At 45.4% G+C, this 122165-nt stretch overlaps 8 protein-coding genes, 3 long non-coding RNA genes and 2 pseudogenes across 12 annotated transcripts in view; 9 read left to right on the top strand and 4 right to left on the bottom strand.

Moving 5' to 3' along the window:
- Nucleotides 1-3805: 3805 nt before the first annotated feature.
- On the top strand, nt 3806-12739 carry LOC112269291 (vegetative cell wall protein gp1-like). Its single transcript, XM_024455725.1, has 5 exons — nt 3806-4047; nt 4407-4458; nt 9700-10452; nt 10526-10762; nt 12518-12739. The coding sequence occupies exons 1-5, from the start codon at nt 3806-3808 to the stop codon at nt 12536-12538; spliced, it is 1305 nt and encodes a 434-aa protein (XP_024311493.1). The 3' UTR covers nt 12539-12739.
- A 5903-nt stretch (nt 12740-18642) lies between these two features.
- LOC100841909 (formin-like protein 18) lies at nt 18643-23686 on the top strand. The gene is made up of 7 exons (XM_010241369.3): nt 18643-18967; nt 19168-19589; nt 19971-20562; nt 20646-21573; nt 21707-21903; nt 22157-22392; nt 22466-23686. The coding sequence occupies exons 2-7, from the start codon at nt 19413-19415 to the stop codon at nt 23354-23356; spliced, it is 3021 nt and encodes a 1006-aa protein (XP_010239671.1). The 5' UTR covers nt 18643-18967; nt 19168-19412; the 3' UTR covers nt 23357-23686.
- Nucleotides 23687-25279: 1593 nt separating this feature from the next.
- Nucleotides 25280-28633, bottom strand: LOC104585270. The gene is made up of 3 exons (XR_732866.3): nt 27973-28633; nt 26078-26186; nt 25280-25985 (listed from the first exon to the last, which is right to left on the bottom strand). It is a non-coding gene; the product is annotated as an uncharacterized LOC104585270 (long non-coding RNA).
- Nucleotides 28634-28974: 341 nt separating this feature from the next.
- Nucleotides 28975-38313, top strand: LOC100841603 (protein MRG1). Of its 2 annotated transcripts, none has more exons than XM_010241368.3 (11): nt 28975-29233; nt 30108-30161; nt 30355-30368; nt 31734-31879; nt 32340-32375; nt 32530-32567; nt 33457-33561; nt 35660-35739; nt 36614-36783; nt 37473-37557; nt 37823-38313. In XM_010241368.3, exons 1-11 carry the CDS (start codon nt 29102-29104, stop codon nt 37905-37907), a joined length of 945 nt encoding a protein of 314 aa, XP_010239670.1. In that variant the 5' UTR covers nt 28975-29101; the 3' UTR covers nt 37908-38313. The 2 variants fall into 2 exon arrangements, with proteins under 2 accessions (XP_010239670.1, XP_010239669.1); XM_010241367.3 differs by having other exon boundaries at nt 28976-29233; nt 32337-32375.
- A 443-nt stretch (nt 38314-38756) lies between these two features.
- LOC100841298 (cytochrome P450 93G1) lies at nt 38757-41191 on the bottom strand. Its single transcript, XM_003580955.4, has 2 exons — nt 39902-41191; nt 38757-39807 (listed from the first exon to the last, which is right to left on the bottom strand). The coding sequence occupies exons 1-2, from the start codon at nt 40892-40894 to the stop codon at nt 39151-39153; spliced, it is 1650 nt and encodes a 549-aa protein (XP_003581003.2). The 5' UTR covers nt 40895-41191; the 3' UTR covers nt 38757-39150.
- LOC112269320 lies at nt 41086-41905 on the top strand. Its single transcript, XR_002960985.1, has 2 exons — nt 41086-41217; nt 41315-41905. It is a non-coding gene; the product is annotated as an uncharacterized LOC112269320 (long non-coding RNA).
- A 9470-nt stretch (nt 41906-51375) lies between these two features.
- Nucleotides 51376-55995, top strand: LOC100839168 (ELMO domain-containing protein A). The gene is made up of 11 exons (XM_003580897.4): nt 51376-51971; nt 52681-52731; nt 52814-52904; nt 53528-53634; nt 53884-53952; nt 54080-54195; nt 54399-54453; nt 54553-54673; nt 55383-55430; nt 55522-55616; nt 55738-55995. Exons 1-11 carry the CDS (start codon nt 51939-51941, stop codon nt 55837-55839), a joined length of 888 nt encoding a protein of 295 aa, XP_003580945.1. The 5' UTR covers nt 51376-51938; the 3' UTR covers nt 55840-55995.
- Nucleotides 55996-56984: 989 nt separating this feature from the next.
- Nucleotides 56985-60724, bottom strand: LOC100836418. The gene is made up of 2 exons (XM_003580889.4): nt 59971-60724; nt 56985-59169 (listed from the first exon to the last, which is right to left on the bottom strand). The coding sequence occupies exons 1-2, from the start codon at nt 60349-60351 to the stop codon at nt 57268-57270; spliced, it is 2283 nt and encodes a 760-aa protein (XP_003580937.1). The 5' UTR covers nt 60352-60724; the 3' UTR covers nt 56985-57267.
- Nucleotides 60725-73403: 12679 nt separating this feature from the next.
- On the top strand, nt 73404-78025 carry LOC100840995. Its single transcript, XM_014895512.2, has 4 exons — nt 73404-73598; nt 73753-73849; nt 74253-77321; nt 77450-78025. The coding sequence occupies exons 2-3, from the start codon at nt 73838-73840 to the stop codon at nt 77316-77318; spliced, it is 3078 nt and encodes a 1025-aa protein (XP_014750998.1). The 5' UTR covers nt 73404-73598; nt 73753-73837; the 3' UTR covers nt 77319-77321; nt 77450-78025.
- Nucleotides 78026-86763: 8738 nt separating this feature from the next.
- Nucleotides 86764-88168, top strand: LOC100840695. The gene has a single exon (XM_003580953.4). It carries the CDS (start codon nt 87071-87073, stop codon nt 87971-87973), a length of 903 nt encoding a protein of 300 aa, XP_003581001.1. The 5' UTR covers nt 86764-87070; the 3' UTR covers nt 87974-88168.
- A 15770-nt stretch (nt 88169-103938) lies between these two features.
- On the top strand, nt 103939-107446 carry LOC100840387 (annotated as a pseudogene).
- A 10324-nt stretch (nt 107447-117770) lies between these two features.
- On the bottom strand, nt 117771-120582 carry LOC112269290 (annotated as a pseudogene).
- A 1359-nt stretch (nt 120583-121941) lies between these two features.
- LOC112269428 overlaps nt 121942-122165 on the top strand; it is a 756-nt gene continuing 532 nt past the window's right edge. Inside the window, exon 1 of the long non-coding RNA XR_002961277.1 lies at nt 121942-122040. This is a non-coding gene — a long non-coding RNA (uncharacterized LOC112269428). The remainder of the gene's footprint in view (nt 122041-122165) is intronic.

Raw genomic sequence — 122165 nt, 5'->3', positions numbered from 1 at the left:
TCTCATCAAGAGTAGTTTTTTGTCATGAACTTTAGCCTATATAAACCTCTCTTAGACACAATGTAACCATTTACTCTTACTTGAAATACAAAACCAAAGGAAGAGGCCCATAATTCCAAGGGAGTTCTAGCTTTGAGTTTCGGAAACACTCTTTTGATTTGGACTCGAGGATCAAGGGTTTGCGTAGAAGTTCCAAGGAAACTCTAGCCTCGTGATTCGAAAACACTCGTTCGGTCCAAACTCAAGGAAACCCACCCCTCGAGGCTTTTAAAAACATAGGTATAGGTCGAGCTCCAGGAGATGACCAAACCTATTATTTAAAAAACACCATCATCGTCATCAAGTTTGTCTATTGTACAACAACCTTTGGTAATAAGGTAGACATATACAAGCACTAATATTTTAACATCCACACTCAGTAAACTAAACTACTTGTTGTTCGAGCATGACAACACCTTACAAAGGAAATTATCTTTGAAACAGTATTCAAACCGATTATTCGAAATCAAGGAAAAACAATAAATACCTAAGAAATTCAATAAAATACAGTTGTACGTTTTTCTTACAATATCAATGTTTTGTTTTTCATCATGTGTTGTTGTTCTCGACAACAATTAGAGTAAGGTGTGCCAATGCTCGATGGCACAAGTTCGAATATAAAAGTAGGGTGTGTACGCCGGCCTTATAGCGAAGGTCGTCGTACACATGAACAAGTTGACACGTCGATATTTTTTGAATAGGTTCAGTCGACTCTGCGGGTACGACTTAATCCTATGTTAGGAAAAGCTTCGAGGGGGTTGTTAGCCAAGTGCTTGGGCCAAGCGGATCTTCCAAAAGACACCTTTAGCAAGAGATTCGTCGGGGCCGCCTCGTATTTGGACCGAACTCGTCTTTCCAAGTATCGAGGTTAGGATACCCTCGGAACTCTAACCCTACCCCTTCTCCTTCGAGCCCGTGCTAACCAAGGTTAGCTCAGAGCCTCGAAACTAGAGTCCCCTAGAAGGCTTTCTCGAGGCCGGTCGACTTTTAGTCGAAAGCGGAGCTCGAGAGCGAACCATAGAGGGAGCACTCTAGCTGAGAGTGAATGATACATGCCCCCATGGGAGGTATTTATAGCCTAGGGGTCCATGACAAAAGACCATGGCTACCCTTGAGGGAGGGAGAAAAGTGGGGCAAAATGGTAAAAGTAGCTTTTTGGTTCATAACTTTTGTGTGCACCATGTGGGGGAAAGTGAGGGTTGATCCATGGTCCACCATGGACCAAAAGCCTCATCCCCACACCTTTCTTGCCCCCTACTCTAGCTCATTCCACCCTTTGACCATGGCATGAGAGGCTTGACTTGTTAAATTGTCTTCCTTTGCCATGTAGGATTGACTACGCCACGTGGGCATCTTGACTCACGCTGGGAAATGTTGACTTAGTCACCGCCACGTAGGATTTATGGCACAGCCCATATAAGGGTTTTATTTTACTACAACAGTAGCCCCCTTGAGCCGGAGGCATTGAGAATGCCTTCAGGTCAACCTTCGATGCGAGACTCTTGATTCTTTTTTCCTGTTCTTGTATTTGTGATGGTGTCTTTGATGAATTCCCTGGCAAGCTTCCTTGTAAGAAACAGAGGTACTTGGCAGTTTTCTTGCAAAGAATAGGAGCCTTGGAGATGTTTCGGGGAAATTACATGCCTACGGCGATTTTCCCTACGAAAAAAATCGAGTTTCGGGGGGTATTTTAGCAAAAACAGGGACCCTAGGAGCCTCTCTGCGAGAAATCCAGTGTCCTGGAGGACTTTTTCGCAACTCTCCGATATTTTCGAGGTCTTATTGGCAATTTTCCCAAAATCCTGGTTTTTTTTTGCAAATCTCCTTGAACCCAGCCGGCCGCGTGGGCCAGCTGGGCCGCCTCCGGGGGCGTTTCTCAGTTTTTTTTTATGCAGGCCGGCTTCCTGGGCCCAGTTGGGACCGATACCGGTTTGGGTTAAGTGGTGGAGATCCACCGGCCACGGGAGGCCAGGCGCCCTAGATCGGACGATCCTGGGCCATCTTCTTCCTTCGTACGGGGGGGACCGAATGGTCTTCACCTTTAGCCTTTGTAGGCCGAGGGTGTCACCACGACTGACGCCAGCGGTGGCGGGACCCGCACGGGGGGCGGCCTCCTCCGGCCAGGTCGGACCCCTTTTGGGAAAAGGGGATGCTCCCCTTGCCCATTTTCTTCCTCTCCTTGTCTTGTTCTTTGGTGAGAAGGACGGCGAGGTGTCGCCGTGCCATTGGCCCGACCCGGACGCCTAGGGGCTCCGCGGCCTATAAAATGGTGCCCTTGGGCACTATGGAGCTTCACACCATACTTGTTTGGCTTGCCCGGTGCCGAAGACGTGTTCGGCGACGCCCGGCATTCCTTCGAGAGCTTGGTGTAGTAGGGAGCTCCGCAGGGGCATTAGCTACTTTTCTCCTTCGACGGAGATCATGTTGGTTGCCGAGGCGTGGCCGCGGAAGCTTCCCATCACCGAGTCTTCGTGGGGACACGCAGTGCGCCCGAGGCCGCTTGGAGCAAGGTGTCGTTCGTGCCTCCAAGTTCTCCCGGCAGATCCTCGTCATCGGCCGCATCCTCCGTGCTCTTGTGGAGGTGAGGGCAGCATCATGGCAACGGTTTTGGTGCCTTTTCGGTGTTGGCGGGTCTTGTGGGCTTTTGGTGAGCACCTTCGGTGCATCTCGGGCGACATGGCATGGCGTGCGCCAGGCGTGGCTCAACGCGAGCACGGCGCAGCGCTGGCGTGGCGAGCGTGGCGCGGCCGTGGCTCAGCACGGGCGAGGCACGACGCGGCACGGCACGGGCACGACGCGGCGCGAGGGACGCGGCCTGGCGCGCACGGCACGGCGTGGCACGACGAAGCACGGCGCAGACGCGGCGCGCGTGGGGCACAGTGCGGCTCGGCGCGAGCACCACGAGGCGCGGGCACGGCACGCGAGGGGCACAGCGTGGGGACCGGCGCGACGCGGCACAGCGAGGCGCAGGCGCAAGCAAGGCACAGCGCGGGTGAGGGCACGGGCGTGGGCACCGGCGCGGCATTGCACCGAACACCATCGTGCGCAGGGGGAGGCGGTCTCTACCCCTCCCTTCCCTGGTTGGGCCGGCTAGATGCTTGCCGGGCCTGCGGCCCGTGGGGGCTTGCTCCCTCTCTCTTTTTTGTTTGTTGCGCAGGCCGGGCGGCTCGAGGGGCTCGGCTCCCTCCCTCCTTTTTATTTTTTTGTTCGGCGACGTGGTTTTTTATTTTTGCTTGGGCGATGTGGGCTTCGGCCCAAGGAGCTTGGCTCCCTTTTTTGGGTCGATTCCTTTAGGATTTTTTTTGCACTTTGCTAATTCTTGGCGGATCTTTTTGCAGGTGAGATGGCGGGACTCGATGTCGAGCGTCCGGCGGGCGAGCTGTCGAGGGGGTCTTCCAAGGGGTCCAAGCCGCAGCTTGCGGCGAACCGAACGTCACGGAAGAAGAAAGTCTCCTTCCGTCCTCGTGGTGTTCCTCCCTCGGTTCCGACGGCGCCGGTGGACGGCGGAGGTTGGGCACATGACCACCTTCTTCCTTCTTCGATGAGCCCCGAGGATCTCGCCTAGCTGGAGGAGGCGGGATACTTCCCCAAGGGGGGCAGTATCCTGCCTGATAGCGAGGAGGTTAGGCTCGACCAGCGGTGGCGTCCGGGATGCATCATGGCATTCTCGGCTTGGTTTCACGCAGGCCTGTGTATGCCCGTTCACCCCTTCTTGCTGGAGTTCCTAGAGACATATGGCATCGAGTTGGCCTAGCTTCACCCGTCGATGATCGTGAGGTTGAACGTCTTCAGGTGGCTGTGTGAGACGACGCTTCACGAGGAGCCCTCGATGAAGCTTCTACTATTCTACTTCACCGTGGAGGTGAGGGAGTTGCTCACTCTGGACAGCTTCGCTCTGAGAGCCTTTGGTTCGATGAACCTGAGGCTTCGTTCCGGATTTGGGGACGACTTCCTGGTCATGCCGGGGAAGAGCACGGAGAAGTTGTTTGTCAAGTGGGAGTCCCAGTGGTTTCTCCTTCAGGCCTCGAGGACCCGTCTTCGGCACACGGGTGATCTTCCTCGACACTCTGGGGCAGGAGGCCTCAGGGAGGTGCCTCACCCCGGCGAGCCTCGGTCGGCCAACCTTTGGAAGGTGGCCAAGATCAAGGAGGTGTCCGCCGAGAGGAGCTTTCGTGACCTCATGGAGGAGATGGTGATGGCGGGGCGCTTTATGATGAGGAGTTGTCTGAGGTCCGAGATTGGGATCCCTCGATCTTTCCGTCCTCCACAGCTTGTCACTGCACGTGAGTGCCACTCCTCTTCCCTTCGCGCTTCGATTGTTTTTCCCTTGCGGATGTACTTAACAATTTTGGCTTGTCTTTTTTCAGCGACTTTTTCCGAGGAGAGGGCGGCATTGTGGGCCATGCAGCTGATAGGTCCGTATGGCGGGCCGGAGCATTGCGACTATGAGACCAAGATCAACGATGGGGATGCCACAACATCATCGCGAAGTGCTTCGGGAAGATGGTGCTGATGCGACAGGACCCGAAGCTTGGTCGCCTTCTCCGAGTGGGCGATCGCTACTCCCGCTTGGTGACACCGTCGATGTTGGCGGTGGGGTCCAAGTTGCGGGACTCTTGCGGGAAGGTGAAGGCGGGAACGACGGTGTTGGGCCTGGCGGTGCCTGTCATGTCTATCCCCAAGATACCTCATCCGTCGAGTGGATACAAGAGGAAAGCTCTCCTGACTCCTTCTCCTTCTCTTGACTACGCCCCGGCAGATTCGGCGGATCCCGTCGTGGGTGAGTCGAGGTCCCCCCTGAGAGTGACCTTGGACCTGCACATGAAGGGGAAGATGGGACTTGAGCAAGTTCTTCCTCCTTCAAGCCACGAGGTCGATGATTTCACTCGCGAGAAGGGGCTTCGGCTTCGGAGCGACTCAGTGGTGGAGTTGTCGACCGGAGCCAGTGGTGTGGCCGTCTAGGTGTTCTCCATTGGTCGCGAGCATCCTGAGCGACTCAAGCGAGGGACGGAGCATTTCCGACGACCGAGGATGGAGCGAGAGACCCTCTCGTGACACAGGAGCTGGCTGAGCATCCATGACATGCCTCCCTTGGTCCTTCGAGTTTGCTTTGTGCTAACTTCATCTTCTTTGTAGGTGAGGGGTTTGGTCGAGGCCGTGGGTGCCCTTCCTGCCTCAAGACTCAGGTGGGGGCGCTTTCCGCTGGTTTGGACGTGGAGATGTCCAAGTCTGCCCTTGCCTTGAGCGAGTTGGCTTCGGAGAGGGTGCGGCGAGGCCGTGGAGGCTGAGCTTTCCCGCATTTCGGCGGAGCTTGCGGCCGTGGAGACCAGGGCTCGACTTGCTGAGGAGCGCCAGAAGGACAAGATCGCGCAGACCCGTCGAGTTGAGGAGGACTTGGTGGTGGCCAACCTTGATAGGGAGCACGCTCGAGCGGAGGCTGCTTCCCTCAAGGTGGAGTTGGCAGCAGCGGGGGATGGCCCGATGCTTGCTCCTCGTGCTCGCCCTCCTCCAGATCATCGCCCCAAGGTGGTCTCGCTTTTAGTTACTCAGGCCACCGAGATTCGAGAGACGATGATTTTCTTGAGGAGTGTTTCTCAACCGGATATTCCTCCGTGTTGTACGGTGGATGAGGCGAGCGGTGTGCTTACTTCCCAGGTGGAGCTCATTGAACCTACCGTGAAGAAGTGCCTCCTGAGTACGGGTGCTCGACTTGTTTCGTCGGCGGTCGCGGCAGTCCTGGACGGCGGTGCCGGCATGAGCGGACTCGAGGGTGAGATGTCTCACGGGGCGAAGAAGTTTATGGCGGACCAGGGTGCTCCTCTTCGCGCTCAGGCTCGACGCTTCGTGCGTAGCCTAGAGCCCGCTCTTCGGGAGGATGACGGTGAGGCGTGAGCCTCGTCGCCCTTGGAGGTGGTGATGTTCCTCAGCTGCTTACTTGTGCGATGTTGCATATCCCCACTCGACTTAGCCTCATGACTAGCATGTTTAGGCTTTTGGTCATAGAGGTTGTAAGGCAGCTTTTTTGTTGTCTTTCATGCTTCACTATGTAGTCAACATTATCGGAAATGTTAACTTAGCTCAGCATGTATGTCTCATGTTTCACCATGTAGTCGACATTATCGAAAATGCTAACTTGGCTCAACATGTGTTTCTTGGAGTACTATATTTCCTTCTTGTGAAGTACTATATTTCCTCAGTTTATACAGCTTGCGATCGTTCACGATGATTACACTTTTGTGCTATCAATTGCTGTCGCCATTGGGATACAACTTGGCTTCGGCGCCTTAGGCCATGGTTACGAGCCATGGGTCCTAGTACCCTTGTGAGGGTCGCTATCGATATGCCGGTAGTGATCCGGACATTTCGACCTGCCGTTCGGGAAATTTCATGCAGAATTTTCCCTCTTCGGACTTCTGGAAGCTATGCTTTCCCACAATTATTATGAAGCCTTAACCCGGTTATATCATGCAGGCCCGTGCGCGACGTCTCGCATACGGGTAGCATGGTTCTCCGAGGTAAGTAAACTCATGCATAACTCGCTTATTTACGGTTCCCCTTAAATGCGTTTTAAGGAGCTTCCGGCCCTCGAGGGACTTAGTTCTACTTGGTGGATGGCCTCGAGGCACACTAGGATCCACCATGGAACGAGTCACCGGTAGCGACCTATGTCCGTAGACATTTTTAGAGGATGCTGGGGCCAACGGAGGCCTTTTCGCGTTCCTCGGTGAGCGGCACAGGGGCAATGGCTCTTTTCCTTACGACGATGAGTCGTGTGAGTGTCTCGTGTCACTCTTAATTTTTTCTCAAGGAATTTCTTTATTGATCCTTGCTTCCTTGTCTTAAGGTATGGCCAGATGGGCACTTACAAGCCTTATGTAGACGTGGCATCGTTGGCGCTTACGATCCCTCGAAGTTTCATAGGGAAACGGTCGGTTGGGCGCTAATAGTCTCCTTTTGGGAGCGAAAAGGATTGGCCTTGAAGTTCCTCCTTAGGCGTAGAAACGCCGGAGTTTGTCGCCGTTCCAGGCATGGACAAGGTTTTGCCCTTCCATATTCTCGAGGTGGTATGCACCATTTCCCAATACTGCGGCGATGCGGTATGGTCCTTCCCATTTAGGGTCGAGTTTGCGCTGGAGTTTTGGGTCAACGTTCTTTTTCAGCACGAGATCTCCTTGGGAGAAGGCTCGTTCCCGCACCCTTGTGTTGTAGAAGCGTGCGGCGCTTTGCTCGTAAACGGCGTGCCTCATGAGGGCTTTGTCACGAGCTTCTTCAACAAGATCGATGGCCGTCTTGTGATGCTCTTCATTTTTTATGAAGGCAAGTGGAGTGGCTTCTTGGAGCCTTTCGACCCGAGGTGAGCGGAACTTGACCTCGGCGGGAAGAACTGCTTCGGCGCCATACACCAAAGAGCATGGTGTTCGGCCCGTGGAACGGCTTACGGAGGTGCGTATGCCCCAAAGCACGCTAGCGAGTTCATATCCCCATGCTCCTCTTGCTTTGCTAACCGTGTGCTCTACCCTTCGGCGGAGTCCTTGGAGGATTAGTCCATTTGCCCTTTCGCATGCGCCGTTGCTCTTGGGGTAAGCTACGGATGCGAAGTGCAGCTTGATCTCAAGGCATTCACAGAATTTGATGAATTTCACACAGTCGAACTGTTTGCCGTTGTTCATGGTTAGCTCTCGTGGGATGGCCTGTGACGTGATCTTGCCAAGTGGCTGTGCTTCTATCCATTTGGAGAAGTAATCGATCGTCACCACGAGGTACTTGCAGCCCCCGTTGCATGCGGGGAAATGCCCGATAAGGTCCATTCCCCAGCGTGCAAATGGCCATGTTATCGGGAATTTCTTCAGGGAAGTCACGGGCGCACGGATTGACTTAGCCATTTTTTTGGCAAGCTTTGCATTTCCGTAATATGGTGATTGCGTCTTGCACCATGGTTGGCCAATAGAATCCCTGACGTAAGGCTTTTGCCGTGGTGGCTCTTGGCGCAAGATGGTGGCCGCATATTTCTGAATGGATTTCCAGGAGGAGCTCGGCTCCTCGGTCAGGAGTTATGCTGGTCTTTGAAGCTTCGTCAAGGACGTCGGCTCCTTCCTTTATGGATGGGGCGCGAATTACTTCGAAGAATGCACCGGTGGCAGCGGTTCTTTGGAACCCCTGTTCAGGCTAACCTATCGGCCAAGTGATTTTCTGCTCGTGGAATTCGTCGCGCCTCCATGCCTAGAAAATACCGTTCCATCTTGCGAACTTCTTCGATATACTTTTTCATCCTTTCATCAAGGCATTGATATGACTTGTCCATTTGATTTATCACCAATTGGGAGTCTCCTAGGATGACAAGGCATTGAACTCCCATGGCCTTGGCCAATCAAAGTCCGAGAAGGAGCGCCTCATATTCTGCCATGTTGTTGGTGGCATTAAAGTCGAGGTCGGCGGCGTACTCCAAAATCATGCCTTCGGGGGTGATGAGGACGACTCCAGCCCCCGCACCGTCGAGGCGCTTGGAGCCATCAAACCTCATTATCCAATGTGGTTCGGGGGGCTCGGTCTTGGAAGTGATTTCTTTGGGCGGGACTAGTGGGGTGTGCCTCTCGGCCAAGAAGTCAGCCAGGACTTGGGATTTTATGACCGTTCTCGCCGTGAGTTCTAACAAGAAAGGTGCCAATTCCGTTGCCCATTTGGCGATTCTTCCAGTTGCCTCCTTGTTGCCGAACACTTCCTTGAGTGGAAAGGTAGCTGGCACCATGATGGTGTGGCACATGAAATAATGACGGAGCTTTCGAGAGGCCATGAGAAGGGCGTACACGATCTTCTCGATCTGGGTGTATCTACCCTTTGCTCCTCCCAAGGCTTCGCTCACGTAATATACCGGCGTTGTGACCCGTCTTCTTCCATCACGGGTGCTGCACTTACGGCGACCGGTGTCGCGGCAAGGTACAGGAGCAAAGGTTCCCCCTGCTTTGGGCTCGTGAGAAGTGGAGGGGTTGAAAAATAGGTCTTGAGCTCTTCGAATGCCCTTTGAGCTTCGTCGGTCAACTAAAAGTTGTCGAGGCTCCTCAAGGCTTTTGAAAAAAGGCTTGACCGGGTGACGAATCGTCCCAAGGTCGCCGTTCTTCCCGCTAGGCTCCTCAATTGTTCTTTAAGGATGAGGCTGACGAGGCGTTGGAAAGTTGCGCCGGCGTTCCTCAAACCAAAAGGTATCCTGCGATGGCAGAAGGTGCCAATGGGAGTGATGAAACTGGTCTTTTCCTCGTCTTCCTTGGCCATGTGTGTAACAGCCCGAGACCAACCCTTTTTCCTTTTAAGCCCTTTTGGACTTGTTTGTAATTTATTTGTTGTCATCATGTTGTCATGCTCATGTTATCATAATTGGTTTGCCATGTCATTAGCATCATGTTGCATGAAATATTTTCGCTTGCGCAAAATGTCACTTCTTTTGTGTTGTCGTGTGTTTGTCTTTTGTTATGTTTGCTAAAACCTAAAATTATTTTTTTATAAAACCTTATTTGGTTTAACAAAATAAATCCGGATTTAATTAGACCTAGCCACTTGTCTCTTGTCTAATTTCAAAGTCCAAAATTGCGAAAACCGTATTTTTGTGTGAGCCTTTTGTTAGCCCAAAAGCTTGTTAAGCTAAACCCTAGCTTTTGCCGATAAAAGCTAATCTCTTCTTTTTTTTCTTTTTCTTTCTTTCCTGGCCGCCGCCGCTCGTCTTCTCCCCTTCTTCTTCCTCCCGCTCGCCCCCTCCTCTGCTCTCTGTCACGTGCGCCGCGCCGTTCTCCGTCTCGCCGGCGCCGCCTGCCCTCTGCGCCGCGCGCCCCCCGAGCTCCCTCTTCCTCGCGCCCCCTCTCTCTCTCCACGCGGACTCCCGCTCCCCCTGGCTCTCTCTCCTCGCGCGCCGCCCTTGCTCCCCGCGCCGCCCGAGCTCTGCCTGCCCGCGCCTCCACCTCGTCCGCGCCGCCCTCTGCTCCGCCCTCCACCGCGCCCGACGCGCGCGTCGCCCGCGTCCGCCCCAGGCGCGCCCCACCGCGTCCGCCCCGCACACCCCTTCTCCTACCTCCTCCTGCGCCGCCTCTTCCCTGGCCTCGCGCGCCGCCTCCCCTGCTCCGCCTCTCTGCCCCGCGCTCGCCCGCGCGCCTCCTCCCGCTCCGCCTCTCTCTTCCCCGGCGCCGCTCTCTCCTCCGGCCGCTCCCCGCGCCCTCCTCTCTTCCGAGCTCCCTCGCGCGCGCCGCTCCACGCGCCCTCCTCTCTCCCGAGCTGCCCGCGTGCGCGGCTCCTTTCCTCCTCTGCTCCGCCCGCGCCTGCATCTCGCCCCGGCGCCGCCTTCTGCCCCTAGCCGCGCCGCCCAAGCCCGACCGCCTCCTCAGCTTGCCCAAGACCAGGCCGAGGCCCATCTCCAAGCCCAGGAAGCAGGCCCGTGCCTCTTTGGTCTTTTTCTGTTTTTCTGAAAATTGTTAAACCTTGACGTGTGGGCCTTGCTTGTCAGTCTGTGTGCTGCTGTTTGTTGCCGCTGCTCCGCGTCGAGCCGCCTTGGGGCTGCACTTCGTCGACGCCCGCGAAAGACCAACATCGCCTCGAACCTCCGAGCCGGTCCCATGAACGACTACTTCGCCGCGACAATTACGTACGAGGTGCCGCGAACGCCTACGTGTACGACTACCTCGACCGTACGACTACTCCAACGACGTCGACTACATCGACTACGCCGTGGCACGCAACAAAGGTAGAACCTTGGAGTTTTGTGCCGTAGACCCGTAGATTGCACGATATATGAATTGCATGTGTTGTATGAGATGCCCGTGTTTGTATCGATAGCACTAGTTGCAGGTACGTCGTTGCCACCGGTGTGTGCAACCCCGACTGAGTTGTTTGTTTGGTGTGTCGTTCTTGTTTTAAAGCATGCATCGCACCTATTCATGTCATTGTCATGCATGCTAATACAACTATCACATTGTTGTGTGTAGTTAATCAATTAAACTCTATTCCTTGTATATGGAGTTGTTTAGATGCTATCTGTATTATTTTCGGTCTCCATTTAACTTGGTAATCGTATATCGGATTTACTTTCGGATTTCTTAATATGACATGCATCATTCCCATGCCACGCATCATTCTTTGATTGCGCATATCAATTAACTTGTGTATCTTGTATGCTTATACTTTCTTTTTATGTGGTGTATTTGCTTCTTCCTCGTTAGTCTCCGGTTCCTACGATGACGACTACGCTTGTGTTCTTCTTTCAGGATTCTTGCTCAATTCCGGGCAATTGAGTACTCCAGGCAAGCAGCCATTTCTTGACCATGTTGTTTATACCCAATGCTTCTCTCTCGTTCTTGCACTAAGTTACGTTCTCAGTCTGGTCACGATGCCTCTAGGATTGCATAGTTTTTTAGTCAGCTCTACTCAAAAATACATTTGTCTTGTTACTTGTCCTATTACCACGTCACATGTTTGCTTGTCGCCCTAGTTCTTGGTCATTAGATGTCATGCTTAGTAGCTAATCTAGTGTCCTTCTATCTGCGGTTCCACAATTACTACATCCATATGGTACTTTCTGTATTTTAAATTGCAGTCATTTGCGCCGACTTAAGAACTGAGTTCTCGTTTTCGTCGACCCAAGAAACTTCGCGCTAATCGCTCGTGGGAGAATATATGGGTTCCCCCTTGGCTTAGTACTCGTTTCATAACTCTTCCAGGGGCCACATAGTTCGGGCATTCCATTTGGCATTTGCATTGCATGCACACAAAGATTCGTGGAGACTTGTTGGTGACTTTGCATTCATATAGGACTGCGGCACACGTCTGGAGTGGTCATTCTGCGGACACTGAACCACTACCAGCTGTTCCCGCAACTCTTGAGTCCGTACGACGCTTCGGCCGGGCTCTCGTTTCGGATTAGACTCAGTTGGGTGGTTCCTTGGATTAGTTGTGGGGCTTGGAAACGTCGTGTCGCCCAATCCTGCCGACACATATTCTTGTATGTTCCTACTCGAGTGGCAATAAGGGTTGGACGAACGTGTACGGGTAAATTGGCACACCCTGCAGGGATAAATCTTTCGGAAAGCCGTGTCCGCGGTTATGAACGACTTGGTTGGTCATTACTTGATCATAGAGAACTTAACCAACTTAATCTCAAAAACTTGAGTAGTAATTAGTCTTAATCATGGATATGCTTAAAACTGCTTAAGTGTGAGTTTCCTTTGGATTGCTTCCTCACAGAGTGTTGAGGGGGTGATATGAGGATTGTGTTGTTTGGTGTTTAGTAAATAGGTTAATCACCTCACTTAGTAGACGCTTCTCATCCTCTACTTAGTCGTTGTTAATAGAGTGTTGTTAATAGAGTGTCTCTCCAGATATATCTGTTGCTCCATAACCCCACTTTACCCTCCTTTGAGACATGTTGCATACTAGTATAGATCTCCCCGTAAGTCTTGCGAGTACTTTGTACTCAGTTGCTTTGCAACGTTGTTTTCTTCAGAGGTTCCAGCAGAGCAGGTGAGCCGCTAGCTTCTTCGTAGAGCACGACGTTGGATTCGATGTTTAGCCAGGAGACCTAGATCAGGGTTTTAAGACTGGTGGCGGGTTTCCTTCCAGCTTCCAACCTCTTCAGGCCATGCTGTATTCTTGTCTGTACTCGGGCATAATTCGACTTCTGCTGATGTAATGATGTAATGTTGGGACATGTGTCCTCTCTTTGTAATATTTGTTATTCTGCTCCTTGTATGAGCTTTGTAATTACTTTCTTCTGTAGAGTTTGGTAATGATATTCATGTTGCAAAATCCTGCGATGAGCACATTAATGCGAGTATGTATTCATGTGTTTATCGTAGGTTAAGAACCTGAGGCTTGAATTATGCAAAGGATAGCAATTTGGGCTAAATTGTATAATTCCGGTCCCGGGGTCTTACAATGTGGACTTGGTGATGTCCTGAATAGGCGTCCAAGAAGCTCAACAGTTCGCATCCCGCCGTGGAGTCGACTAGTTGGTCAAGTCGGTGAAGTCGACACACATTCGCCACTTGCCATTGGCTTTCTTCACCAAGACCGGATTGGCTAACCATTCGGGGTGCCAAACTTCTCGGATGAGTCCGGCGTCGAAGAGCTTGGCAATTTCTTGCTTGATGACTTCGCTTCGCTCGTTAGAGAGCTTTCGAAGCTTTTGCTTCACGGGAGCTTGGTCAGGCCTTACAGCGAGGCGATGCTCCACGACGTCGCGTGGGACTCCACCCATGTCGGAAGGTGACCAAGCGAAGAGATCGGAATTCTTTCGAAGTAGGCCGACGACTTCTTCCTCGAGTTCGCTTGGGAGGTTGGCTCCGATCTTCACCGTGCGCGTGGCGTCATCTTGGAAGACGCGTACCTCCTTGAGATCTCCTTCGGGTAGGGGCTTACGGATGTAGCGCTCCGGGTGGCCAGTTTCGGATGCTCCCGCGTTCGAAAGCATGTTGATACTCTTGGATGATTCTCCCTTCTCGGCGCACTTGGTCTCATGGCGGTAGAGCGTCTTGCTATTGGAAGATTGCTCGCCACGGACCGTTATCATGCCCTTTGGGCCTGGGATCTTCATGCACAAGAAGTTGTGGTGGATGGCGGCGCGGAGACGGTTTAACGTCGTCTTTCCGAGGATGGCGTTAAAGGAGGCCTCCATATCGACCACGTCGAAGCGCACGAGCTCGGTTCGATGATTCGTGGCATCTCCGAAGGTCGCGAGGAGCTCAATTTGTCCGAGCGGCTGAATGGACTTTCCTGGCACGAAGCCGGTGAGAGGATAAAGGGATGGCTGCAATGAGCCGTTCTTGTATCCCCCTTGCAGTTCCATCAGCTTCTTCAATGTGCTCAAATATAGGATGTCGGCGGAGCTTCCGCCATCCACAAGAATCTTCTTGATCTCACAATTGGCGACGATCACCGTCACGAAGAGGGCGTCGTCGTGTGGGAAGCGTATCCCCTTGGCATCTTCCTCCGTGAAGGCAATTGGCTCGCTCGCCCACTTTGGTGGCGATGTCGGGGTGAAGGTCCCCATGACGTTGACTTTGCAAACATACTCCTTGCTTTGGCGAGGCGTGGAGCCTTGGCTGTATTCTCATCCTTGCGCCGGTCTTGCATTCGTTCTTGGAACTCTTCGCGAGCCGCGATGAGAGTGTTGCACTCCTCGGTGCTGTGGCTCGCCGAGTTGTGGATGAGGCATATTACAGTTCCGCCCTCGGCGGGGCGAGGTGGCTTTTTGGATTGCCAAGTCTTTTGGGACGATGCTTGTCCTTCGATGGCGAAGATCTTCCGGGCTTGGTCGCCGGGGGCCTTTTTCCCCCACCTCCTCTTCTTCTTGGAAGATGAAGCAGGCGCATGGGGTTTGTCGGACGAGGGATTTCCTTCGGGAGCGGCGCGCGGCGCGTCCTTTTTGGCAATGTCCCCGTCTTCGCTCCGGGCGTATTTTTGCAACATTCGATAGAGCTCCTCGGTCGTCTTTGGAGGATTGCGACTTAGGGCCCGATTCACTTCTTCTTGGAGAAGGCCTTGCATGCATGCGTCGATCACGGTGGGTTGGCGATTTGGCTTTGTACCTTCGCAAAGCGATCGAAGAAGTTTCGGAGTGATTCCCCCGGCTTTTGTTTCACGGCGTATAGCTCGTGAGCCTGCACGGGTTCTTTGAAGTTTCCCTGAAAGTTGGCAATGAAGACCTCTTGGAGGCGCTCCCACGAGTGCACGGGTATCTTCCGCAGGTTATAAAACCAAGTTTGCGACATCCTAGTGAGCGCGAGCGGAAAAAGGTTGCACATCTACGGGACCTCCCCCGGCAGCCTGTATGGCGGTGGAGTAGACATCTAGTAACTGAAGAGGATTTGACTCCCCGTCATACGGCCGTATTGTAGGAGGCTTGAACCTTGGCAGAAAAGGCGCGTCTTGGATCTCCCGTGTGAGCGGGTTACAAGTCGGCCGGTTCCTTCGGCGGCGAGGTCCTCCCTCGTCGGTGTCGCTTTTGTCGCTAGAAGGGTCGCTTGGAGAATGATCTTGACGTTTTCTTGGGGGGTCGGAGCGTCGACGGGAATTTCTTTCGCCGCCGGCACGGCCTCCGGACTCCGCCACTTGCTCATTTCCATGCACGATGGGGTCTCGTTCTCCGCGAGGCGCAGCTTGAGGTTGGTGTTGAGCATGCGCGACTTGGAGAGCACCATTTGGCGGAAGCCCCCAATAAGGGTGATACCAAGGAGCTCCATGGGCAATCGCGGCGAGCGCCAGCGGAGGCAGACCCGGGTTGGAGGGGTCGTAAGCCGGAACTCCTTGGTTTTCTGGCGCGGATCCTCCTGACACCACATTGTTTCCTCTTGTAGGTTCCGAGGCATGCCAAGTTGTAGGGAAGGTCGTGCTAAGCCCATCGAGCGAGGCATGCCGAGTTCCGTATCCCCTGCGGGGGCGGCAACCGTAGACAGTTCGCCGATCCTTGCCACCACGTCGGTGAGTGTCAAGGACTGCCTACGACGGTTCGAGCACCTCGGTTCCTTCCGGGATGCCCGGGAGCGGAGGTGCGACCATGACTTCCGTCGTGGCGACCATGCTTGCGGCAACGTCTGGATTGGTGAGGATTCCTTCTTCCTCGGGAGCCCCCGAGGTGCTTGCTTTCTTTGTTTGCAACCGTGTAGACTTTGTGGCAAGTTGGGTGCCCAATGAAGTAGCCTTCGTCGGGGCCATTCAATCTTCAATTGCGGCGAGGGTTTCCTACGGTCGGTGCCACTGTTGTTGTTCTCGACAACAATTAGAGTAAGGGGTGCCAATGCTCGATGGCACAAGTTCGAGTATAAAAGTAGGGCGTGTACACCGGCCTTATAGCGAAGGTCGCCGTACACTTGGACAAGTTGACACGTCGATATTTTTTGAATAGGTTCAGTCGACCCTGCGGGTACGACTTAATCCTATGTTAGGAAAGGCTTCGAGGGGGTTGTTAGCCAAGTGCTTGGACCGAGCGGATCTTCCCAAGACACATTTAGCAAGAGATTCGGCCGGGCCGTCTCGTACTTGGACCGAACTCGTCTTTCCAAGTATCGAGGTTAGGATACCCTCGGAACTCTAACCCAACCCCTTCTCCTTCGACCCCGTGCAAACCAAGGTTAGCTCGGAGCCTCAAAACTAGAGTCCCCTAGAAGGCTTCCTCGAGGCCGGTCGACTTTTAGTCGAAAGCGGAGCTCGAGAGTGAACCATAGAGTGAGCACTCTAGCCCTCTCCCCTTAAGTTTATTTAATTTGAGAGTGAATGATACATGCCCCCATGGGGGGTTATTTATAGCTTAGGGGTATATGACAAAAGACCATGGCTACCTTTGAGGGAGGGAGAAAATTGGGGACAAAATGGTCATGTGTGCACCATGTGTGGGAAAGTGAGGATTGGTCCATGGTCCACCATGGACCAAAAGCCTCATCACCACACCTTTCTTGTCCTATACTCTAGCTCATTCCACCCTTTGATCATGGCATGAGAGGTTTGACTTGTTAACTCGTCTTCCTTTGCCATGTAGGATTGGCTACGCCACGTGGACATCTTGACTCACGCTAGGAAATGTTGACTTAGTCGCCGCCACGTAAGATTTACGGTCCGGCCCATATAAGGGTTTTATTTTACTACAACATAATGCAAAAGAAAAATCTATTTCTTATAATTATAATAAGTTGTTTAAATATTGTTAAGAAAATTATCAAGCATATAAATGGTGATTAAGTGGTGGAAACCATCCAAAACTCCTATCAAAGACCAAACCATGGAAGCGTGTGTAGAATGTGTCTAAAAGTCCACAAAAACCTACAATAATGTGTGGCATAAAGATATTACACACCACAAGGTTTTAGATCCAAATCCCGATAACCAATAAAATTATTTTTTTGCTCAACAATTAAAGCATAAAAATCCAATAGCAGGACTTTAAAGCAGAAGATGCCAAAGTGCTGAAAACTCCCCGGCTGCTGAGAAGATATCCTATGCTACCACTTCTTTAGGTGTACTAAAAACTTGTCAAATTTTTTTTTAAAGAATAAATGGGTTCATAACATATGTGTCTACAATCCCACAAAAATTCAAATACAAAGTCATCATATACAATAGGAAAACAAAGAAGACTTGAATAGGTCAAAAAAATGACAAAAGAAAACAATTCTGACACTATTCATGTTTGGATTTGTCTTTTTTTTCTCTATATATATGTAACGTTTTTAGATTTAAAACTTATGACATTGTAAAGACATACCTTATACATCCATTTAAATGTATTAAAAAATTGAATTTTTTAGGAGTGCTACCATACGTGGATAGCACCCAAAGGAGTGGTAGAGTTGTATATTCTCTCCCCTGCTGTTATCTGCCCGAAGAAGCCCAAGACAAGCCCAAGACGAACCTCCTCGACTCGGGGATTCCGTAGGTGACAAAGCTGAAGAGCCACTTTGTTTATTCGCTTGATTTTAGTTCCTCCGTGCGCGTTCTCCTTTTTTGTTCTTACCGTGTGAACAATAGGATGACGTCGGTCTTTTCTTAACTATGCCACCTAGGATATATAATTGTTGATATAGAAGAGAGATGAATTAAAAAGAATGAGCCTAGCTAAGAGATGATCTCTTCATAATATGGATAAGATAATGATAAGGAAATTTTCCCATTGTATTAGATTTCATCTTTTTTTAACATTTACTTAATTATTTTTGTTTGTTATTTTTTCTAAGTGACGTGAAATACATAAGAAAATGCAGTCTACTAACCATTGTACATGCTCTTAGCTCGCTAGAGTTCTGTCCACAATTTGGTCTATTAAGGTCTGTAATAAGGATGCACTTAACTACATTGTAATGGAACAAGAAGAAATGCCTTTCGATTTTTCAAAAAGAGCCAATAACTTGATTTTGTGATAAGTAGTCTTCTCGACTGAGCAGTGTTAGTTGATATTACAATCCAACAGTTGATGGATGTAAAATAGTTTGTTGTTTCCCTTTAAGAAACAAATACTTATTAGGCAAATGCATATTGCTTATAAATGTAAAAATTGCACATATTTATACGTTCATGCCTTTTTTATGCTACGTTTATGGGAAAGGCACCAAATGTTTTTTTTTCTAGAAGCTTATTTTCTTCTTAAATAAATTTGAAAAACATAAACAACTCAAGTATTAGCGAGTCTAACTTTTTTTCTCCGCATCAAACCTAAAAACAAACCATTCCTTGTTACAGTTGTTTCTACACAAACCTAAAAGAATATGTTTTCAAGAGTAAAGTTCATTTTAAACCTTAAACTTGTAGACCAAGTTTGAATAAACCCTGACTTTTTAATTCCTGAAATCAGCACACTCTCCTTAATAATCCCATTCGATCCCTATGTTCCAAAACCAAATTCTGTTTGGGAGAGCGGAATTGCTGAACACATAGGCTAATCTCGGGATTTTTATCAAAAAACACATTGAACTAGAAAATAGCTTGGACTGAGATAATTTTAGTAGAAAGATATTAAAAAAAAAATTAGATACATTCATCTTTTTCAACGCCACGCATACACAGTCACGCAGGCGTCCATACAGCTATGCACATACGCAAACGGACGGAAGTCGTGTCATTTTACATTTTTCGTTTTTGTTTTGCGAGGGGCATAAAATCTAACCTGAAAAATACGAACCATTATCCAGGCGGTGTCAAAGTTAAGAATCGAATTCCAAAGTGCAATTTTCTTCCAGGTTGGCGTCGTTGAGCAATGTCTGCTCCTAGTCTCGAGGGCAACCTCTTCTTCTCCCCCCTCACAGAATCCTCCCAAAAATAGAAAGCTTAGGAGGCAACAAAGGATAGGAGATTACCCCATTTCTCTTCTTTTTTGCGTTTCCCGTGGCCGTATCATGCCCAGGCTCGTGGATTGGTGCTGGTTCATTTTCCTCTGGCGAAATTGGTTTCGGGCCGCCAAGAATCGGAGGTTTTTCTCTCTCTTTTTTGTTTCCCCTAGACATTCAATCTCTTTCCGGCTGGATCGACAACCGCAAACCCGACTAAAATTTTGGGATTTAGAATTAGTCGGCTCGTCCTCTTCTCGTCTTTTGTGGGGATTTTTCTTTTTATTTCGCTCCTCATTTACCCTGTTCTTGTTAACATTTCGGTGGCTTAATCCGTATGCAGAGGCGTCCAGATTCGGCAACAGGAAGCATCCACGAGCCTCGACTATTATCTTGTCGAATTGGGCCAACATTTTGGGGAAATCACCTCAACAGATTTTGGTCTCAAGATCAGCACTTTGGGGAGGAGAACCAAGCGAGGGATTGGTGCTCGATCCTTGGGCGCTATTGAGGTGCCAATCCCCATCGGGGAGCAATGGCCGGTTCAGTGAGGAATTAGGGATCAATTAAGCGAGCAAAATATATAGGATGAGGTGGCCGAGGAGCAGATTGAAATGGCTCCTCAGCGCATGCCTCATTTCTCTCCTGCTCCTCACGCTCACAGACTGTGACGGGCTGCGGCTCGTCGCCGCAGTCAGGAAGAACTCATTGTGGCCACCACCATCTCCCCCTCCATCTCTTCCAAGCCGAATAGGTGATGAATTGGTAAGAAATAGAGTTGTTTGTCTTGCATTGGTATATGTAGTGCTTGTAATCTTGCTGCATGCCGGATTTTGCCATCGATATATTGTTTAGGTTAATCTGTAGACTATGTAGATATACTAACATGACATATTTAATAAAACTAATTTAAAGTTATTGATGTTGGTGGACTTTCCCTATAAACGTGGCCGAACTTGGAAGTTTAACTTAGGATAAAGATGGGACATTTTATATTTAGGAACAGAGGGAGTAGCATTTTGACCATCATTCCTTGTCAAGAACCATTAATTGGTGACTAATTGATCATTCATGAAATCTGTAAGTTGAAGTACAGTATCCACGTTTTAACTGATTATTATTTCTCACGCTTTGCTTTACACACAGGTGGAACAATTATGGGTGAATTGTGGTTTAGACAGGATAGTTCTTCACAGTGTTAAAAATCAGTCTTATTACACCTATCTATGCAACATTATCAGCAATTCATACAGAACAAATGAAAAGATCAAGGAACGAATGACCACTACTTTGTCAGCAGAAGTTGCCAATACTTTTCTGGACTGCTTAAGTGAGCATAGTTTCCCTTTACCACGAGGTGTCTCTGGGAACAAGCAGGAGGATGACGAAGAGTCAGGAATTCCCAGCTCCAATAATTTCAGTCCCCCTTTTTCATCAAGAAGAAGATATCTACTTGAACAAACTTCAACAACACAATATTCTTTGTCACAGCCAGAAAAAGTTGCAATTACGAGTGTTTTGTCTTCCGAAGCAGAGACTCGTCCACTAGTCACAACTATTAAAAAGTCTTCTAAATCAGGGGCAGCGGACGATGATTCTGGTTCTACTGTTGTCTTGGCAGTCGGTGCTATCGCATTGGTGGCTATTATCGGTCTGGTCTTCTGGGCTTGCCGTGGAAGCGAAGATTTAACATCACCATATGATGATAAACCACTCCTGAGTTTGAGCGACCTATCAGGTGGTGCAGCTCACTTCTGTTTTGTTTCCTTCCAATATGTTGCATGACATATTTACTTGTATTTATGCCTTGGCATGCATCAGGTTCTTCTCGTAAGTCTTGCGCTACCCCGATCGATGTCAGTAGGTTGGGAGCATTGCCACGCAGTCCATCATCTGAGAGCAAACAGACAGATGAATTTTCATCGGTACAGCCATCCAGGAAGTTGCATACAGCACAGCCATCCAGGAAGTTGAAGTCAGCAGGAGCGATGTCAATGAAGCAAGAACTGATCGAGAGACACAGCAGGATGGCCTCGCACGAAATAACGACCATCGCTGGACAACCAACAGTCGCTAACTCCACAGCAGAGAAGGCTGGAGTTTCTTCTGCTACCAGCAGCACAGTTGCACCTGCAGGTCCACCACCACCACCACTTCCAGATTTTCATCAGAAGGCTACTCCACCTCCTCCTCCAAATCCACAGGCTCCTGGCACACCACCTCCACCACCTGCACCCGGTGTACCACCTCCACCACCACCACCAGGTGCACCTGCACCACCACCACCACCACCACCAGGTGCCCCTGCACGTGCATCTGCACCACCACCACCACCAGGTGCCCCGGCACCTGCACCTGCACCTGCACCACCACCACCGCCACCAGGTGCACCTGCACCACCACCACCACCAGGCGCAGCAGCAGCACCAGCAGCTCCAGTACCACCTCCAAAGCCAGGCGCTGCACCTTCTCCAGGGCCACCACCACCTCCTGCTCCAAGGGCTGCCGGAGCCGGACCTGGACCTCCACCACCACCGCTAAAAGGTGGACCACCTGGAGCTGGACCTCCGCCACCAGCAATGCCTGGTGGTCCAAAAGGACGTGGACCGCCGCCGCTTAAGAAGGCAGGAGGTGCACCTCCAATTGCAGATTCTTCAAAAACAAAGTTGAAACCCTTCTTCTGGGATAAAGTCACTGCAAGTGCAGATCAAGCAATGGTGTGGGATCAAATTAAAGCAGGATCCTTCCAGTAAGCTAACCAGCTCCTAAAAGCTACATGACTTTTGTTATTGTTTCTGCTGATGCTGCTGATGTTGTATATCTCTACCTATTGCTTACTTTCTATTGTGATTAAATCTTCAATTGTACTAATTCATTGGTAGGTTTAATGAGGAGATGATCGAAACTCTTTTTGGTTGCAACCCTGTTGACAAGAAAGGTAATGATGGCAAAAAGGAGCCAGCAAAGGAGGTTCCTCAATTTGTTAGGATACTCGATCCTAAAAAGGCACAAAATTTAGCAATATCACTGAAGGCACTCAGCATTTCAGCTGAAGATGTACGTATAGCAGTTACAGAAGGTAAAATCGACACACTGCACTTTTACTTTTAAACTTGTCCTACATAAGCATGTCGAAGTGCCCAGTTTGATTTTTAGTTTTGCTGTCTAAAACGGATATCTCTTTGATATATGAAATGTCTCCATGGTGAGAAGGTGAGAAAGAAAGATTTTTCCTTTGAGTGCTGCATTTTACGGTAAACTCTTGACAGTTGTTCTATCGTAAGCTGGGACCAATAGCTGGGCTTTTTTGTTCCCTTTGTAATTTCTTGCAGGGCACGAACTCCCCTCCGATTTGATACAAACCTTGCTAAGGTGGACTCCAACTAGCGATGAGGAGCTACGGCTTCGACTATATACCGGAGAGATGACTCAACTTGGTCCTGCAGAGCAATTCTTGAAGACCATCATTGACATCCCTTACATTTTCCAGCGCCTGGAGGTGCTGCTTTTGATGGCCAGTTTGCCGGAAGAGGCTGCGGGTGTAAAACAGTCATTTGAAACCTTAGAGGTAAATTAAATTAATACTTTTATACCTCACTGTACCGATGAATGCATGAATTAAAGATTTTCTGGTCGAGCAGGTGGCCTGCCAAGAGCTTAGGTACAGCCGTCTTTTCAAGAAGCTACTGGAGGCGGTACTTAAAACAGGCAACCGGATGAATGATGGTACCTTTCGAGGGGGAGCGCAGGCCTTCAAACTTGACACCCTTCTGAAGCTTGCTGATGTTAAGGGGCTAGATGGCAAGACAACGCTGCTGCATTTCGTCGTCCAGGAGATCATCCGCTCGGAGGGTGTCCGCGCTGTGCGGGCTGCAAAGGAGCAGAACAGCAGCATCTCAAGTGTGAGCAGTACCGACGATCTCACCGAGGATGTCAGCGACGACACAGAGCACTACAAGCAGTTGGGCCTTAATGTGGTTTCCAGCCTGGGGGATGACCTCCAGAACGTCCGCAAGGCAGCAATCTTGGACGCGGATGCGCTAACCATCACGGTGGCGAGCCTAGGGCATAGGCTGGTGAAGGCGAACGAGTTCCTGAACACGGGCCTGAAGAGCTTGGACGAAGAAAGCGGGTTTCAGTGCAAGCTGGTCCAGTTCATAGAGCAGACCCAGGTGCAGGTGACCCACCTGTTGGAGGAGGAGAAGAAGCTGCGGGCGCTGGTGCGCTCCACCGTGGATTACTTCCACGGCAGCACCGGAAAGGACGAGGGCCTGCGTCTGTTTGTCGTCGTGCGTGATTTCCTGGCGATTCTGGACAGGGTGTGCAGGGAGGTGAAAGAGGCAGCAGCCAAAGCAGCCGCTGAAAAAAAGAAGGCAGCGGCAGCAGCAGCACCAGCGCCAGCGGCAAGGGGCAAGCAGCCATCGCAGTCATCGCTCTCCTTCCGCGACCCTCGGCAGCATCTGAAGCCGGCGATCCAAGGCCGGAGGGCCAAGGCACAAAGCAGCTCCAGCTCCTCTGATTCTGATGACTGACAGGCACATACATAGCTGCCTAGGCTAGCTACATCAATATATCATGTCAAAGGTACCTCATGCATGGACGACAACAGCATATGTATACCTAGGCAGGAAGGAACGGCTTTGACCTTTACTATGTATGTATGTATGTGTATGTATCATTCTTCATCTCATGTCCACTTGTTAGAGCGATGGGGGATGAGATCGCAGCATAGGTAGCAGGCTAGTCAAGGAATGTGGATGGTAGGTCAGTTCAATTGGTTGCTTGTAATCTAATGTCATGTATCTATCTACTTTTACTTAGTTTTCTTTTCCCCACTAATTATACCTGGTTGTCTATTTCTATGGTGATTTGCGTCCCTTCGGTAATGCTTCGGTATGAGCTGTATTATGTCTTAAAAAAGTGGTTTCCTCTCGCAGGTTTTAGTTTCTCTTTGATAAGATGTTTTGGCAAGCCAATTTGTCTACAATTCCATATAACAATCTCCTGGGGATGTTCCTAGCAAACTACTCCACCCGTTCCCTTTGATAAGATGTTTTGGCAAGCCAATTTGTCTTGTCAAAACGTCTTATAAAAACGAACATGGGAAATAGCAAGCAATCTGGTGTTGGGACCTACCCATGTTGTAATCTCAACAGCTTGCGGAGGGGTTGTGGGGCGGGGGGACCTTGAAACCCTAGCAGGAGGACTCCTGTTGACTGTTGTCGCCAGCGATCCACAGCAAAAAACCCACAGCTGCTTTTTCACAGCAGACGGTCCACAGCTGCTTTTAGATAAGCCACAGCCCAACCAAACAGGGCCTAAAGGTGATGCGTACTCTTCTTGCAGCGGTGGTGCCGTAGCAGGGGACTGAGTGCGTGCTCAAGCATGTCATGAGACCTGAAGCCCAAGGGCCGCCAGGGCATGGTGGTGCGTCAAAGGAGCGCCAGCGGGGATGGTTCGACACGTGGAGGCGGCGAGCTCAACGAACTAGTCACCATGATGGCGAGCTACATTGCCCCAGAGGCATGGCGACGATGGTTGGATGGTGCCTCAAGGATGATGAGTTCTTTGAGCGGTGATCTCCAACAAAAGGATTGCATTTTCCCATTCAAAAGTTTGTCATCAGAATTGAAGCCACCTTAGTCGTCCATATTATTTTTGGAACAACGATCTACCTTTATTTATTCAATGAACCGTGTACAATTAATCGAAAAAACTAGAAAGGCAACAAAGATTTCAGATAAACCGAAAGTTACATTAAAAAGATCTTTGAAACCAGTTTATCTAATAGTGCAATTCGCATATTGATATTTCTCCAAAAAATATTGTGACAAAACAGTAAAAGATAAGATTAGACCTGCACAAACCTAGACTAACCTTATATGTTTTTTTAGAAACCTTCTATGTTTTTATTGAGCCGTCCACCCGAAAGGGTAAGAGCGTAATATCGTTGAACGCGTGGTAGCCGAGAAAATACCCCTCGGAAGACAAGTTGTCGAATCATTGAATCATCGCCGAGCCAACGAGAAAGATGACCAAAATCATGAAATTATGAGTTGTTAGATCCACAAACTTCATGAAATAGAGCGTCATGGTCACACCAGAACTACGATGAAACTGGAAGACCTTTAAATTTTAACCATAAGTTGTCTATTGTTTGTAGTTGTTCTCGACATGTACTTCCACACTGTTTGTTTGCACACTGTCCGTGCTGCTGGTGCGGCGATAGTTTATTATTATTTTGGACAGTGCTGGCGAATGCTCGTGCACTCTTAGGATCTTCAGGGCGCGCACCCAAATACGGTAAACCAGGTCCAGCCTTTCTTAAAAAGGAATGTTTCTTTTCCCTCCTGATTCCACGAGCGTCCACCCTCCCGATCCCCCGCCCCCGCGCCATCGTTCCTACTTTCCCTGGCCCTCCTGTAGCAGGACCACGCCAGGCAAGTAAACAAGGGTTTCACACAAGTTTCCTTTTTCTTTCTGAGAAAAGCTGGGATTTCTTTCACACAGGTTACAACATGTCTTTACACAGTATTTGCTCCAACCAGATCGGTGGCGAATCCACCCAGCATTCAAACTCAAGAGCATCACCTAGCTTTTGCCAGTACATGCGCACATACATTGGCTGTTCTACGACACCACACGAACTGAACATTACCAGAACTCCTAGCCGACAATTTAATCTCTTGAACAAATAGCCCATACATAGACCTACCCAGCCCAGGGCTCGTCAGTTTCTTAACTGCCTCCGCACAGTCAAGTTCAACCTGTATAAAACTTAAGGAAAACTTAAACCCTGCTGAATCACCAGCTCCACAGCCATACGCGCTACAAACAGTTTTGCCAGAAGCGGATCAACGACTTGTTGAAGACTGGAACATCTTGCAGCCACGAAACTCCCGTCATCTCGCCTTATAAGTTATAACAGCACCTGCACCTCCAGTACCTGAGAAATCACAAGGAGTGCACATTAGCTTTAAACCAGCCCCTGGGTGGACAAGCCCATTTTTCGTTTGGAACTACAAGCTTTCCTGATGTCCGCTCTGAAGGCTTCCCCATTCCTCAACAAGATGACACACCCTTCTTGCTATATCATTTGGATTCTTCATTGGTTCACCACGAGAGACGTCATTTCTGGCCTGCCATAGCTCATACAACATCCTGAGCCAAAAACAGAGTGTTCCTTCATTTTGGTGGGACACGAAAGTTGCCCAAGCAAAGAACGCAAAGGGTACAAAAATAGCAGCCCCCACCTTTGCCTTTGTACCCCCCTCCCTGTTTACATTTTGGACTTTCTTCTCCAAGGGCTCGTTTCTGTTTTCTCCTCTCTTCTTACCTTCATGGAACCTATTTGAAGCAACTCTGATCCAGTAAAATTAAAATTAAATGGTTAGTCAAATAAAGAGATGATTAATCATGCAATTATTGCTTCAAAATATGGCTTGTAATGCAGCTTCAAGTCAATAGTATGATTAGCAAAAGGCAACTTGTAATTAAAAAAGGTTGCTCAGGCTAGCAACTTCTAATTCAACATAGTTGATTAGTCATGTACTTTTTATTCAAAAAATTGAATAGTTAGTGAAGCAACTTATAATCGAAAGGATGAACAAGTGAAGCAACTCCTGGGCGCTAATTTGACTAATGGGTCACCTATTCAAAATAGTTCAATTCATCCGAAGGCAACTTATAATAAAAATAAAGTAAAAGTCAAGCAACTCCTAGTCACTGATTTGCCTAATCGATCAGGCAAAACCTATTCAAAAAAGCAAAAGCACTTATGGAAGCCCATCACCCCCTTCCCTTTACAAGTAAAACATTAAGTGTTGCTTACTCAGTATTTGTATGTTGTATCTTATAGAAGTTGCTAGAGGAAACACAATTACCTGTAGTGTGTTGTCAACACCAACAGCCTCATGTTCTTTAATAAAAAAGAAAAGATGCTTAGGCTAAGCAACTTCTATTTAGACACAGTTGATTGGTGATGCAACTTTTATTCAAAACTAAGTAGTTACTGAAGCAACTTGTAATAAACAAAATGAGAAACTGAAGCAACTAATAGTTGATAGTTTACATAACCGGTCATGCAATACCTATTCCAAAGAATAGTTCGATTAGCTAAAAGCAACTTATAATTAACAAAAATGAATAAGTGAAGCAACTCCTAGTTGATAGTTTGCCAATTGCCATACAATATCTATTAAAAAATAGTTTGATTAGCTAAGAGCAACTTATAATCCACAAAATGGTCAATGAAGCAACTCCTAGACTATAGTTTTCCTAATCGGTCATGCAACTGCAAAAATGAAAAATAGTTCGATTAGCTAAAGCAACATATAATTAACAACACGGGCATTTAAGTAACTACTAGTCAAAAGTTTGCCTAATCGGTAATGCAACTCCTATTTAGAAAAACAGAGTTCAATTAGCTAAGGAGTGCAACTTATAATCAGCACACATGAGCAGTGAAGCAACTTCTACTCAATGGTTTTGCCTAGTCGGTCATGCAACTCCTATTCAAAAATAGTGTTCGATAAGCTAAGGCAAATTATAATCAACATACATGAGCAGTGAAACAACTTTTACACGATGGTTTGCCTAATCGTTCAAAGGCAACTTAGAATCATAAAAAAGTGAACAATGAAGCAACTTCTACTCGATGGTTTGCCTAATCAGTCATACAACTCCTATTCAAAAAAAAAAAACTGAACAATGAGTGAATTCCTAAAATGATAAGCAACTTTTGATCAATCACAAGTGGGGAAATTGACTAGATGGTGCAAAACTGCAACCACGTGTGCCAGTACTAAAAACAAGTCCTGAAAATCGATAGTTCCCGGCAGAATAGCAAATTTACCCATGAACATATAATTTAGCCCAAAAATGAACACAGTGAATTGCAAGTTAGATTTAGAAATAAAATTGCATAAATAATTGTCTCATAATTTACCACTAATGATTCAATGAACATAACAAATTGCAAGCTAACCACAGGAAATTTAGCCAAAAAATGAACACAGTAGAGCCCAAAATGACTTAGTATAAAATTACTTCAAATCGCTGCGGGAGCAAACCTAGAGCCCCACAAAATTGATAGAAAATTGCTTAGATTGGGGCCTAGGGGTTTGGGCAGGATATGAGAGGTTCTAACCATGAAAACTCGATGCAAACCATAGATGCGCACGCCATGCTCGATGCGCTCGCCTTGTTCGATGCACCTGCGGTGGTCGAAGTGCCCGCCGGAATCGTTGCGGCCCGGCGTGCCCCACCCATCTTGCCACGCGACATGCAGTCACTGGTGGAGCTCACGCTGCGGCATAATCAACCGTTAACCTCCCCGCCGCCGGCCCCAATGCTGCAGACTTCCCCCACAACCACACCCTATTTCGCTGCGCCTCTCTCCCAGTTCTTCGCTGACGCCGCCATCGCCCGCACGCTCTGCTTCTCCTCTCCGGCTGCTCCCCCAACCCCGACCAGTGATCTGCGAGCCCCCCTTGATCTGCGAGCCCACGGCGGTGCTGCCCTCATCCGCGCGTTCCAGTCAGCTGGGGCCGGCAGGCAGCCGCGCAGGGAAGAGCTCTCGCCCCTGTATCAACTTGCGGGTGGAGTTGCGCCGTGGGGAAATCAAAGGGCAAGCTCACACCGCCGTCGCCCCTGTCGCCGTGGACTTCCTCGGAGAACACACCCCTAATCCCCTACGCCTCTTGCTCTGTCCCCTGGTGCGCCGAATCCACTGCTCGCGCGAGGCAGAAGCACCGACGAGATTAGTTTCCAGGGAGAGAAATGGGGATGGGGAAAGGAAGGAGGCGACAGGCAAACTGAAAAACATGCCTGGCATGTAGGGACCACACGTGCGGGGTGAAGGAGGCAGGTTGTCCTAAAAGAATCGGGCGGTGCGCATCGTCTCGGAGAAATCGGATGGATCCAAAGCATGTGCATCCGTTTCTTTCAATAAGTGCATAGCCACTTTTGAGCAGTTAGGTATTATTTTTTTATTTTTTTGAGAATGGCGACAGTTTATATTATGTGATGCCTGTGATACATGCCAGCAAGGACCGTTTTCCCCTTGGGCCTTGGCTGCAAGGGAGAAGGCATTTGCTATGTTTGGGCCTGGAGCGAAGGCCCATATGACTTCCTTCCTCTAACCGCTGGCTCCTCCTCCCGTCCCTCCCTTCCTCGTCTCCTTCCTTGCCTCGCCTCGCATCGCTCGAGTTTTCCTTCCCCATTTCCGAATTTCCTTCCCCACTTCCTTCGTCGGCGTGCGCGCGTGAGCAAGGGCGATGGGGGGCAGCTCCAACACAACCACGAGCGGCGGCAAGGACAAGGACAAGGGGGGCAAGGACTCGCCGGCGGCCTTCATGGAGGGCGACCGGGTGCTCGCCTACCACGGCCCGCTCCTCTACGAGGCCAAGGTTCACTTCCCCCATTACTTCTCTCCCTCGATCCAACTCCGTTCAGTTTCTAGGGTTGGCGTCGCAACGGCCGCTATGCCGACTCCGCGGAGGTTTTACTTCTTATTTGCATTTGTCCCGTTACGGCTAGGGTTTGGAGTGGAGGAAGTGAGGGTTTAGGGAATTCGAATCCGGTTCCATCGACATTACGTTGTATGAAACACCATTATCCTTCGTTTGCACCACCCAGATATTTGGGCATGCCAACCGTTGTTCTCCTTACTGCTATGAACTGTGGCGAACAGTCATGTACTATCGTTGTAGGTTAACAGGTCTATATGCTTATAACACGTATGGACATGAGTCTGAAGCAAAGACAACACGCCGTGTCTATCTGACTTGACACATGGTGGCATGTTTTCTTGGACTACCAGGATGAGACTCGATTTGTATTTTAAGATGGCCACCTGAAAATAAATAATTATATGTTCAGTTGCCACACCTGAAAGTCCCCTCAATAGTACTGGTTGAGTACGAGAATTCTAACTCTTCTGTAAAATACACGGCGACAAATTGGCCGATTGGGAAAACGAAAGTTCCAGGCTGTGTGGATGCACAAAATCAATCCAAGTAGAAGGAACATGTATCCTCTTTATTTTATTTCATTCTAAAGTTGCAGTTGGTTTCCTCTTGTTTTGTACTGAAAAGGTAAAAAGTAGTACTTATTTGTTATTTCTCAGAAGTTCTCTAGTGCTAGCCTGCTGGGTTCATACAAGTTATGATTGTTTGGCTGAATAGATTCAGTGTGCATACCTGTGCTGTACATATTTTTTTGCTGTCATGTTGAATATGTTGCTAATGGCAAGAATTTGTTATTTCCTTTGGATTTGTGAAGGTTCAAAAAACTGAAAATCGGGAGGATGAGTGGCGATATTTCGTCCATTATCTTGTAAGTCCTCGAAGTCACCATTGTAAAACATGAAAAATTGCCTCAAGCCATTATTTCCTCGTTGTTTTAAAATTGTTGGGCACTCTGAGTGATAGGATATAGAAAAAACTGATATTATTAGTTTTTATTTGGCTCTTCCTTAAAGGTCTTTTTGTTTCCTGGTGTAATAAAAAATTTCACTTCTTTTTTGTAGGGCTGGAATAAGAAGTAAGTGCCACAGGGGTCGTTAGATAAGTTTTTCATATTCACATTTTATTACTATGTTCCTGTTCTTTCTATTGTTGCGTACATTTTAGGTGATGTTGCTAAGGTCTATAGTTCTTCAGTAGCAATAAACTTTCAATGTCCTTACTTGATCAAGCAATTGGCATAGTCATTACATATAGTTAGCCATTCTATCATGCACAGTCCAGCTTTCTATAAAGGATAAGTTCTCAACTTAGGTAAACCCAGATGCACTGTATCTGCACTTATTTTCAGCTCGTGAAATCTAAAACTAAAATGATTTTGTGTGACTGTCCATCCTTCGGATTACGAAGTACTGAGCGATAATTTTCACGAGGGTTGTGAGAGTATGCACAGCTTCCCACTTCTCAGCATTGACTAAACCATCTGCCTTTCTGTTTGGCCAGAACGCCAGATATATATTTCTGTCAAATACTATGCATGATAATTCTATGTTTAATATTACATCATTTCAAAAGCTTTAGGATTCAGAATTGTTGGCCACTGCCAGTTATAGCCTGTTATTTCTGTTTAAGTTGAATGTCAGTTCTCTAGTATTGGATAATGCACCATGTTTGTCTTGTCCTTGGGTCATACGTGGGGCCTTTGTGGTCTGTATTATATTTTGGTACATATTTGATTTTGTTGTCAGTTACCAACATATTGTTCATACTCTGAACAGTAAACATACTTAATCCATTTCACAATAGAAGGCAATTTTCTTGGGAAGCATCATTTAGCAATGTCCAGTTTTTCATTGAAGAAATTTGAAGAAATCAAGAGTGTAATAGTTGCATACTTACACTCTCTACCCTGCTATATAACAGGTTGTGTGGTTATCGTAGCTTAGCCTTTGTTTTTTCTGTTTTCTCCTGCCTTTTTGTTTAGGTTGGACTGACAGTTCTTTTGGCTTTGTTTTTGTTCTCTAGTTTCTGTATAGTGGTTGGCTTTTGGTCGCAGCCACGCTTGTGGCATTGTACTTTACGATTATACAGTTGTCATTTTTTTTGTTTCTTTTGGCTTGTGGTTGATTTGAGCTTATACAGTTGTTTGGTGGTTTGATGAATAAATTATTCACAGAGGAGGATTCCAGTGTTTAGTGCTTACTGTTGCTAATGTGTATAACTCAGATGGGGCATATTGTTGTTAAGGATCGTATTTTGATAGCATTTCATCTTGACATTTGTAGTTTTACGCAATTACGTTGTATCAATGTATTCATGCATTCCTGTCAAATGCTTGTTTTTGTCTTGCTTGTTATGTTGAGATCATTGCAGTTAATAATGTCTTCCCCTGCTGTTGAAATTCACCACATATACATTCTTTTCCACTTTTCAATGGCTATAGCTGGGATGAGTGGGTTGCAAGTGATCGTTTGCTGAAATTGTCTGAGGATAATGTGCGCAAACAACAAGAGCTTCAGAAGAATCAGACAGTTGACAAAACCATCAAGTCTGGACGTTCAGCACAGCATAACCCAAAAGGCTCTAATGGTTAGTGGCATGTTGCTACAAACAATAAATGTTTCTTTAATAGGAACATTATTTTGGAGTACATTTGTAAATGATGAATGGTTATAAATAAACATCATGATCTTCTGTATTGACGGATAAAGTTCAAGTTGCGTACTTGCATCCGGGGATATGTTTATGTGAACTAGCTTGCCAAGTTGTAGTCCATTGTTGGAATAGTATTGTGATAGTTGCTGAAACAGCTAATGTTAATAGATAAATATGTGTTTACATATTTGTGTAATATTGAAGATAGGGCACAATGTTCTACAATGCACTAGGTGCTAGTTGGGGTGGCCCTTAGCACCTAGCCCGCCTGTTATAACAGTGATAGGGCACTTAAAAAGTTCAGATATCTTTGTTCATATTATATAGTTATTATCATGTTTTGTTCTTTTTCTTGAAATTTCACTTAATTGGTTACGATAATTGCATGCAGCAGAACCAAAAGCCGATAAAGAGGACACGAAGGTTCTTGGTAAGCCTACTGTTCTTATTTTTACAAAATTCCTTGTTTCATCTTTCTCTTGTCCTTGTCGGTTGATGCATTTGTCTGTTTTCAATTTTTACCCTGCTGCTTCTTATTTTTGCATAGCACATATTCTAATACCTTTGTTATGCTGAAATTCCAGTCAAGGGGAAGAAGCGCAAGAATCAGCTTGGTGCTGAGGTGGCTACCGTTCCCAAATACATTGCATTGTGAAAGTATTTGATTTTACATGCACTTCATACTCTGCATTTTCCTTATTCCGTGCTATACTGCAATCATGCCTTCACAGATACTATTATTAAACCATCACTTTTATATTTCTGTTTTCTTGCATGTTTTGCAATTGGGTCCATTAGCAGGCACATTGTTTTACCAAAAAAGGTTGTACAATGAAGTATTATGCATCTCTGTGCACTTTTTATTCAGGATTAGAGGCCCAGAACTCTTAATTTCCAGTACAGAGCACTTGGAATTGTGTGCATTTGGCAGTTATTGCAGTGCAGCTCAGGGTACATGTGTACTGGCTGGAAAAAGTTTGTAGGTTAAAATTATCTGATTTTGAGACACAGGTTGCATGCTTTTTTATGTTTACAAATTTGAATATTCCTTCAAATTCCCTTGACTTGGGATGATAATTACAATTTTCTTAATGATCATTAGGTGCCGTTTTCTTTCGTGCTGCTTTCTGTAACAGTTTGATCTCGAAATCCGATTTTTAGCCTTCTACTTGTTTAAGTTATTCTATTTGCACAACCTATTCTGTTGAGATTTATGAATATCCATACATACATCAAGATTTTAAATAGGAAAATAGATACAATGCCGATTACCATATGATCACTACAGCCTAAACGCCTAAAGCTGAGGCAACCTTGGAAGTACTGGTTACCTTGTTCTGGTACCTTGAAATGGAACCACCATTTTTACCCAGTTACAGTTAACATATCATGGATGAGACTAATAATTTCAATGTTTCAGCTATGTTTGCCAACTTGATAGATTGTAACAAACCACTTTGCATAGTCTTCTATCAAGCCATGTGTTGATGACTCTAAATCTGTTGATTCAGGAAAAGGAACGAAGGTCATCAGAGAGTCCACTGATGTCACAATTTCCTTTAACACTGAAGAAACAACTTGTTGATGATTGGGAGTTTGTCACGCAGCTGGGTAAGGTACTGCACTATCTTTCTTTTATGTATATGTAAATTGCACTCGATCTTGTTATGTCACATTAGTAGTTACATCTTGTGTTTCAGTTGGCATGGAAATAATATGTACCTTAGAAAGCAACGAGTACCAAAGGAAAGGGCATGCATCAAATAGGAACAAGCCTTAGAATGAGAAAATGAATTTGCAGCCTCGGCTGTTGGATAAGATGTTGCTCAGACTAGGCAGCTACTGGCATTTTCTTAGAAAAGAAAACCATTTATCAGTTTGATATATGCCCTTTGACCTAGTGAGATCAACAACCTTGATCTTTTAAGCATACTCAGGGTGTGTTCGGCAACCCACCAGCTTCTAGCTTCTCGTAAATTCACCCCGGAGCAGCACCGAACACAAAAACTCCAAGAAGCTAGATCCAAGAAGCTAGCCCAATTTCCTTCACAAAACGCGGAGCACCTCTTTTGGAGATTCCCGGAATTAGAAAACGTGGAGCAGACCAAAATTACAGACAATGTGCCACCGCCAAGTGAAAAACGGTTCACGTGGCTTTATTTCTCTCCCCGTCCTTCTCTTTTTTATACAGTCCTTCTCCTTCCCAACCCCTAAATCGCCCCAACTCTCCCACTCCCGATGCCTTCCCCGCCTCCGGTAGCCGCCCTGCCGCCGCCCTCCTCCTCCTCCCCGTTCTCCTCCGCACTGAACAACATCCGGGGCGACAAACCTCCACCGACGAGGCCACATCCGCTTCATCGCGAGCCGGCGAGCCGGCGGCGACCTCCTCCTCCTCCGAGATGCAGAATTCCGTCCGTAGTGTAAGGCGGGCAAGAGGCCGAGCATCATGGCGAGGTCGTGGTGCAGGTCTCGCAGCTCAGCGCCCGTCTCGTCCTACTGCAGCAGCAGCCGCATCCGGCTCCGTGCGCCGCAGTCCGCCATGACGGCCTTGAACCGCTGCAGCACGAGGAGCACCTCCTGTAGGCACAGCGACGCGGACCGCGGTAGGTCCCCCGCGGTGGCCGCGCACAGCAGCAGGTCGTCGAACGCGGCCACGATGAGCTTCGACCGCCTGGATCGGGACGCGAACGCCGCACGCAAGTACGGAGCGGGAGAGCGACCGGAGCAGGTCCCCGTCGGACGGCGACAGGTGCGGCAGGAACGCCGAGGAACTGGAACCAGCTGCTCCTGGCTGGGGTCAATTCTCTCCCGAGTCGGCCTGCAATGCTCCAGCTTGATTCCAGCGAGCAGGCTGAACTGGGCTAGCTGCGAATGCTCTCGGGTTATGGGCTTCCAGCGCTGTACGAACTGAGGAGCTCTGCCGAACGTTCTGCGCTCCACCGCAGGCGCTAGAGTCACGATGGAAAGCCGGATTTTGGGAGTTTTGTTGGAGCAGGAGACTTCCGAACACGCCCTCAGTACTTCATACCTGTTATTGGCTGACCTGTGTTCGTGTGACAATGAGATCAAAGCGGAAAGTATGTCTCAGGGCAAGATAGAAAAGGCCAAAACAATAACTCAGGCTTTGAGCTGCGCTTTGGGAAGGCAATTTTTCTTGACTATTTGAAAAGATCACATGGTGATCAATTGTTTTTTGAAAAGATACATAGTTTACTGAAGGGATAGCCAACTCAAATGACTCGTAACAAATCTTCCTATCCTGCTACTGTCCACCTTGACTGCTGCTTCTCCAATTGTAGTCACTAGCCTTCTTTGATTCCCGACACCGATATGTGCACCATAGAAGGAGTAATATTTCTACCCACTCAAGAAAACAGCTCTTCATCGAGCTAGAAATTCGGCAAGCTCTGGCAGAAATCCTGCATCGTCATCCATGAATTCTTTCGCTGTAGGATGATCCTCCCGTTGCACAAAGTCGATAGTGGCTGCACCAGACTTGGACTTGGAATGCTACTTGTTAGAAAATATGGTTGAAATCCTGCATTGTCAACATGGAAAGTTATATCAGTTGTCCTCGCCAGTTTTTCATAAAGGAGAGAACTATATCATTCTTGTAGCTTTATGGGTTGAATCTCAACGCCTGGCTCGATTATTTTCAGCAAATTCTCTGCTATGATTTGATGATGCCACCTGAGCATTTTCCTTGTTCTGCAGCTTGTAAAACTACCTCGATCCCCCTCCGTTGATGATATTCTAAAGAAGTATTTGGAGCACCGGGTAAAGAAGGATAACAAGTCAGTAATTAATGTTATGATTTCTGGTCTATTTGCTATTTTTTATGGTTACATGTGAGGTTGCATGAAAATACATGATGCCGTGCAATAGTTTACTTGAATCGTTAAATTTCTTTAACCTGCCTTTTTTATTATCTTAGTCAGTGGTTTGGGTTCATGATGCTAAAGTAACATTGTGCCATATTAATTGATGATCCAGTAAGTATCAGGGAAACTGATTTCATATGAATTCAGATCTATCAGTTGGTCCTGGTAAATTATGACCAAGACGGGAAACATATTTCCAGAAAACATACCTACTATGGTAGCTTGGTGGCTATCCTATGTCCTGTGTTAAAATCATGGTTTTGGGCACCATCTCCAGCCTTCCCTAACTAAGGTGGCTTCCACTAGAATAGTTGTATTTCTTTGTAGAGGATATAGCTCCTAATTCTTTTATCCTTGTAAAGTTAAAATTCCAAAAGAAATGATATTTATGGAAAAAGTGAAAATTTCTGAAATTTGCTGCGGGTGCCATTTTTTCTTAACTGAGAATAGTTTGCCCTGATTAGTACATGCTTGTCGGCACAGGTTTTGGATGCACTGTTTTTTTCCAGGATACACATATTTCCTCAGGCTTCCTGAAACTTATTTTCCATTTGGACAGATTTTATGTGCAGCTGTAGCATGGGCTTGTAGTTTTATTTATATTGCTAACTTCTTCTCTCTCTATTTTGAGAATTCTGTTCTTGTGCAATATTATTTTATTATTTTAATATGATTCAGAGCTACCAAGTCAATTATCATGTGTTGTTTTGTTTAAGTTCTTTATTCTCATTATCAATCAATGTTTTGTTTACAAACTACATAGAGTTTACTACCTTTTGTTTTGCAGGATAAGTGACTCTTATGCTGAGATCACGAGAGGATTACGCTGTTACTTTGATAAAGCATTGCCTGCAATGCTTTTATATAAGAAAGAGCAAAAGCAGTATAAGGATGAAATTAAAGGTGACTTTTCACCCTCTACTATATATGGAGCTGAGCATCTACTGCGCCTGTTTGGTATGTCTCTTATCCTTTCCTATAGTTCCTCAGTTTCATATGCTTCAAAAGAGCTCTAAAACAATTATGTTTAAACATGAGGAATCATATATGTAGATAGGGTTGAGTTTAAACACACCTTTGCACACCGTCCTATTCAAGCACTAAATAAACATAAAAAAATTGAGATTACTTTTCTCGTGGTCTCCTGTGCACTGCGAGGAAATATGAGCCTTGAACCATGCCCCAGTGATCAGCCTCGGTAGCCCGTTATTGCATCTGTCCAAATGCTTCAGTTGCCACCAGCTGTAGTTATACCGTGGAGCCCAGTCACAAGGTTTCTCGCAGGTTCTCTTTCTGCAATCTGCAAGACAGCCCAAAACTCAACCCAATGACAAGCATGAAAAAGGATCTATGTGTATCAGCTGGTATTTTTACTTTGAAAGTCTTCAGAAGGGACCCAGAAACATCAGACATTATGCTGCTAGCTTTCTGTTTTTAACAGAAACTTCTTCAACCAACTACGTAGTTACTGAACTGATCTGGAATAGTTACTGATAACTCCAAAGGCATAATTTATATATTCTGTATAGTTAGTATAATAGGTAACTTGGTTATGCCAACATAACCGGTGATGATGCGTGGCAAAAAATAATGATGGCGACAGTTTACCACAATCTCTGAGAGGGTTTGCTGCTGCTACTTTACAGTGAAATTGCCAGAGCTACTTGCTTCTGTTAATATGGAAGAAGATGCACTCAACAAGCTACAGCAGAAATTGCTGGACATTCTCAAGTATGCAATTCTTTCTTGATAATTTTACGTACTTACTCTGTTTCCCATGATAGAGCATTCATTTTCCACCAATCCAAGTACACAAAAATCTATTCAGGCAGCTACTTGCAGTTTTAATCAGTCTACTAGTATCTGGAGACATGCATACCCATGTGCAACAAATGCTTGCGTCAATATTCGACTATTTTCCACTCAAATTTCAGCATGCATTGCATTTTCCACCAATCCAAATTGGTTTGCTAACTGAATTGATGAAATTTCTCAGGTTTCTGCAGAGGAATCAGGGTTCGTTCTTCCTTTCTGCATACGATAGTGATTCTAAAGGCGCCGATGGAGTGAAGAACAAGTAGAAGCAAAAGAGGGTATTTGTATGTTGTATCTACCATCTTCTGGATTTGTACCGCATGGTTCACACTTCAGTATGGCTGTTCTTTTCATATGGATGTCATGGAAATGTGTGACTTGTGACCGTCAAAGGCCACATTGCTTGCTAACACCAACTTCATGTAGCAGACCTGCAGAAGATAATTGTTGACGTGCAAACGAGATCCTGTATTTGTGTGTCCCTTGTATGTGCGCCAGTAATTGATGTAGGCCACGGACAAGGATTTCGAAAACTGCTCCGGATAAACTTCCTGGAACTGACCAGGAGCATGGTAATCTTCTCGATTTTCTTAGGAACTCTGAATAATTTTCTGCTCTAGTAACAACTAGAGTTCGAAATGAACTAAAAAATCTAACATTGTTTTGTGCTCTCGATTACGGTTCCTGGCGGCAACTTGTAGTTACCACCACATCGTGTCAGTTTGGCCTTGCATCAAATAGTTTGTTTTCATGTTAGTGAAGTTGCAAGATAGCAGATGTTAGGTTCACATCGGTTTGACTTTGCTATATGGGACGTCGAATATCTGATATATTTTGAATGGTATTTTAGTTGTATCTCAGGAAAAATTTCATTGTTTGTTTAGGCCAGTTTTGGGAGGGCTCCACTCCACCTATGAATTCCATTTCACCTTTAAATTCCACTCCATCAGGTATATACCATGCCTTTTTAGTAGAAACTAAGTGTACAATAATGATGCTTGAGCATATGCTCCAAGTTTTTGTCAATTAAACAATAAATGCTCACAAACTTCAGTATGTGTCTTTGCCCCAGTTTGAAAATCTGATGGAAGTTAGTATATGTCAGCTCATATTGGTTGAAACATTAGAATCGGATATTGTCTGTATCAATCTGTCCATATCGTACAAGTAGGTAACCAATCCCACAATTCACGCTTTTTGGTGGAGTAGCCTAAAATTCCAGTATTGCAATATGGACGATGTCAAATCACACCGCTCTATTACTGTGTTTCCTGACCGATTAGCGTCACAGAGGTTGTAATTAAGCAGCAACCAACCCATTTAGGAATACCATAAAGATGTTGGCCAAAACAGAAGATGAAAAATACAGGACACGTGTGGACGACAGAAAGAAGATTAATGGACATGGACGAGAGCGACGCCGTGGCGGACGGCGTAGCCGCACGGACACGCCGGTGCACCTGGTGATGGAAACCAAAGTGTGCATGGTAAGATTGGCAGGTGGCTTAGTTAGACGACGGCCGGGAAAGGGTTGAGCCGCGGCGAGGCGCGGAGCAGCAGCGGGTGCTTGCGCGCGCGCACCAGCCCGTCCGACTCCTCCATGTCGATCACCGCCTTCTCTTCGCCGGCTTTGGGGACGACGGTCCAGTGGAAGCACTGCACGAGCGCGGCGACAACGGCCGGCACGGACTGGAGCGCGAGCCCCATGCCGGGGCACCCGCGCCGCCCGCTCCCGAACGGCAGGTACTGGAAATGCTGCCCGCGCGGCTCGAGCTTCTCGCTCTCCCCGCCGAGCATGAACCGCTCCGGCCTGAACTCCAGCGCCGTCTGCCCCCAGTGCTCCGGGTCACGCCCGATGGCCCACAGGTTGATGAACACCGCCGTGCCCACCGGCACCGTGAAGCAGCCGCCCGTGGCGAGCTCCATGTCCTCCGTCGACTGCCGGTGCGCGATGGGCGCCGCGGGCCGGAGCCGCAGCGTCTCCTTGTACGCCGCCTGCAGGTAGGGAAGGTTCGCTATGTCTGCCTCGCCGGTGATCCTGTTGCTTCCGACGACGGCGTCGATCTCATCGCGCACCTTGCGGAGGCACTCCGGGTGGTTCATCAGCTCTGCCAGCATCCACTCCACCATCGCCGCCGACGTGTCCGACCCGGCCGTCACCACGTCCTATACACCCCAAGCCGTGAAGATCGAAATACATTAACAACAAGCAACAAGCATATGGATTAAGTAAAATGATTGGGACATGTAAAATGCTTACGATGGTGAAGGCTTTGATCTTCTCCCTGGTGAGCTTGGTCTCCTCGGCCGCGTTCTCGTCCTCCATCTTGTCCAGCAAGATATCAATCAAGTCCTTGCTCTCCGCCATCGTCTTCTTCGTCTCCGGCTCCTGGTCATCTTCTCCCCGAATAGCCTTCTTGGCCGCCCTGGCTTCCTCCTTGTGCGCGATCATGTCCTCCAGCAGCGCGTCGAACCTCCGGTGCACGTCGGCGGCCCGCTTCCCTAACCCCTGCAGGTCCCACCCGCGGCACACGGCGATGTAGTCCTCTACGTTGAATGCGCCGACGAGCTCCGCCACGGCCTTCACCAGCGCCTGCGCCTCCTCCGTGACGCTCCCGGGCACCGTGCTCGCCATCATCCGGATGATGGACGCGTTCGACATCCGGATCAGCTCCGCCGTCAGATCCACCGGCTCCGGCGACTTGCGGATCACGGTGTGGAGCAGTGAGACTAGGCCGGCGCGGCGGACGGGGCGGAGGAGCTCGACGGTGCGGGGGCCGAGGAGCTCGGACATGCAGAGGCGCTTCATGGCGCGCCAGTGCGGGCCGTAGGGCGCGAAGGCGAAGCCGGAGTCGGAGCCGTAGGCGAACTGCCGGGCCACGGCCGTCAGTGGCCGCTCCGAGATTTTCCCCTCGTGGGAGCGGATGAGCTCGGTGGCGGCGGCGGCGGAGCTGGCCACCAGGCAGTGCGTGGAGCCGAGCCGGATGTGCATCAGCGGGGCGCCCAAGCCGGAAGCCAGCTCCTGGAAGGTGCGGTGCACGGGGGGACGGAGCAGGTGGAGGTGCCCGATCACCGGCAGCCTCCGGGGACTCGGCGGCAGACCATGCCGCCGCTGCTTCCCGGCGCCGTTGCCGCCGATTCTGTTGATCAGGACTAGAACTGCTGTGACGAGTGCGATGGCGAGGATGGAGTAAGTGGCCATTGCTGGGTCGACCTGCAGCAGCTGCTCCATGCTGGACGCCGCCATTGCCATTTCTGGTGGTGTGTGGTCATCACTGCTGTATATATATAGACAGACACAATGCAACTAGCAAGCAAGCTATGGTTACCTAATTTGTGGATTAAGATGGACGCTGGTAGGTAAGCATATATGCACGAGCTGAGTAAGTAAAAATGGATCGATCATCGCGCGTCACAAAGCTTCGTCACTACTGCAGACTGCTGCTGCTGCTGCTGCTGCAGTGCTGTGTGCGCATCACAGGCCAACAGCCGGCCGGGGTTGGTGGCTGCACTCAGTACTCAAATCAAAATGCTGGATCGTCTATGTCAAAGGGGGGGAAAAGAGATTCATATGCAGTACATGTCTCTCTGTTCATGCATCAGCAACTCCGTTAATTAATTTCCCTGGGTTGCACGCTATATATATCCCTTATAAATTAAAATATGTGTGCAGGACGCGATCCCCTAGCTTCCCCCGGAGATGCTGCTTTGGTCTCTTCCCCTTGGTCCTCGACGACTCCAACCTGTGTTCTTTGTTTACATTTCTTCTTTGCTTGTTCTTTGGATTGTAAGCCGTTTCAGCACCCTTGTATCCGCTAATTTAACCGTCTGGGCTTTATTCAGGGACTAAGTTCCATTTTTTTATCCCCTATTTGTGACGCTGTTTAACCCCGTTTTAAAATCTTTGGCACATTTTACCTTCTATTTGTACAAATGTGTTAGATTTTACCACTTTTAACAAATTACCCTCGGTTGTCATGTTGAGCCAACTATATAGTGGGCCCATATGTCAGAACCAGGATAATTTGTTAAAGGGGGTAAATCCATCATGTTTGTACAACACAGGGAGTAAAATGAGGCAGGGATTTTAAAATGGGATAAATAGTGTCAGAAAAGACCAGATAAAGGGGTAAAATTGGAATTCACTCTTATTTAGGCTCTGTTTGATTAGGCTTAAATGTGAATTTTGATTTTTGGCTTATAAGCCTCAAATACAAACTTCATCAAGAAATGTTGAAGTATTATAAAGGATGACTTTTATGAACTCTGCTTTCAATTCCACATAGCAAATATATCAATTTCAAGCATCAACAGCTACTTCATTGCTCTCATCCCCAAGATTGATAATGCTGAATCAGTGAATGAGTTCAAGCCAATCTCACTCCTTAATTGCACCCTGAAGATTATCACAAAACTTTTGGCCATCTGACTACAAATTGTAATCAGAGATATTGTCCACAAAAACCAATATGGATTCATCAAAACCAGGACTATCCAGGATTGCCTTGCTTGGGCACATGAATATCTGAATTCTTGTCAGAAATCAAAAGAGGAAATTATTCTTTTAAAGCTGGACTTTGAAAAGGCCTTTGATATGGTGGAACATGGTGATGTGATGAAACTGCTTCAATACAGGGGCTTTGGGCAAAAATGGTGCAATTGGATCAATATGATTCTTTCAACAACCACCTCACAAGTTCTTTTCAATGGGGTACCAGGGCAGACCATCCACTGAGAGAGGAGGCTTAGACAAGGAGACCCACTTTCACCACTCCTTTTTGTTATGATGGCCAACATTCTCCAGTCATGCATTAACCTGGCTCTGCATTCAGAGCTACTGAGTCAGCCCATCCATATGCCATCTGATGCTGACTACCCCATCATTCAATATGCAGATAACACCCTCATCATTATTCAATGCATCAAAGATATTATGCTCAAATTCCATATAACTACTGGTTTGAAAGTTAACTTCCACAAATCCAATTTGATCCCCTTGAACATTGATCCTAATCATGCACAAAACCTAGCTGAGTTTCTAGGTTGCAAACTTGGAATACTGCCCTTCACATACTTGGACCTCCCACTAATCAAGAGGGTGGAAAATAGGCTCACATGCTTTTCAAGCATGCTCACATATGGAGGAAAACTTTAGCTGGCTAACTCTGTTCTTTCAGCATGGCTATCTTTCTACATGAACACCTTCCTCCTTCCCAAAGGTGTCATTGAACAGATTGACAAATTCAGAAAACATTGCTTGTGGAGAGGACAAGATCTCACCAAAAAGAATCCACCTCGAGATGGTTTGCGGACCAAAAGAAGAAGGTGGTCTGGGTGTCATCAACATCAGCCTCCAAAATAAAGTTCTCTTAATGAATAATTTGCACAAATTCTATAACAGGCTGGACATTCCATGGGTTCAATTTGTCTGGGAAAAACACTACCACAATGGCCTTCCTCCCTACAAACAAACCACAGCTTCTTTCTGGTGGCTGGACATTCTTAAACTGATTGACACTTTTAAACAACTTGTTGTGGCCAAGATTAACAATGGGGCAACCACCTTTTTTTGGACGGATCATTGGCAAGGGGACACACTGGACACTAGATGGCCACACCTCCACTCCTTTGCCAAGAACAAGCATGACACTGTCCAAGACTTCATGCAGAATGAGCAAAAGGAGACACTCTTCTATCTCCCCCTGTTACTTACTGCCTATGACCAATTCACTCGGCTCCTTGGTATGCTGGAAAATGTTGCCCAAGCTGAAGACCAAGACACATGGACATACATTTGGAAGAAAGACTCTTTCATCCCTGCCGAGGCATATAGGGCTCAAATTAATCACCTGGATTTGCCACCTGATTTTGGATGGCTCTAGGAATCCTGCTGCCAATTGAAGCACAATTTCTTTTTCTGGATGCTTCTCATCAATCGCCTCAATACCAGAGCTATGCTTCAGAAGAGGTCTTTTCAGCTCTCATCATATGAATGTGTTTTATGTGGTTTGCTGCAGTTAGAAACAAAAGATCACATGTTCTTTCACTGCCCATTTGCAAAGGCTTGCTGGTCATACCTATGTGGCAACTTCACTCCAGTAGCAAATGTCCATTTAAATGTGGAATCACTCAAACGCAAGCTCAAGGTCCCTTTCTTCATGGAGATTATCATCTTGGGTGCATGGAGCATTTGGAAAGTTCGAAATGACTTCATCTTCAACCAGCGAACTCCCAGTCTCTACAGATGCAGACAACTTTTCAAAGAAGAAATGAATCTGGTCTTTCATAGAGCTAAAAGAAAGAATTACTCCAACCTGGCCTCTTGGCTGGCTAGCTTCAGATAGTTCTCTTTAGTTTGTTTCTTTTTCACTTGTACAGTTACTTTATTTTAATATATGACTGTAGGCATTTTTGCCTGCAACCTTTAACCTAAAAAAAAAACTTGGTCGTACTTTTTGCTTATAACAACATCTAAAAATAGATGTTTTGTGGTTTATAAGCAGAAAGTCAAAAGTCACATTTAAACCTAAATAGTTTCAAGCGGCCAGGTAGTATCATGCATGCCATCATTTCTCTATTCGTAACCAACTCTAATTTTGTTTTGCACTGCTTTGTACAGATTCAGTCATCTAAAAGATTATTTCAAAATGCAAATCTTTTGTGTCGGATACATTGCGTAGAAAATCAACCGCTGGGAGTACTACTACACACAACTCTTTTTTTTGCAGATATCCATACGATCACAAGATTTCACAGCTCACCAACGTAGCGAGTCTATGCAATAAAAATGGTTGTGTGGATCACTTGATGCAGAGTCCGGAGATCCTCCCTTTTTCGAAGAAAAAAAGCAATCGTTGACACTAGTGGTAGTGCTCAGCAGCAAACAAATTAGCTGAAATTAGTCTATTTAATAGAGTTATCTTCCAACGGATAGGAACTTGGTATCAAGTCATTCTCAAAGTGTGACCTCTGCCCTCGAGAATGACACTCACCAACTCTAAATATACTAGTAATGGGGTTGTGTCCCTCTACATATATATAAAATCACATCAACTCTGCTGAGCTAGTTCCTATCATTAATTTCCGTTGCTAGAATTACAAGTAACAGTTGTACGTTATGACTAATTTTCTGTGTGAAGTACAGATAATCACCTCCGAACGTAGCTACATACATATATAGGGAGAACTTCAATCGAATAATAGATGAAGAAAGTTGGAGAAAATTAACTGAACACATCTGTCACCAAATATTCAAGCGTGCTCATCACAAGTTCACAACCAATTAAGAAAGCACGTAAGACAAGCTGAAATCACGCTTGACGGACATGCACCGAAAGCAATTGGTGTCGAGTCATCATCGAATATATGGACATGAAATAGCTTGCTTCTTACTGGTATATATGATGTCACTTTTTATTCGCATACGTGCAACGTTAATTAATTTATGTCTCAGGCATCATCAGTGTGCATTAATTCAGTTAGCCCACCTAATTGCATAAACTTCTATGATGTGCTTGGATCAGATATCCCAATAAAAAAAATCCGCAATAAAAAAAATCTATGATTCAAACAATAAACAAATCATTTAACGTTTAAACTAGAATTTATCATCTAAATAAACGCTAGCTAAAATCAGGTCAAAACTAAACTGACATATTGCTAGAACTGACGAATTAAGTTGGTGTATCCGTGTATGGCATGTCAGCTAGCTAGAATATCTCTTTCGTTGCCTTTTTGCCCTTGTCAACCGGATCGACACTGTTCATCTATTTCCTTTTTTATCCTTTTGGTGTTTGGTAGAGAAAATGGTCCGCAATTCCTTGCAAGGTATAGCGACTGTGTGTCATGATGACATCGGCTTGGCATCATCGATCTTATCTTTAATAATTTGTTTTTTACTTTTGAAGTAGCATTTTGTTCACTTAATTTGCACGGTTATTTCAGAGTAGTTAGGATTGGGCGTAGGTATATCTGAGGTAGATGGGTCAAATGAAGCATATGTTAAATCTATATATCATCAACGATGAAATAACGTAGGGTCATAGGGGTGACAGGTAGTGTTGGATTAACGAGCACTTCAGGTCGTCAAGGCTCGATACGTTAACTCGTTCACGGTAACTAGATAAAAGTCTGAGGACTTTTACGGTGGGGATTGATAAATATGGGCCGTGGTCAACTTCAGCAAAAATCGGATCTTTGGTATTAGATGTGATGATGGGGCGATTCAGCTCGATGTCAATTCACTAGGCTGTGACCGTGGCATCTTCCCTTGCTCCTGTGTTGGTATGTCTTTGTCTGCTTCAAAGCTTAAGAGAAGCGATTTCCAACCCACCATTGATAAAGTCGCAAAAAAACTTGCCGGTTGGCAAGAGCAATTTATCTCCAAGACGGGTCGTTAATTCTCATCAATTCTGTCCTCTCGGCACTGCCTTCGTACCAAATGGTGTCCATCAAACAGCCGGCTTGAGTTATTAAGCAAATTGACAAACTGTGCCGCTCATTCCTTTGGGCTGGTTCTGATTCCCCAGCTGGAACCAAAAACCTTGTTGCTTGGCAGAAAGTGTGCGCACCCAAAGTTTATGGCGGCCTTGGCATTCCTGATCTCACTCGGCATGGACGAGCCTTCAGAGTTCGATGGCTCTTCTCTGCATGGGGAGGCATCGATAAGGAGCTTTTCTGTCACTTCACAAAAGACAGTGCGACTTTTGCCCTGTTCCATGCTGCCACCAGATTCCACCTTGGGGATGGCTTGCAGAGCGTTTTCCTTCCCTTTACAATCACTCTCGGGCTCGCGGCAAATGTGTCAAGGCGGCGCTCAATGAGCATTGCTGGATCCACAACATCAAGTGTCAGCCTACTCATGAGGTGCTGCTCCAATTCATCAATTTGTGGAATTAGAGACAACAAAATGGGACGGACTCCGAGCGTTCTCAGGCCATCACCCCTCTCAGCCGTCCAATAGGTTTTTTTTGGCCATCTCTGGCCGTCCAAACGCGCCTGGGCCTCACGCCCGCTGGCTGGGCTGCTGCTCCGCCAGGAAAATTGCAGCAACCCTGTTAATTGGGCCGGTTTACAGCCCAGTAGGCACGCGGAACCTCCCGATCGAGCACTGCCTCTGTCCCTCGCGCAAGGATTAGTTCGCTTCACCTCCCCTCCCTTCCATCTCCTCTTTGCCCTCTATCGTACGCGCGCACCCAGGTCTAGGTCTAGGCGCTCACTCCAGCGGCCGACGAGGAGCCTAGGCGTTTCCCTCCCTCCTTCTCCTCCGGCGGTGGCAGGTTAGGAAGATCCTCTTCTCCTCTCCCCCACCGCTCGAACCGGTTTGATTCAATCCTCACGACTATTTAGCCCAGCCGCCACTGTCGCCCTCGCTCGCCGTCGGCGACGAGACCCTCGATTTCTCCTTCATCAAAGGTAAATAGCATACCCTAAGAGGCTTCTTTGTGTATTTTGCTCGCCTCAACACCGTCTTATCCCATGCCAGAGGCGAGGGCTAGGAGGGCGACATTGCCATGGTCTCCACCGACAGCTTTCGTGTCCACGTGGGAGTTTGACACCGTCGTTGTGCCATGGCCTCCGTACGTATGAGAGGTGAAGAATCAGTTAAGTCATTCCCCCCACCTTTCTGACTGGCGCACAACCATGCTTCTTAATCATGTGTTTGTAGGATTCTTAATCTGCAGCTGATCTCGAATCACGTCCTTGATTCTGATGTAGGAAACCCTCACCGCCAAACGCTGGACAGGGTACTTTTGCTGCTAGCAATTTCAGCTCCTGGTCTAAAGAACTATTGTAATCTTTGCTTCCTAGGTCAATCGCATCAAATAGAGCTGAGACCCTGTAGTCGTCCCTGCTTGACATTGGTATATGCGCATGATGTATTTTGGTAACGGTAAGCATATTATCTGATATATTGTCATTTATAACTCCTATCCAATAATATCAAGACTCCTGAAAAAGAAGATGAACTCAAAGTAGGAGTTAAGCTCACAACATTAAGGTTTGGAGTTGGAGATTCATTGACAGCTTAGCACTCGGAGGCCACGGTTCTGAACTTTGGTTCATGCTCATTATCAGAATGGCATTTTCTATTAAGTACATTGTTCTAACACAATATTGATTACATGCTTTAATCATGTTTGACAACATGGCCTACTACCGTTTTCTGACAGTTACACCTGCACAGTTAGCACTTAATTAGCATGACAGATTCCAACAAGGAGTCTGTATTTTTACATTGGATCTTTGCTATTTCTGGACATTTAGAAAGAAAAAATCATTTGTTTTCATTGGTTATTTGTTCCACTGTATGAAGTGCTTAAACTTATTTTCTTAATTTTCTCTCTGCAGATTTGTGTCGAGTAAGTGGTCCAGAGCTTTGATATTTGGTGTTATTTTACATGGGAGATTTGCATCAATATAGATGCATCAAGCATCATGATGTGCTGCTATGTTCTTTTTCTTAGGATCTTCATAGTTTGCATAGAACACGCACATTATTGTCATTAAGTGCAAGAAGGACAAACCGATTATTTTAATCTTGTGATCCACTAAATGTAGCTACTGCAGAATGAACATATGCTGGTTCTATTTTCCTCGCAACAATTGTTTTTCTAAGATCAAGCCGGAAATTGCACTGTTGTGGAACACATTTTTTTCCACTAATGCAACGATTCTGACAATTCTCAAGATCTGAGCAGGGTAATTTGCTGCCAATGACCTCCAGGCGTTTGGCCAGACCTCTGATGCCTGTAGTTGCGATTCGGCATGCTCCAGTGGATGGCCAGGTGCAGAGGACAAAGGCTGCGCAACAAATGCTTTGTTGGTTCGCTCTGGACATTCGACCACGCCTCCACGAACGTCCAAGCCTTCATCTGTAGGTGTTGCTCCTTCCTGTTATCTACTCCAATAAATTTACAAAAACAAGTACAAACTTGAGGCCCTGAAGGTTGGTGCATTGGAATCTCTGTTCCTGTTTACCACTTTTACCTTTGAATTTTCCGTTGTTGTATCAGGTTACCAAGCATTCATGAAGCATGTTCAGGATATCTGTTGGAACTCGGCAGTAATATTATTATGACATGTGATTTTAACAGTACTAAGGAAATAAGACCCAATGCAGGGTCTTGTAATTTTCATAATCCAAGTTACACCTATGATGTTTTTTCACCTAAAACTCTGTGGGATGATACCTTATACCCCTTTTTTTGTTCATGTAGTTATAAAAGTCGACAACCAGCCTAATGCTACAATGGTATGAATCTATCAGGCAAACAATGGCCAAAATATCTTCAAAACAATTAAAATTCACATTGCTGGACACTCAAGGAGCTGTCAACATGCACTCTCCTAAGCCGTCCGACCACGTTTGAATCATCCTTTGCCGTCGAATATATCTTGCAAGCAGCGTTTGAGATATATTTGGAAACAATTGAAATCCATTTTTTCTGCTATTAGCTAACATTCATCTCTTGATTACTAGTGCCTCTGATCCTAAATTCTTGACTCAAATTTGCCCAAATATGAATGTATCTATTCTTAAAAAGCGTCTAGATACATGTAATATTTCGACAACAATTTAGGATCGAAGGGAGTAATAAACTTCATGAAAAAATAACTTTCATTTTCTATGCCTCTATATATTTATATCTTTCCTATCAATGAATCGTCGAAACTGACAGGCGCGGCAATGCACGCCATCATGATCTAGTATTATTCAAAGTGTCTCCCTCTCCGACGTGCCGGACTCAATCTGTTGGAAGCTAGAGACATCGGGCAGGTACACGGCAACTTCTGCTTACCATCTTCAATTCATTGGAAGAGCCTATTCTATGGAGGTTGCGCTTATTTGGAAAATTCAAATTCCCGCCAAAGTGCTTGGACTGTCGCTCTTCAAAGATGCCTCACTGCGGATCGGTTGACTTTAAAGGGTATTCCTGCTAATCCTATCTGCCAGCTATGCCGGACTTTGCCGGAAACTTCCACCCATCTGTTTGCCACTTGTTCCTTCACTTCTCGTTTCTGGGTTCGGCTCCTGCGCCAGGTCAATGTTCAGGTTCTTTCCATGCTGCACCTCTCTGATAAGTCTCTCTCTGAGTGGTGGTTCGACAAGGCTCGACGATGCTCCTCCGCCATGCTTAAAGAGAGGCTTGGGGCCGTTGTAATGCTGGGGTGGTGGCACCTTTGGTCAGAGCGCAATCAGAGGGTCTTTCACTCCAAACACCTCTCCGTGGCCAAGCTTTGTGATCTTGTCTTCGATGAGGTCATGTCCTGGAAGCATGCAGGATGCAAGCCAGTCGTTTCCTTCTAGATGATTGAGATTTGTTGGTTTCATAGGATTCGTCTTCCTGAAATTCGCCTCCTTCAGTTTGTCCGCTTGGTTGTTCGTTCGCTCCTTGTTCTTCTTCTTGGCTCTGTAAATAATTTATTTTTTCGCTTCGTATGAAAAGCAGCGCTCCTGCATTTTCGTCAAAAAATAAATAAATATGGACCGTCCGTCTGGCTGATTTAAAGGACCAGATTTTAATACTACACGGCAAGGCGATTAGTATTTTTTGGATCAGGGCAAAGAAGGCGCAGAGGACTGAACAAAGTCAGGGCATGATCGGAACATATTCTTTACTCTTTTCGATTCTAAACTGTTTTCGAAATATTACATGTATCTAGACTTTTTTGAGAATAGATACATTCATATTTGGACAAATTTAAGACAAAAATTTAGAATCAGAGGGAGTATTTCTCTTGAGTGGGGGGCACGTGGTGGCCCGTCCAATTCGCACTGGAGACAAATTGTTCAAATCTCGCGTAAGTGCTCTCTACTGTTGAGATTAGGCGGCTGCATGGGAGGTCGGGGATGTCCAGTGGACGCAGATACTGCGCGATGAGGCATGACGTGCACACAGCAGCATGGGAGCCAAGCATGTAGGAGTTAGATGGTTGCTTATTCTAAGCTGGTGTGGTTGTTTGTCTAGTCCAATGGCGATGAGTGTGTTGGTTTTCACCCAACGGTTGCGAGTTTTTGTTGAGTGTTCTGTTGTGCAGGTGTCCTTTTGCACGGCGAGGTCTAGTAACGTGTGTGTGTGTTGTTTCTTTGAGGTAGTGCACGTTGTTTTCTTCTTTTGGGGTAAACTCCGATGCAACACTAGAGGTTTTCCCATTTGTTGGAGTATATTTTTATGTCCGATTTTTCTCATAAACAGTTCTCTTCTTCGTATGAAATGCAGGAATGCAGAACCCTGTCCTCTTCTTGACAAGGTTAGTAAAAATAGATTATTGTTCCATTTGACATACAAATCACCATTTCAACCATTACTCTTTGGCTGAGTTTGGCATCGAGATGGACTTTGATCATAATCCTGCTTATAGAACCAACTATTTTCGCTGTTTGGCTAACAACCAACTTGTACTTGCTTTACTATGTATTTTCTACAACAAATTATAAAATTCGTGCAGCACACATGAGCAATCGCAAAATGGACCTTAATAAGCCTAATTTTTTGTATTTCCCCAGACAGCCCAAAGAATGTCCAGCCCAACAGCAACGGCTGGCCACCAAGGGCGTGTGACGCCGGCACAGCAATGCTTAAACTGCAACGCTTATTGGAGCATAGGATGGCCCAGCCCAGCCCAGCAGCACAAGATACATCGTCCATGATCACGTCATGGCTTCTTCCTCCCCCCCCCCCCCCCTCTCAAAGAAAAAACAAAAAGGCTTCTTCCTTCCTCCTGGCCCCTGCCCCTGCACCGCCACCAACAAAAGACAAGGCGGGAGCAAGAAGGGGAAATGGATGGTGGGGCGACATCAGCGGCGGCCATTTTAGAGACAGCAGAGAAAGAGAAGGAAGAAAGAGAAACACAGGGGGCAGAATTTGTGGGCACAAATACCATCCTCCATCGTTTCTTCTCCCCGCTGGAAAGGTCCAAAGGAAGGAGGAAGAGAAGAGGCCGGCTGGATTGGAAACTCCGTTTTCCAATTCCCCATCCTCCTCTTCCTCCCTCCCTCCCTCCTTTCCTCTCTTTATTCAAGCCATCTGGCCACCATCTATCTCTCCTTCAACCCTTGTTCAACAACGACAAGCGGAAGAACGATCTCGCTGGATTGAGAACCGACGCAGCTAGCAGCGCCAAGGAACAGCAGATCCGCCGATGCACGCGTTGTTGCATAGATGCCCTGCCGACGCCATTGATTGCCTTCTTGCTGTAGAGTGCGCGTTGAGGAAGGAGGTCGATCGCGCCAGAGGAGGCAGGCGTGAGGGATTGGGAGCTAATTAAGCGCCCTCGGTGCTCCCTCTTCTTTCATGGGAATCCCATTTCAGCTCCAAACCCAACAGGTGCGTACCACTGCATTCATCATCTCCCATTTCCATCCATGGGTTTCTCTCAAGATTACGACTTTATCTGTATTTATGCATGCATATATATAAAGGCTATGCATGCATCTGTCTTGTACTGAATTTTCTGAATTCGCAAATTTACAATGTGAGTGTATGCTACTTCATCCATCTCTGCTTTGCTTATTAATTTTTGGTGATTTTTTAAGTAGTATTTTTCGTAAGGGGAGAGAAACACATACACATTGCATCGAAATTCATTTTGAGAGAATTTATAATTACAGGTTAAAATTGATACTTTTAAATTTGTATACAATTATATTGTCAAAACGCATGCGGCGGATCACATGAAAGTGCACTCACACTGTCACACAGAGTATCTCCCCATGCCAAGTGGCTTAGGTGGACTCGCGCAATCCACTTTTGGTTTAGACGCACCAACGTTCCAAAATTTTAGGACCTAGGCTCAGTTTGTTGTCGATGAACTGTGCAAATTTTTGGAGGCACAAGAACCTCGTGCAGCACGGGCACACACTTTTTGTCACTGAATGCACACCAATTCTGTATTGTGAATAAATGTTGTGTTACAAACCCATCAATTGTCATGTATGCTTTATTTTGGTTTTGAATTCAAACTATTTACAAGAACTGGAGAAGTTTAAGCCATACGTGAATACTAACATTTATCTTTTTTTCTCCTCTTCTGAAGGGAATACAGCAAGGGAGAGCCCTACTATCAGAAAATAACATAATGATCAAAGTAAGTACAGTTTATTTACATGCACAGTTTCCTCCACAACAGGATGACTTAATCTTACACTTCATAAGTCTACATCATGTAGAAGGAATCTTCCCCGTCTGAACCTGCTGGGGGGCAACCCGTCAGAAACACATCCACTTCGTCCAAGCCAACAATGCCAGCAGCTGCCAAAGGTGATTAATTATTTCATGAAGCGTCTCACTGTTATATACTCTTTTTGTCAGATTTTATAATTTCAGTTAGCTGTTTTTTATGTCGTATAGTAAACTGAAGTACATATAAAATTTGGGAAGAAAAATTTCATGTTAATTTGGTGAGCAAACAGGAAGTAGATCGTATGATTCCACCACAGAAGTTGGTTGCAAGCATTTACTGATGTTTAGTTTCTTACTATGACGCCGTTCAAAATGATGGAATTATGTTTATATTCTTAAGAAATGTTCCTGGACTGATTCCAAAAGAGTAACGCATCCAGATGGGAACGTGGACTTTTTACATATTTAACATGGCAGGTTCACGATAGCATTATATTTCTAGTTCGTCATTTGAACTCCTCAGCAGTATGAACATCCAAGGCATTGCTGGAGGGTGAAATACTCATCCCTGCTCCATGAACGCTTTGCAGATTTGATTGAAATTATTTCTTAACATCAGGAATTGATCGACAAAATTTTGTAGGCTTTCCTGATGGCTAGTTGCTAGTTCGAATAATCCTAGCAAATGCTTTGTGCTTTTCTGAGAGAGATGCTTCATTGCTATAAGTCTTACTGTTGTTTTAAATATAAATTTATTGCAGTTAACGCAATGGTTGGAAATAGAACATGGTTTGGAGGGCTGTTCAACGGCTCAGGTAAAAGGCGTCAAGTCAATACCGACAAGACGTTTGAAATGACCCCTCTTCAGGTAAAGTTGCATTAGGATTAGGATGCGCAAATGCACATTATATATCAATCCTAATCTCTTAACTCTTTTTCTGAATTCAAATACAACCATGATTTTATAGATTTCTCTGTGGTATGAGTATAAGTTCCAGGCTTCCAGCGATGATGTTTTCTTTTACGACATGATCTGTAGACTAAAAGCCTACAATGTCTGCAGAGTGCCTTCCCTTGTTGTTCTTGCAACTGAGCCGGTTTTCTTTTAACTACTCAGGAACAAAGGATGCAAAAGTTGAAGGAAAGACTAAACATACCTTATGACGAAACTCGGCCGGATCATCTGGTATGAACTATGAAATCCCATATGAAAATTTACTCTAAACTGATTTTTTTTATTCCTCATTTCTTCTTTATTGACTTCCAATTGATGGTTGCATCTCCATTGTATATCTTCTGGACTATGGTTGCAGGAATCCCTTAAGAAGCTTTGGAAAGTTTCCTTTCCTGATACAGAGCTCACCAGTTTAGTTTCAGAACAGTGGAAAGATATGGGGTGGCAGGGCCCAAATCCTATGACTGATTTCAGGTGCTTAATATGCTAACTGTATGATTTTTTTTACGGTGATGCTAACTGTGTGATTAGTTTGTCTATCTATTTTTTCTAAGATATTACTTTGTCTATTCGTTTGAGAAGTACTTCCTCTCTGTTCTTTAGTTCTCTAATTAGTTCTTCTGTTCACATGTGGTGGCGGCACAGAGCTTACAAAATGTTCTGATTTTGATTTTCAGAGGCTGCGGATTTGTCTCGCTTGAGAATCTTTTGTTTTTCGCAAGGAGATACCCAGTATGTCATTTGTTTTCTACTGTGCCAGTAATAAAGCAAAATGTAGTTAGATCTTGTAAACTCACGTGACACGGTGACACCTGTTTAAACTGCTGGCAGGCTGCTTTCCAGAGGTTGTTACTGAAAACACAAGGAATAAGAGCCACATGGGAATACCCCTTTGCCGTTGCAGGTGTTAATGTCTCATACATGTTGATTCAGCTGTTGGAGCTAAATTCAGGTATGCTTAACAACACAATAAAAAGATCTTTCCATGTACATGGAAAATAAGGCTTCCACCATGTGAAAAATCTAACCTTAATAGTTACATAGACTGTATGCATTGCATCAGTACTGCTCAAGGCATTAAATCTAGTAATTAAATTACATCTAACCATGTGCCTCGCCCATACAAGTCAAACCACTAGATCAGAATCAAACTACAGAAAATGATCTGGTGCTGGCCCTCATTGCTGATATTTTATTTTGAAGTATATGAGGAATCTTTTGATTTGGTTGTGAACATTTAATAATATAAGCATTTTAATACACACAGACAGACAGCTGGTGCTAACTGCTAACTGATGGCCATCCAGCAGTCTCATTGTGCTGTGATTAGAGTGGCCCTGCTATGTTATGGTATTATTATTACCTCTGTACAGCAGCGGTAGGTCTCACCAAAAATCATTGAGTTGATGGCCAATAATTCTAAAAATTCTATGATTTGGCAAATAAAGGCTTGCTTGATTGTTCATGTGCTGTTTGAATGCAACTAGGTGGATTGCAGTTACTGGATTGTCGTTGGTTCTATAATTGGTAGTAGCTCTTCCATTTTTTTTCCTTAATTAAAAAATAGCATACATGATGTGACAGTGGCACAATCTATCATTGATTCACCCCCTTTTCTTTTGTGTGTGTTTGTGTTTCTTCTCATCTCTGATGCCTTGCAGCGCGACCCAAATCTTTGCCGGGGATTAACTTCGTCAAAATGTTGTCTGGTGAGCATAAATCTTTCATGATTCTGTAACGTGTTTCGAATTGCCTCTCCGTAATCCTTGAAGTAACCTTGTGCGTTTTCTACATCCTTAGAACACGAAGAGGCGTTCGACATCCTATACTGTATAGCTTTCGAGATGATGGATGCTCAGTGGCTAGCGATGCGTGCCTCCTATATGCAGTTCAACGTAAGTACATGGCTTCCCCCCCCCCCCCCCCCCCCCTCAAAATTAACATGCTGTTTCATGTTTCATTTGGACTAGTGAAAAACAGCTAATGAATGAATCCTACATGCATGTATGAACCTAGGATGTGCTGGAAGCAACAAAGGCGCAGCTGGAGAGGGAGCTATCTTTGGAGGATCTCCATCGGATCCAGGACCTGCCAGCTTACAACCTTTTGTTGAAATAGGTTGAGAGAAACAAACAAACAAAAAAGACCCAAGCTAACCCTGTAAAACTGTTCGATTTTCTTTCTCTCCTGTATATCGATGAAACAGGCAGTTTTGCTACAAAAGTCTGCATGTTTTCACCATTACAGATTATATCGTTTTTGATTTGATGTGCACATGCGGCACATGGCAGGGCGCGACGAACATCATTCGTACCGGGAACATTTCTCTTTTTGTTTTTTCTTGGTCACCTGATCCTAGCTGGCATACAGAAGATCGAAATCCAAATGTTCTTGTAGAAATGTTTGCATCAACAGAAGGCAAGGGCACTCATTTACCACACAAAGCCTAAGTGAAACACAAAGAACCTGAAGCAAACGCAGAGAGAAGGCTTGAGTACCATCTCATTTGTACAGCCTGGAGGCCAAAACATTGCATTTTCTATTTTTCACAAAACTTAGAGAGAACAAAAGAAAAGATATACTGGTATTTTCTTAGGGGAGGGCAAATCAGATATCTTTGTCCTGTGCATGTAGACAAGCAGCCGGATACGTTGGGCAGTATACAGCACCTGCAACAGTTGTGCAGATGCCATGGCTCTGCCACAAAAGAACAGAAGAAAACAGAACAGAAGAGGAACTGTGCTGCAACAATGCAACCATGAACCAACCAATACCAAGCCAAGCCAAACTGAAAAGGGCAGAAAGGAAGAGGTTGAAGAATGATCAATGATGATGTGATGAGTACTGTATCTATATGTGTGTGTTTCTGTATGTGGAAAAGCAGCAGTCTAATCGTTGCGATTGGGGGATCCCCCTTGTTCCCGGCAATCAGCCCACTGCTCCCTTATTCCCCTTTTTGCTTGACCCCCTCTCCCTCCTCTCCTAATGCACAGGCAAAGAAGATGCACCGAGCCAACCCCTTGCCATTTCACCTCATATACAGCTCAGGGTTCAACAGCACACCACACCTCTTCTTCACACAACCATGGATGGAATGATGAGCAACATCAAACAGCAGCAGCTCCTCCAGTGTGGAGTGCAGCAGGAAGAGCTTCTGTTGATTTGTGACTTTTCTATGGAAGCACTGAACTTGACTCAAATCAGTGGTTCTTCTGTTCTATCTATGATGGATGGAGTTACAGGAGCAAACACAGGTGCAAGAATAGGTACAAAATATGGAGGACCAATTTACCATTGATTGATCAACCCAAACTGAAAGCAAAAAATGAATCAAGTCTTTATAATTAACAAGAATAAAGCAAAGAAGGAAGGAAAAAAAGGGAGGAATATTGTCGATCCTAGTATTTCACTTGACTACTAACAATAGTAAATCTAGCCATCCACCGCACTCCGGCAGGGTCTTCTTCGTCGTCGCCATGTCCATTTCACAAAACAACGAAAACAAAAAAAACTTGCTTATCATTACAGGTACCGGAGAGATCTTCGTCAGAAGCGGGCATTCTCGAAGCCGTGCAGATCGCTCACCCGGTTCATCGACTTCCGCATGATGGCCACCTTTGCCAGCTGCTCTGCTGCGCGCCAGGCTGAAGTCGGGGTCAGCGGTTCTCCTCCTCCACCAGATGCCCGTGGCGTCCCTGAGGGTGTCGCTGACCTTGATGTTGGTGTCGTCGGTGGCTGTTGGCTGCGCCGCCACCTCATGTCGCTCAGCTCGGTGTCAAGGCTGCCCAGGAGGTCCTGCTGCTGCTGTGTCGGTGGAGACTGAAGGACCAGCCTCCGCGCCGATGAGAGCAGGTGGGTGGCTGTGGAGAAGTCGCTCAGCTCCGCCAGCCGGCGTGACTCAGCTACGGCCCGGGTGGCGACAAACAGGTCATGAAGGCGCTGCGAAGAGCTCTCACCGTGGAGAGGTGGCAGGAGCAGCGGTTGCTCGGCACCCCGCAGGGTGTCCTGCGAGGCCGGGTCACGATAGCTGCACCTGACTGACAGCGAGTGTGGGTGGTTGTGCTGCGCGCTCAGCGGCGCCCGCAACTCCACCAGCAGCTCCCGCTCCTCCTCGGCATACATCTCGCCGAGCCGGACACTCAGGATGGAGCCGCCATTTCCAGCAGCGCCACCGGCGAGGGCCACGGCTTGCTGTCCGGGACCGCAGGAGTACACTGCCGTGATCTCCCCTGTCAGGAAGGCGAGATCAAGGTGCACCTCCTGCATGACAACACTGACAAGACCGCCGAGGCACTTGGCAAATGCGTGCTCCGCAGGAGGGCTGGATGCCAATCCGCCTCCTTGCTCCTCCTTGGGTGCAAGTGGTGACCGTGCCACCAGTGTCTCATCGGCTGGGCCAGCGATGGGGATCTCCACATGGGTGAACCGTGTGGCCGCCGCAGGAGCTGCCTGCGGGCGGCGCAGGAAGTGGTGATCACCATTTTTCCTTGCATCCTTCTGCTGTTGTTGTTGTTGCTGCTGCTGCTGTGTATCGGACAAGAGCATGACGGTGGCGACGGGGTTGCGGTCGCGGCGGTCCTCGAGGACCTTGGTGGCCTTGCGCAGCGCGTCGCCGGCGCAGGCATTCTGCGCCTGGTCCTGCCCCTGCGCGGCGGCGCACACCACCAGCCTGTCCACGATCTGCCGTGCCGACCGCTGCCCCTGCCTCGACATCCGCCGCAGCGGCAGCAGGCGCTTGGCAGCGCCGGAGAAGGCGACGATGGAGAGGCGGTCAGCAGGGCCGAGCGACGCGATGACGAGCCGCATCCCGCGCTTCAGCATCTGCAACTTCTCCCCCATCATGCCCTGGCTCACGTCGAGCACCGTCACGAGGTCGATGGGCGCGCGCCGGGACGCGGACGACCGGAGCCCGGGCGCCTTCACCTTGACGACCACCACGTACTTGCCGTGCCTCCGGCCGGACGACACCAGGGCAGCCTCTGGCGCCACGGTGACGGTCAACCCAGTCCTGAGGCGCGGCGGGTGCGGGAAGAAGCCCCTGAACTCGCCCTCCATGCTCGCGTCGTCCTCTTCGTCGGCCTCCGGGATCGGGTTGAACCCGCTGCCATTGGCGGCGGCCTTGGGCGCCAGGAGAGGCTCGTCGTCGTCATACACCTTGGCAGCCGAGTGCGCCGCCGGCGGCGGCGTCTTGCGGCCGGAGTCGTCGGAGGTCCTGCGCTTGTTGCGTTGTGGGGAGTTGCTGTCGACGTCGAGATGCAGACGGAGGGAGGCGAGGAAGGGCGCCTGGCGCCATGGCGAGGAGCAGACGGGGCAGGCAAGGGCGCCGGAGGCGGCGGCGCGCGCGTGGGCGGCGATGCAGGGGAAGTGGAAGGAGTGGGAGCACTCCGCCGTGAACACCGCCGCGCTGCCGCCGTTCTTGACGCCGCGGGTGCACACGCCGCACCGAGCCTGCAAAAGCACCAACCAATCGATCAATCAATCGCTCAATCGATCAAAACTCCAAGACGACGACGAGGAAGAAGAAGAAGAAGAACAGAGGAGATGGCGAAAAAAGGGAAAAACAAAAGCAACATTGGAATGAGGAAACATAGTCTTTTTGGGCAGTAGGATTTAGGATGGGGATTTTGGATCATTTGAGGAGTATACTCAAATCAAAATCACGGTAAAGCTGGCCCCCGATCTGATTTGATCCGATCCAACTTTTCCAACACTCAACTCCAGGCTCCCCCAGCTTTCTTTCACCTCACATAAAGGGGAACAGCAGCAACCTTTATCTTCTTCACTCGCACGATTGCATCCTCCTGCTACTACTACGTTCTCCCATATGATTGATGATTCTATTCCGGATTTGGGCTTGTCTCGGCCTCCATTTCTCCTCCCACTTGCAGATCGATTAGATCCCTCCCTCGGTGGATTTGTAATCTAGCCAAATTTGGAGTGTGTCGAAGAAGATCTCGCTCACGGAATGATAGAAAGGGAGAAGAAGGTGGCAAAAGGTAAAGGAAAAAAGAAGAAACAAAAGTGGGGATCGGAAAGCTGCAGTTATAATAATTGGATAATCACAAGCGGGGAGAATCGAATCTCAAGAGAGAAGGATGGGGATTAGGACAAAACAGAGAAGGAAGGGCAGTGGTACTAATGATTGATGATCCGTCCCGTCCACTGGGGAAGAAGCAGACAACCAATCATCGGACTGCTACTGCATTTTCCTTCCATCGCATCATCACCGGAGAAGATGGGGAGTAGTACCTTGGTGGGGAGGATGGAGGCCTTGAAGAGCGCGAATCTGGAGGGGGATCTGGGCGAGGCCGGCGCCGAGAGCGCCTGCAGCAGCGGCATCCGCTTCCTGGCCGACACGGGCGCCGACGCCGGCGCCGGCGGGGTCACGGGCGCCACGTCCTCCGGCTGCGGCGTCGGCTTGGTCCGGCACCGGAGCGCCGGCGCGGAGGGGTTGCTGCCCCCGCCGCCACCGAGGCCGGAGAAGAAGGCGAGCTTCCCTCCGCCGCCGCCGGGCGCCCGCGGGCTGGCGGCGGGCGGGCGGCGCTTGGCCGCCGCGCCATGGCCGCCGCCGTCGTCGCTGTCTTCCCGGCGGACCGACGTGCACAGCGCCCTCCTCCACCCCGTCCCCATCTCTCTCCCCTTCCTTCTCTTACCACCTTCAGAGCCTCCGCCCAAATAGAGATATCAAGAGAGAGCTGCAATTGCGCCTACAGCACTACTTATATGAAAGAGAGTCTTCTTCTTCCTGCTTCGCCTGCCACCATGAATCAAATCCGGCACATGGGACGGCTCATGGAGAAGAGAAGAAGCCGCGCGCGCTCTTCCTACACGCACACACGCACTCTGTTTCTCTGATTCTCTCTCGCGTCCTTTGCGTTCGGCTTTGGTTTGGCAGGACGTTTATAATAGCTTTAGCTAGTCGGCCATGATAATTTAGGCATCCGTGGTGGCACACTGCACTCGTCATGCATGTGATAGGGAGGAGGGGGGGTTGAGCAATTATTACGGGAGCTCAGCTCGGCTCTGCTCCCCATCTATTTATTGTTTTGAATTCTTTTCCTACTTTGTGTGATTATTAATTACCATTCCTGTTTCTGTCCAATCCTATAGAGACGACTGACTAGTCTGTACACTACACCGTGCAGAGAAGATGGTACTACTAACATCAACGCATCATGAATCACCCCTTCCTGATAGGAAATGAACATTCAAAATTTCTATCGATATAATTTTTGTGATATATAACTCATATTATATTGTAATTCTTTTATATTGAATCAGCGGCAGTGGTTAGTTCTAGCACCATAAAAATCGTAGATCTGAGTAAAACCAAAAAAATTCATTAGACTCATCGCCCATTCGATCAGCTTCAACCTACAAATACTGTAGCGGTTAATCACCGCCTTGTATGCAATATTTTCAATGGCACCTCTTGAAAAGTCTATTCTTCCGATCGGTGTCTTGTCTGTCTAATTCTCCATATTCTTCTACATCATCGGTTGGGGAGGCATTTCCACTCGGTCGGCACGATGTGCAAGGATGATCGATGCTCACGGACGAAGAAGTCGTAGTCGAAGGCCCTTTTGGCACGGCCCATCATAGGTTGTGCGTGATGTTGAGCCGGTCCACCTTACGCCTCCGAGCAACCTCCGACGGCAGCGGCCGCTCAATGAAGACAATGTCGGCGATTGAGAACTCGCTCGAAGTAGACAGGAATGGCTCGTAGGATTCATCGGCATTGTCATACACCGCCGTTAAGGTTCATAGGACCAAAGAAGATGGCAAGCTGAAGCAAGCTCGAGGTTTAAAACGGGCACACGGTGAGCACGGAACGAAAACAAGACATATTGTTCCCGGTGCTTGCTTTGCAAAAAAGAAAAAAGAACTCAATTACGGTGCTTTCATGATTCGGATCTGCATGTTCATTCCCACAGTTACATACTCCCTCCGATTCTAAATTCTTGTTTCAAATTTATCAAAATATGGATGTATCTACTCTTAAAAGACGTCCACATACATGTAATATTTCGACAACAATTTAGAATCGGACCGATACATGCTACATTGGGGACTTGGGGAGCTGGGGTGCATTGAACACGGGGAAGAAAGAAAGAAAAACTCGTTCCTCCCCGGCCATGTCGCGAAACGGACAGGACGATCTTCGTACGACCGATCAGCGGCTCTACTGGAACTGGAACCGGAGACGACGCCACGAATTGTTCGGCCGGGCGACTGATTGCTTTTCATTTTTTTCAGTCATCAGCCCTGCCCGACGACTGGGCCACCACCACTGCCAGACCCGGCCAAGTAGCCAGCGGCTGGATCTCTCTCTCTCTCGCTTTACTTTATTTTATCCGGTTTGGTTGGGACGTGTTTGGACGGGTTCTTCTTCTTCTTCCGTTCCGCTGGGATTTGGATCCATCGATCCATCCATCATACGTGAATGATTAGGCACCACCATGCGATGCGAGCTCGTGGACGGCAGCACTTGGTGCTACTGCGCCGCCGCGCTTATTAATCCCGGGGCTTTTTTTAATTATTATTCCCGGGTTTTTTTAATGGGTCGGTACGTTTGGATCCGCGACTAGTACCAGTTGCATGCAGCAGGACCTGTTTCTCTCTCTCTCTCTCTTTGTGTGGCCACTCGCAATAATTGGGATCAACGGCATTCGGTTAAATTTTTGTTTTAAAAAATAACACCAAGAAAACTGCTCTCTCGGCCTACAACGTAACGCGCGACGTGTACTTATTTATTTATTTTTTGCTTCGAAATGTAGCTTTAACTGACCACGACACCAATCATGTGTAGATGGTCTGCCTGCCCCGTGAAAAGAAAGAGAGTAGATTATCCAAGTACAGAATTGGTGCTCGGGCTGGGGATGGATTGTTTTGATAGTGCAAACTGTTGTTGGCCAAAGTTAAACCCGAAATGTGTTTTCAGACTTCCTTGAGAAACAGAGAAACAGATTAACAAGGTTTTTCTAGATATAATCCATCTGTCGGTTAGCATTGGTTACTGATTATTATTGTCCGGTAGTGTTACCAAATTTGAGAAATTTTTCTGTTCCCGTGTACCACCCCTCGAGTGGAAGAGGAAAGTTGGCAGCGGCAGGTTCCCCCGTTCCGTGAGAAGCGAGAAAAGCCGACGACGCAGCAGAGGAGACGAGAGATATGCAACGGAAGGAAGAAAGTTTCGGAGGGTGGCGTGGAGTTGGTGGGAAAGCGCGCAGTAAAGAAAGAGGGGAAATGGTTGCGTGAAATGAATGAATGGGGTTTTGGGGTTGGGCAGCAGCGCTGGGCCTAGACCTCGCCCGCCGCGCCCTCTCCCTGACTCGGCCCTTGTCTTCTTTCTTCTCTCTCTATCTTGGGATGCCTGCGTTGCCATCTCCTTCTCCGTTCTTTTTTCTTGCCGTAATCAATGATGCATGCTCCAGAGATAGGCGATGCTACTGCTACTTCTACACGCCTTCTCCGTTCTTTTTTCTAAAGGTCAAAGCCAAGGACGCATCTCTGCGTACGGTAATTCGAGTCAAACACGCAAGCCACTCACTGGAGTGTGTACTACTCGCCGAACCGCAAGAACCATGCCAAGTTTGAAATTTTTTTTTAAAGAAAATGAAGAACCATGGGCCGCCCCGCCGACGCGCTCCAAATTCGATCGCCACCGTCCCACACGCACGCTTGCTGCTTTCCCATCCGTCCATCCACCGACGACGTCCGTTGCCCGCATTCCGCCCCTTCAGCTTTGCGCGCACGTGACAACCAAAGCGTCGACCTGTGTATAAATGTCAACTCTGCTTTGCAAGAAACGCAAAAAAAATAAAAAAATCAAGTTCGTCGAAATGTGACTCCGGTCAGCACTTCCTGCGTGTAGCAAAGCAAACAAAAAGAGTCCGTGAACGGCTTCTTCTTCTTGGTTTTGCTTTTGCATCGGCCACCTGCTCTGCCTGTTTTCCTCTTTACAAAACAAACTTTGGCAGCATCTGCAGGAACGCTGTCAACCTCTTCTCCTTCTTCTTCTTTTCCGTCCCAGCTTTATCGATCCATTGTAGCTTTAACATCGTTCATTCCCGAGGAGCTAGCACACGTACGCACCAAATTTCTCTTTTCAACGACGGAGGTCCTACAACTAATTCCAGCCCTTGTCCCCATCTGCGTGACCACATCATCGATCGCCCCCCGTTTCGCTTTTCCTCAACTCACCTTTCCGCCCAAAATTCAAGGGGGGAGTGATGAGTGCAAACTCACCTGAGAACCCAGCCGTAGATTACATTACATAGTAGATCAATCATCCACACAAGCAATCAAACAAAAAGAAGAATCCACAAACACCATGCTTATTAAGCTAGCAGTACATGATACACACACACTAGCTGCAGCAACTGTATTGTACCTCTACCACTTGTTTTAGCAGCAAGTTGCGGCTAAACTAGATATATATTGGGCCTACTTGTATGTACGTTACGACTAGCTCGTTAATTGCATGGGCATCTGGATCGTGGAACGTGATGGATGGATCGACCGGCCATGATAACCCACCCACTGCATATTAGTGATGATCCCCTTGAAAATAAAATTAGTTGTCGGTAATGATGATGGTGGGGATTGAGATTCTCAGGCAAAGTCACCAATCAACAGGACTAGCTAGCTCAAGTGGTGGTGGTGTCGCACTAGTAAATTACTATGTGCGGCTCCTCTGTCTCCAAATCAGCATCCAAGTCGGTGTTTCTACGAGCTCAAAGCGGTTAATTATAGGGATTATCATATCCCGTTTTTATTTCGAGCCCCTGTTTCTTTCTTGGCACCAATTTGGATGCAAATGACACTAGTAGTTACCTTTTTGCTACCACGACAAATACTAGTTTTCTGTCATCAGCTAGCTAGACTTACCTGACAAATTCGTCCATCATCTTCTAGACACCAAAGTCAGCCTCTCCTTGAAAGCCAGCCAGCCACTTTCTTTATCTCGAACAACGTTGCTGCGATCTGCCTAACCACTAATTAAATTATCCGATGCGTGCCCGATCTGCAGAGCTTCCGATCGATTAATAAGTCAACCGTGCGCGGTGCACTTACAGCCACTCAGAAAATGCACCGCACATTAGTTAATTCCAATAGTCAAAAGGGAGTAACAAAGCAAATGAAGCATGATTAACACACACGGTCTAGCTTAAGGCCACCATTTAGGTATCGTGTGAGGATAGATGTTGGATTTGCAATAACCAGGCATGATTATGTCAGGCTTAATTAAAGGTGAAGCTTTTTTACTCTAATATTTAAAATAAAGGTGAAGCTAAGTTGGGCATTAAATTCCGGAACTAGAAAGGAGGGCGACATGGGAAGATGGGTTGGGTTGAAGTAGGCACAAATGCGAGAAAGATCACATATCAGATGGATGTGTCCAGCCAAAGTGCAGTCGAGTCCATTCATGTCGTTTAACCGGCGACTTTAAGCAACCTAAGCTTAGCTTAGCTGAGCTATCGATGGATCGAGATCGTCATCAACCTGCAGTCTAATCGACCAATCAGTCCGAATCAACGGTCACGCATCATCTACACTGTTCTTCTATTACTATTAGCAAGACAGTAAAAAAAGAGATATTGGAGTGCATATTAAAATTTACAAGCTTTAAAATGGTTGGCGATTTTAGGAACCGTCTCACCTAATTGATCCAACGGTGAAAAAATAGAAAATACTGAAAAGTATTAAAACAGAAGTACTGAAAAGTACTTTCCAATTATTGATTTATTTTTTGAAAATAAATCTAGCCATCCATTTGTAGGGGTAATTTCGTTCTTTTATTTAGGTAATGCATTGGAACAGCTCCCGTTGATTGTGCTGTGAGAAAAACACTTGCTGATTGTCGGTAGGAATCTAATTAATCGATTGGGCCGGCATGAGCAGGCTCTTGCTGCAACTGATGCATCCATGGCTGCCGTCTCCCGCACCATGGTCGTTGTGGTTGCCAGGCGTGTGATGGCCTCCTCGTGCGGCCGCCGCTGCTGCCATGATTGCCGGCGTCGTTGCTGTAGCGACCTTGGTCGTGTCTTCAACGTGATCGGAACTCGGGACCTTGATCCTAGTGGAACGCCTAGGTGACCGGAGTAGTCGGAGCTCATTGAAGCATGCAAGTTTGATATCTGTCCTTGTAGCTAGATGCCGGAGTAGTTGGAGCTTCACATCATGGCCTGGGCCAGGTACTGGAGCTCCCCGCCATCCACCTTGCTACAATGCTGCTGGCTGCTGCATGGACGACGACATGGGGGAGACGCTGTCGCCGCCCATGAGCTCCGGCAGAGTCGCCGCGCCGCCGAAGCTGCTGCCTTCCTGCTGCCGGTGCAGCGCGCTGATGCTGCTGGTGGTGGTTGCTCAGGCTCGCCAGTGAGGTGCTCTGGGCCTGCATCAGCTGCGCCTGCAGGATCGCCACCTGAACGACAGGCACAAAGCAAATCAGCAATCGATGAGAGAGCAGAGCACGCATGCGCGCGTCCATGGCGGATTTGATCAACGATGAAGAAGAAGAAGAGAGAAGTACTGGAACGCCTGGTTGACACGGTAATCAACGGACCGAATTAATTTCCGTAGGAGTAATGAGAAGTACTCGCGAATCACCTAAAAGAGCTCATTAAAATTACTATAAAAGTGATGGAAAAAAAATATGTCTTTGATTCAATCGTACAACTACTTTCTCTTCGAAAAGAGAAGCAACTCGACATGCGTAGTCAACTTGGCCTAATTAACTTTGACAAGTTACTCTCTGAAGTCAAATATGAATATACTTTTCAAACTTGCATCTCCAATGTAGCACTCCTTAAGTACTCATTTTACTCCATTACGGCCGAGAATAGATTACCAAGTAACGCATCTTTTCTTGAAGACGCATCAATTTGTGTGAACGAGAGATCGATCGACAGAAGGTTGTTCACGTACTGTCGTCACACATGACATAACCATATTAACCTATCTCACGTATTGACATGTACATACAGAAGGCAAGATATATTTATAATCATATCTCTCGGAAAGCCCCCAATATATTTGGTCACAACCCTTGCTCATTTTGCATATCTGCAGGGAAATGGAGTTCAAAAATCGAATGTTGGCTCAAAAAATAAAAAAAATTGCAGGCAAGGTACATCAAACCATTTGGGAAGAAGTAGCATAAAACATTAATGTAAGATCTTTTCGAGTACATCCAGTTCAACAAAAATGTCATAGGACTGACCTTTTCACTGCTATTTTCTCTGCGTCGACTTATTAAATGAGTGCACTTTTTGTGAAAATATATAGAATGGCCAAGTTGAACGAAAATGGCAACGGCAAACTAGTTGGAGATAACATCACAGATGGGCCGGCTGCATTATGAAAGTGAAGGGCCAGTGTAAACGTGATTTTTGATTCGCTGATTGGATTTTGAGGGGCCGGCCCACTGGGCACCATTGATGATGGAGGCCAGTTGGATGGTGGCATCTTAAATTGGGTGTCATACGTGGCCTGTTGGAGCGACCGGTAGTACAGTTTCATGCAAAATCAATGCCTGCTCAAATACATCCATACTTCAACGTAAAAGAACGCTTCCTCCATATCTAAATAGTTGTACATTTATACTTTTTCTAAGTTATTTTTTTAATTTTGACCAATTTTTAAAAATGTTGATATATCTTCACATAAACCTAGTTAAACTTCTCTAAATTGAACTTAGGACAAAGCTAATAATAAATGTACGGCTATTAAAAACGGAGATAGTGCCCCCCATACTCTAGTCTTGTACCGATGCAATAGTCGGATCTGTAGTCCGTAGAACTTATGGTTACACGTCTGAACTAGCTAATACCAATTATGTGGCCACGTACGTACACATGTTTATATGTACGTATGGACGGACAAATAGATGATGGATGCCTGAACAGTACACTCTGAATCTGGAATTATATATGTATGCAAGCACAGTGTAGCGTAGTTGCAACAGGAAGTAGCTATAGCCAGGAAGAAGATCGGATCTGATGATCATCTCATCATGCATGGATGGATGGATATGATCGATCTCCATTGAGATGGAGATGGATGCACGTTGGCCGACTCGGTTCGTGAGACGTTGCGCCGATCGATGGAGCCCTGCGAAACCAATCAAATCTCAAATAATTAGCAATCATCATCAGAAGCCGATCTGTAGAGTGTACGTATTAACTAACGTATGTATGACTGTACGAGTGCTTGTACTCCATATGTATATATATATCTTTGCGCATGTAATCATAATATGGTGGATCTAAATGTACAGTGGAAATAATACGGAGTAGCTAGACAGTAGAGTAGCTTATCTTTACTCTAGAGGTGGTGATTTTGCTAGTCTATTAATTGTACTGTATCAAAGAAATAGAAATAGGATACGGAGTAGCTTCAATTTTGGTTTTGTAAGTACGGGGACACACGTTGACACGTAGTAGATCCATGAGACGCGCATGCGTTCGTAGAACTCATGCATCGGCTTCTGCCGGCCCACTGTATTGCACACCCTGCATGTTGGTTGGGCCGGCGGGCAGCGTGTAGATGGATCTCCAATTGCCAACCCGGTCATGCGGTCGATCGAGACCACACGGATTCCGTGATATGCCATTCTACAACAGATTGAATTAATCGGGCTCTTTTGGTGATTGAATTTAGTTGCTAATTTATGATGTGACATTTTCGAATCAGGCGACTTCCCCCATTTTCCATTTCAACAAATGGAAACAACATTGTCACTGCGATCAGTCCGGGTCGGATTGATCACTATGGGACGAAAACCTGCTGTCACCAACAGAGTATCATTCATCCCGCGAGAGCAAGGATATTCCAAAGCGTATCAGAACGTGCAAACCCACGCAGGGGCCAAAAGGTAAAGCTAAAGAGCGAGGGCAAAATAGTGAACTAAGATCGATCTTCATGAGACGAAGTGCAGTGTCAGTCGCCTGGTCTCGCAGCCTGATGTCGACGCCGTAGTTGGATTGTAACCTGCAGAAGCTTAGTCGCGCCATCTATGATCCTTTGTCGCGTCTTCAGATCCTTTTGTAGCTCAGCCTAGTATTGGAGTAAGGAGCATAGAAGAAACACAATAGCTCTAGGATGATGAACAATTTTTTTTCCGAAACCGACGGTGTTTCTGGTTTTCCAAATTGCCCAGCAAACCGCCCCAAGTCCTTCCACAAAAAAGGTCTTCAGACCAGGCACAAATCTCCTTATCCATATGAAATACTACCAAGGTGAAGAGGGAATCATGTTTGTCCCCAGCAAGTACCTATACACCCCCAACAAACTCTAGCAACACTGCAATCAAAGAACAGATGTAACAAGGTTTCATTCTTATGGCAGAAATAACATTTTGGGTTTTTAGGCCACTGCCTCTTAACCATGTTGTCCTTTGTCAGAATGGAGTTCAAAAAGATCTGCCAAAGAAAGATTTTGATCTTGAGAGGAAGCTTTGCTTTCCAAATGAAGGAAAAATTGGGCCTAGCAATGTTTTTGCAAAGATGGTTATAAGTAGACCTGACAGTGAACACTTTCTTAGCATCCCACTTCCAGAGGAAGGATCAGGTGACTCAGTAGCTCCAGATTTCGAATCACATTAGTAAGTTCATCCCATTGGGAAGCAAGAGGACCATGGAACCATCTAGAAAAGGAAACAGAGTGGAGATTGTGCTTGAAAAAAGCAATGGAGGTATCCTTAGAATTTCAGAAAAGAAACAGTTCAGGGTAAGAGTGGTAGAGAGGTGCCTCCCCCCACCAGGAATCCTCCCAAAACCTAATAGTAGCACCAGATCCCACAATACAAATTCTACCAGCCAGGTAGAGACTCTTAACTTTCATAAGGTTCTTCCAGCAGGGTGGGTCATTGATTTTGACAATTATAGAGGCCACAGAGTTATGTCTCAGGTATTTAGCAGATACAATCTTCTGCCACATGCCTTGCCTAGTTTCTAGACGCCACCACCACTTGCAAAGGAGGGCAGTATTAAAAGATTCAATGTTCCTAAAACCTAGGCCCCCTTTCTCTTTGGGCCTACAAACCCTGGACCATCTAACCAAGTGATATTTTTTCTTGTTACTATTCCCTTGTCAGAAGAAAGTTCTTCTGGATTTGTCAATTCTCTCAATCACATTTTTAGGCAGCCTATACATGGACATGTGATAGGTGGGCACACTTTCCAGACAAGCCTTAATTAGGACAGCCCTTCCTCCGGAAGAGAGGGAACCACCTCTCCAGGCATCCAGTTTCTTTGCCACCTTAGCACAAAGGAAATCCCAATGCTTACTCAGAATTCTGGAGCTACCCACCGGGACTCCGAGGTAGGTGAAAGGGATCTCACCAACATTACAACCAAAAAGATCAGAATAAGATTGAGCAATCAGGTTGTCCCCTCCAATGATATAAATCTCACTTTTAAGAAAATTAATTTTGAGGTCAGACATTAGTTCAAAGGAGTAAAGTAACAGCTTCAAATTAACAGCCTTATCCATGTCATGATCAATACATAAGATTGTATCATCAGCATACTGTAGTATAGCTACACCAGGAGGTAACAAATGGGGAATCAAACCAGAAATCAAACCATTAGATTGGGCCCTAAAGATCATTCTAGTGAGACAATCAGCAACAAAGTTAAACAGAGAAGGAGAGAGAGGATCACCCTGCCTGATCCCCAACTTTGAAAATAAGGACCAATCATGTCATTCATCTTAACACACACTGTTCCATTGCATAAGACCATTTTAATCCAAGTAACCCATATAGGACATTCACGATGTGACATGCAAAATGAAAAATTCATTCTGGATTGCACCAGAAGTTTTATTAGAATATTCATCAAAATATCATGGAACTGAAGCAACAGCTCAATGTGCCATTCCATATGGAGATTACCACACTGGTATGCTGGAGTATTTGGAAAGTGCGCAATGATATTTTCAACAGCATCAGGCCTTCTCTCTTCAGATGTCAGCAGATCTTCAAAGAGGAGCTAAACCTTGTCTTTCATCGGGCTAAAAGAAAGAGATATTGCCAATTTGGCAACTGGGCAGATAACTTTAGATAGTCAGGCCAAATAATTTTTGGTTATCAGCTTTGTACATAACATCTATCATTTTAATATATTTGCAGCAGGTCATGTTTCCCTAGAAAAAAGTTTTATTAGAATGTTTCATTTGCTTCTCTTCATGGAAATTTCATTTCATTTTCCGGAACATATCCTAAGTTTCTGGCATGTTTCTTATCCTAATTCATGTACTAGCTCTTCTTAACATCAAAGCACATAACCTAGGTGGTTTAGACAATCGTTAGTATATTCCAAAAAAAAAAGCTTAATTAGCCGGAAAAAAATTGTGCTCAATGCACGTGATTTCCGTAGATCGCGCTTGAGAGTACGAGATGTGGTTGCTGAACATGTTGTTGCCTCGCAGCAGACAAGGAGAGTACGAGATGAACACTTGCCATGGCGACGAGCTTGCCGATCCCTGTACCTAGCTGGCAGTCATCGCATCGCGATGACCAGTGTTCCCCTAGGTATTTGGCTGGCTCTTCAACATCGATCTTTGTTTCGAGAAATATATCACAATGGAACTGATGTCTGCACTTCAGTTGTTTGTGAGGACACATGTATTGGTTCCACCCCTTACAAACAGCAGTTCCCTTCTTTATTTAGGATTGCTTTCAATAGTCGGGCCTCGGTGACTGGCCTGTTGGGGAATGGGCACATATCTTCCTGACATTTTGCATTTGTAGGGAAATTGTTGGGCCTCGTTTGGCGGCTTGGTTGGAGTTGTGTCAAAGATGGAATCAGTGCAACTTGTTGACCAACCTGATTCCTTTGCTTGGAATTTGAATCCTTCTAGGGTTTACTCAGTAAAATCTCTCTATAGTCCGCTCTTCGATTCCGATTGACAACTTAGCTCATCGATTCCAATTGACAACTTAGACAAAAGTTATTTGAAAGCTTAAAATCCCTCTTAAAATAAAAATATTTGCGTGGTATCTATGTCGTGGTGTAGTGCTAAAACAATAATTTGGCTAAGAGAAACTGGGGTGGTAGTAAGAAATGTGTTTTTTGCGATCAAGATGAGACTATTTGGCATTTGTTTTTCGGGTGTCCAATGGCGAGTTTGGTAAGATGGGATCAGTGCATCTTGTTGACCAATGTGATTACTTTGCTTGGAATTTGAATACTTTTGGCCTTTATTCAATGAAATCCCTCTATAGTTCGCTCATCCATTTTGATTGACAATTTAGACATTTTTTTTAAAAGCTTAAGATCCCTCTTAAAATAAAAATATTTGTGCGTTTTTTAGTGAAATTTGTGTGGTACCTATGTCGTGGTGTAGTGCTCATAAAAGATAATTTGGCTAAGAGAAACTAGGGTGGTTGTAGAAAATGTGTTTTTTGCGATCAAGATGAGACTATTCAGCATTTGTTTTTTCGGTGTCCAATGACACGTTTGCTTTGGAGAACCGTCTTTGTGGCATTTAATTTACCTCCTCCCTCTTGTATCACTAATATGTTTGGTCACTGGTCTGGGGGTGTGGGTAAACTGCTTAAATCGCCTATCATTGTAAGGGCTTGTTCAATTTGTTGGTCTATATAAAATTGTAAGAATGATCTTGTTTTCCGTATCCGGAAAGTGCTTAATTTCTTGCAGGTTGTTGTTCGGTCGTCCCACTTGCTCCATACTTGCTCCCTACTGCTTCGGACGGAGGCGCAGGGGTTTATGAAATCTGGGTGCAACCGTTTAGATGATAGCACGGGAGTTCTTTAGCCGGTTTGGACGGCGCGCCAATTTTAGGCCGAAGGAGATTGATTTTTTTTTCCTTTCATTAGTTTTATCAGTTTTTTCGTATGCAAGCCTTGAGATGCGATCGATGCTGAAGCCAGGACACCCTCCTTTTTGAAAAAAAAACTATAGGAGTGACATGCCTTTTATGTTCATTATATGGTCTGGTAGTATATTAATTCGGAAAATTTTCTATAGGTCCGATGACCTAAAGCTTTCCCTAAAAAAAATATAAATTCAGAAAAAATGTATTTGCCCTGACACTTACGAGCCATATTTCAGTGTGCGTGATGACATGGACCCTAGAAAAAGCAAGAAGTAAACTACTTTGATTTGCATAAGCAATATATTTAGAGAAATGTGTAGATTTCATTTTAGCAGAAATTGCCAGCATATTGAAAATATAAAAGGTCGAAAGTGTATTTGGTACGACTATTTATCTTTTATGTAAAATGCACATATAATTATATTAGTTTTTAGATGTACAACTACAAGTACATACTTAACAAATCGTGTGGGCATATCCCTTGAGTGCGAAAATTCCAACCTAAAATTAATCATTAGTCTTCCCGGATAGGAATCAGCAGTCTTTCCTCAAATACAGAGAAATAATTAATTTGTTGCCAAAGTTATGATTTTGATATTCCAATCTGAGATTCATGGAAATAGTAGCTTGATGGTCAAGCTTGTGCGACGAGACTGGAAAAACTGATCCGCTTAGGATGACTTCTTGGAATGAAAAAAAAGAACAGGATGACTTTAACAAAAGAACAGCTTAATCGTGTCTTTAGCTTTTGTATCTTTGTGATCTTTAAACCCATCAAGCAAAGCATCTGATGATGGACGTACGCAGTGCGTAAGAAGCAAGGAATTGAATTGGCAGCTTTTGGTTGAGAAAAGAAAACAAGTGTAGCAAAGCACACTCGCACACAAGGAAGGAATACCAGCATATGCATGTGCCACCAGTCATGCCCGTGTATGACTTCAACTTACTAGTTTCATCGATCGTGACCCTCATCTAGCCAGCTAAGTTCTGTAAGCTCGCCAAGATTGAATTCGACGCGCTTGGAAAGCAAGGTAATAACTACATACATTGATTTTTTATACATAACATCTGTAGATTAACTACTTACTCTGATTTTCTATACACAACTACATACTCTGATTTTCTTCTGTGATGAGGGAACCTAGATCTTGCATGTTGTAACTTCTTCTCGATATATACTTGCAGATCGAGCCATGGGTTAGAGTTTTCAAGTCTGTCGACATGGATCTTGGCCCTGGAGATTAATTGATCCAGCAACCAATTTGTCATCATGGCTCCACAGGTAATCCATCATGCATGTACTGAACAGTGAAGGATACAGATGCCATTTCTCTTCGTTGGAATATTTCGGCCTTTTAATAATTTGTAGCAAGAGTTTCCTTAATTACTTGTGTCATTGCTACCAGATGAAGTTTGAACAAACTACCGCATAATTTAGTCACTTATTTCCGGACGGGTGGGGTATGATATTTGACAGTTAATTATTTGCTCACTCGATCGGTGATAATTAAGCAGTTAGCTATCACTGGCATGTTTTTGTACAAGCGCACCTGTCCACTTTCTTTATCTGTCTATATGTTAGTGAATTATGTCTTCACAATTTCTAGGGTACTACTTTGAAGTGAAGATTCACCTTTAATTTACTGACCAACCTCATTTGGTGTGAACACTATTGTGCACTGCAGGAGATTGAGATTCAGGCAAGAAACATTGATGCTGCAGCAGGAGAGATAATTGATGTTCTGGAGGATACAAACCAAGGAAATATGATCTACTTCAGGGGCTGGGGTGGATTGGGAGCATCCGCTGTTCTCAATCTGGTAGCCCAACGCCTGAAATCATCCAAAAGACCGAACAAGTTTGACAAGATTATCCATGTGGATTGCTCTGTGTGGAAAAGCATGAGGGCTCTGCAGAAGACGATTGCGGAGGAGCTACAGCTTCCGCACTCAGTGATGGCTATCTTTGATCAGTGCAACGAGGATGATGATTTCAATGGGACGGATCAAGGGTCCAGAGGGGTGATATCACATATCAGAAGGGAAATATTCAGAAAGCTTGTTAACAATACATTTGTGGTGGTGTTTCACAATGGGAGCAGAAGATACATTGATTTGTATGAGTGTGGTGTCCCAGTAATATCACTTATGAGTAACAAGGTGCTGTGGACCTGGCACGGGAGGTTTCGGCTCGGACTGGAACTAGAAGACGGAGAACAGGAAAAGATGAAGATGCAGACAGATGTTGATCTCCGTACTTCTCTTGGTTCTGAATTTACGGATAAAGAGCTGCGGAGGGGTCTAATGCGTGAAGAGGCCGAGGAGGTTGCCAAATGCACAGGGATTGTTGATCCTGACTACATGGACCAAAATGTAGTCAAGCAGTGCTTCTGGTACGCATTTGTAGTAAAAGGCTTGGCTTCTTTTAGTGGCATTGACTTGGGTACCCATGTATCCAGCTATTGGATCTGCGATGGGATACTACAAGGCCAAGGCGATACATCAGCATGGGAGATTGGCGATCGTCTGCATAGAAACATGTTGTTGGTCACTTGGGATGAGATAATTGATAACTTAACGGACGAACTTTATCCTGATACTGCTGACTTTGAAGATAAGCGCTGGGAATTCACCACACACAAAGAACTGCTGCAGGATCATGCTCGTGTGCTGCCTCCGGAGGCAACATCCTTCTTCCTTTATGCAGAAGAATCACCAATAAATACAGTACCAGTATTATTGCCAGTTAGCCTGTTCCAACATTCACAAAGCAGCAAGCTGCGTGTGTTGCATCTGTCCTGTTGCAGCTTCAGTTTTACATCTCCTCCCTTCCTCGGTTGCAGCCAACTAAGATTGCTACATCTCGACCATTGCACAGACATGACAGTTCAGGAGCATCCAAGCAACGAAAACATATTATGTTTCCACAAGCTATGGGTGCTGAGCCTGACGCACACAGAATGGTACTGGCTGTTATCAGAGAAAATGAAGAGATCAATGGTTGACCTAAGGGAGTTGAATGTGGAGGGAGTCAAGTACGGGAGCGTAAGTGATTTGTGTCGTGGTAGCCTTAGCCTTGTCATGCTCCGAGTAACGGAGGACCAAGACACAACTAATCAAGAACCCCCCAATATGTCCAATGCAAACAATGTTGTGACATCTAACTTGGACAACGAAGTTCTGTCTCCATCTCTTGAGTCATTTAGCTTCATTCAGAAAGCTCAAACTGCTGCCAAGATATCTAGCATCTCCTTCCGGGGTTGTTCTCGGTTGAAGAATATACTACTCAGAGGATATTTGGGAAGCCTCGAGGAGCTTGACCTCTCGGGCACAACAGTTAAAACCCTCGACCTCAGAGAAGTGGAAGCTCCAAACCTCAAGCGTCTCATCCTGCTGGGCTGCGAGAAGCTGTGTGCAATATTATGGCCACCAGAAAACAAAAAGACACGTGTTTTGAAAGTGCTGCACATCAACACCATACAATCTGCATCACCTAGTGAACCTAATCGTGAAGAGAGTACCAAGGAGGCTAGTGCTGTTACAAGATCATTATCTATCCATAATGTTGCTACTACACAACAAGGCATCGGTCAAACAGCACCCTTTGACTTTAATTGGTACATCTCTGTAAGGGATGTAAGGCTCCTCAGGTCAATTGTGCCACTGGAAAACTATGTCAGGCCAGTCTTTGTATATATGGAAATGGATTCACCTCCTACAAGTAGTATTTCTGGTGGTGGTAGCAAAGTTGCTCAAGGAATCGGTAGCCTGAAACAGCCTGATAAATATTTATATGCAAGTGATGCCATCTTTCGAGGCCACCTCGAGGCCGGTGCTGGTAATGAAGGTGCAATCAGCTGGATGTGGGCTTGCCCAACTAGCCCGACTCCAACAGGCCAAGACTGGTATGTTCACATGCAAGATGAAGTGGAGATGAAGAGCAGATTATTACAGCAGCCAGGCCCAGGAAGCACCGAAGAAACTATTAGTAGTACTGCCTTGATCCCTGCTTTCATATGCGATAGTGCTCGGATGATGCACGTGTATGACAGCTTTGCCATCACTTGCATCCCTTGCAAACATAGTTCGGATTGGAGGTGGCTTAAATGGTGCCGAGTCGAGAGATGCCCAAAGCTACACGTTGTCTTTCCAACTCCCCAGAAAAGTTATAATGTGAACATCTATATCAGGTTAGAATTATTCTGGGCATCCCAGCTCCCGATGGCTTGCTACATCTGGAACTGGAATACAACAACTCAACCTGGTTGGCGATCTTTTCAAAACCTAGTATTCTTGCACCTGGACAATTGTCCTAGGCTCATACATGTGCTCCCCTTGTCTAAGTATATGGCCACCTTGCCTAACCTGGAGACACTAGAGATCGTGTGTTGCGGTGATCTCAGGGAGGTCTTCCCTTTGGACCCTAAGCGCCAGGGGAAGCGAAAAATTATAGAATTTCCCAAACTAAGGCGCATTCACATGTACGAGCTTCCCAAGCTGCAGCATATCTGCGGTAGCAGGATGTCCGCGCCCAACCTGGAGACCATCGTGGTTAGGGGATGTTGGAGCCTCAGGCGCTTGCCGGCCGTCAGCGGCAACACCGCCAAGCGGCCGAAGGTCGATTGCGAGAAGGACTGGTGGGACAACCTGGACTGGGAAGGGATGGAGGCAAACCAGGACCATTCACTATACGAGCTGACCCACTCGAAGTACTACAAGGCCCAACTGTCGAGAGGCGCTCTACTCAGGTGAAAGGTATATATGCGCATTTGTCTGTCATGCCGTTCATAACTCAATGTGTCAACTAACTTAATTTTGTTTTTCTATCCGTACTGTAGTTATGATTAAATCATCTCACGACAATTTTCTATGTTGCGCTGCAGGTAATCAATCCATTTCATGAGTTGATGCTCGCGTAGGCATGGACATGCTGTAACAGATAAGCTAGAAAGCTGATGTCTTCTCTGCAGTCTATGGTTGTGTGTGGCTTTCCTTGCTTAGTCTTGCTTGATTGGCCTGCGTGTACCCTGCATCCGCACTGCCATGGTATGTTTCTTTGCAAGTGCACCGACCACCGATCGACCTGCACTGTCATGGTGCGGTGGTGCATGTGTCTTTTAGTTTGGTTTGATTTGGATTGGTTTGGTTTGTGGGTCAGCTTTGCTCGATCGATCAAGATATGCATCAAAGTTTCTATCATCTGGTTGGATATATGATGACTGAGCAAGCAGCTTTGAGCAAGAGAGAAATAAATAAGAGAGCCCGTTCAGCTTGTGAAACATGGGCACCCTGCTTTGCTCATGCTGCTGCTGTGCTCTCCCCTGTATGTGTTGTGGTGTGCTATTCCTCAGCAATGGACTTATTGTTGTAATATGCTTTATCTATTTCTCCGACTTTGATATAAATGATGATGAAAATTTCTGTATGCCATATATAATCCATTGCTTCAGTTTTCCTTCTGTGGCAGGCACTTGCAGGTGATGGCTTCTTTTCTGCACTGATCATATATACTTGTAAATTTGGATCATTTTAGTTAAGCATTGAGCATTGTATTGTATGTTAGGCTTTTCGGTTGTCTGGCCAAAGAACATATTTCGGAGGCATACATATATTTTCTTTTCTTTTTGACCGGGAAAAAGGCAGGAGAGGCACATACATATATTTTCATCCGATTTATGCTGTAAACCTTTCTTTTTAACTAACTAGCTTGAGCTTAGCAGTTTTGGCCTACACATATCTCAATTTTGAAACAAATGAAGATGTTACCAATCAGTATTTAGCCCTGGACTTTATTTCTTGTTTTCTTGATTGGATGAAACCTGTACTTACCTATGGCTATTGTCTATAAAGGGATCCTATTCACCCAGGTGCGGATCTAGGGGTGGTGCTACTGTGCTGTAGCATCACTCATGCCAGGATGTTTAAAAGAGCAACTATTAGCTATCTAAGCCATAAGTATGAAATACCCACAAATATAGCACCACTAATCCATTTTAGCACCATTTTTCTTCAGTTTCTGGCTCCGCCACTGTATTCACCCAACTGTCTCCAAATCAGATATCGGGAGCTGAGATATTTCAATGCATTTTTCTCAATCCAAACAATATCCATCATGCTATAACATGTACTCGTACGTGTTTCAAAGTGCATCGATTGGCTTATCTGCCATCTACAAGCTTTCTTGCTTCCCAGTTGCATCACACAATTAACTCCCAACAAGAAAACTTTCAGTAACAGCCATCGACAACATGGAAAGGCTTGAGCTCGTGCTCAGCAGGCTGGAATGCCTTTGTTTGTGGGTAGAAAACCTTGCAGGAAGGACTCAAAGTGGTGTATTGGACATTAGATGACATATCCAGTGAACATATAACCAAGGAGGTTCCGTCTCAAAAAGAAAAAATGGCCAAGGGGGTACAACCGAGATGGAAAGGCCCAGGATAATCCTTGACAAGTGGATGATTGACAGTAAAGCGAAATGTGATGCTCTGTAAGTTGGAACTTGGAAGTCAGCACAATTTTAGTTGTTCATTGATACTCTCACGTTACTTGTGCTTTAACAGCATGCACAACCTTAACGCTTTATCTTTAAGACCCTGTAATTTTATCCCTAGAAAACTCGAACTCCCGAAGAATAAAAACTGTTACCTCTCATAGATATGTAGTTATATGATTCAAAGAGATATTTACTATTTAACGGAAAAAATAAAAGATGAAATACGAACAGGCTATAAACATAGTTCCTATTTCCTAAGCATGCAATTATTCTAGTAGGTTTAACATATTATTCCCTATTTCTCTTCATGTCTAATGGAATCAAATGAGAAAGTGAAATTTCAAGGCCACACTAGCAATCTCAGTCTAGCAAAAGGTTGTCTTAGTTTCTTTTTTGCTATGATGAGCAAGAAAACTAATACCAATATGGGTTTACTCGCAATTCTAAGATAAGTCCTAATCGAAATTACTGCAAAATAATGTATCTACCTGCATCATTCGTCCTATATATGCATGAAGAACAAATCCAACAAACATATGGACCTTGTCTGGCATATTTTTTTTCTTCTGAAACACACTTGCACAGACAAAGTCTTTGTTTGTTCCAATTTCAACTGCAATGTAGAATGCAATATGACAGCATAAGTAGGCACAACAAAATACATAGTATGTTGATCACATCTCGTTAGATTTCAAACCATAATATGCAAAAGCAAAAGTAGGTAATAATATATATATATCAACCTCATCGACTGGGTGACCAAAAGGAACCATTACAAAGATGAAACTGTTGCAAGAAGGTGAGGCTTAGTAGGCTCAGTGACATCAATGTTATGCAAGATGTTTTGGCTTAACAAATTATATGAATGCACTAACGTCAACAACGTGAAATAAATATACTATGAAATTGCCTCACGACGAATTTGAGTTGTGTTTTTGATAGACTTTTCAATAACCTCTTCTTCGAGAGTTCTGCTCAATGGACAGCAGGGACCTGAAATCCTGCATCAGAGAGGACTAAGTCAGGGCGACCCCCTAGCGCCGATGTTGTTTATACTTGCTATGGAGCCCCTTCAAAGGATCTTGTCTTTGGCGACTGATGCTGGCATTCTTTCTCCTTTTGGGCAGAGAATTCCCTCGCTAAGATGTAGCATGTATGCTGACGATGCTGCGTTGTTCTTAAGCCCAATTCAGAAAGAGATGGATGCAGTCCTACAGCTTCTCAATGTTTTGGGTAACATGTCTGGCTTAAACGTGAACCCTAAAAAATGTGTGGCCTATCCTATCTTCTGCAATGAGGTTGACGTCGAGTCCATCTTGTTGGGCTTTGGTGGAGTCACTAGATTGTTTCCTTGCTGATATCTTGGTCTGCCTTTGAGCTTGCGAAAGCTAAAAAGAGTAGAATTTCAACCCTTAATTGATAGGATGGCCGATTAAATCCTTGGAAAGGAAAGCTATTATCTCGAGCTGGACGGCTGGTCCTGATCAACTCTGTGCTCATTGCTATTACCACATATTTTTTCACCTCTTTTGCTCCTTCAGTTTGGGCAGTAAAAAAGATGGATAAAATCAGGCGAAGTTTCTTTTGGTCCGGTGAAGAGAATGCTCATGGGGGTAAATGCTTGGTCAACTGGAGAAGTGTCTGCACTCCAAAGAGTAAGGGAGGGCTGGGAATCAAAGAGCTTATGGCATTCGGTCGCGCTCTACGATTGAGATGGCTGTGGCACAATTGGCAAAACGATGATCAGCCGTGGAAGGGAACGCCACTGGCATGCGATCAGATTGACAAGGACCTTTTTGCTGCTTGTACAAGCATCCAGATTAATGATGGATCCAAAGTTTCCTTCTGGAAAGATAGATGGATGGGAGAGGGATCTCCCCAAGAAGTGGCACCTCATCTGTACAAATTAGCCCGAAAAAAGAATATTCTGGTATGTGAGGCCTTGCAAAATGGAAAGTGGATGAGAGGCCTGCAAAGAATTTCCTCCCGGCAGCAGATCACATCCTTTTGTCATCTCTGGACGACCACGAGGCAGATTTAGCTTGTTAACTTGCCGGATCAATTTCTTGGAAGGCTTCGGCTAATAATTGCTACTCGGCAAGCTCAGCATACATAATTCAGTTTCTTGGAAGAATTGAAAGACCTGACCTTAATTTTGTTTGGAGGGTAAAGGCAGAGGGAAAAATTAGGCTTTTTTTGTGGCTTCTCATTCAAAACCGGCTATGGACTGCTGATCGCCTAAGAGACAGGGGATGGCCACATGATGATAACTGTTGCTTCTGTGATCAATCCATGGAATCAGCTTTCCACATTGCCCTAGACTGCCTTTTTGCAAAAAACATTTGGCTTCTAATGAAGCAAACGAGCACAAGAGCCTATGAGATTGCTAGGGACGCCACTTCCATAAAGTGCCGGTGGAACGGAAGTATAAAGATTGGGAAACAAAAGGAGAAGCACAAAGACATAACAGTGGCCGTCTACACGATTTGGAACATATGGAAAGAGAGGAATCAAAGAATTTTTCAAAATGAGGCCATTTCGGAAGAAGGTGTAGCCACCCTGATCAAGAATGAGTTAAGCCTCCAAAGGGAGGCAAAGCGAGAGTAGTCAGCTTTACTTGAGGCGTCTTTCTGACCGCCTCTCCTTTTGTTCTTACTTTTGTTAACCTTGTACAGTTGTTCCCCCTTCTAATTAAATTGCAGCGAATCCTGCTTTCCCGTCAAAAATAAACTTGGTCAATTTTTTTAAGAAGATTGACTTAGGACAAACTAGAACATCTTATATTTAGGAACGCATACACAAAATTACAATTTGTATTGAATAATTAGAAGCAAACACAAAACTACGAGATATATCACGACGGTAGTGATGACACAATGCGTTGTTTCCACAAGACCGTGATGAAACATTTCCATGGGGTGATACCAAGTGGCATGAACTGTCTTCTTCCTGCTAGATCAGCGGCCAGGAACGAAGCCAAGAGACTGGTTATTTGAAGCGTCATTCCTGCGTATAAACAAACTGACAAATTACGCATGACTTCTTGGGAGCATTCTTGCTCTTGCCAGCCGTGGAACTCTTGGAGCCTTTCCCTTTCCTGGGAGCGGTGGGCGCCATGCGAACGTGGGCGGAAGCTAGCAGGATTCAAGGGCGCAAGAGAGAGTGGGGATGAGGAAGAAAGGCTGGGGCCAAGTGTTTGCTCCTCAGCACAGCGGTAGGGTCTTATAACGCCCCGGCGCTAAGCAACGGTCGCATCCGCATCCTACGGGTGCGCTGGGGCATAACTACACTTTAAAGAGATAATGCGGGACGTGGCCTTAACCACCCATGATCAGAGGGGGTGGTTAGGGCGGAAATCTCGCCCCCACCACTTTGCCCGTAACGGCAGAGTCCATGGAGCAGCGCATAGACGGGGACCCGAAACGACTCGGGACCCACGCGTCGGTTAAGGGCGTAGCCCGGCAACCGACCAGGGATGACTTCGCCCGGGAACAGGCGTTGCCGGCCCATGCCCGGGGGCTACTGTCGCACCAGTGGCACCCGGGGTACTACCGTTGCTTGACGCGTGGGTTGCCTCGCTTGCTCCCCGCAAGGATAGCACCCTGGCAACACCGCGCAAGCTGCCCGACAAGCCACCAGCCCGGCGGGGCTAGCCGGGCTGCGGGGGTTGCCCCGGAAGGTAACAAGAGGGTTCCCGCCTGGGCGCTCCCCGGGAAGGTCACTTGCCGGGGAGGGCGTTCCCAGGCACAGGCGCCCGTTACCGGAGTGGGACCAAGCAAGCAAAACAACGACACCACGTGGCCGCCTGGCGGCCTCCCTGAGCGCAGGGTTCGTCAGGGCGAGGAGTGAAGCACAAGAAAACATTAAATGCTCCGACAGAAAGGGGATTCCCCGTCCAGTCAGCCCACAGTGACTGGCCCACTGTGAATTCTAGGCACGTAGGGCCCTAGTTGCAGGGCTACTCACCATGCATGCAAGGCAGCGCACCGAGGGCAAGCTGCCCTAGTTCTTTGCTCGCTATTTGTGACCCATGCACCAAGGCACCTGCGGTATCCCCTTGAGTATAAAAGGAGGACCCCCGCCAACAGTCAAATTGTTCGGTTCGATACTAGTTCTAGCCAAGAATAGCAAGTACCACTTAGCAGTTAAGGGAAGAGCACCCGGGGACTCCCCCGGCAACCTGTAAACCTTTGTTCATCGGCTAATAACAAACACAGAGACAGGACGTAGGGTTTTACACCTCAGGGTGGCCCTAACCTGGGTAAAAGCGATTGTGTGTTCTCTCACGCTTGACATTGGCCTCGCCGGCGATCGCTGGAGCAATCCCCGACGCTCACTGCTGAACCTAAAAGGGGGTGCTCATGCATTCCCGGTGTCTGAGCCCCGTGTTACGACATCTAGCCTCCCCTTGAAGAATTGCACGGACGGCTTTGCACAGAAAATAAGAAAACACAAGTCGTTCCCTTGCTACCAAACTCTCAGTAAAGCACACAGAATCTGCTAACCTTGAGAACATTAATGATCCAAGTTGTGTGGTCTTCGAAATTCATCTCCGTCGTCAATCTATGTCCAGACAACGTCGAGCAGACCCCCCCCCCCCTCGTCTTCACATTCATGCTCTTGACCTCTTGAGGAACCTGAGAGCCCGATCGTCTACAAATGTTCTCGATTCCCAAAATCATGCCATGATCTAACTAATTAAATCAAGAAATTCCAGAGCCCTACGCCAAACACACTGGTAAACAATCACACAGCAGATCACATCTTTTTGTCATCTCTGGACGACCACGAGGCAGATTCAGCTTGTTAACTTGCCGGATTCAATTTCTTGGAAGGCTTCGGCTAACAATTGCTACTCGGCAAGCTCAGCATACATAATTCAGTTTCTCGGAAGAATTGAAAGACCTGACCTTAATTTTGTTTGGAGGGTAAAGGCAGAGGGAAAAATTAGGCTTTTTTTGTGGCTTCTCATTCAAAACCGGCTATGGACTGCTGATCGCCTAAGAGACAGGGGATGGCCACATGATGATAAATGTTGCTTCTGTGATCAATTCATGGAATCAGCTTTCCACATTGCCCTAGACTGCCCTTTTGCAAAAAACATTTGGCTTCTAATGAAGCAAACGAGCACAAGAGCCTATGAGATTGCTAGGGACGCCACTTCCATAAAGTGCCGATGGAACAGAAGTATAAAGATTGGGAAACAAAAGGAGAAGCACAAAGACATAACAGTGGCCGTCTACACGATTTGGAACATATGGAAAGAGAGGAATCGAGCGTCTTTCTGACCGCCTCTCCTTTTTTTTATATACTTTTGTTAACCTTGTACAGTTGTTCCCCCTTCTAATTGAATCGCAGTGAATCCTGCTTTCCCGTCAAAAATAAACTTGGTCAAAAAATTTAAGAAGATCGACTTAGGACAAACTAGAACATCTTATATTTAGGAACACATACACAAAATTACAATTTGTATTGAATAATTAGAAGCAAACACAAAACTACGAGATATATCACGACGGTCGGCAATGGTCTGGCCAGCGAGGTTGGTGATACAGTGATGACACAAAGCGTCATTTCCACAAGACCGCGATGAAGCATTTCCACGGGGTGATACCAAGTGGCGTGAAATGTCTTCTTTCTGCTAGAGCAGCGGCCAGGAACGAAGCCAAGAGACTGATTATTTGAAGTGTCATTCCTGCGTACCAACTGACAAATTATGCATGACCTGTAGTGAACAAAACAACAGGCTCTACTGCAGCTGAATATACTGGTGATTTGTCCATGGTTCGGCGAAATTTGGAAGGGAAGCAACCTCAAGGTCCAAGGAAGAATGCAACGCCAGCATATATAGCTATACCACCCAACGATGAGTGTTAAGGCTGCAGCTGAGAATCAATTGTCAGTTCAGCTGGCTGGTGTTGTTTCAGTTAAAACAGCCTTGTGTCGACTCGTGGTTGCCTGTTGTACTCCGTGTTTAACAAGACAAGAAAGAGGGGAATTTCACAGGCCGCCGCCGTCCCACCATCGCAGCCTCCTCTTGCCCAGTCCTGCCGCCCTAGAAGCCTCTAGATCCGGATCAAATCTGCCCCACGCCACAGAACCATATCCCCCTGTCGGATGCGCCGGTCTCCGGCCATGCAGGAGGAGATGGGCCATGGTCTCCGGCGCTTGATCACACAACGGACAGAGCGCATTGAAAGGGAGTTTTGATCTTTTTATCCCTGTAGAAGTTTAGTTGGATAGATCTTCAGTGTTGCTTTCCAAAATAACCCAACCTTCTCTGATAAATGTGCATGGCAGAAATGAACCAGCGCTACCATGTACAAAAAGAATGAACAAATGATGTTTACCTGGTATATAGTTGATCCCGGCCTCAGAATGTACCAGGATCAACATGAGATCAGCTATTCAGAACTTTCTTTTCCATCAAACATAAATTGTACTTGAGATCCTGCTAGATGATTTTCAAGAAAATCCTTTGCAGATACTGCACAAAATACAGATGTTGCTTTAGTAATAATTTTGTTAATGCCATATACAACTGCACAAGTGCCTTTAACTGCAGTAGAGGCCATACATGTAAAAAACAAGGGCCAAGAAATAAACCAGAACTGTACTCTAGTGACATGGGGGATTGTCATCAATCCATCTCTCTGCAAAATCAACAAAATTTGAAGGAAAACAGGACACCTGCTGAAACCAATAATCGAAAAAAATTCTATTACCGATTAAATCGTCTGACCGGAAGCAGAGCAAACTTTGTTGGGTCATGTCATTCAGATTTAACCAAGTTCTGGGGGGAAATGTATCATTTGAGAAGAAGCAAAAAGGAAGAAATGCAAGCAAAAGCACCTTCAAGGTAAAAAAAAAACATGAACAGCTTTCACCTTAAGAAGATTATTTTCCAAAAAATAAGGCAGGGTTTCACTTTCCCCTTTTGGAATTGAACCAGCATCATATCTGCTGTAAATAAAACTCAGTATGACTGCATAGCTTAAGAACCGATCTCACATCATATATAATCACGAACAACACCTTCTTCCAGTATGTCTCTTATAACATGCTAAAAGCTACCCCCCGAAGAATTGCACGGACAGCACACAGAATCTGCTAACCTTGAGAACATTAATGATCTAAGTTGTGTGGTCTTCGAAATTCATCTCTGTCGTCAATCTATGTCCAGACAACGTCGAGCAGAACCCCCCCCCCCCCCTCGTCTTCACGTTCATGCTCTTGACCTCTTGAGGAACCTGAGAGCCCGATCGTCTACAAATGTTCTCGATTCCCAAAATCATGCCATGATCTAACTAATTAAATCAAGAAATTCCAGGGCCCTACGCCAAACACACTGGTAAACAATCACACGTCCTCCCAGACTCCCGCCTAGCATATCATCATCACCAGAAAATGAACTAAACCACGTCACATGAATCAAGGATGTTCAATCAAAGACTGATCACAAGCAGTAGCCATTCCTGGTAAGCAAGAGACTGGTTATTTGAAGCGTCATTCCTGCGTATAAAACCAACTGACAAATGATGCATGACCTGTAGTGAACAAAACAATAGGCTTTACTGGTGATTTGTCCATGGTTTGGCGAAATTTGGAAGGAAAGTAACCTCAAGGTCCAAGGAAGAATGCAACGCCAGCATATATAGCTATACCACCCAACGATGAGTGTTAAGGCTGCAGCTGAGAGTCAAGTGTCAGTTCAGGCTGGCTGGTGTTGTTTCAGTTAAAACAGCCTTCTGTCGACTCCGTATTTAACAAGACAAGAAAGAGGGGAATTTCACAGGCCGCCGCCGTCCCACCGTCGCAACCTCCTCTTGCCCAGTCCTGCCGCCGTGGAAGCCTCCAACGATATCTGCCGTCTTCCCGATCCGGATCAAATCTGCCCCACGCCGCAGAACCATATCCCCCCGTCGGATGCGCCGGCCGTGCTGCTGCTATTCCTCGTATCACCTGCCGCCGGTGAGTGCTTTGCCTGTTAGCCTTGGCTGGCAGAGGGGATATGGTTATTGCTGATTATAGGTCTGAGATGCACCTTCTCAATCCCATCACTGGGGAACAGTTTGCTCTTCCATCTGTGATCACCCTTGAGCATGTGACACCCATCCTCGATGAATCAGGTGCCATATGCAAGTATCGTCTCATGCGATTTACCTTTACGGATCTAGCTTTGACCCTTGATCTTAGTGAGCTGCGGGAACACCTCGATTGCAAGGCATTTGTTTTTTATGACACACTTGCAGAAGGTTATATCGTGGTACTCATCCACAAACCAGTTGCACAGCTTTCATTTGCTTGGTTAGGGGATGACAAGTGGACCTGGCTGTCACCAAAGGATGGTCTGCCCAATAAAAGTTTTGAAGACTGTGCCTACAAGGATGGTCTGCTTTATGCTAGTGCTAGACCCGGACAAATTTTCGCCATCGATCTAAGAGGCCCTATTATCACAGCAAAATTAATCATCGAAGGGGATCCAATTGATGGCTGTGAGTATATTTATATTGTTCATTCTCCTTGTGGTGCTCTGCTGCAAGTTCGGTTGGAACCAGACGCAGACAGGTGTGAAGAAGATACTGAGATGATTAACATATTTAAAGTTGATACCGCAGCTCAAAAGCTTGTGAAAATAAGCTTGGATGATCATGTGTTGGTTCCTGGGCATAACCAATCATCACTTTGTCTCGGTGCTAAAGAATATCCACAGTTAAAGGCAAATCATGTCTACTGTACCCTTAGAGATGTCGAATTTATTACAGATTTCGCATACCTGAACTATTATACTGTAGTCTTTGACTTGGCAAATAACAGCAGAGAGGATCTTTTACCCCCTCAGTTTCGGTCCAACTTGCCCGCTCCCATATGGATAACACCCACACTTACAAAACTGAGCCCGACACCAGTTTAGAGTTCACAAGTTTGTAATCAGGCGTGCCTGCGAGCCGCTTATATTTGCTTCATTGTATTGTCACTGCGTGTATACAACACGTGCATCAGTCATTTCGTTTGAGCTTTTGTTTTTCTATTTATGGTTGCTCTGAAATGTAGCATTTTTAACCTGTAGCTACGGGCTTTTCGATCTGCTATCATGGTTGAGCTCTAATCACGGTGACCAAATAGTGTTGTTGTGCAACTAATCCTTTTTGGCTTTCCTTTTCCATGTAATTTCCTTATACTGCAGTACAAAGAGACAATGCCGACCTGCAGAGGTTATCCTTCTTTGTATTGTCACTGCATGTATACAACACGTGCATCAGTCATTTCGTTTGAGATTTTGTTATTCATTTATGGTTGCATTTAATCACCGTTGGTCAGAAATGTAGCATTTTTAACCAGCGTGGTTATTGCTAATAAGAATACGGAAGCATAAGCCTAATATGTACAGAGTTATACTTGTTTATTTGTTTATTTTATGAGGCCTCTTATTTTATCTGAACTGAAGTGACCATAAGCCAGTTCCCCAGCTTGGGGATACTTGTGCTTGCATGATACTTGACCAACCAATCAAAGGAGCATAGGCCTGAAGATTTAAGGTTGCTAGTACTAATCCTGTTTAATTTGCATGCTCATGAGAGAAGCATTTGGTGGCAGGCTCCAATTATTTTGCTGGAAAATACATGTGTTTCAGTGGAGGTCTTGTTTTTACATAATACCTGCCCAACTAATCAGAGGAACAAACTATATGTGGTCACTTCACAGCTTCAAAATATCGTTATGGGTGCAGTAAGCTTCTACAACTCATTACACTTCATTCCTGCCATGTGTTCATTGAGGTCAAAAGCTGACAAGTTCCAACTCTGATCTGAGGCTTGCCAAACTTGCACAAATGACTAAGATCATCAGCACATATGTTTACATACACTAGTTAGAAACGTTTTTTTTATCAATCATTTAAGAGAGTACGCAAAACGTCCCTCAACTTTTTTCCGGACGTGGTAAGTCGAAGGGCAAAATCGGACCATCGTGGCCACAAAACCGCTATCGGGCGGGAAGAGGGATATTGTGTCCGGTTTGAAAGTCGGAGGACCAAAGGTATACAAAAAAAAGTTGAGGGATGTGTTCCGTGCTTTCCGGCAAGGTGAGGGAGCAAAAATGTACTTTTCTCATCATTTAATTCGCGATTTTGCATTTGTGCTCGGTTGCTCACATACCAAGGCTATAAGAAGCATCATGATATCATTAACATCTTTGAAGCATCATTAGGATCTGCAGGACCAAATTGAAAAGCTCGAATCTAAAATATATATCAGTACTTATTTTTGGCTGAGAACCAAAAATTATCTAGTTATATGAACAAAAAATGAGAGAGCAAGCAGCTACTTTGTACTCCCTCCATCCCATAATTCTTGTCGTTAACTAAAACAACGACAAGAATTATGGGACGGAGGGAGTACTAATTAAAGTGGGCTGCATGAAAATTAAGAATTCAGGAATCAGCACAAGTACAAAATTATCCTGAATCAATGTCCGTGCTTATCCATACAGTTGAGCAAACAGATTAGAAAGGGAACTTATGTGGGGGCTCCTGCACCCTTTCAATTTGCAAAACTTTGCATTTGCCTTGACCAAAACAAAAACATAAAATGCTACCCTGCTACTCCAGTGGTGATCGCTAATTGCAGGCAGACGACTCCTTGTTTAATCCTTGGACTCCCGCCAAACACCCAGAAGCAGGGGCTTTACTAAAAACTGGAACCTTTGTGTCAACTAGCCGAAGCACATACCCTGAAACAAAAACACACAGTGAACATATGAGAGGTGCCCACCCAACATCCATTTTGTTCTGCATCTATGCAACTATATGAACTTAATTTGGAGCTTAAGTGACATACCAGAATTTTAATTCGCTGCAATGATCTAAGGGTGGCAATGGAGTGTATGCCACTCAAGATGCCGAGTGAGAAACATCGCCTCGCAGTGACGGCACCTCACCTTTCCTCGATGGTCGAAATGAAGATGATCGAAATGACTCTCCATCTGTGAATAAAAAGTCAAATTGAGCAATGACGGTTGAGATGAGTAAGCGTGAAATGACAATTTATGTATAATACTCACATTGTTATTTCTAATCCGGTCGGGATTGGACCTCTGGTGGGTCTTCTCAATATAGCATACAGAGCATATGTCCATGTCGAGTGTGATGCTTTTGACGTTTTGCCTTGTTGGAGAATACAATGCAAGCTTCTAGAGTGTTCTCAATATTACAAGAAAGAAGACATTACTATGGAATACTCTAGAATATAAAATAAATAAAAGAGGGAACCTTCTAGTGTTTAGATATGCATGAAGAATTATGTAGAAGCTTTGGAATACTCTAGAATAGAAGTTTAAAATAAATAAATAGTAGAGAATAAGGAAGTGAAGAAGGTGGAGAACAAGGTGTGAGCAAGTGTAAGTGTGTTAGGTCCACCTCGAAATCTCTACAGTTGGTATCAGAGCAGGCGGTCCGGGACTGTCATTTGGAGGAAGAGTTGTAAGCACGGGGTGCTTGCTTTGTTTGGTGCAACAAGAAGGCGCTGAGGGGAGACTCTGCTGGTGCACAGTCTGGGACTGTGAAGCTGGTCCGGGACCAAAGCTTACTTGACGCTGGGCGCAAGTCACCATGGCGGATCTTGCTAGCTCAAGCAGCGGGATCAGGAAGCTTAATAGCCACAACTATGGCTATTGGCAGACCTGCATGGAGTTCTACCTACAAGGTCAGGACCTATGGGAGGTCGTTGCGGGCACCGAAGCATTTCCTCCAGAGAATGCTGATGCCTTGCGGAAATGGAAGATCAAGTCAGGGAAGACCATGTTTGTATTGAAGACGACCATCGAAGAGGACCTATTGGAGCACATCCGTGATGAGAAGACACCTAAGGAGGCATGGGAGACTTTGGCGAAGCTATTCTCAAGGAAAAATGAAGCACGACTCCAGCTCTTGGAAAATGAGCTCGCAGGTATCTCACAAGGCAATCTATCCATCAGTCAATATTTTTCGAAGGTGAAGTTTATTTGCCGTGAGATATCCCAACTTGCCCCGGATGAGGAGCGAGGCTCGGATGAAGAGAATCATCATCCACGGTCTTAGACCCGAATACAATGGGTTTATGGCTGCGGTGATGGGATGGCCTACTCCACCTTCAGTAGTGGAGTTTGAGAATTTATTGGTAAATCAAGAGGAGTTAGCTAAGAAGATGGGGAGCATAACCATAAAGGAAGAAGAGGAGGCACTTTTCACTAAGAAGAAGAGCCCACACCAAAAACAATGGAAACCCAAGCCTAAGTGGACAGAAGGTGGGAAAGAACATCCAAAGGAGAGAAGCAACTCTTCAGGGGGAGACCAACGAGAAAGACAAGGACCAAAATGGTACGAGAAGAATGCAAGGAGACCAAGTGATGGATGCTTCAATTGTGGCAAGGCAGGTCACTTTGCTTGAGAATGCCGATTTCCAAGGAGGTCAAATGATGGATGCTCCAATTGTGGTAAGAAAGGTCACCTTACTCGAGAATGTCGATATCCAAGAAGGCGTTATGAAGGGAATGTGGCCACCACAAAGGAGAAAGAGGAGATCACTCTAGAAGCATCCATGAGCGAAGAAGAATGGGACGCCGAAGCTGGATACTCTCAAGAGGTTGACATAGAAGACTTGGAGGAAGACATGGAGGTGCCAGCCCTTGCAATGGATGAAGAAGAGTTGGAGGAAGATATGGAGGCACCAGCCTTTGCGATGGATGAAGAAGAGTTGGAGGAAGACATGGAGCCACCAGTCTTTGCAACGGATGAAGAAGAGTTGGAGGAGAACATGGAGGCGCCAGCCCTTGCAGCAATCAAGGATCCAAAAATCAACTATAAAGATGATTGGATCGTTGATTCTGGGTGCTCCAACCATATGACTAATGATGACAACAAGCTGCAAGATATGACCGAGTACAAGGGAGGAAAAATGGTGCTGACAGGCAACAACTCCAAGCTATCGATTTCCCATGTTGGAAAGACAGCCGTTCCAAGATATGGTCCTCAACAACTCCAACTTGAGAGAGTCTATCACGTCCCAGGCTTGAAGAAGAATCTGTTGTCAGTACCTCAACTGACAGCAGAAGGGAAGTATGTTCTGTTTGGTCCACAAGAAGTAGCAATCTTCAGAAGGCTCAAGGTGATCGGCACACCCATCATGGAAGGGAAAAAGAGAGACTCACTCTTTGTGCTCTCTGCTGAGTCAGCATACGTAGACAAGACTCGGAAGAATGAGACAGCTGATCTTTGGCATGCGCGGCTTGGACACGTCAGCTACCACAAGTTGAAGGAGATGACGGAGAAGCACGTAGTGAAGGGGCTTCCTGATCTTGATATCCGTACAGACACGGTCTGTGCTGGATGTCAGTATGGCAAGGCCCACCAATTGCCATACAAGGAGTCGTAGCATCAGTCAAAGGTACCTCTAGAGCTCATACACTCAGATGTCTTTGGCCCAGTCAAGCAAATATCACTTGGAGGCATGCGATACATGGTGACCTTCATCGACGACTTCTCAAGATACGTTTGGGTATACTTTATGAAGGAGAAGTCTGAGACCTTCATGAAATTTAAGGAATTTAAGGATATGATAGAAGGTGAACTCGAGTATAAGATACGGTGCCTACGCACTGACAATGGGAGAGAATATTTATCCAATGAGTTCACCATCTATCTCAAGAAAAATAAGATAAAAAGGCAGTTAACTTGCCCTAATACTCCACAACAAAATGGAGTAGCGGACCGCAAGAATTGTCACCTTGCGGAAACTTGTCGGAGTATGTTGCATGCCAAAAATGTTCCTGGAAGATTCTGGGCCGAGTGTACGAGGACTGCAACTCATGTGATTAATAGGCTACCACAAGTGAGGTTGGGGTTCAAATCACCACATGAGAAGCTTTGGAGGATGAAACCAGCCATCAGCCACTTCAAGGTATTTGGTTGCGTATGCTATATCTTTGTGCCAGATCACCTAAGAACCAAGTTTGAAAAGAAGGCGAAGAGGTGCATCTTCGTTGGTTACGATGATGCTCGAAAAGGATGGAGGTGCTGTGATCCAACCACAGGTAAGTGTCACACCTCAAGGAACATTGTGTTCGATGAAGCTTCTTCATGGTGGTCCCCTAAGAAAGAAGAGATTCCTGAATCACCTGACGTGGAGGAGGTTATAGAAGAAGAAATAGATCAGAAGCTAGAAACCCCAAGTGAAGGAGAAAGGAGCTCACCAAGTAAGACCAAGAGTCCGTGGAAGACTGGCATACACCAACCTGAAGAGCCACAAACCGAGGAGCATGATCAAGAACTTCGAAGATCAACAAGACCCAGGAAGCCCAATCCAAGGTACGCTAATGCTGCTCTTGCCGATGAGTCTTTACCTATTGAGCCATCTTCCTATGAAGAAGCAGCACGAGGCCCTGAGTGGCAGAAGGCGATGGAAGAAGAGATTAAGACACTAAAGGAAAACCAAACATGGGACTTAGTGCCAAAGCCAAAGGACGTGAAGCCAATATCCTGCAAATGGGTCTACAAAGTGAAAACCCGAACAGATGGCTCAATTGAAAGGTATAAAGCTCGACTTGTGGCACGAGGTTTCTCGCAGGAGTATGGACTGGATTACGAAGAAACATTCAGTCCGGTGGCAAAAATCACAACAGTTCGAGTCTTGCTTGCATTGGCTGCCAGCAAGTCTTGAGAGTTGTGGCAGATGGATGTCAAGAATGCCTTTCTGCATGGAGAACTTGACAAGGAGATTTACATGGAGTAGCCAAAGGGGTTTGAGAGCAAGAAATACTCCGAACATGTCTGCAAACTAAAGAAGGCACTCTACGGGCTAAAGCAAGCACCAAGAGCATGGTACGGAAAGATCGGTGAGTTCCTAGTAAACAATGGTTTTAAAGTTGCTCCATCAGACTCTAGTTTATTTGTGATGGACAAGGAAGGAAGACTAGCAATAGTTCTAGTCTACGTTGATGACTTGATCATCACGGAAAATTACTCCGAGGAGATAGAAAGGACAAGGGAAAATCTTTCCGTGAGATTTCAAATGAAGGAACTTGGTGAGTTAAGACACTTCCTTGGACTTGAGGTGGAGCACACTAAGAATGGGATATTCTTAGGCCAACAAAAGTATGCGAAGGACCTTCTTAAGAGGTATGGGATGCTTGACTGCAAACCTATTTCCACTCCTATGGATCCTAACAGAAGACTTCAAGAAGACAAAGGAAAGAACTTGGAGGATGCAACCATGTATCGGCAACTGGTCGAGAGTCTTATCTATCTGACACTTAGTCGGCCAGATATTTCCTATGCCGTTGGAGTGGCAAGCCGATATATGAGCACACCAAAGAAGCCTCACCTTGATGCAATAAGGCGAATACTCAGGTATGTCAAAAGCACCTTAAATTATGGCATCCTATATAAGAAAACAAAAGAATGCCAGGTTATTGGTTATTGTGACGCCGACTATGCCGGAGATTGTGATACACGGAGATCAACCACTGGATATCTCTTCAGTCTTGGATCGGGAGCCATAACATGGTGCAACAAAAGGCAACCTACAGTGGCACTGTCAAGTACTGAAGCAGAATATCGATCAGCGGCAGTGGCAGCACAAGAAAGCACCTGGCTTAAACAATTGATGGAAGACCTTCATCAAACTCCAAAAGATCAGAGAAAAGGTCCTTAAGGGGGAAATTGAGGTGGTGCCAACGAAGACAGAAGACCAGACTACAGATATCCTCACCAAGAGTCTCAACAAATCAAAGTTTGAGAAATTTCGAGAAGCTCTTGGCATGGTCACCAAAGAAGCTTTGCATTGAGGGGGAGTGTTGGAGAATACAATGCAAGCTTCTAGAGTGTTCTCAATATTACAAGAAAGAAGACATTACTATGGAATACTCTAGAATATAAAATAAATAAAAGAGGGAACCTTCTAGTGTTTAGATATGCATGAAGAATTATGTAGAAGCTTTGGAATACTCTAGAATAGGAGTTTAAAATAAATAAATAGGAAACCTTCTGGTACCTAGATATTTATGTAGAAGTGTGTGGAAGGCTTTAGATATTTTGTATCAATGGCTAAGATTTTGACACATGTCAAAGATCCAATGGCCATGTAGTCCTATAAATAGAGGCCCTTGCCTCACACCTTGAGTAGTAGAGAATAAGGAAGTGAAGAAGGTGGAGAACAAGGTGTGAGCAATTGTAAGTGTGTTAGGTCCACCTCGAAATCTCTACATGCCTCATTAGTTGATACTGTTGATGGTTCCCTTGAATTTGAAATGGATCAACGGTCGTTCTGTCATCCTTCAATATCTGTTTTTAGTATTTAAGCCATGGTAAGAGGAGTAATGAAATAAACTCAACAAAAAGAATGCATAGTGAACTAGAAAATTTGTCTATAAACTAATAGACACATGTTACAAAATCATGTCAGAAGCATAGCAATGCCCCCCTGTTCCCCAGCAGAACTATAGCGGTAGCTAGTATTAGCCGAGATGGAAAAAGAGGGTCGATGATCAGGTGTATTACTCCTGCATATGTTAGGTGCCTGGTCAAACGGAAACTGAAAATGTAAACCGAGAAACTTTTCAAAACCAAAGATGTAAGAAGATCATGGATTCATGGTGACAATTTACAACAACCTAACTCAAATCAAGAAACCAATTTCTCACGCACCGGTATGTTTAATCCTTGGACTCAAAATCAAGTGACGAATCATGCATGCTATAGACCAAACGTATAGAGAAGAGACAGTTAGATGACCGCGGTCTCCTCTAAGCGAAAATGCTACGGCAAGCGGAAGCGACCAATTGCACCCCTGAATACTACCGGTAGTATTCTTGATTGACATTGAGCGTTGGATCCACATTGATTCGTACCTGATCGATAGTAGGACGACCAGGATCGAGCAGCTGAGTCGATTCTCTCTGGTTCCATTGATGCCGTGCCGAATTGTGCAGGGGAGCCCCGTACAGCAGGGCTGGCCGAATAACAATGGTTTCCTTCTTCTCCTCTCCAGGCCCCGGCGGCAAGTCTTGATCGGCGCCGCGGGTGGTAGCCGCGGTCTCATAGAAGCCTGGAGCGCCAAGTCTGAAGACACGGAGGAGCCGCCCGGCAGGTAGCGGTGCAAGAAAGCCCGCAGCCACGCCGCCGTGGTCAGCCTCTCCTCCGGCTGCCTTTCTTGGGGTGGCGATCGGTACCCCTTCTTGTTGTGCCCCGGCAGCATTTCTTAAGGATCGGGACCCCGTCTTGGGAGCGCGTTGGGAGGTGCTGCCTTCTTCTTCTCCACGCGTTCGGGCGCAATCCCCCCATCTGGGTTCTTGACGATTCTTCTCTTTTTAGCCATGGATGCCTGACGCCTCTTTGGTCCGGCGCAGTGGCCGGAGAAGTGCTTCTTGCAGAGACCGCCCACCCAAGAACCTTCTGCGGAGCGGCGGCCTAGTGCTTCTTGTGGAGCCTTTCGGTCAGGATGTTGATGTCAATTTGGGGAGGACGGTGCTCGTTTGGGCTCGGAGAGAGGAAGCAATGGCGGAAGGGGAGGGGAGAAAAGGGGAGAGGGATGGACGATATAAGCGGGAGCGGGCACGGGAAATTTTAATATGTGGGCCGGGCCTCCGTATGGGTATGGAGGCCCAGTACAGTAGGACAGAGTCCGGCTTCTTGTGGCGCAGGAGGAGGGGATTGGGCGCTTTCATGTCGTCTGGCGGCGGCGGCTTGGGAGGCGGAGGCCGTCTCGGGAGCGCGTTAGAGGGAGACCAAGGAGAGAAATAGGAGGAGGAGGGGAGAGGACAGAGTTCAGTGACCCAATACCATGGAGATCCACCACGAGTTTGAAGCTTATGGATGTGCTGTTTTTGGAGAAATTGTGGAACCTCTTAAACCTAGAGAGCAGGGACTAGGTTGATCTGCCTAACCATATTTTTGAACTGAGCATGTTATTTACAAGGGGGTGTAAATTCTGTCCTTGTACCGTAAGAATCTCTGCTATGTATGTCTGTCGTTCCTTGCTTGGTGTGTCTTATCAGTTTTACCATGGAGATGTAAGGCTCGGTTATTACCGGTGCCTACCAAAACATGGCTTGAGGCTGAAGAACGAGGAAAACTAGCCCTTTTCATGTGTGGTTAGAGTCAAACTCTGCAGTATTGGTTCCATGGCTGGAGACTTGGAGTGTAAAACTATGATATTTTTATGTACAGTCATTGCCTATAAGCTTGACTTGTGCAGTGCTCAAGCAATTTTTGTTCAGATATTGTTTGCTTGTGGTGACCACAAGCGAATATTCTGCATGTTCGCAACTAGATCACACGTCAAAGGTTATTCCGCCGGTTCCCCTGTTGTGCTATTGTGTAGGTGAGTATATTTGTAGTCCATTTTTCTTGGTCGTAGGTTGGCTGTGAATTGCCACAACTCCAAGGCAGCAATTTAAACTCTTTCACTGTTTTTGGATCAGGTATGGTTTTGTGGTCTGCTTCTAGAATTGAAAACTTGATCAAATCTCTTACCCATCAACTAGATTGACAATGCTGAAGAACTTTTCCCCCAAGGACTTATTGTTTATCTGGTGACTTATTGACCATATTACTGGCTCATGTTTATGGTCAATTTTGTATTGGCAGTAATGAGTAACTGCATAGGAATGATTACTGGAACATCTAAGGATGCTTTCTTAATGGTGGCTTCGAATGGATTGTGTTGTTGTTACTTTACTCAAGGTTAGTGGACCGTTGTTCACCTTGATGCCATGCATATAGAATCATAGACTACTAGAGTGTAAGTCTATTACTCTGGTTATGAATTGATCAAATGGGGCGGTCGTAGCTAGCTATCTTGATGTTAATATTCAGTTAACGTATATTAGACATACAAATTAATGTACAGTCATTGCCTATAAGCTTGACTTGTGCAGTGCTCAAGCAATTTTTGTTCATATATTGTTTGCTTGTGGTGACCACAAGCGAATGTTCTTCATGTTCGCAACTCTTGCTGCATGCTGTGCATGACCCATGTGAATGGAATCTCGTAGAAGTCAATCTCAGTTATGTAATTACTAAATGAGCCTCACAGTATTTCACCTGACCTAATGTCACAGAATTATGCAAACTGCAGTGCAGCAGTCGGGGTCTTCGGTGGTGGGAACCATGCTGATGGGGTAAGTGCAGTATCATCACTAATGGTAGAAGGTGCTGGACACAGTGGACGTGAGGTGAATTCAAGTTTGGATGCCCGCCATTTCTTGCCGTTGAGACCTGCAGGGAGCACTTGGTATTTCCCTTTCCTGAAGAACAACAGTAAAACATGAGCAATCATTTTGTTAGGGCATTGTTGTTGTATATATCTTGCTAAATAATGTTATCATCATTTATTAGGCCTCGTTTACCTTTGTTTGAGTTAACTAGAATAGACTATCTCGGCTGTTGCTAGAACAACAGAGATAGCGTGTTCTGTCAAGTGTCAACACACATTCTTAATATTTCAAACAAAATAGATCTTCAAAATGCAGGGTGTTCATCCCTGTGACAAGAGGAGGAGCATAACAGAATATCGTAGTCTCTTTCCTGCCATTGATATTTCCTTGGCAAGTACTTACTGTTGCTTATTCAAGAGCCAGTTTTATCAGATGCAATGGTGACCCCTGGTGGCGGGGGCACCGAGGACATGTGCCATTAACGTCGGAGACCATCACCTCTGGGTTAGAAGACGCCGATGGGAGCGGCGCTCCGAAGTGTTTTCAACATGCCAGAAGGGTAATTAAAATTAAGAATGGGTCATTTACGAAAATTACACATCAAGTTCACCGGGAACGTTCATGTTGGTGCAAATTTGTTACTTTATATACAGGTTTTCACAAATGCATGAACATATAATGACCTTACTGTACATGCATTTTCCTTTGTAAAGTGAACCGGACAACAACCTCAAGAGACACGTACAGACTGAAACATATTGTTTGTTAGTGGAGCATGTTATCTGTTCGGCTAACCTCTCTTCGATCAGTAGCAACATCCAATAGGTTTTATTTTCAAACATCTTAATATCATATCATTGCCCTTCATTTCATGATACATGACCAGATTTGAGACAAATAATGTCCTTTTCTTTCAGGGCCCTAGAATTTTATGCAGACACAAAAGTTGTGCAAACAACCATCTGACTGCGAAGGTACCCTATTGATGGCATGTGCCAAGTTGTCTATTTTTTTCGGCAAGAACCTCCAACTGCTCCTCTTTTGCAGCGTCGCGCGGTCGCTCCCCTTCGTCATCTGGTCTCTTCCTTGGCACATGCCTTGCGCTCTGTCGTGGCGCTGCCAGGCTGCTGGTCCTAGCATACGAGGTATGGTCGACCGTCATTGCACAATGTTCTAGGCTTCTAGCAAGCTATGCAGTTGTCTACTACTTCCCTCTGTAATTCTTAAAATTTAATGGTTACCGTTGATGCATGATTAGTTAACCTGATTAAATTTTACTTCATCTTTATCTTCTACTCTTTGTACTTTGATGTAGTTTGCAGATACCATAGTATTCCACATGTATCACATATCCCTTTATGCTTAATTACTTTTGCTTAGGCCATTGGTGTACATCATCGTAGTAATCCAGAAAATGACGCGGCTGTTTCTTCCTTCCTTTTAGAACTCTGAATTTAATGCCTACTATTCCGCTGATGCAGAATTATGCAATTGTTAATCATTTATGTTGCCTTATGCAGATTCTTATTGCCACAAGTGACGTCTACAGATATGACATCGAAAATTCAGTAAAAATTGCATCCTCCAGTTGATCCATTTGAATGTGTGCATTTTTTTCTAAGGACAAAACACAAGTTTAAATATTTCCTGAAGGTTCTCTACTCGACCTGTGTATGCACCATCGCATGCATTTTCTGGGTACATTCACGGTTGATCGACCTAACTAATACTACTGTTTATGGATGGATAGAGACACGCAGTACGTATTGCTGCATATATTTTAATTTTTTTTATTTGAATGACAAGATCTGAACAATATCACCACACAGTTCTGAAGAATCAACTTATGAATAGCCTGAAAAACTATGGATAGTCATAAAGAAACAAAAATTGCTTTACGTATGTCCTAAGTAACAAATAAAGATTGTTATTTGACTATTCACTTATACTGGATTTGTGCGCAATATTGTAAACCCATATAGGTATATTTGATAATCATGTATATGCAAGCAGGTATATTAGGATGTACTGAATAGTGATGGTTGTTTAAGTATTCCAGTATATAATGGATTTATGTGCAATAATCCGTTCTCATGTATGTATAGTTGATGATCATGTAGGCATGTTAGGTGAGTTCTTAGTGCCTGCAAACAGGTCAAAGTATTTAGTTCTTCCTCGGTATATGTTCTGTGACTAGGAGCAACAATCATTGCAGATATTTGATACATACTACCATAGTTTTGGAGGCACACTATTTTTCATGTCATAGCATGTTATAATTAAGCATAGTCTGTGTCAGTGTCACTTGGTTTCTCATAATCATCGTGTTGTTTTCAGATTTAACATAGATGGTAGTATCATATCGACATGATATTAATGTGAGGCGTGGACTATGTCACCCCTGACCAGTCGGTGAATCACAAGTACATTTGGTAGCTTTAAAAGGAAGGCAAGTCATTCTTGTTTGATAGTTTAGTTCCAAATTCTCTTTTTCTTTCCATTCAATTCCTATGGTCTACACCTGAGTAGAACTTACTTGGTGTGTTCTTCACTTATACAGAGGGTTTGATATTATGAGAGAGAGTACTTGCATTTAACATCCAAACTATATAGGTGTTGATCAGAATTTAAAAACAGCAGCTATTGTTATCTTTGGTGAGTTGACAACATAAAAGTATATGACGGTGCACTCTTCTTCACCGATTGCCTTCCTGTATACTTAAGACTTATTCTCCAGAGTAATTTTCCTATCGTGCAGTATCCATATCGGTATGAATGCACGAATAGCCTGAAACCAGTGACTTCTTGAGTGAGGATAAATGATACTGAAAACATATAATATTAGTATGGTGGTTTTCACACAACATTACTTACTTACCAAAATAACAACAAACGTATAATATTGGTACCTTTATAAAAATATTATTCCTCTTTTTTTTGAAAAATAATTGTTCATGAAAACTACAACACTACACATCTTCAGGTACTAGGCTCATTAGTGCTTGAATTGGTGATGTTACAGTTTATTTGAAGGAGATTGTACTATTTTTAACATGCTTATTAAAAAAACAACCAAATGAATACAGGTTTATATCTTTGAGCAATGTTCATCATCATGATTAATCTTGGGTTATATATAAGTATCTCCATGTTTTCTTCATTCATATGAATAATACCAATATCATTGATATATGCATTTCTAATTCTGTTGTGTGCCTTCTTGGGCTCGGAGGATGGATGTCAGAGAGCTATTGACATCCTGTTTGGGCAGTATGCTGACTATATTTTTTCTTGAACATGTATTTGCATAATGCTTAGTACTACTGATGGCAGTGCTCTCTCTGTTTCAAACTATAAGATGTTTTAGCTTTGTCCTAACTGAAGCTTTTAAAATTGACTAAGGTTATATAAAAGTATACTAATATCTACAATATATGGTGGATTTAATAAAACTAATTTAAAGTTGTCGATGTTGGTAGATTTTTCTACAAACTTGGTCAAATTTTAAGAAATTTGACTTAGAAAAAAGATAGAACATTTTATATTTTTGAAACCGAGGGAAGTAGTAATCTAGCTTTTTTTAGATTCCAAGTTATATGCCCGTTTACTTGTGGTACTGTTATTAGTAGCATTTAATTGTCCTCTGTATATACATCACAATAATATCCAAGCCTTTCTAAATTATTCTTACCATGTGTAGCTTTTACCTCCATGACTTATGTTTCAGAAGGAAAAAAACTGGATCCACTGTGCAAATTGTACTTCAAAGATTATCATATCAAATGCTAAAAAACTAGGCCTGAGGTGGGAAGAATCCCCCGAGCATTGTTGAAAGAAGACCTTCTCACACAGGTATGGAACCTCATGCCCCACCAATACACAGCGGCACCGCGGCCCACGTGAGAATATGCCGGCCTTTAGTCCTGTGCTGTGGTGTGGGGCAGGACGAGGGGATTTTTTTAACTCTCCGGCCTAAAATTCGCTCCCAGCGGGAGTCGAGTCGAACCCAGGACTTGATCCATTAATCAAATAAATTAGGTCGTAAGATCGAATCAAGAATTTCATTATATCCCGTTCGTCTTTCTTCTACCTTCTATTTTATATGAGATTTTATAAGGATAAACCAGAGGGATAGGGTCTAGAATAGAAGTAATAAAGTGAATAAAAAGAGGGGCAATCTAAATACTGCTAATATATCAAGACCATCTTATTAATTCTTAATAATTCTAATGAGTTATCTTGGAATTTAGAATCAAATAAAAAATCCTATATTATGCTCAAGGAAAGTAGATGTAGATAGGAGCTTATACTCTAAAAAAAACTCCAATTTATTAAATTTTAAAAAGACTTTTTTCTGACATCGGGAAATATATACATATATAATCAAAGGGGTGCTACTAGAGCCGCCCACTGAATCCCAAAGGAAGAAGAGCAACCAAGAACAGCGAGAGGAGTAAAGAGGTGCAAGGAGAGCGAGGATGCACATGAAGATGTGCCAGGATCCAAGGCTTCCGATCCGAAGTTAGCGCGTTGTTGCTAAGGCTAAATCTTTCAATATACGAAGATATGTTTTTTTTTACTTGCAAAGACTTCACAGTATGTTGAGATCCACAAGGACTAATTAAATTTTAAAATGGCAGCCAGGGTAAGTATGGAAACAAGTTAGACATGTATTGTTATAGTTCTTCCCAAGAAAACATAGAATTTTAATACTCTCTCCGATCCATAAAAAGTGTCGCCCACTTAGTATAAAATAGGCGACACTTTTTATGGATTGGAGGGAGTAGGACAAACAAAATTAGGTTCCTACAAATAGCAAATAACATACTCCCTCCGTCCAATAAAAGATGTCTCAAGTTTGTCAAAATTTGGATGTATTTAGACATGACTTAGTGTATAGATGCATTCAAATTTAGTCAAAGTTGAGACATCCTTTGTTGGACGGAGGAAGTATATACGAGACTAGCAATTTACTTTAAAAGAACTTGATTTATGGATGTTGCCTGTGCAAATGCGCGGGCCGCTGTTCTAGTTTTATTAACATTACAAGTATCACCAGAATAACAATTAGTAGTCTTTCCTAAAACCAGAGATGGGAGGCGTTAATACTGAAAATTACATTTTTCAATCAAGGCAATAGTAGAATCGTACATAAGTTGGTCAACTAACGGGATGACTGATAACAAAATGACAATCCATTGTTTTAACTTTGTGATCTTTAAACCACCAGCAAGCAAAGAATCTAATGATGAATGTGGTGTGCAGGAAGCAAAGAACTGGCAGCATTGTTTAGAGAGAGAGAGAGAGGAGCAAAGCATCCAAAGACAAGGAATGCTGCTAGCTAATGTCTACTAAGTTTATACCCACATTCCATAGTGAGCACAGGCATATGCATGTCTGCGTGCAACTTTCAATTTCATCTTTGACCTCATCGATCTAGTTTTTCTGCCACTGAAGCATTTAATCGAGGCACGTAACAATACCAATCCTTGTACGTACGTATGTGCATATTAATTAACTCCTCCAAATTTTACAAATCTTTTCTTCAACAACGCATCATGTTAATTCTTATACATGTTAGGAAATTAAGGAAATTAGATCCGAAGTTGCTGCAGATTGACCCATTGGTTAGGGACTCCAACTTTAGATGCTGCCTGCTGGCATTTGAATTATTAATTGATTCGATCCGTCATGTCTGAAGAACCTGGACCGAAGGTATTCCTTCATGCACCTCCATCATAGATGATTAGTGCAGCAGATTTGTTACTTGGTATCTGTAGCTAGTCAGCTCATCTGGGATCTTTCTATTCATAGGAAGTTTTTACCTTTCTATTCACACCTGTCGCTGCTAGCATTTGAACTTTGAAAAAATGTGCGGTCTTCTGCACTTCATTATTCGCACACTCTATCAGGGGAGCCATTCTATGATACTTGGTAGGTACCATGAGCTATCACTCTCTCGCGTGATTTTTTTTATCATGGCTTCCCTATTTATTTGAGTTCATATTTTATGTCTTACTAAATTTTATGGCATTGTTTTAGTTATGATGCGCCTTGTAATTTGAAATGAAAGAACTAAAGAAATGAAGTTGAAGGTGATATAGTACAAACCTCATTTAGGGTTATGTTGAATGCTGCAGCTGATCCAGGACGCGGCAAACAACATCGATGCTGCAGGGGAAGAGAAGGTTGGTATTTTTTAGGGTAGAAGCAAAGGAAATGTTATCTACTTCCATGGCTGGGGAGGATTAGGAGCGTCTGCTGCTCAAATTGGTACCCCAACGCCTGAAATCCTCCACAGGATCAAACAAGTTTGACAAAGTTATTCATGTGGATTGCTCGGTGTGGAAAAGCAGGAGGGCCCTGCGAAAGGTATCCGCGGAGGAGCTGGAGCTTCCGCAGTCGGTGATGGCCATCTTTGATCAGGGGATGAAGAAGATGATTTCAATGGGGTGGACCAAGAACTTAGAGAAAAGGTGGGAGAGGTCTGGGGGCACATATTCAGAAGTTCATTTACTAGCAAATGTGTGGTCATCTTTCATAATGGAAGCGACGGATATGTTGATTTATCCGAAACTGGTATCCCTTTGTACCCACATCTGCGTAACCCAATGTTGTGGACCTCCAATGGGTTGCCCCGAAATTATTTGCTCGCAGCAGGGATAACATTTTCCGATACGTATGTGCAGAAGCTTCTGGAAAATACCTGTGTTTTTCTTCGTGGTCATTTTACTGTGGAAGAGAACGAACTTGGTAGTGCACTGTGGGGCATAATTCATGAGGAGGCCAAGGATGCTGCCACTGCAAGATACGAAAGGCATCGACTGGGCGACACATGCTTCCAACTTCTGGGTATGTGATGGAATTGTACAAGGTGATACATCAGCATGGGAGATTAGTGATGCTATGGAGAGTTACATGCACTTGGACTGGACAGACCACACTTCTTTTTCAACCACTCATCATCCGCATCGAGATGTGCCACGACAACTCCCGATTTGATGCTCTTCTTCTTCCAAGATTACTAATATGCCTCCAAAGGCGACTTCCTTCTTTGTATCTCACACAATACTATCAATAGGCATATTCCAACATTCAGGGAACAGCATTAGCCTGTGTGTGTTACATGTCTCCTTTTGCACTCTCAGTTTTGCATTACCTCCCTTCCTCTGCGGCAGTAACCTAAGGTTCCTGTAGCTTGACCATTGCAGAGACAAGGAGAATCGTCAAACAAATTTTGTAGTGGAGCATCAAAGCCACAACAAAAGTGAATCATGGAAGGCGTTTTTTCGGAGGCTATGGGTGCTGGACTTGAGGTATACAGACTGGTACCAGTTGCTATCAGAAGAGATGATGAGTTTATTAATGGCTGAACTCAGAGAGTTGAATGTAGAAGGAGTCCAGAAAAAAGGAAAGAATTGGAGCATCACTGAATTTTTTGGCTGCGGAACTAGCCTTGTCAAGGTCTGAGTAATAGTCGACCCAACCCCAGCAGAGGACGAAGAGACAAGTGAAAATAGCCTTAAGATGGTCATGCCTCCATCGCTCTGAGTCATTTAGCTTCATCAACAAAGTTGTAACTGCTGTAAAAATATACTCCCTCCATTTTACAAAGGTTGTCGTATTTTGTTTCGTTAAGACAAGGTTTTGACCAATGAAAACTCTATTGATATGTGTTTTTTCATACATGAAATTTATATCAATGGATTCGTCTTTAAAAGTTCTTGCTAATGATCATGGTTTTGTATCATATAACTTACATATTAATAGAGTAATTCTTGGTCAAAGGCTTATCTTAACGAAACAAAATACGCCAACTTTTGTGAAATGGAGGGAGTATCTAGCATCTCCTTCCACGGTTCTTCTCGGTTGAAGAGTATACGACTCAGAGAATTTTTGGGAAACCTCGAAGAGCTTGACCTCTCGGGCACATCAGTGAAAAAAATTAACCTTAGAACAGTGGAATCTCCAAACCTCAAGCGTCTCATCCTGCTAGGTTGCAAGAATTTGTGTGCAATATTATGGCCACAAGAAAACAAAAGGATACATGTTTTGGAAGTGCTGCACATCAATACCATCCAATATGCGTCACCTAGCCATCCTAACTGAGAGAGTACATATCAATAATTCCTGCTATGTACATCTTAGTAAGGGATGCAAGGCTTCTTAGGTCGCTTGTGCCCATTAAAGAATATATCAATTCCTGCTTTGTACATATGGAAATGGATTCACCTTCTGCAAGTAGTACTGCTGTTGGTGGAAGTGAAGTTGCTCAAGGACTCGGTAGCCTACATCAGCCGGATCGTTATATACACGCAAGTTGCTACGGAAGCCACCTGCAGGCTAGTGCTCCTACTAAAGGTGCAATCGGCTGGATGTTGTGGGATTGCCAAACTAGTCCATCTCCAGGGGATAGAGACTGGTATGTTCACATACAAGATGCAGATGAGACGAAGTTGGGAATTACTACAGGAACAAGGGGGCAGCTTTGAAGGAACTAGTACGGGTGCCGCTTTACCCCCAAGTTTCATATGTGATAGGGCTTGGTCGCTTCACGTGCATGATAGCTCGCCCCTCACTTGCATCCCGTTCCCAGAAGGTTCAACCTGGTATTGCCTTGAATTGTGCCAAGTCGAGAGGTGTCCCAAGCGAGGCGTTGTCTTTGCTACTCCCCAAGAAAGTGGTGGTGAGAACATATTTTGGTGCCTGTTGCGTTCTACATCTGGAACTGGAGTGCAATATCCCAGCCTGCTGGACAATCCTTCAAAGACCTAGTATTCTTTGCCCCAGGCTCATACATGTGCTACTTTGCCTTGCGACACTAGAGACACTAGAGATTGTCTGTGGCGTTGATCTGAGGGAGGTCTTCCCTTGCGACAAGAGGCGCAGAAAATTGTAATTTTTTCCAAGCTAAGGCAGATCCACCTGTACGACCTTCCCACTCTGCATCGTATTTGTGGGAGTAGGATGTCTGCACCCAACTTGGAGACTGGCGAGATCAGGAGCTGCTGGAGCCTTATGCGCTTGCCGGCCCTCAGCAGTAACACCACCAAGCGGCCCAAGTTGGACTGTGAGAAGGACTGGTGGGACAACCTGGAGTGGGACGGGGTGGAGGCAAACCATGACCATTCACTAATCCAAGCTGACCCACTCAAAGTACTACAAGGCCCAACTGTCAAGACGCCCTCTACTCAGGTGAGAGCTATATATGTGCATTTGTCTGTCATGTCGTTCATAACTGGATGTGTCAACCGACTTAATTTTGTTTTTCTATCCGAACTATAGTTCTGATAAAACCTTCTCAGTGACGATTTGCTATGTTGCACTGCAGGTCATCAATCCCTTCCATGAGTTGATGCTCTTGTAACAGATAAGCTAGAAAGCTGATGTCTTCTCTGTAGTGTATGGTTGTGTGTGGATTTCCTTGTTTAGTCTTGCTTGATTGGCCTGTGTGTACTCATCATCTGCACTGCCATGGCTTGTTCCTTTGCAAGTGCACCGATCTACCTGTATTGTCATGGTGCGGTGGTGCATGTGTCTTTTAGTTTGGTTTGATTTGGGTTGGTTTGGTTTGTGGGTCAACTTTGCTCGATCGATCAAGATAAGCATCGAAGTGTCTATCATCTGGTTCGATCTATGATGACTGAACAAGCAGCTTTGACCAAGAGAGAAATAAATAAGAGTGCATTCCGCTTGTGAAACATGAGCACCCTGCTCTGCTCATGCTGCTGCTGTGCTCTCCCCTGTATGTGTTGTGGTGTGTGATTCCTCAGCTATGGACTTATTCTTGTAATATGATTTATCTATTACTCTGACTTTGATATAAATGAAGATGTCGATTTTTGTGTGCCATATATAAATCCATTGCTTCAGTTTTCATATTGTAGCTTATGTACAAGACCACGGAGGGCCAAATCTGAAAAAGTTTTCAATGCATCGAGACGCGTTTTCTTGAAAAAGTTTTCATACTGTAGCAGACACTTGAAGGTCATGGCTTTTTTTCTGCACTTATCATATATAAGTTTGTAACTTTGGATCATTTTAGTTAAGCATTGAGTATTGTATTGTATTATGTTAGGCTGTTCTGTTGTCTGGCCAATGAACATATTTGAGAGGCATGCGTATATATTTTCTTTCAATTTATGCTAGAAAACTTTTTTTTTACTCTAGTACAAATCTAGTACAACTTTGCATTAAATCCAAGACACTTATTATGGATCGGAGGGAGTACTAACTAGCTTGAGCTTAGCAGATTTGGGCTACAAATCTCTCAATGTTGAAACAAATGAATATTTCAAGGATCCTGCACGGTAGTGAACCTCATTTTCCTCAAAAGACAGAAGTTGTTCAGTAATTAGCCCTGGACTTTATTTCTTGTTTTCATTTTTGGATGAATTGAAACCTGCACAGCTGTACTTACCTATGGCTATTGTCTATGAAGTGATCCTATTCACCCAACTGTTTCCAAATTAGATATCTGGTGCTGAGATATTCGAATGCATTTTTCTCAATCCAAACAACATCCATCATGGTATAACATGTACCAGTACGTGTTTCAAAGTGTTTCAAAGTATCAATTGGCTTATCTGCCATCTACAAAGCTTTCTTACTTCCCAGTTGCAACAAACAACTCCCAACAAGAAAACTTTCAGTAAACAGCTATCGACAAGATGGAAAGGCTTGAGCTAGTGCTCAAAGTGGTGTATTGGACGTTAGATGACATATCCAGTGAGCAACCAAGGAGGTTCAGTCTCAAAAAGAAAAATGGCCAAGGGGGTTCAACCGAGATGGAAATAACTTTACTTTTTTCTTGTGCTTGTGGGTGAAATAACCTTTTTTTTTGCTCAAACCAAACCGGTGACCCCATTTTGCAGCGGTATCAGGATTCAGGAGAGGGAAATGCATAGAAACAAACTGTATGCTGGTATATATGATTTTTTTTAGCAAATACATCCAAACAAAGTACTTGACATCTTTTAAAAAAAAAACAATGGGCAGCATTTTCTCATTCATAAATAAGTTGTTCGTTACCGATAATGGTCCTGATCTCATTACAACAACGATTAACATGAATGAAACTACAAGATTAAAACTTTGCAGCACTAGATTTGATGTCCTGGACAATGGCGCCAATAAGGGATCTGTCGATGCCTACATCTCGCACCTTGTTTATCAGCGTTAGGCAGTCAGAAGCTACCTGAACCTTAGCTCTTTTGGCGAAGATGAGGGCTTGACGAACAGCAAGAGCTTCAGCCACTTCTGGGTTTTGGATATGATCAAAAGCACATCGATTTGCTGCCAATAACACCTCTTGGTGGTCACATGCCACAACGCCACAGCCTGCTCGTCTTGAGTGGGAAAAGATCGCAGCATCCACATTGATCAGTAACAGGCCTTGCGGCGGCAGAGACCATTTCTGAATTGATATCGAGGTCTCACGCCTGTTGCAGCCCGTTGAACTGCCATTATACAAAGTAATGAAATTAATATAAGCCTTGATTTTCCCCACCACACGAAGAGGGTGAGCAAGTGCCTCACCATTACGAGAACAATTTCTGTTCTCCCAAATATGCCACATAGCAACCGCTAGGATCATGGAGTGGTCAGCCGGAGCCTCAGTTATCCAGTCCAGCATCCATTGGCTAATATGAATGAAAAAAAATAGTTTTAAGGAAATGCCATAATCCTTCTTTAATTGCTTCCAAATTTCTGTCACATATTGACGAAGTAGGAAACCTGTAGGTAGGCAATTGTGAGTTATTCTCCATAGTACAATCTTCATCTTGTTTGGGCACTGAATTGTCCATAGTTTCTTCCAAGCCTTCTCCATGGGATCTTGTTTTGATGAGGAGCCTTTACCTGAAAAACTCCGGTTATTCCAGAATCGATAGGTTCTCAGCAAATTATATGCTGATCTAACCGTGTATGCAACAGATTTGGAGTGGGACCAGGAAGGGAAATCATTATACCCCTCTATGCTAATAGGTATGCTTAAGATTTTCTCTGGTATCTCCTCCGGAAATTAGTTTTTTATAGCACTTTCATTCCACCTATGCTCGTTTTCCAACATGAGAGAGTTTACTGTTTGGTTAACATCTATGTAAGGGTAAGCCAATAAGGTGGCAGGGATGATACCTTGGATCCAGTGACCCTAAGAATGCTTATGTGCTTACTGTCTCCAACTCTCCAGAATATACCTTTCTGCAGTAGCTTCTTGTCATGCATGATACTACGCCAAGTGTATGAAGATGATCTTGGACATTGTGCTGTCCAAAAATCCCCGTCAGGCTAGTATCGACCCTTTAGCACCCGGGCGCTTAGAGAATTTGGTTTGGTCAATAACCTCCAACATTGTTTTCCAAGCATAGCTTGATTAAAGATTGCCATGTCCCGGAAGCCCATTCCACCCAATTACTTTGGTGATGATAACCAGTCCCAAGATCTCCAATGTACCTTCTTCCCCTCTTCAGTACCCTACCAGAAGTTTGATATTGGTTGCCTTAGCTTATCACAAATAGTTAAAGGAATCTGGAAGCAACTCATGACATATGTTGGGATGCCCTGAGCCACCGACTTCAAGAGAACTTCCTTACCGGCCCTTGAAGGGGGCGATCACTCCACCCATTAAGGCGTTTCCGTAGCAGACCAGTGAGAAAATTAAAATTACTCGTTGGGGAACATCCCACCCAGGTTGGCATGCCAAGATATGTCGCTTGCAGCGACTCATCATGCACTTCCAATTTTTCCTTCACCTTTTTCCTTGGCCTGTGCATTACAGTGTGTGCCAAAGAATATTGAGGATTTTGTAGGTTGATCTTCTGCCCTGATCCATCACAGTAAGTTCGCAGTGCGGATTTAAGCCCATTGATGCTTATATCATCTCCTTTAGTGAAGAACACACTGTCATCAGCAAACAATAAGTGGGAGATAGGTGAACCATTTCTGCCATTGGATAACCTTCAATTGACCAGATGCTTCTTTTTGCTGCAACAAGCAAGATAGGCCTTCAGCATATAACAAAAATAAATAAGGACTTATAGGGTCCCTTGTCTAATGCCTCTAGTTGGCAAAAAGGACTCGGTTAAAACACCATTTACTTTAACAGCATATTTAACAGAAGTTACACATCTCATGACCATTTCCACGCAACTGGTGTTGCAACCGAATTTCAAAAGAATTCCCCTCAAATAATGCCAATCTACCCTATCATAAGCCTTTGTGATATCTATTTTCAGGGGAAAAAAGGATGTTTCGCCTTCTGTTTTCGGATTGTGTGCAAGCATTCATAAGCAACTAGTATGTTGTCAGTAATTAGTCTCCTGGGCACAAAGGCGTTTTGCTGTTCAGAGATAATATGCGGCAAAAAGAGTTTAAGGCAATTAGCAATTACTTTAGAGGCTATTTTATAAATGACATTGCAAAGGCTTATTGGCAGGAAATTATAAAGCGTATCAGGATGATTAACTTTTGGCACAAGGACTATTACCGAATTGACAAAAGCCTTCAGGAATATCTAGCCCCAAAAGAAAGCCTTTTGCTGCTGCACAAATATCTTCTCCCAATAAATCCCAATGTTTTGATAAAATAATGCTGGGAAACCATCTGGCCCTGGTGCCTTGGTTGGACCCATCTGGAACAAAGCAGACCTGATTTCCTGAAGCGATCCCCCTTCACCAAGGGTTCGATCTCTGTGCTTACTTGTGCTAGTCCCTGGATCGACTCACTAGCACACACAGTTCAAGATGTAATACCAAGATACAAAGGTCAAAAGTACTTTATTATATCGTATCATCCAGAACTTAAATTGTACTTACAAACTTGCATGACCTCTTAGGCCAGCATAAACAAATAATGTTCAAAACCATGACAACAATGTATCATGAAGCTGCAGCGGAAAGGTAGAGTAAAAGGGCCTCATCTACTCCCAGAGGAGAGAGCATGCTGGAATGTAAGCACATGACCCATGACAAAACGACGAACCTCACTCATCGTCGGATCCACCTGCATTGTTAATTGCAGCCACTACGTGGTCAATACATTTGAATGTATTGACAAGCTCACTAGAGTTATAAAGGACCTACCAAGTACATGCATAGTTTGGCTAAGTGGGGTTTGGCTATTTTGCATAAAAGCATCATTATTCAAATCCTATCATTTTTTTAGACAAATAGTTTTGAATTCTATTGGACACGGGGTAGAAACACCCATGCTCCTATTAACCTAGGCACATTGAGTAGAAACATCAATGCTCCTACCCAGTTCAAATCATTCATTTTATTAGGAAATTAGAATGAGTGAGACTTTCCTTACAGCTCCAATATCCAGTTGCTCATAATTGTCCGTAACCGGGGACACGGCTAAGTACTTAGTTTGACACTCTCGAGAGGTGGTACACTTTACCCACAAGAATTCGACGTGTTAATCCCTTGCTGTCCTCCGGGTGGAGTAGCAACGGCATCGACTTCAAGAATTTTCAGAACATGTTCACCCAAACCACCTGAGGGACCCGCGCTCCCACCTACACAACTACCTCAGTACAATCCCTCGGATCTGGGTAAACATTTCTTACTCCATCCAGGCAGAGCCCATATTACCATGTGGTTGTACTGGAAGCTACTAAACAGGAAACTAGTCCAGCCTCTGGTTATCCTGGGTGGCATCCCACATTGTGACGAAGGCGCTCCCCGAATCCACGGGAGAGACGTCCATGGACGATCCATCTCCGAATCCACGGAGACTCGACTCAGAGGGACCCATAGAAATGGACCTAACGTCACGACATCCGAATACTCAAAGCAGCCCACCCAGGACGGTTCATTGAATTACTTGTTTTATCATACACTAGGAAAACTATATTTGTAATTCAATAGTATCACATTGTAATAATACCACCCTCGTATATTATCATAGCATAGCATTTTACTACTACGATGGCAATTGGTGGTGAAGTCATGGCAAAGGTATGCTATACTATTAGGACAGATCATAGCTAGCATAGATACAATAATAATCCTGACAATGCAACTAATAAAATCTAGTGCACAATAAAATAATGGCAATTGGTGGTGAAGTCATGGCAAAGGTATCGCAAGGTTCGCTCTCCGAGAATACTATACAATCAACAAACATATACACACAATACAAACATGACAAAAGAATATGTATGCCATGATGCGATGCAAAACATGTGACATGAGTGGGTTGGTTTTATTTGGGTGATCTACTGGTCCAAGGCGTTGATAATTAAGCACATGCAATTAGGGTTTTTAAATAAATTGCAATGGCTAGGGTTTAAACTCTAAAATGAGGTTTTATTGGCATCAGCCAGATAGATTAGTTCAAAATATTTGTTTCTCTGTCCCATTGGACAGAGGACAATAAAACAAAATTTTGGGCACTTGTTTCATTCAAAAGGACTTCTAGATAATTAGTTATGATTTAAAAGGCATAAAACCCTAATCTGTAATTTGAATGTGATTCAATTATTCAAATTTGAAATTGGACAGTGCCAAAAGATTCTAAATTTCCTAAGGATTCCAAAAAGGTGTGGATCACTAAATTTGGCCAAACAGATTTAAAGTTATGATCATTTGAAATAACAGGGGCCTATCTGCAAAATGCCATTTAATTAATCCGGGAAATTAAAAATTAGATTTTCATTTTATTAACTAGAGCCACGTGGCGCGTTCTCATTAGTGCGTACCGGTTCGGTTTAAGTGGATTAATCCGAGCCGTTAGATCTAACTTATAAAGATCGGACGCTCCACAGTGCGTACCGGTTCGTCTTATAAGTGATATAATCCTAGCCATCGATCTAGATCGGACGGACGAGGGGCTAGGGTTTCTTACCGGGCGGCGCCGGCTGCCGGAGTTGGAGGAGACGGCGGCGCGGGCACGGGCACGGGCGCGGCGGCGCGGGGGCGCTCCGGTGACGTGGGCGCGACGGGGAAGACACGGGGAGGCGCGGCGCGGCACGGCGGAGACGGGGGTGCGGTCGGCGGCGCTCGGGGACGGCGCGGTCGGCGCCTAGGACGAAGACGGGCGGTGGCGCGGGCGCGGCTCCGGCGAAGGATTCCGGCGGCCTGGCGGCGTGCGAGCGAGGGAAAACGGGGGGGAAAAGAAGAGGGAGTCGCGGGGGTTATATAGACGTGCTCGGGCGTGAAAATGGAAGGCCGGAGGAGGAGATTGCGGCGGCGGGCGCGCGGGGACGGCGGCCGGAAATCGCGCGCGTGACCGGCGGCGCTTTCCTTCGGGGAAGACGCAGCTGACAGGTGGACCGCACCTGTCAGCGACTGCGGGCGCGCGCGCGGACCGGGCGGTCTGGGCCGGTCGGGCGCGGTCGGACTGGGCCGGTTCGGCCCATTTTGGCCGGGCCGGTCCGGTTTACCTTTTTTTCTTTTTTCTTTTAGGCCTTTTCTTTTTTCTGTTTTTCCCATTTCTTTGATATCTTTTGTGTTTGAACTCCAAATTGGTCCAAACAAATTCCAGAAAATTTGTAAAATCATGTTCTACCAAGATACCACTTTTAGAAGTAGTTTCTCTTCAAAATAAAATATGTAAAAATACATTTGCCCTATAAATGCCTTTAGGGCCATATATCTGTTTAAATAAAATACTTTTTCAACTCCAAACAATTATCCAAAAATTATGGGATAGCTCATATGTGCACTAAACCCCTTTTATATATAAACTTTAATGGTTTGAAGATCCAAAGCTCAAATGGGTGTAAACCCTAGGGTTTAAAATGAAAAGAATCTTTCCAAAGCCTTTTGAGATTCAAAATTTGAATTCAAATATGCAATTGTGGCATGATGTTTATGAATGCAATGCTCATGTAAAGGTTTGAAATTTTGGGATGTTACATTTCCTCATTAGTGTAATCTTTGCACAGCTGTTCATTTATTTCATCGGTTACCTTGTGGGGTACAGCATTCAGGACTGCTTCTAGGGGGAGTCACATGGTTCAGAGGTGAACAAATTGGAATAGAAGTCATGCACCATTCTCCTAATTCCCTCAGGGTCCTCACATAAAGAACCATCAGTTTTCGTCAAGAAAGTAATCTTGTTGGCTCTTCTTCTTGCCGAGGCCCCTAGCATGAAAAAACTGGGGTGTTACAATCACCTTCACGCAACCACTCAATTCTAGAACGTTGCTTAGCCATGATTTCTTCTCTTTCATATAACTCATTAAGTGTGCACTCAAAGCGGCTTAAAACTCAAAAACACAGCACAAAGAGGGCCTCGTTTCAAAAAAAAAGAAGCCTGGCTCCCCTCACTCCCTCAGTGGTAGTAGTGGCAGCGGTGTTGGATTCTTGGGAATTGAGGAGTTCGGCATTCAGAGCATTGGCGCATGAAGGTTGTGTGCAATCAATCTCAAAATATGTGATTGGGAAATGGTATGCATTGGGTTTGTTTGGATCATATGATGGATGTGGAGGAAGGAAGTTAACCATGTCTGAGAGGGGAGGAGTGGCTTTGGGTGTGAAAAATCTGAATGTGAAATGCTCTATTTATAGCCAAAATTCGGCACAAATTCAAAATAGAAGGCACAAAAGGGCCTATTTTTTTTAGAAAAAAGCCCCCCCTAAGGCCCGGCTCCCACATCCGCCACAGTTTCCTCACCCGCGCCAATCTCGTGCCGCCACATATCCCCGCGTCCAGCCGTTTCCCCCGACCAATGCGCCTCCCTGCGCTCGACACGCGTCCCCGCGCCCCCCGCTCCCAGCCTGTTGCGCACCCAGGAGCCCCGCCAGGCCGACGCACGCCTAACCGGGCCGCCAACGCTACTGGGCTTTCTACCTCCCACACCCTGCAAAGTAATCGGGCCTCCATGCCGTGTCGGACCTTGCGTGCGTGCCGGGCCGCACTTAATTGGGCCTGTGCCGGGCTAGGCGTGGCACAGCTGGGCCCTCAGCCTGGCCCGGGCACAACAGGGCCAATCCCGCCAGGCTTTCGGGCTTCGCAAAAAAGTCCTCCTCAACTCTAAAACCGAGCACTTATCCCCTCATCTTTCAAATCACCCCGTAGGCCAAATCGAGCCTGTTCCGCAGACGTTTCACAGGTCGCCGCCACCGCCGTCCCACCACTCACAACCTCTTGGCCGCTCCTGCCGCCGTGGAAGCCTCCAACGCTACCTGCCGTCTTCCCGACCCGGATCAAATCTGCCCCATGCCGCAGAACCATATCCCTCCATCGGATGTGCCGGCCGTGCTATTGGTATTCCTCCTCCTGCATGGGATCTAGGTGCTAGTGTTTAGGGTAGACTTCGAGGAGAGCACCTGATGATAGGAGGAATCAATTCTGCGATTTTGCGGCTGGCCGTTGCCGTTGCTGGATCCGGCGCTGATGGGGTCCATCTCGCCGGCGCCTCCGCTCCCCTGCAGCTGACCCCGGCGCCAGACCACCACCAAGATGACGAAATCCAGCACCCAATAACCAACCAACAACAATCTGCATACAATACAAAACAACCATCAGGCATAAGAAAAAAAAAACCCGGTAAACAGATCTGCAATAGCTCGCCGACCACAACCCAGAGAAGGAAGCAGCGGCGAGATCCTGAATTCCGGCCAGACAAGCAGGTCGACGAACGGAGCTACTGCCACCAGAAAATCACCGCCAAATCCCGCAAGACGATCCACCACCGAAGCAACCGATCGCCTCGAAGCGCTTATATAGCAACACCACGGCCGGAGCCAGCGCACGACGGACAGACACCTAAGTGACTTTGAGAGAACCGCGGATGACAGTGCCGCCGACGGAAATTACGAGAAGAAACCGGAGACACCTAGCGATCGAGAAAGATCGGGCATGACAGTGCAGCGATGAATACCGTAGAAGGAACCACGCAGCGCAGTGATGAAAGCGACCCGTCGATCATTCTGAGGACGAAGAAACCACCCGGCTGTAATTCTTGTATCTTATTTGGATGAATATCTTGATGGATCGAGCAAAGCTGATCAACAAAACAAAACGAAACAAATCCAAAACCAAACTAAAATACATACCGTCATACCATGACGATGCCGGTAGATGCACTTGCAGTAATGCCATGGCAATGCAGATGCAGAGCGCACACACAAACCAATCAAGCAAGATCAAGCAGGGAAAGCCGCACATAACCATACACTGCAGAGAAGCATGGGCGGATCCAGCATGTAGCCAGTGGGGGCCAATGCCCCCACTCAATTTTGATATACCATTACAAATTTTAGATTTTCACCATTGATGCTCCCTCTAATTTAACTTATACCTCTTAAGAATGTTTAAGTGCCCCCTCTCAAGTTTTCTGCTGGCTCCGCCCATGCAGAGAAGATATCAGCTCTCTAGCTTATTTGTTACAGCATGCTGATACCTACACCAGCATCAACTCAAGGGGGGGATTGATTACCTACATTGCAGCATAGCAAATCGTCAAATGAGATGATTTTATCAGAACTGAACAATGGATAGAAAAACAAAATTAAGTTTCCTGGCACATTCAGTTATGAACAAAAGGACAAACATATGCACATATATACCTCTCACCTGAGTAGAGTGCCTCTCGGCAGCTAGGCCTGCTTGTAGTACATCGAGTGGATCAATTCATAGAGCCAAGGGTGGTGGTTTTTTGCCAGCCTGTCCCACTCCAGGTTGTTCCACCAGTCTTTCTCACAGTTCAACTTGGGCCGCTTGGCGGTGTTACCGCTGACGGCCCCTGGCCGGCAAGCGCCTAAGGCTCCAGCAGCCCCTGATCTTGACAGTCTCCAAGTTGGGTGCGGGCATCCTACTCCCACAGATAATCTTCTGCTCCTCTTGGTGCTTAGGGTCCAAAGGGAAGACCTCCCTCAGATCACCACATCACACAATCTCTAGTCTCTAGGCTAGGCAAAGTGGCCATTTCCTCAGACAAGGGTAGCACATGTATGATCCAGGGGCAATAATCCAGGTGTAAGGACACTAGGTCTTTGAAGCATTGTCCAGCAGGTTAGGATATTGCACTCCAGTTCCAGATGTAGCACGCAACCGGAAGCTGGGATGCCCAAAATGTGGTCAAGCACCAAACTATGTTCTCTTTTCCGAGAAAACGCAAAAGCATTGTGTCTCGTTGTATTGAAAAGGTAGAAGAGCAAGGAAAATAGGCAATACCAAGTTAAATCTTCTGGGAATGGGACGAGCTACCATACACGTGAAGCGACCAAGCCCTATTTCATATGAAACTTGGGGGTAAAGCTGCACCCATACTAGTTCATTCAAATCTGCTCCCTTGTTCCTGTCGTAATCCCCACTTCGTCTCATCTGCATCTTGTATGTGAACATACCAATCTCTATCCCTTGGAGATGGACTAGTTGGGAAATCCCACATCCATCCGATTGCACCTACATTAGGAGCACTAGCCTGCAGGTGGCCTCCGTAGCAACTCGCATATAAATAACCATCAGGCTGATGTGGGCTACCGATTCCTTGAGCAACTTCATTTCCACCAACAGCAGTACTACTTGCAGGAGATGAACCCACTTCCATATGTACACAGCAGGAACTGGTATATTCTTTAATGGGCACAAGCAACCTAAGAAGCCTTGCATCCCTTACTGAGATGCACCAATTGAAGTGAAAGGATGCAGACAATCCAGCACAAGCCTCCTTGGTACTCTCATAGTTAGGTTGGCTAGGTGATGCATATCAGATGGTGTTGATGTGCAGCACTTCCAAAACATGTGTCCTTTCATTTTCTTGTGGCCATAATATTTCACAGAAATTCTTGCAACCTAGCAGGATGAGACGCTTGATGTTTGGAACTTCCACTTTTCTGAGGTCGAGGTTTTTCACTGATTAGCCCAAGAGGTCAAGCTCATCATGGTTTTCCAAAGATCCTCTGAGTAGTATACTCTTCAACCGAGGACAACCATGGAAGGAGATGCTCGATATCCCGACAGCAGTTACAACTTTGTTGATGAAGCTCAATGACTTGAGCGATGGAGGCATGACCATCTTAAGGCTGTTTTCACTTGTTTCTTCGTCCTCTGCTAGGATTGGGTCGACTATTACTCGGACCTTGAAAAGGCTAGTTCCACAGCCAAACAAATCAGTGATGCTCCAATTCTTTCCTTTTTCCTGGACTCCTTCTACATTCAACCCTCTGAGGTTAGCCATTAAACTCATCATCTCTTCTGATAGCAACTGGCACCAGTTTGTGTACCTCAAGTCCAGCACCCATAGCCTCTCAAAACATGCCTTCCATGATTCGCTCTTGTTGTGGCTTTGATGCTCCTGTACAAAGTTTGTGTGATCATCCTTGTCTTTGCAAGGGTCGAGCAACAGGAACCTTAAGTTACTGCAGCAGAGGAAGGGAGGCGATGCAAAACTGCGTGCAAAAGGAGACATGTAAAACACGCAGGCTGCTGCTGCTGCCTGAATGTTGGAACATGCCTACTGGTAGTACAGTGTGAGCTACAAAGAAGGAAGTTGCCTCTGAAGGCACATTAGTAATCTTGGAATAAGAAGAGCAGCAGATCGGCAGTTGTTGTGGCACATCTCGATGTATGTAACTCTCCATAGCATCACTTATCTCCCATGCTGATGTATCACCTTGTAAAATTCCATCACATACCCAGAAGTTGGAAGCACGTGTCTCCCAGTCGATGCGTTTCATCTCTTGCAGTGGCAGCATACGTAGGAAGCAATCCTCAACTATCCTGTGGTCGATGCCGATACACTCTGCGACATCCTTGGTCACCTCATGCATTATGCCCCACAGTGCACTACCAAGTTCATTCTCTTCGGCAGTAAAATGACCACGAAGAAATACACTGGTACTTCCCAGAAGCTTTTGCATGTACGTATCAGCAAATGATGCTGCTCATAATGAAACACTGGTACTTCCCAGAAACTTTTGCATTCACGCACGTATATAATTTCGGGGCCACCCATCGGAGGTCCACAACATTTGGTTATTCAGATGTGGGTGAACAGGGATACCAAATTCAGATAAGTTGACATATCCGTCGCTTCCATTATGAAAGATGACAGCAAATTTGCTAGTAAATGAACTTCTGAATATGTGCCCCCAGACCTCTCCCACCTCCTCTCTACATCCTTTGCCACCCCATTGAAATCACTTCATCACACTGATCGAAGATGGCCATCACCGACTGCGGAAGCTCCAGCTCCTCCGCGACTACCTTTTGCAGGTACCTCCTGCTTTTCCACACCGAGCAATCCACATGGATAACCTTTTCAGGTCTTGGAACTACCAATTTGAGAGCAGTGGCCATGGAAGTAGATCATATTCCTTTGCTTCTACCCTCAAGAATACAAAATATCACTTCCACTGCATCGTCGATGTTATTTGCCCGATCTGGATCAGCTGCAGCATTCAACATAACACTAAATGAGGTTTGTACTTTATCACCTTCAACTTCGTTTCTTTAGTTCTTTCATTTCAACCTACAAGGCGCATCATAACTAAAAAATTCCCTAAAATTTATTAAGACATATACGAACTCAAATAAATAGGGAAGCCATGATAAAAACACATGAGAGAATGATAGCTCATGGTACCTACCAAGTACTGTAGAATAGCTCCCCTGATAGAGTGTGCAATAATGAAGTGCCAAAGACCACACATTTTTCAAAGTTCAAATAATAGCAGCGACAGGTGAATAGAAAGGTAAAAAGCTCCCATGGAGAAATGACGTATATATTCTTTACTGTATAACTAATGAAGAACTGGAGATCCTTGATGAGCTGACTAGCTACAGAGACCAAGTAACTCACAAACCTGCTGCACTAATTATCGACGATGGAGGTGCATGATGGATTACCTTTGGTCCAGGTTCTTCAGACATGACCGATCAAATCAATTAATAATTCAAATACCAGTAGGTAGCATCTCTAGTTGGAGTCTCTAACCGATGGGTTAATCTGCAGCAACCTCCGGATCTAATTTCCTTCCTTTCCTAACATGTATAAGAATTTGGAGAAGTTAATTAAAATTAACATGATGCATTGTTGAAGAAAAGATTTGTATAAATTTGAAGGAATTAATTAATATGCACATACGTATGTAAAAGGATTGGTATTGTTAAGTACCTCTAATCGCGGCACTGGCAGAAACAAACTAGATCGATGAGGTCGGAGATGGAACTGAAAGTTGCACACAGACATGCATATGCCTCTGCTCACTAAGGAATGTGAGTATAAACTTGGTACACATTAGCTAGCACCATTCCTTGCGTTTGGATGCTTTGCTCCTCCCTCTCTAACAATGCTGCCAATTCTTTGATTCCTGGCGCACACCACATTCATCATTAGATTATTTGCTTGCTGGTCGGTTTAAAGATCACAAAGATTAAAGTTAAAGACAAAATAAATGGACTGTCACTTTGTTATCAGTCATCCCGTTGGTTGACCAACTTATGTATGGCGCTACTATTGCCTTGATTGACAAATGTAATTTTCAATATTAACTCCTTCCATCTCTCTTTTTAGGAAAGACTGCTAATTGTTATTCTGGTAATACTTGTAACGTTAATAAAATATGAAAGAATCCTCACATGCAATACTATGTGTTTTACACAAATTTGCACCAACATGAACGTTCCCGGTGAACTTGATGTGTAATTTTCGTAAATGACCCATTCTTAATTTTAATTACCCTTCTGGCATGTTGAAAACACTTCGGAGCGCCGCTCCCATCAGCGTCTTCTAACCCAGAGGTGATGGTCTCCGACGTTAATGGCACATGTCCTCCGTGCCCCCGCCACCAGGGGTCACCATTGCATCTGATAAAACTGGCTCTTGAATAAGCAACAGTAAGTACTTGCCAAGGAAATATCAATGGCAGGAAAGAGACTACGATATTCTGTTATGCTCCTCCTCTTGTCACAGGGATGAACACCCTGCATTTTGAAGATCTATTTTGTTTGAAATATTAAGA

This window comes from Brachypodium distachyon, chromosome 5 (genome assembly GCF_000005505.3).
Source record: "Brachypodium distachyon strain Bd21 chromosome 5, Brachypodium_distachyon_v3.0, whole genome shotgun sequence".
In the NCBI taxonomy this organism is placed as follows: domain Eukaryota; kingdom Viridiplantae; phylum Streptophyta; class Magnoliopsida; order Poales; family Poaceae; genus Brachypodium; species Brachypodium distachyon.
The sequence above is the reverse complement of the archived record's forward strand: the minus strand, read 5'-3'. Positions and strand labels throughout refer to the sequence as shown.

Bases quoted from the DNA above. Each gene is read 5' to 3' on its own strand.
- LOC112269291 (XM_024455725.1), top strand. From the start codon at position 3,806: ATGATCGTGAGGTTGAACGTCTTCAGGTGGCTGTGTGAGACGACGCTT. The intron at 4,459-9,699 runs GTATGGCGGGCC...TGCCGATAAAAG, and splicing joins GCCATGCAGCTGATAGGTCC to CTAATCTCTTCTTTTTTTTC. The intron at 10,453-10,525 runs GCCCGTGCCTCT...CTTGCTTGTCAG, and splicing joins TCTCCAAGCCCAGGAAGCAG to TCTGTGTGCTGCTGTTTGTT.
- LOC100841909 (XM_010241369.3), top strand. From the start codon at position 19,413: ATGAGGTGGCCGAGGAGCAGATTGAAATGGCTCCTCAGCGCATGCCTC. The intron at 21,574-21,706 runs GTAAGCTAACCA...ATTCATTGGTAG, and splicing joins ATTAAAGCAGGATCCTTCCA to GTTTAATGAGGAGATGATCG. The intron at 21,904-22,156 runs GTAAAATCGACA...AATTTCTTGCAG, and splicing joins ACGTATAGCAGTTACAGAAG to GGCACGAACTCCCCTCCGAT.
- LOC100841603 (XM_010241367.3), top strand. From the start codon at position 29,102: ATGGGGGGCAGCTCCAACACAACCACGAGCGGCGGCAAGGACAAGGAC. The intron at 32,376-32,529 runs GTAAGCCTACTG...CTGAAATTCCAG, and splicing joins AGAGGACACGAAGGTTCTTG to TCAAGGGGAAGAAGCGCAAG. The intron at 36,784-37,472 runs GTATGTCTCTTA...GCTACTTTACAG, and splicing joins GCATCTACTGCGCCTGTTTG to TGAAATTGCCAGAGCTACTT.
- LOC100841298 (XM_003580955.4), bottom strand. From the start codon at position 40,894: ATGGCAATGGCGGCGTCCAGCATGGAGCAGCTGCTGCAGGTCGACCCA. The intron at 39,808-39,901 runs GTAAGCATTTTA...TGGGGTGTATAG, and splicing joins AGATCAAAGCCTTCACCATC to GACGTGGTGACGGCCGGGTC.
- LOC100839168 (XM_003580897.4), top strand. From the start codon at position 51,939: ATGGGAATCCCATTTCAGCTCCAAACCCAACAG. The intron at 52,732-52,813 runs GTAAGTACAGTT...TACATCATGTAG, and splicing joins AAAATAACATAATGATCAAA to AAGGAATCTTCCCCGTCTGA. The intron at 55,617-55,737 runs GTAAGTACATGG...GTATGAACCTAG, and splicing joins CCTCCTATATGCAGTTCAAC to GATGTGCTGGAAGCAACAAA.
- LOC100836418 (XM_003580889.4), bottom strand. From the start codon at position 60,351: ATGGGGACGGGGTGGAGGAGGGCGCTGTGCACGTCGGTCCGCCGGGAA. The intron at 59,170-59,970 runs GTACTACTCCCC...GTGCTTTTGCAG, and splicing joins CCTCCATCCTCCCCACCAAG to GCTCGGTGCGGCGTGTGCAC.
- LOC100840695 (XM_003580953.4), top strand. From the start codon at position 87,071: ATGGTTATTGCTGATTATAGGTCTGAGATGCACCTTCTCAATCCCATC.